The 144,179-nt window shown below is 38.6% G+C and overlaps 3 protein-coding genes and 1 long non-coding RNA gene across 5 annotated transcripts in view; 3 read left to right on the top strand and 1 right to left on the bottom strand.

The window, feature by feature from the left end:
• The window catches only part of DSG4 (desmoglein 4), a 38,259-nt gene extending 34,403 nt beyond the window's left edge, over positions 1-3,856 (top strand). The window contains exons 14-15 of one of the 2 annotated variants that reach the window (XM_032151718.2): positions 47-397; positions 1,786-3,856. In XM_032151718.2, coding sequence (XP_032007609.1) covers positions 47-397; positions 1,786-2,553 — 1,119 coding nt within the window. In that variant the 3' untranslated portion in view covers positions 2,554-3,856. The remainder of the gene's footprint in view (positions 1-46; positions 398-1,785) is intronic. The other variant, XM_032151719.2, reaches the window with a different exon arrangement.
• A 33,477-nt stretch (positions 3,857-37,333) lies between these two features.
• Positions 37,334-66,085, top strand: DSG3 (desmoglein 3). Its single transcript, XM_032151717.2, has 16 exons — positions 37,334-37,381; positions 45,896-45,931; positions 46,446-46,574; positions 47,785-47,940; positions 48,375-48,519; positions 49,188-49,354; positions 50,168-50,296; positions 50,632-50,817; positions 53,561-53,832; positions 54,797-54,936; positions 56,010-56,234; positions 58,556-58,816; positions 62,084-62,223; positions 62,537-62,600; positions 63,933-64,216; positions 65,471-66,085. The coding sequence occupies exons 1-16, from the start codon at positions 37,334-37,336 to the stop codon at positions 66,083-66,085; spliced, it is 2,997 nt and encodes a 998-aa protein (XP_032007608.1).
• Positions 66,086-83,862: 17,777 nt separating this feature from the next.
• Positions 83,863-134,042, top strand: DSG2 (desmoglein 2). Its single transcript, XM_032152586.2, has 15 exons — positions 83,863-83,982; positions 103,393-103,428; positions 104,960-105,094; positions 105,958-106,119; positions 106,261-106,405; positions 107,238-107,404; positions 109,602-109,739; positions 109,857-110,042; positions 116,125-116,390; positions 120,374-120,516; positions 121,332-121,559; positions 123,903-124,130; positions 126,343-126,464; positions 127,679-128,011; positions 130,923-134,042. The coding sequence occupies exons 1-15, from the start codon at positions 83,938-83,940 to the stop codon at positions 131,943-131,945; spliced, it is 3,357 nt and encodes a 1,118-aa protein (XP_032008477.1). The 5' UTR covers positions 83,863-83,937; the 3' UTR covers positions 131,946-134,042.
• On the bottom strand, positions 127,296-142,408 carry LOC131383456 (uncharacterized). The gene is made up of 5 exons (XR_009213497.1): positions 142,125-142,408; positions 141,448-141,603; positions 140,105-140,178; positions 130,938-131,108; positions 127,296-127,471 (listed from the first exon to the last, which is right to left on the bottom strand). It is a non-coding gene; the product is annotated as an uncharacterized LOC131383456 (long non-coding RNA).
• Positions 142,409-144,179: the final 1,771 nt, after the last annotated feature.

Raw genomic sequence — 144,179 nt, 5'->3', positions numbered from 1 at the left:
ACAAGCCTGGAGATGTATCGATGTAACTCGTATAGCTCTTTGTCAGCTTTTTAGCGCCTACGCCTTGCCCGGTGGTGGTGGCACCGCAGATGGCGGCGGCGGCAGCGTTTTAGGTAGATGCGCGCTGCAGGCAACTCGAGCGCTGTTACACCAACATCCTCCCTTTTCAGAAATCTACACCAACACCTATGCAGCCGGGGGCACGGTGGAAGGAGGTGTATCGGGAGTGGAGCTCAACACAGGTATGGGGACAGCCGTTGGCCTCATGGCCGCAGGGGCCGCAGGGGCCGCAGGGACCGCAGGGGCCGCAAGGAAGAGGAGCTCTACCATGGGAACCCTGCGGGATTATGCTGACTCAGACATCAACATGGCTTTCTTGGACAGCTACTTCTCGGAGGTAATGCCCTCACAGTCACACAGCAAATCGTCTTGAGACTGAATAATAATAATAGTAAAATACTCACAATGGCAGTAGGCCTCTTCTGAAATATGCTGTTATTCTCAACCCTATCCCAAACCTGAATAAAAAATATTTCACTTCTCCTTAAAACACAAAATACTAATTTGCCACAGGATTTCATATTCAACTGCCATAGCGCATCTTAGTACTGTGAACAAGGCCACACCCCTCATCATTCTCCACTTCCCTTTTCCATTTTTCTATCTTCTGTTTCCTTGATTCCTCACCTTGTTTCCCATAGCAGTAGCAAAGAAGGAAAATGCTCATCAAGGGGAAAAAAAGGTGCATTTATGACCTCTGTTTTTGATATCCTTCATGTTCTCCTGGAGCCTCCAACAGAAAAGAGAAAATAAAAAGAATTGGGAACGAAAGGAGTTAAAACTCAGGAACACAGCATCACCACAACTCGCGCTAGATTAAGACCTAGAAGACAGCTCTCCTATTCTCAGTCCAGTGACTTATCCACCAACTTACCTTCACTAAGAAAAGGGGTCCAGCAATAGCACTGCTGGGTATATATCCAAAAGAAAGGAAATCAGTATATCAAAGAAATATATGCACCCCCATGTTTATTGCAGCACTAGTCACGTAGCCAATACATGGAATCAACCTGTGTCCATCAACAGATGATTGGACTTTTAAAATGTGATTTATATACCCAATGGAATATTATTCAGCCATAAAAAATGAAATTGTGTCATTTTGCAACAACATGGATGGAACTGGGGGACACTGTGTTAAGTGAAATATGCCAGGCACAGAAAGACTAACTTGACATGTTCTCACTCATTTGTGGAAGCTAAAAGAAAAAAACCAAACTCATGGAGATAGAGAGTAGAATGATTGTTACTAGAGGCTGACAAGGGTAGTAGGGAGGGGAAACAAAGTGGGATGGTTAATAGGTGCAAAAATACTCTTAGATAGAATGAAGAAGATCTAGTATTTGGTAGCACAACAGGATTACTATAGTTAACAATAATTTATTACACATTTTAGAAGAACTAAAATAGAACTAGAATTTTATCTCATATTTCAGTTAGCCTGCTTTATTCCCCATCTGTTCATACATGAATTTCACCATTATTCTTTACCAAAAAAATGCTGAAGATGTTGTTGCCATTGTAAACTCTATCTTAAAATTGGTAGTTACAAATGCTATCACAGAATGTGCACGGATAGTATCAATTATTTTAATGAGTGATTGATACCATTATTCAGTTTATTCTGTAACAACTTAACTCAGAAGTCTCTCTGAGGGATTGCTGTTATTCTTCCTTATTTTAGGGAAAAAGAAATTTCTAATTCGCATTTCCTTTTAATTTTAGAAAGCATATGCTTGTGCAGATGAAGACGAAGGTCGACCAGCCAATGACTGCCTGCTCATTTATGACCACGAGGGAGTCGGGTCTCCCGTAGGCTCTATTGGTTGTTGCAGTTGGATTGTGGATGACTTAGATGAAAGCTGCATGGAAACTTTAGATCCAAAATTTAGGACTCTTGCTGAGATCTGCTTAAACACAGAAATTGAACCATTTCCTTCACACCAGGCTTGTATACCAATCAGTACTGACCTCCCTTTGCTTGGACCTAATTACTTTGTTAATGAATCCTCAGGATTGACTCCCTCAGAAGTTGAATTCCAAGAAGAAATGGCAGCATCTGAACCTGTGGTCCATGGGGATATTATTGTGACTGAGACTTACGGTAATGCTGATCAAGGTGTGCAACCCACTACAATTATTTTTGATCCTCAGCTCGCACCCAATGTTGTAGTAACTGAAGCAGTAATGGCACCTGTCTATGATATTCAAGGGAATATTTGTGTACCTGCTGAGTTAGCAGATTACAACAATGTAATCTATGCTGAGAGAGTACTGGCTAGTCCTGGTGTGCCTGACATGAGCAATAGTAGCATGACTGATGGTTGTATGGGACCTGTGATGAGCGGCAATATTTTAGTAGGGCCAGAAATTCAAGTGATGCAAATGATGAGTCCAGACCTTCCCATAAGCCAAACCGTTGGCTCCACATCCCCAATGACATCTCGACACAGAGTAACACGATACAGTAACATACATTACACCCAACAGTAAGTGCTTTATGGTCAGTATTCTATATGGAGACCTTGCACCTTGTAATCACCAATACATCCACCAAAAATATATAATGTACCATATATATTAATAGTCAACAAATACTCAGATATTCTAAGGTCAATGCCATTATTTGATTATACCATTTTGAGGGTGAATATGGCTAGGCACTTTAGATAAGCCTTTTTAAAATTCTTTCTGATTTTAAATAATGTGTCAAAAAATGTGCAGAAAAATGTATTGCATCCCTTGATACTGTCTAATGAATAGCACATAACTCATATTGTGAATCCTATGGGTCTTGAGGCCCGTAGAAACAGTCTTGTAAACCAAGATGCCTTGTTCTTGGAAGTTACAAAAGAAGCCCTGTCTACATCCACCAGCCATATTTTTCTTTAGAGAAATATTTATATTAAAATTTTTAATTGAAAAGTTGAATGAAATGTACATTTCTGAAAGGAACGTAGAGTATCTGTCAATATCTTTAAATATCTGAAGTCGTTTGTCTCTTCAAAAGATTTTTCAAGATTATGCGCTATTAAGCAATAGGGGATGCTTAATATAATAAGAAAAGAGTTTGCCAACTGAAAGCATCGCTGGAAATGGTTCATCAAAGAAAAATATATACTTTTATTGAACTTTATTGATTTATATGATTAACTGTAAATTAATCTAGAATAGCAAAAAAAATGACAATCCTAAAGTAGAAAGAGTTATTGGGGAAATATTAGAGTTTTCCCCACTTATAGGGAATTTTTTCCCTACTGTTGCCAATTATGTCAGAAAAATATATGAAATATGGCTTAATCAATTTCATTGACCTGAATCATAGAGCTTTCAACTGGCAACCAGATATTTCCCAAAAACACTCTGTAGTTATTCATATATTCAACAATATTTACTTAGAAGCAACTAGGTGTTGAGTACTAGTCTTGGCTCTGTGAATGTACAGGTAAAGAAGACAGACATGGTTTCTGCCTTCATAGAGCTTCTATTCATTTCTAGACTTAAAATAAAACTCTGGGATATGGCTTTAAGTTCCTAACAACAATAATTAACGAACTATTTAAGTCCATTACCAAGTTGTGTTTCTCTTTGCAACACTACTGTTTATGTAGAATAAATAAAATGGAAACACTTTGCTTACTTTTAGTAAGCATAAAGCTGACTTGAGAAAAAGAAACTCTAGCCAGGTAATTTTACTTAATTCTGTAAAATATGTATACAGTAGCAGCAATAATGTGACTGAGATAATGTAAATGAAATAAACTTATTTTCAAGGCTTAATCCTTTTGAAAGGAAATAATTGTAGTGCTTCTTGCCTATCTTTTGCTCCTTTATGAATAAAACTGTTGTAGAATTTAAGTCATCTCAGATAACCTCTTACCTAGTTCTCTCGTTTTCTAGACAAGGAATCTAGAAATAGAGAGGTTAAATGACCACAACCAGCTAGTTGTGGTACAAAGCCTCGAACCCATTGTTCAGATACCCTAGCCAGTATGCTTTTTTATACTATAACTTCACCAGATATGAAGAGGATCCAAACCTGCCTGTTGCATACTCTTTGCTATTCCCTAATTGGAAGAAAAATTATCTCTCAAAAAATTAAGTTTTATGAAGTGTAAGCGCAGACCAGCTAAAACATTGTAATGCTACAAAGTTATTTACATATTTCCTAATATTTTCCAAATTATGTGTACTGCCAGCTGCTACATCCATTTCTCACTTTAGTAAATTTTACTAATCTGTAATTGATGAAATCCATGGGGTAGCCAAGGAGCATTGGTCTCATGGTGATTAAACACTCAAGCAACAACCAGCCACATAGCATCTGGCACACACTCCGTTCTGTGGCAAATCCTGACATGGACATTTCTCGCTTAAAGTTTGCATTGGATGGCTTTTGTTAAGTCAAAAACTAACATGTTGGTGAGACTGCAGAGAAAAGGGGACACTAATACAATGTTGGTGGGAATGCAAATTAGTCTAGCTACTGTGGAAAATAGTTTGGAGAATTCTCAAGGAACTGGGAGTAGAATAGCCATTTGACCTAGCAATCCCATTACTGGGTATAAACCCAAAGAAAAATAAACTGTTCTACCAACAGGACACGTGTACCCACGTGTTCACTGCAGTGCTATTCACAACAGCAAAAACATGGAATCAACCCAGGTGCCCATCAACAGTGGACTGGACAAAGAAAATGTGGTACATATACACCATGGACTACTATGCAGCCATAAAAAAGAATGAAGAATGAAATCACGTCCTTTGCAGCAACATGGATGCAGCTGAAGGCCATTATGCTGAGCAAATTAATGCAGGAACAGAAAACCAAATACCTTATGTTCTCACTTATAAGTGGGAGCAAAACATTGGGTTCACATGGACATAAAGATGGAAACAATAGACACTGGGGGCTATTAGAGGAAGGAGAGAAGGAGAGGGGCAAGGGCTGAAAAACTGTCTATTGGGTACTATGCTCACTACCTGAGTGACGAGTTCGGTCATACCGCAAACCTCAGCGTCACGTGATATAGCTTTGTAACAAACCTGCGCATGTATTCCTTGATTCTAAAATAAAAGTTGAAAAAGAAAAATAACAAAATAAAAAATTTATAAACAGGTATCTTTTTTATATAATGATTTCTATTCTTTTGGGTAGATGCCCAGTGGCGAGATTTCTGCGTTGAATGGTAGTTCTATTTTTAGTTCTTTGTGAAATCTCCATACTGTTTGAATGTTTTTAACTACAAATGGATAAGTAGGATCATACTCTTGGTATATAGAAATACATGTTGTCGTTAGAGAAATTTTTTGAGTGTATTTTAAATTACTGTTATCATTTAACATTTAAAACATGTTAAAAAAATTATAAAAATGAACTCAATAAGTTTTCTAGAATATAGTGATTATTTTAAATTTAGGTCTTTTTTTATATTTTAAACTGACCAAAAAAGTGGAAATTGACCTGCAAAAATAGAGTTTGCATTCTATTAGGCCAATCATTCTAAGAATTATAAAATAGTCAAAACACTATGAGATTTAAGAAATGAAGAATAGTACCAAGCATTTAACTAATAGATTACTCTTTTTTTTTTTTTTTTTTGAGACAGTCTTGCTCTGTTGCCCAGGCTGGAGTGCAGTGGCATGATTTTGACTCACTGCAACCTCCACCTCCCAGATTCAAGCGATTCTTGTGCCTCAGCCTCCCGAGTAGCTGGAACTATAGGCGCGCGCCACCAAGCCCGGCTAAATTTTTTGTAATTTTAGTAGAGACGGATTTTTGCCATGTTGGCCAGGCTGGTCTCAAACTTCTGGCCTCAATCAATCCACCCACCTCGGTCTCCCAAATTGCTGGGATTACAGGCGTGAGCCACCACACCTGGCCCTGCTTACAATTTTAAAAGGAGGTTAAAACACCACTTGTGAAAAGGATAAGATAATGTTCCTGTGAGCTTTTTCTTCTCTTTATCAATACACAAAGACTTAAAGCTGCTTCCAAAGAAAAGATTTACCTCTAACAGATGCCCTCCTCCATACGATCTGTGGAAATAAGAGCTGAACAATGTAATTTTCTCTCAACATTGTTAGTAAGGAGGAACTCTTCCACCATTCCAAGGTGATCAGTATCATTCAGAAGCAACTCAAGCTTCCAAAATTGACATATTTTTTAAATGTCATCTCAAACGAAAGAGCATAAACCAATATTCTCTTTACTGCTTAAGACTCAGGATATTAATTTGTCTAAGAAGTAAAAATGATATCGTGTTTATGTTAAGGTTTGAAAATGAACCCAAAAGCTCGAGAAATTATATTTTATAAATAAATATGATAACATATAATCTGAATCTTATTTCCTGCCCTGTGAAATTACTTGAGGGGGTAGCATCATTACATGAATAAATGGGTTATCTTGGAAAAGTCTTATAGGTGAAGGGAAAGGAAAACATTAAGAACATAGAGTTAATAAACTTGTTCAAGAAAAAAGTTATTTTCTAAAAAAATTCTTCTTTTGAACTAGCTATTTCTGATCATGGTGTATTAATTATTAAATGTAATAATTTGTGATGTAGTTATTTAAAAAATATATATGATGAAACGATGTTTTATTTTCTCTTTGGTGAATGTAGTATTTCATAGGTAAACACAGACAAATTCAGAAAATCTTTTCCCATTTTACTGATAATCATCTTTATTATTATGTGCACAGTACAGGGGCATGAATTCACTTGTAAATTAAAATTTAGAATAATTCATTTGTTTTTTAATAATAAAATTTATCAATAGAATTATTATTTTATTATTAAATGCTCATTATAAAATAACAAATTTAATAAACTCCATAAATTATTGTAGATACAGCAATTAAAAAATTAAGTATCACCATAGAATACTATGCAGCCATAAAAAAGAATGACATCATGTCTTTTGCAGGAACATGGATGGAGATGAAAGCTATTATCCTTAGCAAACTCATGCAGGAACAGAAAACCAAATACCACGTGTTCTCACTTATAAATGGGAGCTAAATGATGACAGCACATGGATACATAGAGGGGAACAACAGGCAATGGGACCTCTTGGAGGGTGGAGAGTGGGAGAAGGGAGAGGATCAGGAAAAATAACTAATAGGTACTAGGCTTAATACCTGAGTGACAAAATAATCTGTACAACAAATCCCCATGACACAAGTTTACCCATGTAACAGACATGTACATGTACCCCTGAACTTAAAATAAAAGTTTAAAAAAACATTATCTCTTCCCACTGGATTCAATCTTGGGGCATGAGATTTAAGATATGAATTTAAAATAAAATAGTACCAAGCATTTAACTAACAAATTAAAATTTTAGAAAGAGGTGAAAACAGTACTTGTGAAAAGGGTAAGAAAATTTTCCTGTACAATTTTTTTTCACCAATTCTCTATTCAACAAAATTATTACTATTGTTTCTGTGCCAGAGGTACCAATTTACATAGAATAAGGAAAGAATAATTATTTTCAATCAGGGGAATTGAGGAAGGATGTAGAATTGAAGATGATGTAGAATTTTGTCTGACGGAAATTACAAAGATATAAGAGGCAAAACACAGGCTATATCCAAAGACTATTAAGTAGCCAAATTAAACATACTTAAAAATGTCTGAAACAAAATAGGAATTTTAAAATTATCATATAGTCAACCATTTTAAGATGATGGTTACTGCATTAATTACTCAAAATATACTATCCTATTGAATTATCAAAATAACACTCTGAGGTATGATTTATACCCATGTCATAGATGAAGACACAAAAACTAAGCTAAGAGAAATCCTCTTTTATTTTTCGAGATGGAGTCTCACTCTGTGTCCCAGGCTGGAGTGCAGTGGCGCGATCTCGGCTCACTGCAACCTCCACCTCCGGGGTTCAAGCGATTCTCCTGTCTCAGCCTCACGAGTAGTTGGGATTACAGGTGCGTGCCACCACACACGGCTAATTTTTGTATTTTTAGTAGAGACAGGGTTTCTACTAAACCAGGCTCGTCTGAAACTCCAGATCTCAAGTGATCCGCCAGCCTCGGCCTCTCAAAGTGCTGGGATTATAGGCCTAAGTCACCACACACGGCCAGAAATCATTTTTGTTAGAGCTTAAGTGGGTAGCAAAATTAAAATTCAAACCCAGGACTCACTCCAAAACTCTTACTGCTACTCACCAAATTCTTTTATTTAATTCTGGAAGGATATGTGAGAGGCAGCCTGTAGAAGGATCTTGAATCCAGTTAGGAGGTTGGATTTAACTTGGTAGGAAATGGAGAACCAGTGAAATTTTTTTGTACCGGCCAATGGGCAGGCCCAATTTTATGAGGTGGCACTGAGACGGCCCTCAGGAATCCTCATGATAGTCTGTCTGTGTTCTGTTGAGACACCCAGGTGGCTTGTTCACTGCGGTGGAGAGCCTAGTGTTTGTCTCTGTGGAAGTCAGGATCTCCTGATAAGTCACCATTCCAAGCCTAGGAAACCCTTTAGCTCACCACTGAGGTTAGCAGGTCTGTGATGTTTCTAAAGCGACTCCAATTAATCATCCTACTTGTTAGCCAAAGTATTTGCACATTGAATGCCCTTCCCGTTTTGATCACTTTGAGTGAGGTGTTTGGACTAATTGCAGTTCCTAGAACAGGGCCTGCTTTCTCATACCTCTGTCACGCTGCTCCACCCTAGTTTCTTAATCTGGAGCCCTCTCCACTCGCCTCATCTGTTTAGCTTTTCCTTACTCACTCACCTCAAGCATTGCCAGTTCTCAGAAGCATTTCTTGTTATCTCTTCCACCACCCCAGCCTGCTGGGGTGCTGCTAATAGTCTCTCTTCTATTAGGTTGACATACGATTAGGTATGCTGATAATTCTGACTATTGTTACAGCTAGTTCTCCTTTATTCCCTTCAGAAATGACCACACTACTTCCCTGTGCCTGCTAGCCTGTGAGCCCCTTAAGAATACAGACAATGCATTTCTCTTTCCTGTATCTGTGATGTTAGAAAGTCTAGTGTATAGCACGCATTCATTTAATTTTAGAAGTGAAAAATATAGTCAAGTTTTCTCAAGCACCTAAAAGTAAGTGTCTACAGTTCAACAGTGTCGCCTCTAGATAGCAGCCTTCTGAATGGTCTCCAAAAAGCTTGTGTCAATGTCACCCTTAAGGAGAAGATGCAAGCCTATTAACTAACAGGACAATCACATTTCCAGAGAAATCGATCTTTTGCAGAAAGAGTACTAAAATAAAGTCACGGAAAATAACTTTGCGTGCTTTTTGAAAGAAATTGTGGTATAGATAGATAAACTAAATTCTAAAAATGCTACAGAGAAAGTGAAGCTGGGAAATGTAGTTCCACAAAGGCCTTAAAAGTGTGTGATGGTAGAGCAAAATTGACAATTGGTAATTGTCAATCCAGCACAGATACCCAACACAGCCAGTTTTTAAAGCAGTGACAGCAGATTTGCTTTTCCTACAGTTAGCCAAACAGAGGTATTTGAATGTGAATTTAGTGCCAAGAGTTTGTCGTTGAATTTTTTCTAGTATACTTTTCTGTAGCTTGGTTTTCTCACATTATTATGAACATCATGCGGTGTCAGCACACGTTTATCAACCTCATTCATTCAAAAATCTGCATAATATTCATAAATTTGCACCACACCTTTTTAACCATTCTCTTATTACCGGAAAATTAGGCTGATTTCAGTTTTTGCTATTACAAATAATGCTACAATGAATATTTTCATATCTAATATAGACATGATACAGATGTACATACAAGAACAAACACATGGAAGTTGAAATATTTGTATAGGATAGACTCTTTAAAGAGGGATGCCATATCAAAGCATATGGACAAATAATTTTTATAGCGTTTTCCCAAATTTTTCTGTCAACAAGGATGTCCACTTAGACTTTTGCCAGCTGTTCTTGACAGGGCTTGCTTAGCCATAGACCTAATAATAATTGATGTTATCAGCTTTTTAATGCTTAATAATCTAATAAAGATTATAATTACTTGATATTACTCATCATTATACAGAATTTGGCATTCAGTAAATATTAGTTGACAATAAAAGAAATTAATCAATCAATATAAATTACCATATATACTTAAATACATTTCTAGTCTCTCTTCTATTAGATTGATATATTATTGGGTATGCTGATAATTCTGACTATTGTTACAGCTGTAGTATACTGTTTTCGGTGTGTTTACTATCTGACAGGTACAATCCCCACCCATTGACTCTTTTTTTATTATTATTATCTTGGCACTTCTAATACATTGAAGTTAAAAAAATTTGAAGGATATGTTTAGAATTAATTAAAATTAAATTGAATTATACATTAATAACTTTGATATCTTCAGAACTCCAGCATTAATTTGTAACTTTGCCTGTCCCATTATGACATTTACACAAGATAAATGATTTAGAAGAATGTTAAAACTTCTGGAAATTTGCTGATCATTGACAGAGGCAATTGATAATAAGATTGCTTTCATTATAGCCATTAGTTGATTAATAGTTTTTCTTTTCTTTTGAAGTTATTTCTTATGCCTAAATTCAGTAACAAAAAAAAATTACATGACAGGCAGCAAAATAGAGCTCTCAATATTAAGAACTAGTTGAAATTTATTTTAATCATATTTTCCAAAGCAACATGAAAGCCAAATAAATGAATCCCAAATTTAAACTTACATGTCACATGGAAAAATCCCACTTCCAGAAAGCCAACTTAATATCAGTAAATATGAGATAATTTTCAACTTTTATCATAAAATTTGAAATACGTAAATGATTGCTACAATATTTTAAACATAGACTATCAAATACAGATCATGAAAATTAATTTGCTAAGACAACTTCTTTAAATTCTATTTTAGCTTACTTGAAATACCAGTAGGCTAAAGAAACCCAGTTGATAATGAGAAGGAATTACTGGCAGCAATTTTGCCAATGCTTTTATGGATTAAGAAAGCAAATAAATAAAAAAGATTGCGAGATGTCTTATCATTTTTGAAAATAATAAGGTAAAAGGTAATAAAACTATTCAAACAATTATATACATTATTTTATATAAATTATATACATCCATTTATATATTTATATATAAATTTTTATAAATAAAATTATATAAATCCATTTTACAGATAACAATGTGTATTGTCTGGTTACTGAAGTGTTGGCACACAGGTAGCATGTGCTAGCACAAAGTGTTTGTTCACTAGCTGAATTGTGCATAAGAAAGGTAGTGTCAGGGTGCCAATATATAAAGTAGATAAAGTGAGTTGAATGAAAGGGGAACAAATGAAAATTGAAGACTACCTGTATTTATTGTTGTTGGCGTAAAAGATTGACCCTAGAAAACTTTTCTTAAAAAGCGGGCCACAAAATATAAATCAAAACCACAATAAGACAGCATCTCACTCCAGTCAGAATGGCTTTTGTTAAAAAGTCAAAAAATAACAGATGTTGGCAAGGCTGCATAGAAAAGTGGACACTGATACACTGTTTGTGGGAATGTAAATTCCTCCAGCTACTGTGGAGAGCAGTTAGGAGATTGTCAACAACTACGAATCGAACTACCATTCCACCCAGCAATCCCATTACTGAGTATATACCCAAAGGAAAATAAATTGCTCTACCAAAAGGACACATGCACCCATATATTCATCACAGCACTATTCACAATAGCAAAAACATGGAATCAACCCAGGTGCCCATCAGTGATGGGCTGGATAAAGGGAATGTGGTACGTATACACCATGGAATACTATGCAGCCATAAAAAGGAAGAAAATCATGTCCTTTGCAGCAAGATGGATGCAACTGGAGTGATTGCCCTAAGGAACTAATGCAAAAACAGAAATCCAAGTACCACATGTTCTCAGTTATAAGTGGGAGCTAAACGTTGGGTACCCATGGACATAAAGATGGGAAAATAGACACAGGGCCTACTGGAGTGGAGGTGGGTGTGGGACAAGGACTGAAAAACTACCTGTCTGGTACTGTGCTCACTACCTGGGTGACAGTCATATCCTAAACCTCAGCATCACGTAATATACCTTTGTAATAAACCTGCACATGTACTCCCTGATTCTAAAATACAACTTTTAAAAAATGAAAAAAAAAAAGAGAGAGGAAAACAAAAAAGGACCATACTTTCGTTAGACATTCAGAGCTAAGGTTTTCTGAGATTGATAATTACCGAGTTAAAGGTAAGAGAGAGGCTGAATGTGTGTTTGATAGGGAGGCAGCAAGTTTGTGTGGTGAGTGATGGTGAGGTGTTGGCACAAAAGTCACCATGCATGCATGTGATCAGAATAAATATTGATTGACTACGAAGTCTTGTTAAATACACATTATGTATTTAACAAGGAGGCACTGACTGGGTGACGACTTTGATATCAGTGTGGCATGAGCCACCATATGTGGAAAACATGAAACTAGATAGGAATTAAAAAAAAAAAAGTAAAAAACAAGTATTTACTAAAATGTGTCTAGCACTAGGCTGTTTCTCAAAATTTTTCTTATTTAATGCAGCTTATGATCTTTCTTTTATAGTTGAAGAAAATTGAAAAGAAAAACTATAAGGAAATCACCGTGAACCAATTCCAATGTTCATTCATTCATTCATTAAATGTTTTTTGAGCATTTTCATTATTTGCATATGAGCTAAGGGCTAGGGATAGAAAGGTGAATTAGGGTCCTTACCATCAAGGATCTCAGTCAGATTCAGGAAGAAGTAAAGGGTTGAAATACAGTATGAGAAACAGTTATACAAGGGGGTATGAATGAGAGTGTTAAGGGAGAAGAGAAGGGGTGCCTAGCCTTAAAGAGGTGGGAAAGGCTTCCCATAAGAAACGACCTTTGAGCCAAGCCTGGAAGGAACCACAGAAAACAGCCAGATGAACAAATGAGAAGAGCATTCCAGGCCAACAGGATGGAATTGGAGAGAAGGAGAGAAACAGGGAAGATGGAGAAAGACTGGCTCCTCTGACAACTGGAAGCAGCTGGTAAGGCTGAAGAATAAAGGCAGATCATCACAAGACAGGAAGGAGTCAGAAACCTGGAAATGAATGACATGCTAAGGAATTTCCATTTTAATCTGAAAGTTAAATCTGAAAGAGAACCATTGAATATGCCTAAAGAAGAACAGTGAATTTGAAATCTCTCGTGAAGTTTGCCTCGGCATGCATAGGAGGAGAATGAAGCTGTTGATGAGAAGACCAGAAAGGAGCTGTTTCGATAAACCAAGGCAGTGAAGAAATAATATGCGTTCCATCTACACATCTTAACCCTTGGGATAACTGAATAATTAGCTGCCCACATCACAAAATCTTACTATAATTGTGCATTTCATGGTGGTAACGAGTGATGCCGGCTGTATCCCAAAGGTGGCGCTGTAACCTAAAAGCACGGAGCCCAGGAAATGCCCTGCAAACTCTAAGGGTCTCTCTGTAGGACTATGCGCTGAAGGAGCTGACTCAGACCTAGTCCTCCACCTCAGGAAAAATATGCCTTCTACATTTATAAGGAATAGAAATGAAATGAAAAGACAAACTCCGTGTTACGATGTCAAGGTTTTTTTTTTTTTTTTTTTTTTTTTTTGCTCTTAGTGCAGGATGATTATTTTCCCAGTATAAAATTAACATGTGCTCATTGTAGAAAATTTAGAAAATGTAAAAATATAAAAGAAAATGAAAATAATTTCCCATTACCCAGAGACAACAACTAACACTATGATAATTCTCCTCAACTAATGCTAACATAGCTCTACCCTTCAACTGATAGGTAAGGCCTAGAAACCCAAATCTGTGACTGAAATTTAGTCTTTCTCAAATACCCATATTCATTGTATACATTATTTTTTTAGTTGAGGTTATCCTATATAAAAGCCTGTACCTGCATTTTACACTTCATATTCTTTGCAAAATAATTAAAGAGATATTTCATCCCATGAAAGGACACTGAGGTTTCCTCTACTCCTTTTATATTATAAGTGATTGTGTGATTAATATCTTTGTGCATAGAGCTTAACATGCACTTTACATTATTTCCATTAGAACTGAAGTTTTGGGGTCAATGACTATGCACGTATTTTAAAATCTGTATATTACAACACATTGTTATGTTAACAAGATAGTCCTTGATGTTAGTGAAGACACCTTATACACCAAAGTACAATAATCATAGCTATAAATTTTTTTATATCTCTGGAGTTCTAGTTTTCCTTCCAGTTCTGAGTCTGTGAGTCCAATAGATATCATTATGAAGCTTACATTTGTTTATAGGATGCCAGCATTATAAAGGCATATTTAAATAGATAACCTCTGCTATCAAGGGTTAGATTGTGCCAGTTGTTTTTGATGGCCATAAAACCTACTTGGTTTTTGGACTGAAGACAATGTAGGCTTTGCTATCTATAATGTGTCCAGCCCCATCTATATATAGTATAGTCCTAGAACCAAAGTTATAGGACATAATTTTCTAAGAAAGAGCCATATTACATCTAACAATTTGAACCCTGAAGAACTCTCTCCTCCAAGAAAATAGGCATGAGAAGACCTGAACCACAATACCACAACAGAATCTCCCAGGTATTACCTGTGGGCTGATTGATAGAACTCGGTAGACAGCGATCAATAGGTATCCTTAGATTTAAATACACATTTTAGAGGAAAAAAATATTCCCAGCTTAGTCCTTCAGTGCAAATGAGAACAAGAAAAAAAGAAAAATATATATATTCCCAGCAAAAAGGATATGATCTGACTTGATAATGGTGGATCTTATCCTGAGATGGCACTTATTACTTATCTTCATTCCTAATTTCAAACAATTGAAGATTTTTACACTGTCCAGAATACATTACACTATGACTAATCTTTCACAATTTGTGGATTTCATGTACTAACCTGCTCCTTCTTATTTTCTATTTCCATAGTTTCCATTTCCACCCCTCTCTTTGCCTCCCTTAATTTAGGGAATGTATATGCTCTGCCTCACCTGCACTGTGATATTGGCAAGAAAGAAGGTACTGTGACAACTGACATTTTAACTCAGATAAAAGGTCTTGTTTTATCCCTTGGACAGGATGGGAGACCTGGACAAGTGAAGGAACATTCCATTTATATAGTAATCACTTTCGTAACAGTTACAAGCTGGGTGCAAACTCCGCCAAACAAATGTCGCAAGCTAATAAGAGTCACCAACTTTTTCTGATGGCTGTTATCTATTCATACAGCAGCATAATCTTCACAGCATGATTAGAATCCTTTATCAAAGACTCAGAATGCCTCCACCAACTACTGAAATCTAGTAGTACTTGAGGACCAAGCCACAGAGCAAGCACTAAAAAAAGTTAACTAGAACCTTACCACTTTTTCACTCACCCCAATTTCATAAAAGGTATCAGTAAAAAACAACCAATTATCTAAAGAAACAAAAAGTAAAGAAAAATTATTTATCACGTAAGTAACTTGGTATCAACTAGGTAACTGATCTATTTTAATTTAGGAAGTTAGTGTCTTCCTTCCTCAATTTTCAGATTTTCCGAGGGGAGGCTAAAAAGGCTCGAGAGGCTCTCTACAAGGAGAAAGCAAGCCAGAGAATCTGAAAAAGTGAGCAATTCGCTAGCAGAATAAGACAGAACAGTACACCTACCCTCTATTAACTCCAGCCTCTCCCAGTCTCTCTCCAAGGCATCAGCTCTTTTCTGCCCTGCATCACAGGCTACCTCCAAAAACAAAGTCCAGAGCATCAGTAGGGCACTGGGCTTCCCGGATTCCTCCCTCCACACTCTTCTCTCCCCTAAAGGGCGAAAGGAGGGGATAAAGAGAAAAGACCACAGATAATCTCACTGGCTTAGGAATTATGGTTTCCATGGAATAAAAAGGAGTGTTCTTTCTCTGAAGATGAGGGTGTGTTCACTTCACTGCATGTTTTGGCAAAGTACTTGTCAAGCATCCTCAGCTAAGACAGAAAAGCATGTAGCTTAACAAGAAAAAAGGCTGAGAAATGAAATCTGAAGTTGAAACCACTAAGCTCCATGACAGGCAGACAGATTAGCAGTGACTACTTGAAAGAGAAAACATCCATCAATTTGCCAACAAGAAAGTCTGGTCAAAATAAGGAAATGCTTTCTCATGAGTCCTGAAATTTGAAACAATTGGTGACTCCAAGAGTTGGGTGCGTCATTAATAGCAACCATACCTCCTGAATTTTCAGGGCAGGTTCATAATTATCACCACCACCCCTGTCAGGCTTAACTTAAAATCATCTACCTATTGTCCTCTTATTATACATTCTTGTTACATCAAATTGAGTTTTAGAAAATACAATCACCATAATGGGCATTCGTTAAATATTTGTCAATTTTGCATAACCAATCAGTCATGTATAATCCTTCACAGCATGAGTCGAATTAGTTCCTTTCTTTCTATGCCTGTTGGCACACCCTGATCCAAAATTATACCATTATCTCATTTATCTTCATGTCTCTAGGTGAGACTCTGCTCAGTACGTGTTAGGCACTAATACATGCCTGTAAAATGAATATTTGTTGAGTTATCCTTCTTCAGTCACTTCTTAACACTTTTACCAAAATCATCTCTTCTATTAGCTGTAGATTACAGGAAAAAAAATCTATCTTTTAAAAAAAGAAATTATAAAGAGATGTGTTATTAACCTTTCAGGGGTAAAATATTAGATGCTTCAGCTTCTTGCAACCAAGGCTTGCAGTTTGCATGACTGGATTGAGAATTCTATTCATACTTGGGTCCAATTCTTGGATAAGACACATAAAATCTGTTCTCATTTCTTTTCTTATTTATAAAATTAAAGAATTTGACCAGATCGTGTTTTTCAAACTGTTAGTCACACCTCCAATGATGGGTCATAAAGTCAATTTAGTATGCCTATCTAGACATTTTTAATGAAATTAAATAAAATGTTAAAAAAATCAGAATACATCACACAAAGTAAGAGTAAGTATTGCCTTAAAAATTTTGTTTCGTTTCTGTACATGTGTCTGTGTGTATGTGTGTGTACTGGTTGGTGGCATAACTATGTTTTTGACCATGAGTTGTGGTTAAAAGAAATTTGAAAGCCACTAGACTAGTTCATGCTAAGTTTCCTCAGGCTCTCAAATGCTTGAATTCTATGAGTAAGTTGCGAGAGATATGGGAAGGGTTTTTAGTGCTAGGAAGAGGGAAACTAGAGCAATAGACACAAGGCAGTATCCCCTGGAGCAGAAAAACTGCTGTGCATGTGAGAGATACCATCAGTACCCTCGATATTATACACATCACAGGAAGATAAGCACTGGGTAGGTCCTTTCTACAGAACACCTCTTCCAGAGAAGCACTGGGAAAATAAGAAAGTCATTAAATCCTTAGATTGCAAGACAGGAATTTGTAAAAATGAGTACTCAATGGTCCTCACCTACTCTAGGCCCATTGTAATCGTTACTAAGGAGAGGCAGTTTATCTACATGAAAGAAGTCTGTGGTTGTAGGTGCATTATATTTCTTCATTCATTTAAATGAAGCCTAGAAAACCCCACTTTTGACTGTCTTTGCTTTGATTTTCAACTTTTGAAATATAAAACTAGACCACATCTTGCAGATGTTGATACATGTGCCCCTTATCTTCTAGCACTTTGTGCTCAACACTGGCAGGCCGTGCAAGGGTAGACCAGTCCCTTACCCCTCTGGGCTTCATGGTCATCACCTTCAAAGAGCGAGTTTCTTGGGCAACATAATCTCTGGGTGTTAAATTGCCCAGTTGTCACCTATTCCTATTTAGCAAGATAATCCCTGTTGGATAAAATATCTTTCCTAAATGAGAGGGACCTGAGGATTCCAGGCATTTTTTTCAAGAAGAAATCAGTCCTAAAGGATCCTCTTTGTGAGTAAAGCCACAGGTATGCAATCCCCAGAATATTTTATAGTCAATTGAGAAAACTGGACAAAGCCCCTTGGAGAGCAATGAAGAATTGTTCCCTGAGGGACAACTTTTCTAAAAGGAACTCCAGAATTCTTTGGGATTTTGTGTTAACCTCACCTCTTTCCCTGTGCTGCCCTTCTTGATGGGCTGAAAGAGAAGGGGATGCTCACATCTTTGTCAGGACATCCATCACCCTGATCGATGGATGATGATAGATGATAGATGGATCAGGGGGATGATAGATGGATTGGGGGATGATAGATGGATCAGGGGGATGATAGATGGATCAGGAGGATGGATGCCTGAACCTGACCCCAGTAAATGTGGGGGTCACATTTCCCCCCAACACACGGTTGTTTGCCTTTCTTCAAGCTCGTGCACAGCAGATTTGAATTAAATCTAAATGAACATCAAGCAATTTAATTAGTTGATTTTTTTAAGAGTGAGAAAAAGTTATTTGGGGACATTTACATTTTTAAGTGAAAATACAAAACACAAAATTTTCCTCTGATAAAAAGATTGATATAAGCTTCAGATCCTCATTCTGCCCAGAGGTAATGAGGAAGAGTGAACTGACAAAAGAGGAAAGTAATAGAAAAAACACAGAAAGAGAAGAATAGATAGGCAGAGAGTGAAAAAAAATGAAACAGCAGGAAGGAAGAATGAGGGAACAAGAGACAGTAGAAAGCCCGGAAAGAGTAGGCTGGGTCCAGAAAGACAGGAAGAAGGGCACACCCTGAAAGGTGATTAGAAGCCAGCCCCTCCCACCCAGCCCAAGGCAGAGCAGAGGGAGAGTCTCCCTTCTAGAATACAGTCATTTCCTGGTTTGGAGTTGGGTGCACTAAATAGCTGCCTCTTCTGATTCCTGAAGTTTCAGACACTGAAACTTGCCTGTATCCTACTGTCTGAATTGTTGTCACTGACCCTGATCTTAGATTTCCTCCCAGGACCCCCCAGCTCTATTCTTCGATGTAACCCTCAGAGAATTGATTTCTAGCTCATATTTTGCTCAGGCTTTTAATCCACTGAGTTCACTTCAACTCAACAAATATTTATGCAGTATCTGCTATGAACAGACTAGGCACTGGGGGTACAAAGAGAATCCCATCCTTGGGGGAATCATAGGCTAGCTAACAAGAGAGATCAACTTTTAAGCAAACATTTCAGTATAACCTTTAAGAAAACTCTACCCAGGTGCTGTGGGCATGCAGACACAGAGCACAGGCTAGTATGTGAGCTCAGAGCTGGGTACCTGGAGAAGACGGATCCTGAGGTTAGTGCTAGGGAAGCAGCTAGGAAAGGGGTGGGGGAGTCCTGTTCCAGCGGTGGTGGGGGGACAACCACCAGCAGTCTGGTATGTCACACACATAAAGAACATAAAGTCATGCCAGGGAAGGACAGGAAATTAGACTGAAAATGTCATTGACCAAGCACTGGAAAACCACGCGTCACTCAAAATAGCTGGAAGTTTATCTTACGGTATTTGGGAAGACATTGAAAAAATTTAGGTAAGCGAAATACATGTTCAGGTTTGCATTTCAGATATGTATTTTTAGTGCCTGTTTGGTGCTGGCACCGAAAAGGCACATCTGAAATGCAAACCTGAACGTATGTTTCCCTTACTTAAATTTCCCTTACTTAAACTTACTCTCATTATTTGTGGAGAGTAAGTTTAGATGAAAAGAGGAAATTGGGCTGGTCCGGCTTTCAGTTCTTTATTTCTCAGCCCGTCTAGACCTGTAACAGTCTGGACCTATTGGGTACCACTGAAGGCAGCTGCACAGATAAGCTACTTTGTCTTTGGACCTTGAAGGCTATTACCAATGAGCTAGTTTAATATCTTTAATATTTGGTCTATTTTTGCAACTGTTGAAATATTTTGGAACTTGTTTCACATGTTAAATAGACCATCACTTCAGAGCACTAGAATCTCCCTTGGGGTATTCACTCCCATTTTAACCTGAATTAATTAGCAGCATTCAGACAAAAAAAAAAAAAAAAGGCCAGGTATGGTAGCTCATGCCTGAAATCCCAGCACTTTAAGAGGCCAAGGCAGGAGGAAAGCTTGAGCCAAGGAGTTTGAGATTAGCCTGGGCAACATAGCAAGACCCCATCCAACCTTATTTCAAAAAAAAAAAAAAAGGAGCAAGTGGGTTAATCGTATATTATGATGCCTTCTGATAACATGCAATATGAAGTATTTAGGATGCATTCTGGACAAAAATATTTAATTAGAATTTGACAAACCTTTAAATTTAAGAGTAAAACACAAGGGATTAGAAATCCAAGGATAGAGGAACAAGTTAAACAACATCTCAAGACCAATACAAAAGTGGAACATTTTGTTGGATAACTGCTTCAGTTTTTTTCAACAAGTTGATATTAAAAATAATAATTAAATAAAAGGACACTGCTCTAAAAAACACAAAATTACCGGGCTGGGGCGGGGCCTGTAGTCCCAGTTGAGAGGCTGAGGCAGGGAATGGCTGAACCTGGGATTGCGCCACTGCACTCCAGCCTGGGCGACAGAGCGAGACTCCGTCTCAAAAAAAAAAAAGTTGTGTTTCTGAGTCAGATCCTGATTTAGACAAATGAACTATAAAAATCATGTTTTGTTTATTTGAGGAAATTTGAATATGGACTGAGTATTAGAGAAGATGAATATTTACTGACATTAAGAAGATGAATATTTAGTGAGCTCTAAAAGGTAGAGCTCATTCACGCAAAAAGCAAGTAACAAAATAGCATTTACGGTAGAATCTTATCTTGGTATAAAAAGACAAATAAATGTGAATAGAAAAGTAACTGGAAGAATTTCAATCAGGAAAGGGAACTAATATTTATTAAGCACCCTGTATGTACTTAAATGTTATGCTAAGTATGTTTTTTAACATCACTTGTTTAATTATTTAATTCTCCCAAACACTTCTTGCAAAGAAGATGCAATTTACCCCATTTTACAAACAAGACATGTACTTTAAGGTTTTTATAAAAATACTCTCTGGTGGTCAGAATTTGGTGACTTTAATTTCTTTTTGGACTGAGTGTTCTAACTTTCTGCAATGCATATTTACTACTTTTGTAATACTAAAAAGGGTTTTTTTTTTAAATTATGAAGACACTTCTAAATAATACATGGGTCAAAGAAGAAATCTCAAGATAATTTTGAAATGTTTTAAACTACACAAAAATGAAAACACAACTTATCAAATTTGTGGGATGCAGAGAAGGCAGTGATTAGAGGAAAATGTATAGCATTAAATGTATACACTAGAAAAAATAAAAATCTAAAATCAATCATTTAAGTTTCCACCATTGGAAACTACAAAAACAAAAGCAAATTAAATTCAAAGTAAAGAGAAGGAAAGAAATAACAAAACTTAGAGCAGAAATCAATGAAACTGAAACCAAGGAAAACAACAGAGAAAAATCAATGAAACCAAAAGGTGATGCTTTGAAAAGATTAAAAAATCAATAAAATTCTAGCTAGGCTGAGTAAGAAAAAAAGAGAGATGATACAAATTACTAATATCAGAAATGAAAAAGGGACATCCTACAGATCCCATGGACATTAAATGCATAGTCAAGAAATAATATGGGGCCGGGCACGGTGGCTCACGCTTGTAATCCCAGCACTTTGGGAGGCCGAGGGGGGCGGATCATGAGGTCAGGAGATCGAGACCACGGTGAAACCCCGTCTCTACTAAAAACACAAAAAAATTAGCCAGGCGCGGTGGCAGACACCTGTAGTCCCAGCTACTCGGAGAGGCTGAGGCAGGAGAATGGCATGAACCCAGGAGGCAGAGCTTGCAGTGAGCCGAGATCGCGCCACTGCACGCCAGCCTGGGTGACAGCGAGACTCTGTCTCAAAAAAAAAAAAAAAAAAAAAAGAAAGAAATAATATGAATGACTCTATGCCCACAAATTAGATAGTCTAGATGAAACAAACCTATTCTTTGAAAGGCACGATCTGCCAAAACTAACACAAGAAGAAATAGACTGTCTGAATAGGCCTATATCTGTTAAAGAAATTGAATAAATAATTGATAACCTTTCCAAACAGAAAGCAACAGGCCCAGATGGGTTCACTGATGAATTCTATCAATATTTAAGGAATAAATTATACCAATTCTCTAAAGTCTCTATCAGAAGAGAGAAGCTGAAGGAATACTTCCTAACTCATTCTATGAGGCCAGCATTATCCTGTACCAAAACTGGACAAAAATATTACCAAAAAAAAAAAAAAAAACTACAGACCAGTATCTCTCTCATGAACATAGATACAAAAATCCTCAAAAAAATTAGCTAATAAAATCCATCAACATATTTTTAAAAAATATACACCAAAACCAAATGGGATTTATCCCAGTATGCAAAACTGGTTCAACCTTTAGAAGTCAATTAATGTAATCCATCACATCAACAGGCTAAAAAAAAGAATCCAACACACATTCATGATTTAAAAAAAAATCTCAGCAAACTAAAAATAGAGGGAAACTGTCTCAACTTGATAAAGAATGTCTACAAAAAACCTACAGCTAACATCATACTTAATAAGAAACTCTAAGATTTTCTCAGTAAGATCAGAAAAAAAGGCAAGAATGTTTCCTCTTGCCACTCCTTTTTAATATCATATTGCACTAGTTAATGCAATAAGACAAGACAATGACATAAAAGGAATATAGATTGAGAAGAAAAAAAAAACTGTTTTGTCTATGTAAAGAATCTGAAAGAATCAACCAAAAAATTTCTGGAACTAATAAGCAATTACAGGAAGGTTGCAGGATACAAGTTAAAATAAAAAACTCAATTGCTTTCCCATATACTAGCAATGAACAAGTACAATTTGGGGTTTAAAACACAATATCATTTATATCATCATCCTCCAAAATTCAGAACTTAGGTATAAATTTAACAAAATATGTTTAAGATATATATGAGGAATACTACAAAACTTTGAAAGAAATCAAATAAGAACTAAATAAAATGGACAGTTATTCCAAGTCCATGGATAGGAAGGCTCAATATTGTCAAGATGCCAGTTCTTCCCAACATGTCCTATAGACTTAATGCAGTCCCAATCAAAATCCCAGAAAGTTATTTTGTTGATATCAGCAAGCTGGTTTGAAAGTTTATGTAGAAAGGCCTGAGCAGGGTGGCTCACACATGTACTCCCAGCACTTTGGGAGGCTGAGGTGGGCAGATCACTTGAGGCCAGGAGTTCAAGACCAGCCTGACCAACATGGCAAAACTCCATCTCTACTCAAAAAAAAAAAAAAAAAATTAGCTGGGTGTGGTGGTGCATGCCTCTAATTCCAACTACTTGGCAGGCTAAGGCAGGAGAATTGCTAGAATCCAGGAGGCAGAGGTTACAGTGAGCCGAGATTGTGCCATTGCACTCCAGCCTGGGCAACAGAGTGAGACTACATCTCCAAAAAAAAAAAAAATACAAACAAACAAAATAAAGTTTATGCAGAAAGGCAAAAGATCTAGAATAGCCAGTACAATATTAGAGAAGCAAAAAGTTGGAGGACTGGCACTACCTGACTTCAGGACTTGCTATGAACCTTCAGTAATCAAGACAGTGTGATATCGGCTAAAGACTAGCCAATTAAATCAGTGGAACAGAATAGAGAGCCCAGAAATAGACCCACGTAAATATAGTCAACTGATCTTTGACAAAAGAGCAACAACAATGCAATGGGGAAATGATAGTCTTTTCATCAACTAGTGCTGGAACTGGACATCCACATGCAGAGAGGTGAATCTAGACACAAATCTTTTTTTTTATATATACTTTAAGTTCTAGGTTACATGTGCACAACTGCAGGTTTGTTACATATGTATACATGTGCCATGTTGGTGTGCTGCACCCGTTAACTCGTCATTTACATTAGGTATATCTCCTAATGCTATCCCTCCCCCTTCTCCCCACCTCACAACAGGCCCCGGTGTGTGATGTTCCCCACCCTGTCTCCAAGTGTTCTCATTATTCAATTCCCACCTATGAGTGAGAACATGCAGTGTTTGGTTTTCTGTCCTTGCGATAGTTTGCTCAGAATGATGGTCTCTAACTTCATCCATGTCCCTACAAAGGACATGAACTCATCCTTTTTAATGGCTGCATCGTATTCCATGGTGTATATGTGCCACATTTTCTTAATTCAGTCTATCATTGATGGACATTTGGATTGGTTCCAAGTCTTTGCTATTGCTAGACCCAAATGTTATACCTTTCACAAAATTAACTAAAATGGATCATAGATCTAAAATGTAAAATGCGAAACTATGAAACTTCTAGAAGATAGCATAGGAGAAAACCTAGATGACCTTGAATATGGCAATGATGTTTTAGATCACAAAAGGCATGATCCATAAAGGAAATAATTGGTAAGCTAGATTTCATTAAAATTAAAAATGTCTGCTCTGTGAAGACAATGTCAAGAGAATGAGGAGACAAACCACAGACTGGAAGAAAATATTTGTAAAAGACAAATCTTGATAAAAGACTGCTATCTAAAATATAGAAAGAACTCTTAAAATTTAGCAATAAGAAAACAAACAACTTGATTTAAAAAACAGCCAAAGACCTTAATAGATAGCTCACCAAAGAAGATACATAAATAGCAAATAGGTACGCTTCACATGATATGTCATCAGGGAGATGCAAATTAAAACAACAGTGAAATAATACTATGTATCAATTAAAATAGTCAAAATGCTGACAACACCAAGTGCTGTCAAAGATGTGGAACAACAGAAACTCTTACTCATTTCTGATGCGAATGTAAAATGGTACAATTTCTTTGGAAGACAATTGGCAGTTTCTTAAAAAACTAAACATACTCTTACCATGTGATCCAACAATCATACTCCTTAGTATCTACTCAAAGAAGTTGAAAACTTATGTCCACATGAAAACCAGCACATAGATGTTTGTGGCAGCTTAATTCATAATTGCAAAACAACTGAGAAGCAATCAAAATATTCTTCAGTGGGTGAATGATAAGTTAACTGGTACAGACAGACAATGTAATATTATTTATCACTAAAAAGAAGTGCACTATCAAGCCGTAAAAAGACATCTAAGCACTATAAACTCATATTACTAGGTGAAAGAAGCCAATCTGAAAAGACTACACTCTGTATGATTCTAACTATGTGGCATTATGGAAAAGACAAAACTATGGAGACAGTAAAGATCAGTGGCTGCTAGGGGTTACAGAAGGAGAGGAATAAATTGGCAGAGCACAGAGCATTTTTATGGCAGTGAAAATACTCTGTATGATACTATAATGGTGTATATGTGTCATTACACATTTGTCCAAAGCCACCAAATGTGTAATACCAAGTGTTCCCTAATGGAAACAATGGACTACGGTGATTGTGATGTGTCTGTGTGGATTCATTACTGTAACAAATATTCCAATCTGGTGGGGGATGTCGATCATCAGGGAGGATATATATGTGTGGGGGGTAGGGAGTATAGGGGAAATCTTCTGTGCCTTCCTCTCATTTTCACTGTGAATCTAAAAACTTCTCTTAAAAAATTGTCTTTAATTTTTTTGAAAAAATAAGTAACTCATGGCTAAATATTAAGATATTGTAATTCCTTGATTTTTAAATACAACTTCAAAAACAATGATTAAAATAGTTTAAGAAGAGAATGAACACAAAATACACAAGTACAGTATTTTTTAACTTTTATAAACCCATACCCCTTTTTGATAAACATACAAATCTGTAGTTATGTGAAATTCCAATAAATACCATAATTTTTAAAAACCAGTCATAGAAGATAAGACTACTTTGTTTTCAGTCTGCAAATAAGGAGACATGAAGACTAAAAACCAAAACCCTCTGCCACTCTCTGCCAAATTATGAAATGTTCTCTTATGTAGTTATATCTTTCCTTTCAGAGTCATGGCATTGTGGGAAAAGTATAAACTTTCAAGTCAGACAGATCTGATTCAAATATTTACCTACACCTCTTACCAGTATGGTGATTTTTGAATAAATTACTGGGTTCACCATTTCTGAATGTTTGTTGCCTTGTCTGTAAAATGAGTTAATAATCTATTCCTTACAGGGTATTTGGGAAATTAAATAATTAAATAAATAATATTTTAAAAAATACTTAGCACCACAATTAAGTATGTAAAGCGTATTCAGTAAACATCATCTCTCTTGCTCACTTGAAATAAAAGTGTGTTTGGGAGTTCAATGATCTTTAGACTATAGCCTCAAGGGGATTATGGGGGCCCCTGGCTTCTAGCTTTTATTTGACTAGCTCTATCTGGGGCCCAGCTAAGGATCACAATTCAGTTCCCTTCATCTCTACTCCCACATCCAATGATTCACCCTTCCACTTATTTACTCAACAAGCAGCTGTTGAGAGCCAAGTAGTGGAGCAGGTGAGAAGTGGCAAATGACCGACGCCCTAACCCCTGCCCTCTGAGAGCTTGCAGTCTAGTCCTTCCAAAGGAGACCTACTCTTTTGGGCTGCATGCTTTTTCCTGCATTGCTTGCGTGAATTCAGGATTGCTTTGATTTATGATCCAGCCACACACCTGAAGTCACTGCCTAGCGACCCCACTTCCTGTCCCGGTTAGCCTTTTGAATTAGACCCATTGGAGAGAGATGCTGGCTCACAGCTGACAAGACTCTCCCAGATCATTGGCTTAGGCTTGGTGATGAGGACAACTAGCCTCCACGCTCACCTGCTGGGAGCTACCCACCTGCTATGGGCCAGGGTTTCCAGTGGTACAGCTGGGATCACTTTTTAAAACTTTTTGTGCTCCTAGAAATTGCTAGTGAATCACAGTGCCCCTAGTAATGTCACTTTTTTATTGACACCCATTGCCAGGACAGAAATTCTCTCCCTCTATCTTCAGCAATAAGAATGTTATTTCCAAAGTAGTGAATGATGCTCTTTGGGGATTTCATTTCAAACTGCTAGTAAAAATAAGGCTCTTCCCTATTTTTGCCCGTCTCTTTTAATTCAAGTGCACATCTCTACCAGTCATATGAAAAATAAATGAACACAGTTGATCACTCTGTCAATACCTTCAGCAGCACGAGCAGAGCTGATGCATGTGTTTTCAGACCACATTGTTCTTATGTAGCGCAAAACATGTGACTCAGAGAACTCCAATAGCTCAGTATTTTTATGCTATTTTTGTTACTAGACAAAGCCCTAAAATAATAATTACATATGTATATATATAACACTTTTTCTAAATAGTTTTAAACATCAAATAGTAAAGTTCATCTTTTTCGAGATAGTTTTAAACAGCAAATAGTAAATTTTCTTTTATCTTGATAGTTAATACTTTGAAAGGAAATATATTAAGCATATCAATGACAACATTATTTTTAATTTTAATGTTTTAAATCTGTATTTAATTTGACACAGATGAATAAATGTGGTGTTAGGATACGTATTCCAGAGTTCTCAGTGGAATTTCAATTTCCTTTATAGCTTAGTTACCTCTCCCCTCAGCTAAACACATCATAGTAGTGTTTTCTTCCATAAAAAACCCACTCTAATAGCCTGTCTTGATCCTTCACAGTTTTTTTCTATGTTCAAATAATCATTTACGGTCATATATAATACACACACACACACACACACAATACTATGTACACTATTCTACATCTTGCTCTTCTCACTCAACAATACCCAGTACATATACCTCTAAATCACCTGGTATATCTCTAATTAATTATTTTTATCACCTGCAAAATATTATACTTTATGTATTCTATGTATCTATTCCTAGCATAATGACATATCCGTTAAATGTTAGGGAACCAACATATTTGATGCAAATGAGAAATAATGTATAGAAAAGAGACAAAAATATATATATAAGCTTTATAATTTGTAACATAATAGATGTGGGTGACGTGGTTGAGATGGGCAGTCACAATGAGCATCCTAATAATCATCTCAGAATTCAATTTACTCACCCAGTCACAGACAACCCCCACGACCATGGCAGAAAGATGGAGGGTGCTTTTTGAGCTTATAGCTAGCATAAGCACAAGATGTGTCTTGTCAACGGGTTGGCTTCAAAAGAGAGAAAACCCTAGATGAGGATTCACGGCGGCAAGGGGACAATGGGCTGAACCAAGCAAGTTCAGTTTCTTCTCCCAAGCTCACCAATGAGATGATTTCTTCCTGCATCCAAAAACAGGAGCGAAGGAGGGATGGGGAGCAAGGTCAGTTTTCCTGTATCTGAAGCCTCCCACATACAAATGTGAGTTCAGAAACAATAATTATATCTAATAGTTGGTTTTTGAATAATAGTATCCTTATAGTAAAGTTTGATATCTGATAAGACAAAACCCTTCAATATTCTTCATAATTATTCTTTGATTAGCTTTTAGGTACATATTTTCTTTCATATAGACTTCCAGATTTTTTGTATTCTCTCCCACCTCTATTCCCCACTTATACTATGGGTCAAGTCTGAGAATGCATTAAACATTTTTTTAGGAATTGATATTTCATAATAGCAATTCTTTTCATCCAGAAATCTAATAATGTCTTTCTATTTTCTTTGATCCTATTTTACATCCTTCATTAATATTCTTCTGTGGATTCTTAGGAAAGTAACTTTCAAGAATTTTACAATTTTTAACTGAGATTGCGAATAGATTCTTTTTTTCAGTTCACTCTCTAGATCCTTATTACTAGGATAAAGAAAATTTATTCATTTATATATTTATTCTATAAAAATTAACTTTAAAATTTCTAAGAAAAGTACTAAGTGCACATGTGTAATAATAAATTTGAAAACACTGGGAGATATAAATAATTTCCTACAAAATGTAAATTATCAAAATGTAGCCCCCAAAAAGAAAAACCTTAATAGATCAATTGAATATTGAGGAGCAGCCTAGCGCAGTAGCTCACACCTGTAATCCCAGCACTTTGTGAGGTCAAGACAGGTGGATAGCCTGAGCCCAGGAGTTCAAGACCAGCCTGGGCAACATGCCAAAATGCCATCTTTACTAAAAATAAATAAATAAATAAATAAATAAATAAATAAATAAAAATACAAAAAATTAGCCAGGTGTGGTGGCATGCACTTGTACTTTCAGCTACTTGGGAGGCCAAGGTGGGTGAATCACCTGAGCCCGAAAAGTCTAGGCTGCAGTGAGCCATGATCATGCCACTGCACTCCAGCCTAGGCAACAGGAGTGAGACCCTGTCTCAAAAAACAATAATAAATAAAGAATATTGAGGAGCTTCAGTGTAGCAAAACTTAGTAACTGGAGATAAAATTTCATAAGCTCAAAGCACTTCCTTCAAATGAAAGCTGACCAACCCAATTTAGCAGAAATTGCATCACTTCAGAGTCTAAAGAAATAAAGAGGTATTCTGAGAATCTGTCCATCCTGACTCCACATCGAAGATTGACATTAAGCCACCATGTTGCACAAGTTGAGCAACATGCACAAACATCCATAAAATTGGCCTAGTGTCTAATGCATCAAAAAGGAAGCCTAAGCTGACTCATGGACATGCTGTGCTAATGAAGAAGAGCAGAGGTGGAGTTTTCTCTACCTTTAATCTCTTCTAGGCGTACCTTCCAGAAGAAAGGCCAGATATGTTGCAGCTGTGCCAGCCTCAGATCAAAAACATCAATTTATGCTGCAAAGATTGTGCTTTGAGAAACACACTAGAATTCAGACTGAATGAATCCATAGGAATCTTAAGTTTCAGTAAAGGAATTGAAATAATGTTAAATGTTAATATGAAACAATAAAGAAAAAAACTATAGGCTAATAATGCATTTTTCTGTAAGACAGATTTTTTTTAATTTAAGTAGATAGTTTACTTGAGTTAAGCTAGAGGATTGCAACCCAGGAGCATAGATTCAAGTTGCCCTGAGTATATACTCCAGCTAGCAACAAGTGGATTTGTAAAGGCACAAAATGGGGACCAGGAATGGGCTGCTACAAAGTTGTTTGCCAGAAATTCTCACTGGTTTAAAGAAATAATATTGATTCATGATTGGCTATACATTGTTAAGCTATAGGATAAGTTTGTCCAACTTGCGGCCCGTGGGCCACATGTGGGCCAAGACAGCTTTGAATGCAGCCCAACACAAATTCGTAAACTTTCTTAAAACATTATGAGATTTTTTTTTTAGTTCATCAGCTATTATTAGTATTAGTGTATTTTACATGTAGCCCAAGACAATACTTCTTCCAATGTGACCCAGGGAAACCAAAAGATTAGACACCCTTACTATAGGTTACAGGTTATTGTGTCCAGTGCGGCATTATTAAGTTAATTTACAGCTGCCTGTGGCAATAGCAAGCAGTTTCGGGAGATGAATACATAGCTCAAAGGGGAGAGCAGGGCGTGACTGCAGTCTCATTTTAATGTATGAGACAGATTTATTAACAATTCAGGTAAGTAATGATTCTAATCATCTTCTTAATGTCAGTGAATAGAATATTGTGTTTATTCAAAGGAAGGCCAGTTAAACATGTCCAAAACTGCAGAGAAAATATTTGTGTGTGTAAACTAAAAGTTTGGTGCTTTCCTGAGCACTACAGATCCACTTGAGATGAAAGCATTATTCTGTCACCCGAAAAATGCAGGAAAAAAAGGAAATAAGACCCTTGAAATGTCTGTTCGCTCTAAATTAATCTTTCAGGAGATTTTGTAGTTCCTTCTTAAAACACCAATACTAAAACACAGAGTACAGTAAGTTGTGCAAGTTTTACAGGTTTGACAAACGAACTTGGAACTTACTAATTATAAAAGTATCAGTCTATGATGCCTCACTAGGTAAAAAGCCAGTAATACATGAGTCTTTGGTAGAAAAATGTACTGACTCTGAAGAATAAAGAATGACAGCCTCCTCTTTTAGAAGCATTTCCATTCCTCATCATGGTAGAGCTAGTAGTTCTCAACTGCAGTCATTCCTGAAATCCTTGGAGGTCATTTTTCCTTAATGTTCCATGCTGTTTTCAAACTCCATTCTTCTACAGACTGGCATCTGCGGCATAGCAAGAAACACAGATGCTGCTTCATACATTTCCACTAGCAGGCAGGGCTCCAGGCATGTGGTTTCAGAAGCTGGTGGAGTTGTCTACATATTATTTCTTCCCATGGGTGGAGATCTAAATTAAACCACCCATAAACAAGAAAATCTCCCTCCTCAGAAATTACCACAATAAGACCAATACAATTTGATTACTAGAAAAACAGAAGCCAACTCTCCCATGTCACTTAAAAATACTTGAGGACTTCTGAGAATTGTGCTCTTTATCATCAAAAGGAAGATGTAAAATATACAAATGAAGGGGACATAGCAGAACCAAAGAGTGTAGTAAATTAATATCTGACTTTGCATAGCTGGTTCTCATCTTTTCATATCATATCATCCTATCACCTGAGACGATGGAAGAGTTAGGACAATGTTAGGTCCAGGAGGGATGCCAGGTTCCCTGGGTCTAATCAAGATCCAGAACTTTCTAAGTTCTAAGTCTGGTGTCTTAGATTGATATACTATTGATATACTTTACCTTATTTTAATTTCTTATGTTCTAATAAATTATTAGAATATTTAAATAACATTTAAATTTCTAAATAGAGCTAAAGTATGTTTTTTCATGAGTGCTATTTTTCTCATAAAAGAAGCAGAAAAGATTTACCAATAACAAACTTTATGGGAGGGAGACAGACAAGGAGGAGGGACAGGCATTCTCTTACATTATCGGTGGGAACATAAATTGGTATAGTCTTATGGATGACAATCTATGAAACATTTGGACTATATGTGGTAGAGAAAGGCAATACAAGCAATCCAGCTAAGAAATAAATTATGCCATGTATACTAAGCACAATACAGGAAACACATTGGGATAAATGATTTTCTTAAATGAGGATGAGGGTGCCCGAGTGTTGAGAATAAAGACATCTCTGAGAAGGTCTCATTAGCTACCACTTAATGGTGGGGAGGTTCTGAGTGAAGACTTGAGGCAGAAAGAGCTTAGGGCTTTGGAAGAATTAAAAATGTGCCTGTGAGAGAAAAGGAGTGTGCAATATGCCGGGAGAGGATAATGGGGAATGGGTCAGGCAGTTCCCTATACGACATGACAGGCAGTTTCTATTCTGTTCCAAGCACAATGGAAGCCGTGATCTTTTTAGAAATAGCACTCAGTGTCCTAAGTGGGGGAAAAACTGGACAAGAGATGAGAAAAAAGCAAAAGCTCAGTTATAAGCCCACTGCCCAGGCTACATGAGAGATGTTAAAAATTTTGCTAATGAGGAAGCTCAGAGAAGAGAACTAAAGTGGATTCAAAATACATTTTGCAAGTAAATCAAACCTTGTCAGTTGTATCTCTGACAAATAAGAACTGAGGAAGAGATTTTCCTAAAAGAAATATTTTGTTAAAGTGAGCACTAGGTTAATTTGGAAAACTCCTTCGTCACACTTTTTATGACCTTACAAATATACTACCACAAATATGCAATTACCTGACCAGACTAATTCAGAGCAAAAAGAGGTTGACTGTGGGCCACAGCATAAGCAAAACTTTTAGAAAGTTACATTCATCTACATTTACCCTTTTGAAGTCTGGGTTTAAATCAGCATATGATTAAAATTTTGCAAATCTTTTTAAAGAAATAATTCCAGGGATCACAGAAGCATGGTGAACCACGTTACAGACCATCTAAAAGGAAATTGGGTTAACAGCTCCTTTTACTGATTATTCAAGTACAGACTGTTCTCTACAGATGCACAATTATTGCATTTTGTTACATTTCTGGATATTTTCATATGATGATCCTAAGGGAAGAGGTATATGATTTCCATTACTTTGAGTAACAAAAAGTGATAGATGATTATTTTTGCAAGCCATTTCAAGATGTATGTATAACTTTGGGTTTTTTTGTTTTATTTCATTTTGTTTTTTGAAGCAGTCTTGCTCTGTCACACAGGCTGGAGTGCAATGGCACTTTGTTGGCTCACTGCAACCTCCGCTTCCAGGGTTCAAGAGATTCTCCTGCCTCAGCCTTCCAAGATTACCCTCCTGGGATTACAGGCTCGAGCCACCATGCCCAGCTAATTTTTTTGTATTTTTAGTAGAAATGGGGTTTCACCACGTTGGCCAGGCTGGTCTCAAACTCCTGACCTCAGGTGATCCACCTGCCTCAGACTCCCAAAGTGCTGGGATTACAGGCATGAGCCACCATGCCCGGCCCAAGATGTGTATATAATTTTGTTAATGCATGATATGTGGAACTATGATCTCAATTCATGAATTTCTGGATATTCAAGAATAATTAAATACCAAAAAGTAGTAACGTTTGAGATATAAGATATATTACATGTTTCCCGTCAAAACAGACTAAAGCCAGTGAAGGCAAAGTTAATTAACATTCTCTACTTAATAGGCAATAAAAGTTCTGTAGATAATGAGTTCTAGGAACATTATGGAAACCTCTGAAGGTACTGCCCATTGGAATAAATATTCATTTTTATTGCTTCACTCCTTATGTGACAATATAACATGGTACAATTTCCACCAAAGAGAAAAATGGTTTCTTTAGCTTTTTCAACCTGTGATGTGTTGTACCCACTTTCCAACTCATACATTTTCAACATGGCACATTAATCGAAGCGCAGTCAACACACCCAGTGAAGATCCCTTTTAGTGATTATGATAGTGTTATAATTCTTATCTTTATTTCAACCTCTTGAGTAAGATCCAGTTTCAGGTTGGGCTTCGGTTTCCAAAGACATTATCTAGAGAATAAATAACATAACCACTCACTAGAAAACACGGGAAAATTCTTCCTTCCTTCCTTTTCCAAACATAAATGAGAAAAAAAGAGAAAGAACTGCTAAGTCCAGAGGCTCTACACAAATGCACATCCCAGCAGGACTAACCTGCAGATTACCTTCCTAACACAGTGTAAATGTAGCCCCAATACAAGGGTGCTTTATTACTATACTGAGGTCCCCAATCTTCCAAAGGAGAGGAAGTGTTGGCTTAACAGAGTGCTGTCAAGGGCACTTGGAAAGATGAGAGATCCCCAAATGCCTATGGACAGCACGATGAGATTTGTCATTGCTTTCTACGATCATCCTGTACAGGGACAAGAAATGGAACCAGCCTGCATCAGACCAATGTGCCATATGACGCTCCTATCAAGGCTGCATTTGCTCTTAATGTACTACCTGACCAAGAATCCCTAGATAGTATTTCAAAATACAGAAGTGAATTACCAGTGAAATCCTTAACCTGTGTTCAGGTAAGCTAACAGTGGAATGATCATTACCTTTTTAAGCACTAATTAATTAAAATTGTTAACAAACTGGAGTTTTAGAAAATGCAAATCATAACAAAGTGAATCATATCTAGAATTTAGTCCACAATGCAACTTAATAGGTATGCTTACAAATATAATTCACTGGCTATCATTTTTTAAAATCTCCTTTGCCTTCATCACAATAACACTCTGAAGAGTTGCAATATATTAAATGATGAGAAAGAAAAAACTAAAAGTGTATTATTTGTCTCTCCTTACCTGCCTCGAAGTTTAGAATGCTATTATTCATAAAGTCTAGCTTTCTTCACATTATTTTTCAAATAACTTTCTTTTTTAATTATAAAAACAATGTATCCTCATTAAAAAAACAAAATCAGAAAATATAATATATAAAGATAAAGAGGTAATGAAGAAAAAATAAAAATACATCTATAATCCCCTCATTCAGAAAATAAGTTCCAGTATATTATGGGGCTTGTCCATGCTTATATATTTCCTCACATTATATTATAAGAAAAAAGCACCCATATACATCCACATGAACCCAAACTCTCACCACTGTTAAACAAACTCAAACACTAAATTCAGAAAGGTAACCAACATTTTGGTCACTGAATTCCGCATTATATAAATCACTAACAAATTCAATAGTACTCAGCTCAGATTTTATCACATTTCTTTGTTAACTAGTCTAGTCACAGAGAAATCACCTCCTAACTCAGAAAAGACCTTGTCCTGTGTCTCAGTTTTCCCATGTTGGAAAGGATTCAGTAGTAGTTCACTTTTTGATTTTAGTCAAAAAGTGCATAAAATATGATATATAGAATTTAGCGGGAACTCTACAAAGAACACCAAATCTGATCTTTTGAAATTTTCTTTCCTAGTGGAAGCAGATTTTAAGGGTTCCCTAATTATTTCTCTATTAGCATCAACACTCGTCAGATTTGTCACAAATACCATTTAAGATATATGATATCACTCAGGGATGAGCAATTTTTCTTTTTTTCTGTAAAGAACAAGAAAATATTTTTGACTTTATCCATATCAACTCTGTTGTTACAACACAAAAGCAGCCATTCACAATGCATGAACAAATGGGCATAGCTGTGTTCCAATAAAACTTTATTTACAAAGTATTTCAAAAACAAGACTTTTCTGGAAATGAAGGGTGGTAGTGGTCATGGTTGCACAGCAATGTGAATATATTTAATGCCACTGATTTGTACACTTAAAAATAGTTAAAATGATAGATTTTATGTTATGTATATTTTACCACAATTTAAAAAGAAACAAAAACAAAATTTTGTTCACAAGATGTTTTTTCTAACTCCTAGACTACACAATCCTTTCTGCTTCAAATACTCTGATTGGCCGGGCGCGGTGGCTCACGCCTGTAATCCCAGCACTTTGGGAGCTGAGGCGGGAGGATCACGAGGTCAGGAGATCGAGACCATCCTGACTAACACAGTGAAACCCCGTCTCTACTAAAACTACAAAAATTAGCCGGGCGAGTTGGCTGGCGCCTGTAATCTCAGCTACTCGGGAAGCTGAGGCAGAAGAATCACTTGAACCCGGAAGGTGGAGCTTGCAGTGAGCTGAGATCGCGCCATTGCACTCCAGTCTGGGAAACATAGCAAGACGCCGTCTCAAATAAATAAATAAATAAATAAATAAGAATAATGTTCCATTTTCTTTCTTTCTTTTTCTTTTCTTTTCACCTGTTACCAAAAATCTCGATTCCTGACCTTGTGATCCCCCCCCGGCTCCAAAAATCTGGATTACAGGTGTGACCACTGCCTTTCTGTACTACTCAGGAAACTGAGGCAGGTGACAGCCTCCTCAATTCAGGAGAATTGCTTGAACCCGGAGGCAGAGGTTGCAGTGAGCCGAGATCGCGCCACTGCTCTCTAGTCTGAGAGACAGAGCGAGACCCCGATTCAAAAAAAACCTGTGATTAAGTGGTTTCTAAAACCTAATGTGTAATACTTGCAAAGATAAAATTGCTCTTCTACCAAACCTTTCTTTCAATATTTCTGAAACGTAAAAAGTACTTTAAATTCTAATGTTATAAGCAAAGTAGCTAAAATGGGGCTGGTAATTTTTCCCCTCTGCTTTATCTCGGGTTAGAGTCGAAATATTTAAGCACCTCCGAGTATGTAACAGCAAGCAGGTTCACCACACTGGAGAAAATGTCTTGAGTAATGAAAAGAGCACCAAGATAATCTACCTTATTAGGCAATCTAGGCTTTTTTGAAAGTTATAAATGAAAAGAAATACAGTATAAAAGATGTCATTTGATTATCATCAGAGTAATTTTGCAACGCATTATTTGTATATTTCAAATATTCAAGGCATCATATAACTGTTCAATTTTATTTCTATTTTTTTTATTCAAAGCCTACATTCATAGTTGCTTAATGGGATGTTTTTCTTCTTCATATTTTTAGTGCCTTTCAATAAAATATATCATTGCTTAGCATCTACATTTTGCTTAACTTTAGATCTACCCACACATACTCAGGCTGAAAATAAATGCTCTTTTACAAGTTAGATTTTGGGGGATTTTTGTATGTTTTGCTTTGCTTTTCGGTTTTCATTGTAACCATAGTCAACTAGATTCAGCCATAAGACATCAACACTGACCAAGTGTAGTCCGGACTAGCTTTTGCACTTCCACATCATGATTAATTTATTATTCATCTGGTACCTTCCTATTAAACTTTGTCTTTAGCCTGTGAACTTTTCTTTCAGCTTCCAACAAAGGATTTCATTGCTTTAGGAATTGAGGTGTGGCTAAGTTTTTACCTGGGAGCAAAGGTGATGCAAGCGTTTCTGGTGAGACCTACCCTTGGTTTAGGGTGGGGAGGGACCGCATAACAGACCATCTGTAGACTCCTTCGGAAGGCAGCAGAGACGCTGCAGAGGGCTTTTCTTAGACATCATCTGCAGACGGCTGGCAGGATAGAAGCAGCGGCTCACTCGGACTTGTTCACCAGTGAAATCAGAGACAATGATGGGGCTCTTCCCCAGAACTACAGGGGCTCTGGCCATCTTCATGGTAAGTCCTGTATTTTCCTAATAATCACAAACTTCCCTGCTTCCTCCTTTGTTAAAGAATATTATATCTGATTGCTCAATCTTTATTATAAATTCTAAAAGGAGTGCAGTGGAAATCAACACTTTAAAATGAAATTGTGAAGATTACCAATTTCCTTCTTTTGTTGTTTTTTGTTTATGTTGTATTTTACATAGAAAAGTAAACCAGAAAGAAATGAGTTTTTAAAACCATTTAGAATTTTTTTTTAGTTAATGAATTAAGTAATCTTAATCACAGGTTATATTTTCCACAACATTTTCGCTTTCTTTAAAGTTATGCTTTTACTAGTTTTTCTAACCCACAAACAAGAACACAGGAGCCACTTCTATTTTCCAAGATTACACCTCTCTTAGCATATAGCTAAGAACTCTACACGCCTGGGCTTGATACCTGACATGCTTTTAAAAGTAAAAAATCGCAGAGTTAAAATCAAAGCAGTGTTTGACTCTAGAGAAGTTGGGAGGATTATTAAGTAAGTATTTACGTTTAGCTATTATGTGCCAAAAGAAAATGTCAGCCTTTGGGGGTGGGGGGAAAGACATACAACATTTTAAAGCCATTTTTCCAGAAGAGTAATACTTCTGTTGATTGAGAAAGTTGTACATAGTATTATCTAAAAGAGAAACGGAATGTTACAGACTGTTTAAAACCTGGATGTTACAGACTAACTTACTCCTTAACTGTGTTCTTATAGCAAAAAAAAAAAAAAAAAAGTCACAATATTATCTGTTATAGGGAGATATCAAAATAGTTAAATATACCTTAAAAATGAATGTCAAGACAATTCCTAATGCGAATTCATATGGTTTCCATGATAAGCTGGGTTGGCCTAGGCATCAATTTACCTCATTTTTTCATCTAAAAAATTGAGATAAATGGACTTCAAGAAGTCACAGGGAGATAGATCTCAAGAAAGGACTTTCTTAGCTCTCCCTAAGATTTTTTTTGTTTGTTTTTGTTTTTGTTTTTGAAACAAGGTCTGGCTCTGTCGCCCAGGCTGGAATCCAGTGGTGCGATCTCCAACTTCCACCTCTGGGGTTCAAGTGATTCTCGTGCCTCAGCCTCCTGAGTAGCTGAGATTACAGGCGTGCACCACCACAGCCAGCTAATTTTTTTGTATTTTTAGTAGAGATAGGGTTTTTCCATGTTGACCAGTCTAGTCTCAAACTCCTAGCCTCAATGGATCCATCCACCTCGGCCTCCCATGATGCTGGGATTGCAGGTGTGAGCCACTGCACCCAGCCTCTAAGATTCTATTTCTATTACAACAATGTAACTGTGCTCAGTACCTGATGAGTTTATTTGAAAGGAGGATGTTGTTAAAGAGAAATATGACGGTTGTATGACTTTCCCACCTTTCCAGATGGGAAATGTCTGGGCTGAACTCCAGGTAGTCTGATAACCCCTATGTCCAAGCCAATGGCAAAGCTCAGGAAGTTAGGGGCCATGCGGCATGGGCTGTCGGGATAGTATTGCCATGAGGACATAGGCTTGGGCCATCACAAGATAAGGGGGGGCTCCTTTTTTCTGCTTTGACATATAGGCCACTCTCAATTACCCCTCTGATTCTGGAGTGACTGTGACATCCTTACATTGAGACTAATTTTTATTTTTATATTCCCAATGCTTATTATATCTATCTTAGAGTGGACATGCAATTGTTTGAAGAATGAATAAATGAATGATTTAATGAGCCTTCTCTAAACTATAAAACCCCCACACAATGTCCCTATAATTCTAGTCATAAAGGAAACTATGAAATGACATATATTTGCTTCCACTCAGGAAAATTTTACATACACATGCTGTTTAAACAACAATATAACTTCATACATAAATTGTTCAACTGAGTGGTCTAGACCTATTCTGTTCAATATGGTAGCCACTAGCCACATGTGGTTTTAAGCCACTTGAAATGTGGTTGGTCTGAGTTGAGGTGTGCTATTTAATATAAAATACACATCATAATTTGAGGAAGACTTTGAATGAACAAAAGAATGTAAAATATGTCATTAATAATTTTTTATGTTGATTACATGTTGAAATGATAGCATTTTGGATGTATTAGATTAAGTTAAACATATTGTTAAAATGCATTTCACCTTTTAAAAATGTTTTAAATGTGACTAAATTTTTTAATTATGTGTGGCTCGCATTTGTGGTTTTTATCTTTCTATCGGACAGTACTGGTCTACTATTAATGCTATTGATAAAAGGCAGTGTCAGTCAGGAGTGAGACAATCAAGTCTTTATGGATTCAGTGAAATTTGAGGTGATTTGGGATAAGTATAGATGGGCGGGCCAAAAGGAGATCTCTTGGGTTGTCAGAAGAGTATAATCAAAGGCAGGCACAGTTAGGATTTGCCTAGGGGAAATGGACACACCGGTTTGACTAGAATGACAGTTTGCTTTGGAGAATCTGGACATGAATTGGAAAGGCAGCTGAGGGTCAGATTGAAAAGTGCATTTTGTGAAGGCTCATGGAAACCTTTTATAAGTGGGGAGCCACCCAGAGTTTTGAAATAATGTGGTTATGGGGGGAAAAAGCAATGTTTTCTAAAGCATTCTCAAGTGGGAATGCTCATCTTTTGTTGTTGCAGGGTGGGGTCTGAAAGTTGGCAGATGTGTTTGAAGGTTTTGTAATAATCCACCATCCAGTGACCATACATGGGTTGCCCAGAACAGTGAGAAATAATAGCAAAGTCATAGACTTAAATCTCTGGCTATGCCACTGACTCACTACAGGCTTTGTTTCCTCAACTGTCAAATAAGAATCATACCCCACCCCCTGCCTAATGAAAACGGTCATAGTGAGAATAAAGCAGCAATGCATGCAAAACAATTAAAAAGTGCTGTGAGAAAGATGAAGTGATTTGTAAACCCTCTAATTTTTATCACTTGTACTATTTTTAGTAATGGGGTAATTCTTGATAACTTCTTAATATTGTGTCTTACTATCTTGAATAACCATGGATACCAGTATTAGTAAGTCAAGAAAGGGCCTACATTTGTCTTGAGCTAAAAAGTATATCAAAAACAGGTGTCGTATCAATTTTTAAATTGACAGGAAAAAATAAAAGCTATATTTGGGAGGAGAAGGCATGGGGAGTAACTGTCTACTATTGAAAAAAGTGTAATATTTATCAGTTTCTTGTGCTTGTTTGATCCATTTTATGCAATGTAAAATAAACCTTTTTGAGGAAAGGACTCATGGTTGAAAATGCTTATCTTCAGAGATTTAATCTTTTGAAAAAAAATTTATCTTCAGAGGAAACCACTGTGTTTTGTAGTCCACCAAATCCAAAACAGTTTGTCATCCAACACTGCTATGAGCATTTGGACAATTTGCTATATACCTTTATGTTACTATATTAGGTAAAGCTTTCCTCACTAAAAATTAATAGAGATGTTTGAAATCTAAAGATTTTTAGAGTACAATTTTTTTAAAGTAGTTGGTGGTAGGAAAAAAAAGAGAGAAGTAGTTTAAATACCAAGTTTGAGTTAGCAAGTGTTCTAAATACAGCACAACTATCTTCAACCGCTTTGTTTTCTATAAAACATCTAAAAAAGAAAATCTTTAGAAAAAGAATTCTAGGCTAAATGGCCCAAATGTTTAACAAATTGAAAAATCTCTAAGGTATCTCTTCTTCTCCTGATTGACCCAGTTTCCAGCACTGCTAATATGTATAAAAATAAATGTCCTACTGAACCTCCCAAAAAGTTAATATTCTAAAATCAGAAAAACCTCGCCGAGTAGTTCTTCCAGCCCTGCCTACTTGGGTAGAAGTCAGGAAGGATGTAATTACTTCTACCAATTAGCACTCCCTCTTGCTTCATACCTGAAACCGGTTTTCATCTGGAGCTAGAACACTCAGTGCTCATGAGGTTTCTCACAAACCTTTTAGCCTTTGGCTCTTTCTGTCCAGTTAAGAGTCAAGCTGGTAGCCTAAGGTGAGGCCTTGCTTTGGGTAGTTCACCATAAGAAAATTACATAGACGATTGGTTACTACGCATAATCACAAGATGAATAATGGAATCTGTCTAACACACACCTTTTTCTTGGAGAGCTGCTGTGCAGCTGGCTAGGTTGTACACTGCACGACTCCAGGAGGTGCATTCACATAAACTACAGCATGAGCAGTGCCCTGGCATTATTCAAGGAGCAACCTAGACAATTGTACAGTGGAGTACTATTTCTTTTCTCTTTCTCATGGTCAAGAAAGAGAACATTCTTATGCACCTTGACAGTGAATAATAACAGGTCACTTCATATAGAAACGGCTCTTTTAGGCTGGGTGCAGTGGCTCATGCCTGTAATCCCAGCACTTTGGGAGGCCAAGGCAGGCAGATCACAAGGTCAAGAGATTGAGACCATCCTGGCCAACGTGGTGAAGCCTCATCTCTACCGAAAATACAAAAATTAGCTGGGCTTGGTGGTGCGCACCTGTAGTCCCAGCTACTCAGGAGGCTGAGGAAGGAGAATCGCTTGAACCCGGGAGGCAGAGGTTGCAGTGAGCCGAGATGGCACCACTGCACTTCAGCCTTGTGACAGAGCGAGACTCCGTCTCAAAAAAAAAAAAAAAAGAAATGCTCTTTTATACCTCTTTTGAAGTTTGGTGACAGAATTGGTTAACATTTTATTAAATGTCAATTTAATAAAACTAACTTACTTTGGGCTAGGGCTCACCTATGTGCTTTACACCTATTAATTTAATCCTCACAACAAACCTATAAGGTAAGTAAAATTAATTATTATTCCTATTGGACAGATGAAGAAACTGAAAGATTAAGGAATGTTCCCAAGTTATATGCTAGTACGTGGTTGGGAGTTGGATTTAAATTCAGTGATTCAGAATCCAGTATCCAATTTTATATTATCATACTTGACTGCAGCCTACACAGCATTTCAAATAAGCATTTAAGAATATCCAGGGATATTTATTTTTCTTAGCATTCTGTCATGATACAAGGCTTAACTTTCTAAATTAATTGAGTTTACTCTAAAAATCAGTTATTGGAAATTGAATTCTTCACAATTAAATAATTTCCTAGTAATTAGACATATATCAACTTTGTTCAATTAAGGAATTTACTTTGATAAATACAAAGTTTATCACAATGTTTCAGAGTTTTTAAATTTAAAATTTCAATGTATATAGAAAGCTGTGAGATATTATGAAAGATGCTAATATGAATGATATTACTTACCTGTGTATATTTCATGGTATTTTTCCCAAAAAAATTTAATAAATACAAAATCATGTTTAAAATTTGGACTGATTTGTTTGAATTATCTCATTCACTCTACAAATTTCCCCAAGCATCCGCATTCTAGAAATCAGAAGTGTAGTCAGGCCCTTGGCCTGGCTGGGATGAGCTACCTGCATCTAATCCATAGTCTTATGTTCTGTCCCCTGCCACATTAAAGTATGAGGTAACCCCAAACAAGATCTCGGCCAAACCAAAGTAAAGAGCAGGTGCTATTATACTTGCTTTTTGTTTAATCTAGCTACCCATATCCTCGGATTATATTTATTGTGTACATACCATATTCAATAGGAACCTTAATGATACAACCATATACATTTTTATTAACAAATAGAGCATATGGATATCAAATTGCTTTATTTCATATATTTTTTAAATTTAATAATTAGATTTGCTTTTGATAATATTTGTAATTCATATCTATACCAAGGCATTAAGGCTATATCAACGCTTTAAAAATCATATAATTAAAATTTACAAAATAACCAGAAAACAAAAAGAAAGAAAAGTACAGTAATTCTCAGGATAAGGGAGGTTTTCTCCACATTGGTATTTCCAATCCAGGCCACCAAAAGAGACAACTTAGTTCATTCAAATCGTCAGAAAACTGTGTAAATATTTATTAGCTTGATTTAGTCATTCCACAGTTTACAAATATCTCAAAACAACATGTACATGATAAATATATACAATTTTGTCAATGAAAATAGATTTACAAATAAAAACATACAAATTGTTTTTAAAATATCCAAAATTATTATATTAGAAAATTAAAACAAGTAGCCATTATATAAATATTAATCAACTAAAATAACTTTTTTTAAAAAAATACTATTCTAAATAATGTAAGGCTGTGATGTCCTCTAAAAATCTAAAGATCATTGCAATATTCAGAAATGTTTCCTATCACCTACTTCCCAGGAGAACAGAAATTGTACCTATTGTGTATTAGAAGAATCATTCTCTGCAGGGCTAGTCCAAGCATGATTCATATTTTCGGGATGACTCTTCAGTTTTCCTGTAAAGAGGAGCCTGCCTGGCCCATCCCTCCTCTCACGTGTAGCTGAGTCGTTCTTATGCTCTGAGAAAGGAATTGTGCAGTTACTACATTGCTCTGGTCTTTTCTACCAAGTAACTCAAGGTATTGCTTTAAAAAGAGCAACAATGTTGGAAAATAATTTTGAGACATGTTATAACCACAAGTAATTGTTCTTTTCCATGACAAATTTGAACACACACTTCTTGGAATCAAGGTTTCAGCTGGAATGTCTAGAAGGGAAGAGTCCTGACATCTTATGTCTGACATAATTCCTCATTTGGTTCAGACTTGGACTAGTCTATTCATTATAACCCTAGAAAATAAACAATGTAATAAATCTACATTGTTTCAGGGGCAACCATAGTCTTTTGCCAAATAGAAATCTAAATTGACTGTCATATAATTTTCTTTGGACCATTAGTTTTTTTTTTTTTTTTCTCTTTATGACAACTTTGGTTAGAATTTAGCAGTAGTTGGCTCACACCTGTTATCCCAGCACTTTGGGAGGCCAAGGCGGGTGGATCACCTGAGGTCAGGAGTTCAAGACCAGCCTAGCCAACATGGTGAAACTCCCTCTCCAATAAAGATACAAAATTAGCCGGGTGTGGTGGTGTGCCCACGCCTGTAATCCTTGTTACTCGGGAGGCTAAGGCAAGAGAATCCCTTGAACCCGGGAGACGAAGGTTACAGTGAGTCGAGATCGCATAATTGCACTCCAGCCAGGGCAAAAAGAGCCAAACTCCATCTCAAAAAAAAAAAAAAAAAAAAGAATTTAGTAGTAGTGAGGTACCTGCTCTGGAGTTAGGCTGCTGCGGTCGCTATCCTATTATGGCCATTAGCTAGGGCAAAGTATTCATTCCCTCACATCTCCAATTCTTCATCCGTATACTAGGGATTATAATACTAGAATTTCCTTCAGGTGCCTGCTGTAAATATTACATGAGACAATAAGTATAAAGCTCTAGGAGTAGCAGCTGATACTGAAACTACACAATAAACATTAGCTACTGTTATTACTCTTCTAGTTTTTTCTTCTTCTGACTTATTTTCCACCATTATTTTTCTACCAGATTCATCAGATAATCAGTGGATTAGCAAATACTTGTTAAGCACCTGTGAGGGTTACAAGAAAAAAAAAAATAACCTAGTAGCACTGAATTGGAAAGTTTACAACACTCCTGGCTTAGCACAGAAATTCTTTCATGCATATAAAACAAGAAATAATAAACTGTGGTAAACCATCATGGGCTAAATTTCATGGCACAGAATATGTGTTGTACAAACTCAGAAAAAGAGACATCAGTAAAGACAGTTTCATGGAAGTTGTTGGAACTTGATGGATCTGAAAGGATGAGCAATATTTAAGTGGGTGGAGTAGAAAGAGGTAATGCATGCCAGGCAGAACAGAAGATGAAAAATGACACAGATGAACATCTCATATGCTCTTGAGAAGGTGAAGACTCTAGCCTACATGGCTTCATTTTACTCTCATTTAATTTTTTGGACCACCCTGAAGATTAAGTTCAATATTTAAATTGAAGTAATAGAGCAGAGATGAACAGATCCATGTCTCACTGCAAACAGGGTTTGTGATTGGAATAGCATATCCTCATCTTTTAAGTTTTGTTCTCTAAACCAGACTGGTTCCATTCCATTCTTTTCACTTGTACAATTAAAGAAGATGTTCTGTAATTGTAGAGGACTAATACAGGATCGCCCTCCTACAAATCAGTTGGGTGGCTGATGGTTTTTAATAATCCCCTGTGGCCCCTTTCTGAAGTATTTCACAATGGTGCTTACCAATGTTTCCCAAAGCGATGACTTTCATAGCTTCCAGGAACTGTGTATAAAGCAGCCAGGTAAGAATTGTGTGGTTGCTGCAACTGACTATTAGGCATAGTTTTTGCAAAGTCCAATAGGTTCTTCTTTATATCATCAAAATTCTGTAGTCAATTAAAAAGCTGGTGGAATGTGTTTATATTGACAGTAATATTATTTTTCCTAGTAGGAACTTACCCTTTGATTATTGCTTCTTGAAACTTACTTCTTTTGAAATAGAAACAAATCACAATATGAACAATGGAATATAATAATCAGGATTATTCATTGTATATAATTCCTTATTTGAAGAATTCACATTTAATTCGACTTTGTTTAAATGTCTGCAGGTGGTCATATTGGTTCATGGAGAATTGCGAATAGAGGTAAAGTATGAAAAAGGTTTTTGTACTTAAAATAATAGTTTAGTTTAAAAAATTAAATTGTGTTTAGTAGAAATGAATATTTAATTTCTAAAATTATTCAATAATTTAATTGTGAAAATATATAAAATTAAAATTCTAGTAACTGAAAACAATATTTAAAAACTAGTCATCCATAAATGTCATTATTATAATTTATTTCATGCATTCTTTTCTTCTTACCTTAAACAAATCAGCTGGTCAAACCCTATGGGCCCAGTAAGATACTGTGGAGTGTAAAAAGAAAATATAAGATATGACTAAATGCTAATGTTAAAAATCATATAGCTTTGTAATTATTTTAGTTATTTAACATTTATTACTTGCTTGACAAAGTATCAGGTAGAGCTAATTAGATACCTAACAGTCTTAGAGATCTTGAAACACAGGGGGTTCCTCAACTAGGTGTCTGTAATCAATATTCTAAGCAAAAATTGCCATTAATTTGCATAACAAATGGAATCCCTTTTTACATAAGACTAAAGGTCAATATGAAGAAGAGATGGCTGTGCAACAAGCTAAAAGAAGGCAAAAACGTGAATGGGTGAAATTTGCCAAACCCTGCAGAGAAGGAGAAGATAACTCAAAAAGAAACCCAATTGCCAAGGTAAGTTATAGCAACAAGGGCAGTATGAGTTTTTAGAATAAATGTATAAGGTGTAAATTAAAATAATATGGCAATTCCAAATAACAAAATGAAGACTGGGGAGTCCACAGAACAAGTGAACTGGTATCCTCAACAAAATAGTACAATAATAATAATAATGAGAGAAAGAGAGAAAGGAAGGTAGCTTCTAGGGTTATGAAAAAGAATTGAGACATATTGACCAATTTTAATATAGAAGGCTTACTTGGATACAGAGTCTAGCAAACAAATAGGAAAAATAATGCATGTATAAGACAGAGAAATGGTTGGGAGCAAAATTTGGATTGGCCATGTATTGATAATTGTTGAAGCTCAGTGATAGGATGTATCAGGCTTATTATACTATTCTTTTTTTTCTTTCTTTCTTTTTCTGAGATGGAGTCACTCTGCCGCCTAGGCTGGAGTGCAGTGGCAGCACGATCTTGGCTCACTGCAACCTCCTCCTCCCAGGTTCAAGCAATTCTCCTGCCTCAGCCTCCTGAGTAGCTGGGATTATAGGCATGCGCCACCATGCCCAGCTAATTGTTTTTGTATTTTTAGTAGAGACAGGGTTTCACCGTATTGGCCAGGCTGATCTCGAACTTCTGATCTCATGATCTGCCTGCCTCGGCCTCCCAAAGTGCTTGGATTACAGGCATGAGCCACCACGCCCAGCCTGTTATACTATTCTAACTTTATATATATATTTCACATTTTTCATGTTAAAAAGCTTTAAAATTACAATAATAAAAAGTAAATTATTTTAATACATATTTTAACCCTACCATGTGATCTCTTTCCCTTTTTGTCTCTCCACTTCCCCCTATTTAAACTAAATAAATATCTTTTGTTTTTAAATGTTTTCAGGTAAAGAGGGAGCCTTCAGGAGTAGCCTTGTCAATATTAAATGTCTTTGACTTTCTTTTAACATTTTAACACTATCATGTGGCCACAGTCTGAGCAAATATTCTAACACCAAAATGATGAGCACACATTGGTTCAGGCTGGTTGTCAAAAACAACAGTTTGACTTTATTTCGTATTCCTAACATCTATCAAGGCAAAAAGTAAATGGCACAATGTCAAAAAGAGTGAATCGAATGAACAGATGACTTTAGACTATGGAAGTGGGGGTGGAGAGGGAAAGGCTTGAGTGATGGTCACCTCAACATTTTGGGTATTTGGGGCTGTAGATTACTTCAGATTACCAAGCAACCCAGAAAATTACCTACCGAATCTCTGGAGTGGGAATTGATCAGCCGCCTTTTGGAATCTTTGTTGTTGACAAAAACACTGGCGATATTAACATAACAGCTATAGTTGATCGAGAGGAAACTCCAAGCTTCCTGGTAAGTTTGGGTCCTCAACATTAGGCTACCCTTCTCCTTGTATACCATCACTTTAGAAAGTGACATTTTTCTACTGGTAAATTTAGAGGAGAGTTCAGTACATGAATCGGTCCACCAGCAAATAACAATATTAGTCCCTCCACAGAGCCTCGCCTGAGGGAACACAGCAGAGGGTGCATGAGTGAGGGCTGATATCTAGCATGCCAAGTGCTTCAGTTTACCATGACACAGCATTAGCCTGGTGGAAGGGGCAACTTGCCCAATTGGTCTGTCCAGAGCAGGCACCTTTTTCCACTTTGTCTACCCTTTGGGGAAACATTTCTTCTTTGCACAAAAGTTATGTACATGCCAACAGAGGCCTTATTTCTACAAGTTTTAATAGTATGAAAACTAAGATTGCAGAGTAATAATCCACATTTTCCCTCTGTTCCTAGATTACATGTCGGGCTCTAAACGCCCAAGGACTAGATGTAGAGAAGCCACTTATACTAACAGTTAAAATTTTGGATATTAATGATAATCCTCCAGTATTTTCACAACGAATTTTCATGGGTGAAATTGAAGAAAATAGTGCCTCAAGTAAGTCTTTTACAGTACTTACCACTTTCAATTTATCTACTTTCAAATATGAGTCCCACTACAATATGTCATTCTTATAAACTAATTTATGCTCTTAGTTAAATCAGTTGTTTTGAAAAGTAAAATTCATTAAGATAAATCTGGGTCTTCCTTTCTAAAATGTGTATTTGAGCCTATTATTTACTATCATTGTATTTCTAGGTTATAGTCTGGTTATCAGGTCAATAGTATCTTATTCTGTATATACGATTTGTATAAGCATTTGGCAGTCACAGAGCTAAACAGGCAGCCTTGGGTAGCCTGGATGCATCAGCTGGGCTCTTTTAGGTTAGAAGAGACAGAGACACACTCACATTACTTGGATAATTTGTGGAAAGGGGAGAATTATGACAATCTATCAAGGGAGAAAACTGAGATAGAATATAGCCTCAATCTCAGCAAAGGTAAGGCTTAGAGAGAACTGAAGAGTTTGTATGGAAGGAAGCACAGTTCTACCTGGTTTGGAGAGACAGAAAGAGGTATCACAAGTGATATGCAATTTTTTGAACGTATAGATTATTTTAGGATATTTAAAAATTAGCATCAATGTGAACTTGTTTGGAATATTTAAAATAAACATAATGTTAATTGTTACATATTCTTTAATAAACATTTTCCTGTATTCCTAGACTCACTGGTGATGATACTAAATGCCACAGATGCAGATGAACCAAACCACTTGAATTCTAAAATTGCCTTCAAAATTGTCTCTCAGGAACCAGCAGGCACACCCATGTTCCTCCTAAGCAGAAACACTGGGGAAGTCCGTACTTTGACCAATTCTCTTGACCGAGAGGTACAGCAAAGCACTTGGGGGAACATTCAAAAATAAAGGGTTTGATTATAAGAAAACCAAGAGAGGTGACTCCATTTTACCCGAAAATAAAAAAAGAAAAGAGGTTCTCAGTACTTAACTTGGCTAATCTAAGGAAATTGTTTGCATTTTTAAGTGTGATCCTGGTGAGGGGAGATGCGTACCGGGCACCTGCAGAATCAATTGTACCCTGAACATACCAGTGGAAGTTAAATAGGGGCAATGAAAGAAGGCATTGACATAGACATACATGGACAAAGATTGAACTGCAGCTAACTCCTCATTTGATGGAGGAGAAGCAAGTGTCTTAGATGAAGGGAGAAATTTCTGTCTGGAATAAAACCTTCTTTTATATCACACTTTTTCTCTTGACTTCTTTTAATTTTATCCCTGCTTCCAGAGCACTAAAGAATCTCGTTCTCCAATCCCCCTCATTACCTACCACCACCTTCTATCTCCATTACCACAGGCTACCCTATCAGACTCCATATTATTTTTGTACAAATGGCTTTCCCAATAGACTAACAGAGAAGCTCCATAAGTGAGCTTATTATTCCCACCCTGCTGATTGCCTATTTTTGCTCTAAGGATACAGTACAGTCCTGCCATAAGGAGCTCACAAAACAGAAAACCTGCCCTAGCCCCTTAAAGACCTCCACCCAACCATCCAGAGCCCCACAAATGTCTTCTGCATAAACTTGAATATTTCTACCTCCTTACCCATAGGAATCAAGTAGTTTCCATTTATAATTCTTTGAGATTAATTATTTTTCTTTATTTCTTATCCAAAATTAGCAAGCTAGCAGCTATCGTCTGGTTGTGAGTGGTGCAGACAAAGATGGAGAAGGACTATCAACTCAATGTGAATGTAATATTAAAGTGAAAGATGTCAACGATAACTTCCCAATGTTTAGAGACTCTCAGGTACACCTATTGCTCCTTAAAGAATCATTTAGATATATATTTAATACTTTGAAATCCTAATTCAGGACTTGCCTGTTTGTTGGCTTTTATTTAAGTTCTCTGCACTTATCTTTAAAGAAATATGCATTTATCTTTAAAGAAATATGCTTTTTAAAAAAATTAATAAAAAAGGAAAAAAAATAAAAATAAAAAAATAAAATAAAAAATATAAGAATTCAGCAATCAGAAGAAGGAAATATATAATTTGAGAAATAAGGATTACCATTTAGAAGAAACATAATCCCTCCATGTAAAACCTGTCATTGGGTCTTTAATTCTGCTTCTCACCTTTTCAGTATTCAGCACGTATTGAAGAAAATATTTTAAGTTCTGAATTACTTCGATTTCAAGTAACAGATTTGGATGAAGAGTACACAGATAATTGGCTTGCAGTATATTTCTTTACCTCTGGGAATGAAGGAAATTGGTTTGAAATACAAACTGATCCTAGAACTAATGAAGGCATCCTGAAAGTGGTGAAGGTAAGGTCTGATTTCCCTTCACTGGTAAAAAAAATTCTGTATTAACCAAAATGATCATTTCTACAGATAAAATGTATTTATTTGTTAATAGCACTTTATTACAGAAAACACATAAAAGTAGATTGAATTGTTTGTAATCCCCATAGAGCCACATTACCTGAGGACAACCTCTCTTAACATCTTGAACTCGTTCCAAGCTATTGAATTTTCTATAGTAAACACAAACACACTAACATGCTATGGGAGTGATGATGTATACTTTAAGCACATGGTAATATATTACGGGTGTCCATACTTTAAGCACAAGAAAGCAAAACACATTTCTTGACTTAATCTCATTCGCAACAATCAGATTGAAGTTAGGACGAGATAAGAATAGATGGAATCATGTCTTGCCCATTTGTCAATCAGTTTTAAATGGATTAGCTACCGTCAATACAGAATAAATTGCAACTCTTCCTACTAAATGGGAATTTATGAACAAAATCTGCAAAATAAAGGATAAATAATTGAGTAAACTTCTAATATGCTTGGCTATGACAGACTCGTTATCTGAGAGTGTGATCTGGGCCCCTTCCTTGGTACAGCACTTTGGTTTTTTGTTTGGTTGGTTGGTTTTTGTTTTTTGTTGTTGTGGTTGTGGTTGTGGTGTTTTTTGTTTGGTTGGTTTTTTTTGAGACAAGGTCTCATTCTGTCATCTAGGCAAGAGTGCAGTGATGTGATTTTGGCTCACTGCAGCCTTCACCTCCCAGGCCCCAGTGATCCTCCCATCTCAGCCTCCTGAGTAGCTGGGTCGACATTGTGTGACGCCATGCCTGGCTAATTTTTATAGTTTTAGTAGAAATAAGGTTTCACCATATTGACCAGGCTAGTCTCGAACTCCTGACCTCAAGTGATCCACCCGCCTTGGCTTCCCAAAGTACTGGGATTACAGGCATGAGCCATCGCATCTGGCCCTTGGTACAGCATTTTGGATTCCATGGGAGCGTCCTTATTTAAACCTTAAATCCAGTTGAGTGACAGACCATATAATCCTTTAACAAGGGGGCTGCTGAAAGCTGTACATGCAGTCCTTTGTTACTGTGCTCTTCAGGACAAGTGCTATAGCCATCCCCACTTCTAAGGGTTTTGCTATAAACTCCCACCAATGCCTGGGAGTGAGCTATTCTCTATCTTGTGTATTGGTGTCATTCAGTCTCCCAAACTAGAAATGTGGGCCTTACCCTGAATCGTGACATTTGCTCACAACATAGAGCCTTAGAAATTGTCTCTGAAGTCTGACCCTCTTCTACCTTCTTACTGCCTGTACCCTGGCCTGGCTTTTCCTCTCTTCTCTTAGACGATCGCAGTCCCTCCTACCTCTCGTCTCCATGGACTTTGTTCTCCTCATTCTTACCAGTGCACCACCATATTTTTCTTAAAAATAATTTGGATCCCTTACTCTTCTCTTTAAAACCATCCCTGGCTCTACACTGGCTGTGAAGTTGGCCCTCAACCCTAATTACCAACTCAAGTCACCTGCAACTTATCCTTGACAGTAAGCGTGTAGGAACTATTGGAGAAGCCCAGGCAGCAGTGGGTCCTTAAGGCTCCTCAGGTGACTCCTACAGTCAGCCAGGGTTGCTAGCTGCTAGCCCTTTAAGATGAAATTCACAAGGCGATTTGCCATCTGTATTCAGCCTGCAACTGCTTTCACCTATGCCTGGATAATTTCCCGGCATCCTTCAACACTCAGCTTAGACGAATACCTCTCAGAACCCTTCATAGCTCTCCTAAGTAGAATTATTCCTTTGCTTTCACACACAGACCCTATCATCTCTTTTGCCTCTTACCCCTTGTATTATAATTCCCTGTTTAGACATCTTTCTCCTACACTTCACTGGAAAATGCTTGAGCACACAAAGCCAGTCATTGCAAAGTTAAAACTTAAATCCAGATCTCTTACTTGAATCATTTTTAGTGATATACAGTTGTAACCAATATAAGCATTTTCTTATCTCATCACTCAAAAAAATTTACTAGTGAACGAGAAAAGTTATCCTGGGATTCCTCAGGCCTTGATTTGGGCCACCTCAATAAGGGGATCAAACAAATGGCTATCATGCAAGACCTTCTGAAAATGAGTCTACAAAGAGTTGCTGGGCCACCCGCCCACTGCTTTGCAGGGGCCTATTTGCCAACCAAGATTGTGAAGATAGTTTGCCTTTCCCACCTAGGAATTTTTTAAGTCAGGAAAGATACCATTGCACGTAAATCCAATGAAGATTCTGCAAATGACCATAACTGCCAGTTATAAGAACGTATTTGGGGGCTTGATTTGTTCAGTCCTCACTACACCCTGATGAGGTAAGGCTTTTTTTTTCAGAAGTGGAGAGCTGAGGATCAGAGAAAACAAACATTGTTCCCTGAGTCACACAGCTATTAAGCAGCAGAACCAGGATTTAAATCATGTTACCATAGCCAACTTGGGGTCTTTTCCACTGCACCTCATAGCCTAAAGAGACTACGATGATGTCTTGCTAGTCTGAAAGAGGTACCTTTATTAGTACCAAACTGAGGTCTCATGAGTTAAGAATCCTAAAGCTTTCTCTATCTCAACATTACAATAATTTCTGAAGCTGTTTTGCTATTTAAAAACAAAAGAATTCATTCACAGCATCTTGCATAGTGTGCTGTCATCATCTACTGGGTTTGCGGGAGTATATTTTTGTGAAACTGCCTTCTAATTTTATTTTTTCTCCAGGCTCTAGATTATGAACAACTACAAAGCGTGAAACTTAGTATTGCTGTCAAAAACAAAGCTGAATTTCACCAATCAGTAATCTCTCGATACCGAGTTCAGTCAACCCCAGTCACAATTCAAGTAATAAATGTAAGAGAAGGAATTGCATTTCGTCCTGCTTCCAAGATATTTACTGTGCAAAAAGGCATAAGTAGCAAAAAATTGGTGGATTATATCCTGGGAACATATCAAGCCATCGATGAGGACACTAACAAAGCTGCCTCAAATGTCAAGTAAGACTATTTTTATTTATATCCTATTTCTTGATGAGGTTTTATTAAAACCTATAAGCTATCACAACATAACATATAAACTATTATGTGACAAGAATAGAGATATGACATTGATAAAAACAAGAAACTGGGTAACTCAAAAAGTAACATTTAGCTAAATCATTAGGTGATCATCTAACTATACTAGAAGCAAAGATAATAAGCATAAGTTACAGTGGAAATCAAGGGAAGAATGCCTTAGCCTATCAACAGAAATTGGGAACATGTCTCATGCAAACTTACAGTTGAGTCTTACAAAGGAGTAGAAGTGCACCACGAGAACATGTTTTTATCATATAAAACAGCACATACAAAGACATATATGCCTAAAATATAATGGCACCATGCAAAATAATTGCTATATTATACAGAGCAAGAACACAGGTATTTTATTTTATTGTGCACAGCAGAATTGGAAAACTAAGCTAATATATGCTTAAGAATTATGAAATATGGTCCTGGCACAGTGGCTCACACCTGTAATCCCAGCACTTTGGGAGGCCGAGGCAGACGGATCACTTGAGGTTGGGAGTTCGAGACCAGCCTGACGAACATGAAGAAACCCCATCGCTACTAAAAATACAAAATTAGCAGTGGTGGTGCACACCTGTAATCCCAGCTACTTGGGAGGCTGAGGCAGGAGAATCGCTTGAACCCAGGGGGCAGAGGTTGTGGTGAGCTGAGATGGCACCATTGCACTCCAGCCTGGGTAACAAGAGCAAAACGCCATCTCAAAAAAAAAAAAAAAGAATTATGAAATATGGCTCATCCATGCTGTGTTAATTTTGTTGCTTTTTATAAAAGCATATTTCAATGTCAACATATATTAAACATGAATATACTAAATATAAAATGAGTCATTTTCATTAAATATGTAACATTCCACATTTGAAAGAAAACTATTTTTTTTAATATTATGAAACAGATATGTCATGGGACGTAACGATGGTGGATACCTAATGATTGATTCAAAAACTGCTGAAATCAAATTTGTCAAAAATATGGACCGAGATTCTACTTTCATAGTTAACAAAACAATCACAGCTGAGGTTCTGGCCATAGATGGTAAGAAAAATATTTGAATCATTTTAGAGAAATGTTATTGTAATTGATGTTTCTTTATGCATAGATTATTATGATTATTCAACATATTATCTTTACCACTAGAGAGAGAGAGAATTATCTTAGGAGTGTTGGGCCTCAAGTTTGAGGCAGCTGAATCCAGGAGAGAAAACTAAGAGTTCCAACTTCTCAGTGGAGTTTGAACCAGCGAATTCTGTGTTAGGTCCCTATGATTTGCTGTGGTTGAAGCAGAAATTTTTTGACCGACAGAAACCCCTGAGTTTGAGGGAACGGATAAGGATTCATAGACAAAGCCCATCAGGGAAGCTCAGCTTGAATGTGAGGTGCTTTTGTGAGGTACCTATAGAGACCTCATGTACTTTTATCATTGAACAATGCAATTTCCTCTTCTGCAATGTTTTAAAATAATATTCATTGAGGGTATGTGTTTCCCCAAGTATAAAATTAATTTATGTTGAAGGTAATAAAAAACATAACCCCCCCCCAAAAAATAAGTATCAAAAAGATTGCCATTTGGGAAAACAAAAAAAAAAGTAGTAAGGGTAACAACAGAAATGACTCATAATGCCCCCACAGAGAGATTTTTATTTCATTATTTTTTATTTTCAGCAGTTAAAATTTTTCTTTAATAAACTTTAACATTTTGAGTAATAAAAATACACAATTTCTTATTCTGAATAAAAAATGTGTGCTTTAGAAGCAAAAACCTTTGACACGTTGATTACAAGTGAAATCAACACATTTAAGAAAGTTATTATTTTTGTGCTGATTTCATTTGAAATTGGTGAATTCATCATCTTACTGGTCTTGGGTTCGAGCATATTAAATTAATTTTCAATTAATTATAATTAAAGACATCAGCCTATTTGGTAAATTTAAATTTGCTTTTTACAAGATGCAGAAATAGGATGATTATTTTTACTTCTAAGGATAATACAGTATTTCATGAGAAGACACACTAAGTTGGCTACAGAAAAGAGAAATGTAAAAGATTCTCCTTTTTTGTACAACTTTATTATATACATTTCTTTAACTCTAAAACATTGTTCTTACAGAATACACGGGTAAAACTTCTACAGGCACGGTATATGTTAGAGTACCCAGTTTCGATGACAATTGTCCAACAGCTGTCCTCGAAAAAGATGCAATTTGCAGTTCTTCACCTTCCGTGGTTGTCTCCGCTAGAACACTGAATAATAGATACACTGGCCCCTATACATTTGCACTGGAAGATCAGCCTGTAAAGTTGCCTGCCGTATGGAGTATCACAACCCTCAATGGTAACAGTAAAGTTGCTTCTGTAAATGCAAACTGCTCCTTTATATTTCCAGAAGGATAAGGAAGATCATTTAAGAGCAGGTCCTTCCAAAAGTAACTGGAAAAATTCTTTGCAATGAAGATGTGGTTGTAGCCTTGTGAATTACTTCTCTTTTCAGAAGAGAAAAGGAATGATATACTGTTAGAACCATTTGATATTTTATTTTGAATCCTTTTTAGGGTTCATTCAATATTTTAACATTTTAAATCTGTTTATTTCTACTTCCATAGTGCACCCAAAAAAAATTAGAGTCAGGCATCTAGGTGGGGCATGGTGGCTCACGCCTGTAATCCCAGTACTTTGGGAGGCCGGGGCAGGAGGATCATTTGAGGTCAGGAGTTCGAGACCAGCCTGGCCAACATGGTGAAACCCCATTTCTACTAAAAATACAAAAAGTAGCTAGGTGTGCTGGCGCATGCCTATAATCCCAGCTACTCAGGAGACTGAGGCAGGAGAATCACTTGAACTCAGGAGGCGGAGGTTGCAGTGAGCCGAGATCGTGCCACTGCACTCCAGCCTGGGCAACAAGAGTAAAACCTCAGTCTAAAAAAATAAAGTCAGATATCTATTTATCACAGAGCTGTTTAGATTTCTAAATACTAAATACATAAACTTGTTCTGATGGAGCAGTCTATGAGCAGACATGTAGCATGAAGAAGTCAGTCTGCCCAAGGCCGCAGGGAGTGCCGCTTACACTGTCACTAGTCAGGAACCTTGAGGGCATAGTGGACTGAAATTTGCAAACCCATTATCCAACAGGGAGGAGCTAATTCATCCTTTCTCTTTCCTAACCATTATCATACTCATTGCACATTGTCTGTGCTTTCCAGAAGTGTCATAGAAATAGACATTACACTTCCTAAAAGTCTCCATCCTTTCTGGATTTTATAATGACGAGACCACTTCAAATCCTTAGTAAACTCACTTTTCCCTAGCTCCTTTCTGAACCAGCCTTGCTTCCTTTCATGAATGTACATGCTGTTAAAGCATGTCCTTCAGTCCTAAGTAGCAGCCACTGCCAGAGTTACCAAAGGGATCTTGATCTTGATGGTCATCTTCCCTTGCGCCCTCACACTTCTGGCATAAAGATCTATCTCCAAACTGTGCATGCAGCATTTTGCTCCAAATGAGTTTACTGGATACGTGGCCAACGAAGAGGCTGCCAAAGAAAGATCAGAGAGGGCCAGGATGTGTCACAAGACATATCTGCCCAGGTGTGGCTGAGCAAGGCAACAATGATTGGACTAGGTGGGCAAGGCACAGTGTCAAAGGGTATGGTGGGATCAAAAAGATGCAACAAATGCAATGCTGAACCTTATAAGAACTATTGTGGGATCCGCTTAAAAAAGGCAACATAGCAGTGGGAGATAGAAAACAGTCTAAGCTCAGGACTCAGATAGGCAATAGGCCATCACCACAAGGAAATCCCATATCACAGACCTGCAGCTCATGGGATGAGAACTGGGAAGAGCAGTTGAGGTAGTAGCAGCCAAAGTTGAAAGTCTTGATAAGTACAAGAACACAGAGTCAGGAACACATACACTCAGAGGGCCACACAAGTCCAAGGATTGGTGCAGACATACAAGAGAGTGGTTAAGCCCCAGAAGAGGAGTGCTTGACTCTAAATGATGTCGCCCATCTTCTTTAGTGGGAAAAGCAGAGTAGAACCGATTTTTTGGGAGAGAATAATGGGCCTACCTGAAACAGAGAGGACAAGGAGGCAGGTGTAGACAGATTTACCCACTTGAACCCATTATAGCCCTCATCACTGCTCAAACCTCACTCTATTATCGACCCTACTGTTTGTGGCAACTAACTCTGCTAATGAAAATAAGTAGTAAGAGTGTAAGACACTGCTACGGTTGGAACAGGTCTTCCAAAGCTCATGCGTTGAAAACTTAATCCCCACTGCAACAGTGTTGAGAGGTGAGACCTGTAAGAGGTAATGAGGTCATGAGGGCTCTGTCCTCATGCATGGATTAATGGCGTTACCATGGGAGTGGGTTCATTACAGTAAGAGTGAGTTGTTATAAGGGTGAGTTCAGCCCCCACTTGCTCTCATGCTCTCTTGTCCTTCCACCTTCCACCATGGGCTGATGAAGTCCAAAGGCCTTTGTCAGATTCTGATACCTTGATATTGAGCTTCCCAACCTTCAGAACTGTGAGAAATAAATGTGTTTTCTTTATGAATTATCCAGTCTGTGATATTCTGTTATAGCAACACAAAACAGACTGAAAAGACACCTCGTCCTACTGTTGATTTGCATGATTCTTTCTCTACAGCTACCTCAGCCCTCCTCAGAGCCCAGGAACAGATAGCTCCTGGAGTGTACCACATCTCCCTGGTACTTACAGACAGTCAGAACAGTCGGTGTGAGATTCCAGGCAGCTTGACACTGGAAGTCTGCCAGTGTGACAACAGGGATGTCTGTGGAACTTCTTACCCAACCACAAGCCCTGGGACCAGAGATGGCAGGCTGCCCTCAGGGACGCTGGGGCCTGCCGCCATCGGCCTGCTGCTCCTTGGTCTCCTGCTGCTGCTGTGTGAGTAGCCAATGTTTCGTTCTCTGTTGAACTGGGTGTCCTCATTTGCAAAGGCCTCCGTGCTGCCCTGCTCATCTGTGCAATGGGGAAAGAATATTCTCCGATGTTTTATAGGTAAAGCTAGGGGGAAATGGCATTTTCAGAAAGAATCTGAAATGTGTAACGTGTCACTTGCTAACAGTCTATATTAATGTAGCAACACAAGTTATATATGTCAGACATTTAGAAGACAGCACAACATAATCAAGAGAAAAGCAAATCATGAAGACTTTCTACACACTGTTAGTAATGTTCGTGGTCAAAATTATGGCTTTATCCATGAGTGTGGTGCTTTCTAAGATGTTTTCTCTATATTGATCACATCTCATGAGATTCTAAGATAAAAAGAGAACACTAGTCAAATAAACTTAGGGAAATACAACTAGGCTATCATAGGCTATTAAGATATCATATGCTATTAATATTAATTAATTAATTAACCCCTCACTAATAGTAATAGCATATGATATTAACCCCTCACTAATATTAATTAATAGCATATGATATTAATGTTAATATCATATGCTATTAAGATAGCATAGGTTCTGAGAAGTTATTGCTTCATCTAGCATTTCCTCAAAATAGATTACCATCTGAATATGCATCCCCTTTAAGACCTTCACATTTAACATGACTAAGTTTATTAAACACATTTAGAAAACTATGCATAAGTATCCTTTTTCAATAAAGGTAAAATTTATCAATAGATTTCTGAAAAGTTGTATTTGAATCAAAATCTTGTAAATCAAATAGTATTTTGATTGTAAGAGGTCTCTATTTAAAAGAACTTCCTGACTAATTCTTGTATAAACAAGAGAAATCCTTGCTAAATGCACACTTTCTTAATTTATTATAAAAATCACAGAGTTTTAGAGTTAAAATTAATTTTATGATTATTAATTTTAAAACCACAAAAAGTAGAGAAAATGTGTAGACAACTACACATACAACCATCACTTCAACTGAACAGATATGAATGTTTTGCAATATTTTTTCAGGTCTCTTTTTTTAAAAAGAAATAAATTGCTATAGATACAGCTAATTGCCATACGTGCTATATTTTTCCCTTCCTTATTCTCCAAAAGCATTTACTGTTCTAAGGTTACTATACACCATTTAGTTTAAGAGCTGAAATTGACACTCAGAGGTTTGGTTTTTCGATATCATATTAATCAAGTTCAAGAACCAAAAATTTTTAAGTACCTCTATGTGAATCACTATGCTAGCTTCTAGCTGAAAAGGAAATTTGATTTTGGTTTTCATGCATGTCTAACTATAGGGGAAAAAATACCATGATAAAGCTATAATAGAAATTACTACAAATGGGTAATTACAGAAGATTTCACGAAATAGAGGAATCATTCAATTGAGCCTTGAAGAATGATTAGGATATAATCAGTATAAAAAAATGGAAAAGGCGTTTCCAAAACTTGACAGCATCAGCGAAGGCCAGAAAACACTCAATATTTTCTGTTTTAGGAATCACACAGCCTTGGAAGGCTAACGCGTGGGGAAATTGTGGAAAGTGAAGGAGAAACAGAGAATGCATTAGGACAAATTTGAAAGGGCTACATAGACATGCTGTGGTGTTTGTACTTTATCCTATGAGAAAGAGGAGCTGCTAAAAGCATTTAAATAAAAGACTAACATGATCATATTTGTATTTTAGAAAGACAACCCTGGCCACAGTATGTACTGTAAATTAGAAAGGAAAGAACACCTAAGAGGTCATTGTAAGAGTTCAAGAGAGATGATGAAGTTCAGATTTAGAGCTGTGACATGAGACTGGAAAAGAAAGGACAAGTGTGCAGTGCATTACAGTGGCCCCTGGAGAGGATTGGGAGATTAATTGTTATGGTCTGAATGTGTGTGTCCCCCCAGAAAAATTCATATGTTGAAATTTAAACCCTAATAAAATAGTATTAAGGAGTTGGGCCTTTACCTATATTAATTCAATCCTCACAACAACCTGTGATGTAGATACTATTTATTCCCCCATTTTATGGATGAGTTAACTGAGCAAAGAAGGTTGATATCACATGCCCAACATTACATAGCTGTTAAGTGGTACAGCCAAAATTTAAACCCTAGAATCTGACTTCAGAGGCTGCATGCTTAAACCCCTCACTAAGCTGCCTCTAAGTGAAGAGAGTTGAAACATTAGGATTCAGGTGGCCTTGGCAGGGCAGAGGTGGCAGTGGGGCCACTGACAACAAAGTGTGGGAAACACCTGCTTTCAAGAATAAGTATTTCACTCTTGGTCAGTTAACATGAGAATGACATTAACCTTTATTGCCAAGGATGTGCACAGAAAGATATTTACGCTGCCAGAAGAGCCCTCCAAGCTCAAGCCACAGCTAAGAAATTCTTAAATTACAATGAAGAATGCATTGATAGCCATTTATTAGGCTATCACCCTAGTTACTGAGGGAGTTTTCTGATTAATTACTGTTTACTGAGCGATAATTAGAGGCTAGATTACCAAAACACCATCGTGCCCACCTAAAATCTGGACCATTCTGGTCATATATTTATCTGTGCATTCATCTGACACAATATACATAGCCCCAACATGTGCAAATAAATGCAATAATCGGCCGGGCGCGGTGGCTCACGCTTGTAATCCCAGCACTTTGGGAGGCCGAGGCGGGCGGATCACGAGGTCAGGAGATCGAGACCACGGTGAAACCCCGTCTCTACTAAAAATACAAAAAATTAGCCGGGCGTGGTGGCGGGCGCCTGTAGTCCCAGCTACTCGGAGAGGCTGAGGCAGGAGAATGGCGTGAACCAGGGAGGCGGAGCTTGCAGTGAGCCGAGATGGCGCCACTGCACTCCAGCCTGGGAGACAGAGCGAGACTCCGTCTCAAAAAATAAAATAAAATAAAATAAAATAAAATAAACGCAATAATCATAAAAATATATTAAGGAAAAGGATTGAGGGACCAAACAGCTACTTTCATCATACATCAGTGCCTATTTTAAGACAATATACCAAAAAAACCAACAAGAAATGATCTGATCTGTCTCCTTCAATTTCATAATCACATGAAATTTTAGTGTGCTCACTGTACCAAGTTTCATTTGTAGAAGCTAATTTTGATTTTCATTAGGAATTGTCTACAAATATTTGAGACACTGTATTTTCTTTGTAACGTTTCTGACAATTATCACATTAAACAGTCCCTAAATTAGTCAAGTGTTCTGATGCCTTGTTTTGTTTTTCACTAGTGGCCCCCCTTCTGCTGTTGACCTGTGACTGTGGGGCAGGTTCCACTGGGGGAGTGACAGGTGGTTTTATCCCAGTTCCTGATGGCTCAGAAGGAACAATTCATCAGTGGGGAATTGAAGGAGCCCATCCTGAAGACAAGGTAAGCATCCAGTTCATAAATTATGTATTTCAATTACATAGAGAAAATGTTTGATTTACATTGAGATAGGAAAAGAGGCAAAGGGACATAAAAAGAGATTTCTTGACCTTCAGTTTGAGAGTCAGTGCTGAATAGATGGAGGCTTTTAGGATTTTAGCTCTTCAGATGTCAAATCATAGAAATGGTTATCCCTGCAAGAATTTGCACTTCTTGTAATGTTATCATTTGCAAATTTGCAAAGAGCCACATGTCACTATATTGCTCTGAAATCTGGTTCGCTTTTAAATGAATTTATTTTTCACATGGTTTGCAGGAAATCACAAATATTTGTGTGCCTCCTGTAACAGCCAATGGAGCCGATTTCATGGAAAGTTCGGGTAAGTGGACATAAAATGTTTGAAAGCAATGGTGAGTTCAGTGAGAAATATTAAAAAATAAGAAGTGTTTAAATTATCTTCTTAGTAATTTGCATCTGTGTGCACATGTCAGGAGCTGTTACCACTGAAATGGAGAAAAGCTGTTTTAGTATTTTTATATTAGTCAATTCCCTGACATGTCTGGCTTCAATAAGTTAATTTATCCATTGATGCCACCACTGTCAATATCTAAAGATTTGTTATACTTTTTCCAAACTTTAGTGATGTGTAGTTCTCAGGCAATCAATTACTAATTTTTTAATTAGGAAAGACTTCACACATATAGAAAAATGTAAGGGAAAATATAACAAACATCTATGTATCCACCACCCAACTTTGTCTGTTCCAAACATTGGTCATATTTTCAGTTAAACTCTCATGTGCACATCCTCGATCCTGTTCCCCTTCTTTCTTCCCCAGAACTAACAGTATCCTGATTTCAGTTCAATTACTAATTCCTGGATTCGGACATAATAGGACATGATCACTTATGTTGTCATACAGGTCATACAGGTGAATTTGTTTATTTCTTTGGTTTTACCAAGTGGCTATTTCATTAATATTATCTGAGTGCCACAACTACTCAGTGAACTAAAAGAACAATAATACTTAATGCCTGATATTAAAGTTTTGCTTAATTCCATAGATTGTTTTCAAGTGTCCATCCTGCACAATCCGCATGAGATTTCCCCAAATATGTAACTGTCTTCCTTTATCAGATGCTCCAATCCTCACCTGCTTTTCCCATTAGAATTACATAGCAAGAGCTATGTAAAGAATTATCTAGAAAAAAGTAACTTTCCATGAAAGCATAATGTAAAGGTAACAGGCTGAATAGTCGTGATTTGTTAAATTCTCTTTAGGTACCAAGACATGCTAATTTGCATGATTACATTATGTATGTTTCCTCTTTGGTTTCCATACTGAGCTCATATGACTGCTTAATTATAATGTTTTTTCATGAAAACAAACAAGCATTGCATTAGAAGCTTCCCATAGCTGTGTACTAAATATCCTGTCTTTTCTATTTCTGGCTGTTGTCACTGAAAATCTTATTTCTTTGTACACTTTTAAAATTAGTATATTTTTAGAGCTTTTTCGCCCATTTATATGCCCTCCTTTATGACTCTCACATAACACACTGTGGGATATTATCATCTCTGGTCATATAATTGTATTCTCTCCCACTTACTTGCTTTACATGGTGACTGCTTATAGACACTCAAGACCCGTTTTATAAAATGCAACAAATAAGAGCGTAAGATCCTACAGAATGTTCTCCCTTGTTTTCAGAAGTTTGTACAAATACGTATGCCAGAGGGACAGCGGTGGAAGGCACTTCAGGAATGGAAATGACCACTAAGCTTGGAGCAGCTACTGAATCCGGAGGTGCTGCAGGCTTTGCAACAGGGACAGTGTCAGGAGCTGCTTCGGGATTCGGAGCAGCCACTGGAGTTGGCATCTGTTCCTCAGGGCAGTCTGGAACCATGAGAACAAGGCATTCCACTGGAGGAACCAATAAGGACTACGCTGATGGGGCAATAAGCATGAATTTTCTGGACTCCTACTTTTCTCAGGTAATTTGGTGAAAAACTTTGTGGCTTGGTTATCTTATTTACCTTAGAGATCTTTTTATTTGATTATATACTTCAGTTTTGCAGTTCTTTTCATTTACAGCTTGTTAAAATGCAAGAAAAAATGGTTTGTTTGTTTTTCGCCAAAATAATACAGATAACCTAAGGTAGCTGTCAAAATTGGGTCACTGATCAAAAGAAGAATGGGAGCCGGGCATAGTGGTACATGCCTGCAGTCCCAGCTACTCGGGAGGCTGAGGTGGGAGGATTGCTTGCACCTAGGAGGTAGAAGCTGCAGTGAGCTATGATGGCACCACTGCACTCCAGCCTGGGTGACAGAGTGAGACCTCGTCTCTAAAATAAACAAATTAATAATAAAAGAAGAATGAGTGGATAACCACAACATGAGACCATATAGCAAGTAGCATCTCATTTCTCCAACTGAACAAACAATTGAGGGCAAATCTGTTTTATGTGAGAATTTCTAGCATCTTCTTTAAGAATACAAAGCAGTTCATTTTGTATTTCCTATATCATAAAGGATATCCAAATATGTGTGTGTATATTTTCCTGAGAGAGGGGTATAGTATTCACATTATCAAAGGAGTCTCTGTCTAAAAAAGTTGAAGAACCACTGAATTAATGACCCCCAAAAAAGGGGAGGCAAAAAGAATAGGATGGAAGATCAGTGATGGGAGGAATGACACGTCAGGAAGCATAGAACAGAAAAGGAACATGGGTACGAAAACAAAGAAGACTTTGAAAAGTAGGATGCTTGCCTCTCATTGGATAACCAAAGATTAGTGGGCAGAGAGGCATGGTTAGAAGGGATCTCACATTGAGTTTTGTTATCGATACTGGTAAGTGCCAAGGTCTGACCTACTATCCAAGCAAACAAAGAGTGATATTGTGTTTGAAGAAAGACTGCAGGGCAGGGGAGAAAGGGAGGGGTTGTTTGAGATGAGGACTCTTGGGATATTTCTAGGTGGGATGTGTGTTACAGTCACAGGTCAGGCTCCCACAAGATTCGCAGAATCTAGACAAAGGTTCTAGCTCAATTTTGAGGTAATGTTAACCAAACTGTTGTCCAAACACCAGATAATTTTTTGAACAAGATTGTTAATAGACAGTGCCCTTTACTTCTATGGAATACCTAGTTTGAGCATTCATAATCCAAATGAGTTCTATAAACAGTATTATATTGTTCAATTGACTCTTTCTTAAAATTCATTTTTTCCCATTTTTTCTCCATCTTAGAAAGCATTTGCCTGTGCGGAGGAAGACGATGGCCAGGAGGCAAATGACTGCTTGTTGATCTATGATAATGAAGGCGCAGATGCCACTGGTTCTCCTGTGGGCTCCGTGGGTTGTTGCAGTTTTATTGCTGATGACCTGGATGACAGCTTCTTGGATTCACTTGGCCCCAAATTTAAAAAACTTGCAGAGATAAGCCTTGGTGTTGATGGTGAAGGCAAACAAGTTCAGCCACCCTCTAAAGACAGCGGTTATGGGATTGAATCCTGCGGCCGTCTCACAGAAGTCCAGCAGCCAGGATTTGTTAAGTGCCAGACTTTGTCAGGAAGTCAAGGAGCTTCTGCTTTTTCCGCCTCTGGGTCTGTCCAGCCAGCTGTTTCCATCCCTGACCCTCTGCAGCACGGTAACTATTTGGTAACGGAGACTTACTCGGCTTCTGGTTCCGTCCTGCAACCTTCCACTGCAGGCTTTGATCCACTTCTCACACAAAATGTGATAGTGACAGAAAGGGTGATCTGTCCCGTTTCCAGTGTTCCTGGCAACCTAGCTGGCCCAACGCAGCTACGAGGGTCACACACTATGCTCTGTACAGAGGATCCTTGCTCCCGTCTAATATGACCAGAATGAGCTGGAATAGCACACTGACCAAATCTGGATCTTTGGACTAAAATACTCAAAATGGCATAGCAAAGCTCACTGTATTGGGCTAATAATTTGGCACTCATTAGCTTCTCTTATAAACTGATCACGATTATAAATTAAGTGTCTGGCTTCATACCCCAAAAGTGATATGTTGTCACTCCTAATTCTTAAGTACTATTCAAATTGTAGTAAATCTTAAAGTTTTTCAAAATCCTTAAGATCATATTCACCAGGAAATGTTCCTAAACATTCTTAAGCTTCTATTTTTCCACTGCCAAAGGAAGGTGTTTATCATTTTAAAATGCAATGTGGTTTAGTGGATTAAGCAGGAGCGCTGGTTCTTGTCTCCGTTGCCTTTTCTTATATCATTGATAATGATGTAAGAATCACAAGGTATTTGCTAAAGCATTTTGAGCTGCTTGGTAAAAGGGAAGTAGTTGCTGTAGCGTTTCTTCCATCTTCTTGGTGCTGGGAGGCCATACATGCGTCTTTTGCTCAAGCTAAGGGGTATAAGCTTATGTGTTAAATTTGCTGCATCTATATTTCACATATTCTCACAATAAGAGAATTCTAAAATAGAAATATCATAGAACATTTAAGAAAGTTTAGTATAAATAATATTTCGTGTGTTTTAATCACTTTGAAAGGATCTATCCAAAGAAAATATTTTACACTGAGCTCCTTCCTACACACGTCTCAGTAACAGATCCTGTGTTAGTCTTTGAAAATAGCTCATTTTTTAAATGTCAGTGAGTAGATGTAGCATACATATGATGTATAATGACGTGTATTATGTTAACAATGTCTGCAGATTTTGTAGAATACAAAACATGGCCTTTTTTATAAGCAAAACGGGCCAATGACTAGAATAACACATGGGGCAATCTGTGAATATGTATTATAAGCAGCATTTCAGAAAAGTAGTTGGTGAAATAATTTTCAAGTCAAAAAGGGATATGGAAAGGGAATTATGAGTAACCATTATTTTTTTAAGCCTTGCTTTTAAATCAAACAGCTACAGCCATTTAAGGCTTCAGGGTAATAAAGCTTGAGAGTAATAATGTTAGGTTAGCAAAGGTTTAGATGTATTATTTCATGCATGCCACCATGATAGTAATGCAGCTCTTCGAGTCATTTCTGGTCATTCAAGATATTCGCCCTTTTGCCCATAGAAAGCACCCTACCTCACCTGCTTACTGACATTGTCTTAGCTGATCACAAGATCATTATCAACCTCCATTATTCCTTATTGTATATATAAACAGAGTTTTATATTTTCCTTTCTTCTTTTTTTGCCATATTCAAAACCTAAATTTGTTTTTGCAGATGGAATGCAAAGTAATCGAGTGTTTATGCTTTCACCTAGAAAGGTGTGGTCCTGAAGGAAAGAGGTCCCCTACATATCCCCCACCCTGGTGCTCCTCCCTCTCCCCGGCACCCTGACTACCAGGAAGGCAGGTGCTAGAGCAGCTGGAAAAGTGCAGGCAGCTGTGTGCTTCCACATACGGGGGTGCTGCTGCAACAAGGCTTTCAATGTGCCCATCTTAGGTGGGAGAAGCTAGATCCTGCGCAGCAGCTTGGTAAGGAGGTTCCATTGCTCTTCCTGCTGCTGTCTTTTGCTTCTCAACAGTGGCTCGCTCTGGGGTCTAGAGCACATGCAGCTAACTTGTGCCTCTGCTTATGCATGAGGGTTAAATTAACAACCATAGCCCTCATTTGAAGTGCAAAGGTGTATTCAGGATCTTCAAAGCATTTTAACCTTGCTGCTTAAAACCCAATTTACCATGAAATGGGAATTTTGCTGCATTGTTAAACTGTAGAGGAAACCATGCTATAGTACTAAACGTTATATAAGAGAGAAATTAAAATTAAATGTTTTTAAATTTCAAAAAAAAATCAATCTTTAGGATGACTTAAAAATTGATTTGCCATGTAAAATGTATCTGCATTTTTTACACAAAACTTGTTTTAAGCAGAAAATTTTAAAACTGTACTACTTGATGTATTATACATTTTGAACCATATGTATTAAACCATAAACAGTGTAATGTTGTTATAATAAAACCAGCAATAAATTTATAAATAAAAGCTGAACTACTTGCTATATTAATAGTTATTAAGAAATATGATTATAAAACAGCAGTCCCCAACGCTTCTGGCACCAGGAACCACTTTTGTGGAAGACAATTTTTCCACAGACGGTGGCAGGGATGGTTTCAGGATGAAACCGTCCCACCTCAGATCATCAGGCATTAGATTATCATAAGGAGCAGGCAACCTAGATCCCGCATATGTGCAGTTCACAATAGGGTTCACGCTCCGGTGAGAATCTAATGCCACTGCTGATCAGACAGGAGGCGGAGCTCAAGCTGGATTGCTCACTTGCCCACAGCTCACCTCCTGCTACGGCCTGGTTCCCAACAGGCCACAGATAGGTACTGTTGGGGGTGGGGGCGGGGTTGGGGACCCCTGATATAAAATGACTCACATATGTTTTTTTATCAGTATTTTAGCTATTTTTTCTAGCTGATTGCTTTTCTGCATCTTCCAGCAGGAAGGAAGTATCTCGCGATTCAGGATGACTTCAGGTGGACATAGTGCAGGATAGTGCAGGAGAAAGTGCTGGATGAGGTCAAGGCAGAGGGACTGTACTAACTGGAATCTTTAAGTCATCTACTGTTTATTTTGCAAGTTGCAGTTGTCTCTCAGGTAACTGAGAGATCATTGTTGTGACACTCAAAAGTTGCAATATCCTAAGATGACTTGGAGAGAAAAGTTGGAGTAAAGAGAAGGCAATATTTACAATCTAGCCTGATGAAAAATGTGTACCATGTCACTGGTGAAAGCCATCAGCCCCAGAAGTGGAACTGTTTTTCCATAAATGCTAAAGTCCTCACGCCTCCTTTTAAAAGATGCCACAGAATAAGTCCCTCCAACGCTTCAGAACTTTCTTCTGGCTGACCTTCCTCCTTCTTAAATCTGGACAATGAGGCTTGGACGTGGAGTATGGGGAGGAAAAAAAACTGGATTAAAGCAAATATTGAGTAAAGAATGGTAGTTCGCTTAATTCAAATGTTTCAAATCAATTCCAGGAAAACGTAAGTCACGCAAATAAAATCCAAAAATATTACCAGCTTCTTCTATTCATAGAAAGTTCAAGGAACAAAAGTGACAAAATCGGTTTAGTTTAACTTGAGGACCTTCATACATGAGGTAAGAGTGTGAATGGAACACATTCAACTGACTAGTTTCAATGCAACTAACAATTTAGAAACAAAAGTTAAGAATCCTTCTTGTTCTTGCATTTCCACATTGCCTCGTATCTTCTTCTGGGTCTACAAAGAGGAATACTGAATTAGAGATTATATGGTTTAACAGCGTTCAGTAACATGGTCTGAGATGGTTTTATGTAAAGGGGATAATTGGTAAGACAAGAAGATAAACAATCATTTAAATTCCAGAAGCCAGAAACCACACGTTTTCCATGATGAATGCTGAGACTCCTATGCTGAGATTCCCTCCCTGGCCAGAGACATCAGGCTGTTCTCTGGTTGGTGTCTTTACTTTCTTTTTCTTCAACAGTTTGATTCATTTTTACAAATAAAAAACAAAAAATTTTAGACGCAATAGAGATATCGTTAAAACTGAAGAGGATAACGTCTGAAGAACATGTACAAATGGATGCGGTTCTCAGAGCAAGAAGGAAAGAGACATTGGTGAGGGTACCAAGTGGTCAAGAGAGCTGTATACTCTAATTCAACTCTACAGTAACCCTTAGATTACAGGCATGGAAACAGAGACTCAGAGAAGCAAAATAACTTTCTCAAGGTTGCACAATAAGTGACACAAATGTGAAAGTTTATCGATAGTTGTCTGGAAATAATAACTATTACTCTCGGAATAATCTGTTCACTTCCAGTCTAAGACTTGAGTAGAACATTAAAAATTAGAAAGAATACAAAGAAAATGAAAATTATAAAAAGGATTACAAATCTAGATGTAATTTTAAAGACTAAAGAAGTAGTATAATGTAGGCATATGTGTGTGTGGGAGGGAGAGAGAGAGAGTGACAGAGAGAGAGAGAGAGAGAGAATGCTAATACATGATGCTGCTATTTTGAAGGACATGTGGAGGTTTTTCTTTCAGGGGCCAGGGACCAGGTCTCTTCCACAACCAATAACTAATAAGAATGAGCCAAAAGCCTAAACTGCAGAAACAAGTATTTAGCTGAATTTAAATTACAATTTTTGTATTTTAATACAAAAGTAAAATGCAATTTTATACAATTATAACTGATGCTGTAAGTACTGAAAAAAACTACCTGGAATCTCTTTCTCAGTCAACTCCCTAAGAATTACTTTGATAAAACACTATTTAGCAGAGGTTGTATGAAATGTTTCCGGATATGAAATGATTACCTTAAACAGGTCCTTCCAGCTCAGTGTTTCCATGATTTGTGGAAAAGAACACATTTTAACAACCACAAATTTTTTACTCCTTGAAGTCAGTTTCATTTCTACCTTGATTTTCCTGAGGAACATGGTACCACTGTATTTTCAATTTTATGCCTCAGAACATCTCTGATGTTTTCTGTGTGCAGAATTCATCATTACTAAGTTAGCAAACAGTGAATTTTATGTGACAACACAGACAATCAAATGATGATAATATAAGCAAAACATTTATATCGAAACAATGTGTATGTCCTCATTTTCCCAGAAGGCAGAAGAAGTATTTATGTTCTTTCATAATCAAAAGAAGGATTGCAAGGAACTTTCTTGATTATAACGCTGTAAAGAATCAGGTAATCCTGTATTTATTCAAATGGCATAATGACATGATTTTCAATCCTGCAAGAAGACATTGTTACTAAGTGAAAAATGAGTATTTAAACACAAAATATGAGATTAACTTCAGTCATGTCTTCTCACGTCCAACTGACTTCTACTGATAATAAGATTTATATGGTCCTAACTCAGATGAAACACACACACACCCACATTCTTGCCTCAGGTAACCTCATGGCTTGGCATAGCTAAAGCAGGGTCTTTCCATTATCAAATCTGTGGGCTGACACTAATGCTTAGTGGGCGCTGCAGACACAAAGTTTCTGCATTTAAGAATTCTGCTATCTAGCTTTATTATTTTAGAAAATAATAATAATCACCTAGATTTTGCACCTAAATTTCTTTAGGTAAGCTATGGTGAAAAAGCCTTATTTAACCAGACTTTTAATTATTTTCAACCAGGTCTGACATCCCCAACATTTAATTAGTAAAAAATATGCAATAAATCCTTAGTCTAGTAAGTTCTGACAAAATCTACCTTCCTGTATTTTCCCTCTTTTTCTCAGCTGTTATAAATTGCTATGAATTTTTCCTCAAAACATATTTTGTGGCTGCTATCTGACACCTAAGTTGATTTTCTAACTTGCCACTGTTTCTACATACACGCTCTTGGATCCTGGAAATGTTCTCTTTTGTGCTGGTCTTTGAATATTCTTTCAAGGAGGCAAACTTGTAATGAAGGCATATGCTACCAAGACAATAACAGACCTCCTACTTTATGCAACAAAGGCTCACCCAGGGCCTCTCAAACAAGCCAATGCATGCTATTGCTACTTTTGCCAACTCTGGCTAGAAAAGGGTGTCTCCACTGAAGGAACAAGTCAGGAGATGTTCGTGAATATAGAGAATGAGTTGTCAAGCTAAGAAAACATATTAAAGTTTGCAAAAAAAAAAAAAAAAACCCCACTACTGAAGGAGCTAAGAGAATTTTTAAAAACCCCATTCCATCTGTTAATCAATCAAAATAACTATATTATATTTTAATGATTAACAAAAGTTAAGGCCGGGCGCGGTGGCTCACATCTGTAATCCCAGCACTTTGGGAGGCCGAGGCAGGCGGATCACGAGGTCAGGAGATCGAGACCATCCTGGCTAACACCGTGAAACCCCGTCTCTACTAAAAATACAAAAAATTAGCTGGACGTTGTGGTGGGCGCCTGTAGTCCCAGCTACTCGGGAGGCTGAGGCAGGAGAATGGCGTGAATCCGGGAGGCGGAGCTTGCAGTGAGCCGAGATTGCGCCACTGCACTCCAGCCTGGGCAACAGAGCGAGACTCCATCTCAAAAAAAAAAAAAAGTTAAACTTGAGAAGGCTTCTGTTTTGTCTTTTTTGTGCATTTAAGTTAATGGTTAAGAGTTCAGGCTTTGGAGACAAACTACATACTTGAGTTCAAATCCCCGTTTCCCAACTTACTAACTTTATGGTTTGGGGCAAGTTTCTTAATCTCTGCGAACCTCTCTGGACTATTATTATGAAGATAATAATAGCTTCTACTTCACAGAGTTTCTGTAAAGTTACTAGAATGCACTTTGAACATAGTAAATGCTCATAAAGATTTGTTTTCATTTTTTTACTGTATTTTAAATCTTCAAAATGAACTCAATCATCTGAAAGTTAAGAGTTCCGGCGTACAAACTACTGAAACCACAGAATCTCGAAATATCCCTATTGTATGATCCAAAGCCCTCCTTTTATATAGATGGTTAAACTGAGGCTGAGAAGTAACTCGTGGATCAATTTCAGAGTTAAGAACTGGCTACGCTGATTCTCTTTCTGCTACTCTAGACTGCCACCATAATATGTCTTTTTTATTAATTTTTTGCCTTAGCCACAAGGATTGTCCTAGTCTTCTCAGCACTGGAAATTCCGATGAATAGACAGTCCAATGAAGATGTACCAGTTCATCACAAATTGTTATCTTGTATACCCAAGCCGATCAGAATCACCAGATGATTGCAATTTTTCAATTCAGCTTCCTTGGAAAAGTGAATTTAGGCTTCTAAATGAAGACTTGAATTCCTGTCTTCAGGTGGATATTAAGTGTGACAGGGTCATGTAGGTTGTTTCTATCATGTTGCAATAGGGTCATGGGCAGGATGGATGGCTTCTTTCTTCCCCAAAGAATACTTACTATGTCATTTCTACCAGCTAGATGGGACAGCCAGATGGCTTTGGGGAAAAAAAAAAGTTACTTGAAAACTAGCATGAAAAGAATGATGCTAATCGACCCCACTTCCATTGGATATATATTTTAATGTTACTAGAATAGTGACAAACTGCATGAAAAAAGACCACACTTTTATGTTCAGTTTCTATATGATTTATGGATCATTATCACTGCTGGGCAAGTGAAAATAAGCTTATTTGCAAATGCCAGCTGACCCATCATAAAATGGAAGGAAGTGAAATCTGTCTTTACCTTTGCATGTTTTTTCTTTATTTCTAGCACATGACATGCCTGATGTCTTCATATTCACTGCTACCTGCTTCCTCTAAAAACTGGCTATAACTAGTTGATAAGTTTTTTAATTGTTTGAGAAATTAATTCACAGTAAGGTATAAATCACAAAAAGCACTGTTACTCCTCCCTGAAGTGTATGTCTTTAATGTTTAGAATATTTGTTGACTGCATAAACAAAGTTAATTTTCATTATCATTGAGCAATAGGTTAGGAGGTAAAGCAACTTGAGAACACACACTGTCCAGCATCTCTCCAATCACACATTTCACATCTGTCCATTTAGACCATTTCTGTGCACATGATCACACCTGGGACTCAGGCCTCACAATTCTGACCCTTTGAGCATACTCTGTAGACTCAAGATTTCAATGATTGAAAATTCTGGGGTATAGAGTAGACTAATTCTCCTGCAGTGTCAAACAATGAAAACTAGCCATGGCAATTTTATGAAGCATAGAGCAATTCTTCACATGAGCTTTTACATGGACTTCACATTATCCAACTCTGAAGCTTTTCTGTAATACTGTTCTGCTTAACCTGCTGTCATCAACATACCTATTTACTTCAGATTCATGTTCTAATCCCACAGTTAAGAAAGAAGTACAGTGATATACTTTCATCCTCTCTCATACCCATAAGAGAATTAATTACAAGCAGTCTTTGTTGACTGACTTAACTTTATTGTAGTGATTCTGCATAAGATGGGTGTAACTCTCTCCAAAGGTATAATGTCATTCACATATTGTTCCAGCTGAAGAGACAGCCATTGGGAAGAGGAAGATGTTACGGTAAATGTGCAGACAACTGCCTAGCTGAGTAAGGGGTCAGCTTTCAAGATGCACAGTAATGTTCATAATGAACACAATCTTTTTTTTTATTTTATTTTAACCACAATTGTCCTCAGACAAGCTGAAAAGGGTCATTGTGAGCATTATATCTAAACTATCCAGAGCAATTTTTTTCCCATTGCCTTCTTTGTATCAAACTTTTTTGCTTAATCAGTTTGCTTAATCTTTAAACACATCTCTGTCTCATAAAACCTCCACTTGGAGTGAGAATTAGAAGAGGTGATGTAACTCAATCTAGGTCTACTGAAAAAAAAAAAAGCTATATAATTTGAACAAAATGGGTTTAAAAACAGACATTTTCAGCCAGGCGTGGTGGCTCATGCCTGTAATCTCAGCACTTTGGGAGGCCGAGGTGGGTGGATCATGAGGTCAGGAGTTCGAGACCAGCCTGACCAACATGGTGAAACCTCGTCTCTACTAAAAATACAAAAATTAGCCGGGTGTGGTGTCACGTGCCTGTAATCCCAGATACTCAGGAGGCTGAGGCAGGAGAGTCGCTTGAACGCGGGAGGTGGAGGTTGTAGTGAGCTGAGATCATGCCACTGCACTCCAGCCCAGGCAAGAGAGTGAGACTCTGTCTCAAAAAAAAAAAAAAATTCCTGAAATTCTAGACACCAGAGGCAACGTTTTGGTTCTCTTCTCTTATAATATCTGAAAGACTGCTTTGACTCTCCAGTTCCCTGGGCGTATATAGATGCCAAAGTTAATTAAATTATTATTTATCATGTTATAGGGTTTTCAATTACTTTTGCTACAGAAGTAAAGTTACTAGATAGAAGTAATTTGCCATTCACAATATCTAACCTGGGATTCAAGAATAACAATATTGTAATTGTAGTCAGCACAGTTCATGAAGTCTGTCCTCCAGAGTAGATGACATTCACAAGCTCACGCCCTCAGATGGAGAAGCCCTGTGATCAAGGCTAAGGCTCCCATCTCCTTCCCTGATGGAACCCACGTTTTTCCTCAACCTGAGAAGAATAGCAGAACACAAGTGGGTAAGTTCATTATTGAATAGCTTAAATGCACTCCAATCATTTTAACAAAGGAAATCCTTCACAAATTTCAGAATGTTATTAACAAATTAGTACGTTGACTGAAATTTTCAAGCCACCACCAAAAAGACTAATTTGTAAAGTAAATTAAAATAAATAATTTAATTACTTTAAATTCTTGTTTTTTCTTTAGAATGAAAATCATGTACTTTTGAAATTCTGCATCTCTCAACCAAAGTACTTACAATTATCATTCTAGGTCATTTGGAAAGATTTTTAAACCCACTATTTTACTTCCAGGTTCACTGTCCAAAGCTACTGCATTGTTCCTATTTCACTTTTTCATTGCACATGAGACTGTCATTGTCTATCTACGAATGAATGAGATAATTGCCAAAAACCAGTTTTGTTTGTTTTTTTCTGTCTTCTGAGGGGTTTTTAAAATTTATTTATTTCTGTGTATCTCCCTAAGCTCATTAGTCACAATGGGTCAGTGTGATGGTTTCTCTCTGAAACTCAGTAAGTACTGCTGTGCCTGCCCTAAAACCCTGCAAGCCCTGTCATGCTGGTGATGGATTCCAGTCCAGGACTGCTGTTAGCAACCGAGGACTCCCCTGCTCTCTTTCTTTGCTATTTCCCTTAGCTTTCCAAGAACTTCCATAAACAAAACTTAGGGTGAAACCAAAATGACAGATTTGTTATGAGTGGATAAAATCAACTTTCCCCAGTGTTGCACCCCTGTAGTGAATTCATACTTTGTTCATTTCCAGGGAGAAGGAGGATTTTTCATGTTGTTGATGCTTTCTTCCTTGGTTCCCCCTGCAAGGAAGGGAGCCTTAAAGCAGAGGAAGAACACAGCAGTGTTCTCCACTGGCCTCTGAACTCCTCTACATCACCCTGTCCCGGCAGTCTTAGCAATGCCCACCCTTGATGAAATTGTGAGGTAGAGCAATTTTATCCACAGTGAGCCAGGCCTCCCGTCACGCCCCCGCCCCAGTTTGGTGACAGTCACTCATGTCCTTCCAGGAATCCAATGTTCTCTTCCCCTTTTCCCCTTTACCCTCATTTTACACACTCTCTCTCTCTCAATTCCAAAATAACCTTGAAAATTTCTTCACTTATTCATCTATTTACACATTCAGCTGGGATTTACCAAAAGCCTATGTTGGGCCAGGCACTGTTTTATTTGCAGGATACGCAGCAGTTCACAGAGTAAAATCCCAGCCCTCACAAAGTTTACATCCTAGGGAATGGCAACAGATAAGAAATAAGTTAAAACACAGTCTTTCAGGTTACAATGTACCAAGAAGAAAAATAAAGAAGAGAAAAAGAGGATGGGGATGGGGAGCTCTGGGTACGGGGTCGGGGGGGGAGGGTAATTACAATTTTAAAATCATTGGTCAGGGAATGTCCTTACTGAGAAGGTAATATTTGAGGGGAGAAAAGTGAAGAGTGATGGAAAAGACCTTGTACATTTCTGGAGCAGAACCTTCCAGGGAAAAGGAACTGCAAGTGCAAGGCTCCGAGGTGGGGCATGCCTGGTGAACCTGTGGCATTAGTCTAAGATGTAAATAACTGACAATGGATCAACATGCTGCCCTCCCGGTAATACGCACTCCAAGGAAGGCTTCTGCTGAAGGAATGCCGACATTAATCAGTGAATGGGAGAGGCCTTCTGTTGGGGCCTCCAGGCCTTGCTGGGGTTTCCCAGGCAGTTGCCTGTTTCATAATTGCCTCAATCCAGCATTATTATATTCTGATCACATTTTTAAACTAGTGTGACTTAGCTCAAAAAAGATTGCATGAGGTGTGTTCAACACCCTACTGATTCCCAAGAATAGACCATTTTGTTTCCTCCACTGCACCAAATCCTATTTTGCAACTGTCATTGTCTTTCCCTAATTCTCCTCTACCTCATGAACAATGTTAACAATTTCCTTAAAACAGCTTGGCTCAGAGACTTTGCATCCAAAGCAGTCAGTCCATGTATACTGACTCACAAGGAAGAACATGTGGGGAAAGCTCAGTGAGACACTGTGACTCATGGCACTGGGACTCTCACTCTTTCGGGATGTTGACGTCCGAGGCTGTGATCTCAGGGCTGCCTATTTTTGCTCCCCCAGAATGAGGAGACTGTTCATTAAGGATGTGCTGGCTTCTCTGTGCTAGACAACAGGGCTTGGAGTCTGCTGGGCTTTATTATCCTGTGAGTTCTAACTGGGAAAGTCAACATAACTTTTCCCACTCTCTTATTAGGGCCTCCTCCACCCACACGTTGGCCAAGGCTTCTCTCTCACCACCTAAGGCAGAAGCGGCTCTTGGTCCATCTAACTGGAGAGTCCGTAAGAATTTCAAGATCCTGACTCCAAATGTTGGTGCTGTCATCCATGCCTTGACTTCCATGGAATAGGACCATGGGTCTTTCCCCAGGATTGAGGAAAAGGATGATCCTCTCCCATTTCTCCATGGCCAGTGTAACGAACTGTCTATTCTCAGCTGGCCCCTGAGCTCCTCCAGCTTCATTCACCCTGTCTGTCTTCCTCCTGACCACACTCAATTCCAGGAGTATCCTGGATACTTACACCTCTTTTTTTTCTTTTCTTTTGATAAAGCTTTTTTTATGGAATGGAAAGTTACAGTTTCTAACGTACATCTTTTCCTCTGAAACTTAAACATGTTTCTGCTTAAAGAAGCAACAGGAATACATTCCTTACAGAAATGATTTTTAGGACTTTTACATTCTATTTCTGATGCTGTCACTTTATTCTTTTTTTTTCGAGACAGAGTTTCACTCTTGTTGCCCAGGCTGGAGTGCACTGGCACAATCTCGGCTCACTGCAACCTTCACCTCCCAGGTTCAAGCGATTCTCCTGCCTCAGCCTCCCAAGTAGCTCGGATTACAGACATGCGCCATCACGCTCAGCTAATTTTTTGTATTTAGTAGAGATGAGGTTTTACCATGTTGGTTGGGCTGGTCTTGAACTCCTGACCTCAGGTGATTCACCCACCTAGGCCTCCCAAAGTGCTGGGATTACAGGCTTGAGCCACTGCACCTGACCACTTTATTCTTTACTAGGTTAAATATTCCCAGCACCTTCAGCCTTTTGTTATAGATCTTGCTTATCATCTTTGTATGTGTGATATTGTCCCCAGCGCCTAGTTCAGTTCTCTTTATAGATGTTTTACATAGATATTTCCATAAGATGTTGTCAATCTGGACCTAGAAAAACATCAAAATAATAGTTGATCTTTCCTGGATACTTACACCTCTTAACTGTCATCCCGGCCACTCTACAACCCTGATTTACACCTACCAGCTGCCATCCTTATTCTGCTCTGGGCTGCAGTGTTGTTAGGGGAAACATACGTACACAAACTAACGTGCGTGTATATGTGTGCAAATGCACGTACACACACATATCACAGACCAACATTTTCTTACCAGAACCTCTGCTAATTCACCCACAGTGGATATTCCAAACACTTTTCCTTATAATACTCCTTTTTCACTTAAAATTAATCCCTTCCAGTGTGTGGGCTTATTTCAACAAGTCTTAATTGATCATCTGATATGCGCTGGATGCTGAGGGTTGGGCGCACTGTGAATATCACATGGCCTGCTTTCAAAAAAGGAAGAGCTTTGAGAAAGCTCTGCTTTCAAAAAAGGAAGAGCTTTGAGAAAAAGAAATGGGTGGAGTAGTAGATAGGGATGAAATAACCATAAACTACAATGTGATTGCTGCTATGCAGGTTGTGTGAGTCATCTGAGATAGAGCCACAGAGTACTGAAGGAGAGGTAAGTAACTGGATATGGAGAGTATGGAAAAAGGAATAGAGGATGCCACTCAGGTCCTAATGTGAGTGGCCAAGTTTGCAAGGCTGCCATTGACTGAGTGGGGCATATGAGAAAGTAGCAAGCTTGCACTGGAGAGAAAGTAAAGAGAGGAGATATTAATCTGTTCTCATGCTGCTAATAAAGACATACCTGAGACTGGGTAATTTATAAAGGAAAGAGGTTTAGTAGACTCACAGTTCTACATGGCTGGGGAGGCCTCACAATCATGGCAAAAGAGAAGCAAAGGCATGTCTTACATGGAGGAAGACAAGAGAGAATGACAGCCAAGCAAAAGAGGAAACCCATCAGAAAACCATCAGATCTAGTGAGACTTATTCACTATCATGAGTACAGTATGGGGGAAACTGATTCAATTATCTCCCACCAGGTACCTCCCACAAAACGTGGGAATTATGGGAGCTAAAATTCAAGATGAGATTTAGGTGGGGGACACAGCCAAAGCATATCAGAGGGAAAGCTTTTTTATCAATATGCTGAGTTTGATATCCCTACAAAATTATTATGGAAGTGTGAGGTTCCCATGAAATATCCAAATAGTGATGTCCCATGATTGGAGCTGGAGAAAGAAAGCTAAGTTTACACGATGGAAGTGACCACAGAATCATACCTGCTACTAAGTAAGAAGAAAAGAAGCAAAGTATGGCACTCAGAAGACACACACATTTTACAAGTAGCAGAGGGTAAGAAATGGATTGAGAAAGAACAGCCAGTGAATGGGAACAAAATAAGGTGACTATTTCTGCTACCCAAATCTATTTGCAATGCAGTTGTCCTTTCTCATTTCAAATGACTTGCTAGGCTTTTCTAATTGGATTTTGTTCTAATGTCTCAAATTCAACATGTTTTTACCAAAAGAAAAGTTTTTACTTCTGATTTCCCTGTTTGTGTCAACGTGATGAAAAGAAAGCTTTTTTCACAGCTAAAGCGAAAGCCCCTGACTCTTCTTCAACAGCGTCTATGCTTTGAGTCACTCTGCCCTGGCAGGTTCAACACCTGGTTCACAATTACTCATCCTTTAAGAATCACTTCAGCAAACTTCCTCCAAGAAGCCTTTTCTAATCCCATAGTCCAAAGCGTGAGATGGGAAACTTCTTCATTGTTCATATACTGCATGTGTAGTTCTACCACAGCGGTTATATTATTTTATAAGTAATTATAGTTATATTATTTTATAAGCACCTATTCTTGTTTCTTTCGATACAGGAAAACATTTAATTTTGCATTTCCAATAAAATGCAAATTAAATGTTTGTTGAACAGGGACAAGGTAAATATTGAATAAACTAGTAGAACTAAACCAAAAAACAGATTCCTCCTCGTATTTCCCTTCTCAGATTACCTGGGAGTATTTCATATTTTGTCCTGTGTCCATATGCCCTTTGCTAATCAACATTCTATGAGTAATCCTCCTGACCATGATAACCTTTTTTTATAACAGCTACACAACTCTATGACTTGTTTATAAGGCATTTTAAAAGGATAACAACCAGATTTAGCTCTCACCTCTGAAACATTAATTCTAATACATATACTCACGAGATTCTCACTGGAATTAAGTGGTCAGCCACTTATCAGACCTTTAGCGAAGAACTGTCCATTTTTAAAGTAATATTTAATGCTAAGATGTGTTGGCAGTAACGAGGCAGTGTTAGTAGAAAAGAGATATATTAATTTTCATTGATCTTTCTGAAACCCTTTAAAGTATTTTTTGTTTTAGATCATATTAAAGAGGTGATTTTAATGAGCTAATCACTTGAAGATTATTCTCATCTGTGTATGTGTGTGAAGCAAAGTATTCTGGAAAACATAAATTCAGGTAGATATTTTGAATATATCTAGATGTTAAAGATAATTATTATTTGCACAAAATATGTTTTGAACTAATCCATTCTAAATGTCTTAAGAGAAGTGCATTTACCATAATGTTGAACTAACTTGGGGGAGGAAAACATGAAAGTTAAAATGTTCACATCCTATTAACACTTCAATTTATTTTAAACAAATCTTTAGTCCTTTGTTGGTAATGGCTACATTTATTTTTGTGCACAGAGATGTACAAAGCAGATTTACTCTAACCCCAGCATAAAGAAGTTAGGAGCCAGAGAGTTAGCTGTGAAACATCTGATTCTCGAGAAGTCCCTTCATCTCCCTGAGTCATAAGTTTTAGAATTTTTAAAGTAGAACTAATTCAGGAGTGACATTCTATGGCTTTGGATGACATATTGGCATCTTCTCTCAAAGTCCTGGAGAAAACGTCTTATAGAAGGAATATTACCTAGAAACTAACTTTGACAGCCTTCAGGGGAGGTTGAATAATACAACAGAAATAAAGTTTGCATTGGCTGTTTCTCATTCTGGAAGCTATGATTATCTTCATTTCTGAATAGAAACCAAAGTCTTAATAATGAGGCATAAATACTTCTCTACAAGACTCAATTGCAAGGGCACAAATTTAAGGCAGGACTGACATAGAGTTTCCTACAATGATTTCTGCAAGTGATTTGGTAAAGCCTCACTTCTTAAATCAGGAGTGCTCCCAGCATGATGGCGAATGAGAAGTATCACCGAGGTGTGCTAATACCCACATCTAGCTCAAGAGAAAGCAGTGGAAATTAAGACATATTTCCTCCAGATTCAATGATGTAAAAAAGTTTACTGAGAGTATCCCATAGTACAGAGCACAGTTTGAGGCACTTCTGAGCAGAGTAATGAGCTAAGTCCTCAACTAATTCAGCCACCATCACTTCAGTAACTGCATGAGAAAATCCATTCAGCAGCTAAGCCCCAAACATATGGAGAATGTGCTTCTCTCAACTCAAATAGGCAGTAGTCCTTGGGGGCCTGGGAAGAAAGAGTGTAATGAGGAGGTAGTGACTGTACTGGATCTTGAAGATTGGCACTTGGGAGAGAAGGGTGAGAGATGCTGCCAGAGGGAGAGGGGGCACTTTGGACCACAGAAGGAACTCTACTATTTGAGCCAAATTTAATGCCAAACCTCTCTTTCTAGTCTCCAAATAACCCTTTATGCTTATATAGGAGTGGAAAAAAGTTAAATATTACATTTGAACTCAACTGAACATGGACACAAACAATGGTCACCAAGTCCCGGAACAGGTGGTGTGAGCCCCTTGAGGAATTCATCCAGCGCTGTTTCAAAGAAATCTCCATTTAATCTATTCCTATTTGTTAGTTATTGAAAAACAACAGACAATCGCAAGAACAAGTTGACCTTTTTGTGTTCCTTGAGCCCAGTCGGGAAGGGCCCTTGTGACTGGGTCTCATGCCAAACAACTCGTTACAATAAGAGCTAGGGTCCCAGACTATGCGGAAACTTCATGAGAACCCTCTAGTCTGGTGAGTGTAGTGTCCCGACTCTGGAGCCCAGGCTGTTGCTTCCTGGTCTGGTGGTGAATCCTCCACAGTCTGGTGAGTGTAAATATAAATATATCTTTTCCTTCTCCCCTTCCCACTGCAATTTGCTTATTATATCATTTGCCTATTATATCCGCGTTGCCATATAATTGGGATAAATGTTGTTTACCCTTAAAGGTATTGTGTGTGTGTGTCTTTTTTTCTCCCCTTGCGCCTTTCCGGCACAGAACAATAGGCTCGTCCATTACTTCCAGTCGTTACATTTCTTGGAAGTTTCGTAATCCAGTGCTGATTCTAGTGTTTGGATGCCCATACTAAGTTTCTGCTTTTCAAGAAGATGTCAATTTAACATCTTACCTCGCAATCATATTGTCCTAATTTTAACAATTATTTATTGAACCCTTAAGTTCTAGACACTGCAAAATGCTTTACATAAGATTTTCCAATTTCGTTCTCAAAACATCCTGTGCGTTGGTCGCTATTAACCCCATTTGACAGATCTGGAAACTGGGGCCCAGAGAGGCTAGTTCCGGCCTCCCAACTAGATACTCTTGGAGCGGGGCCTCTGATCTATCTAGTGGTGTAACAGAATTTGTAAATCATTTCAAAGAGTATATATATTTCCCGTAACACCCTAGAGTTTTCTCCTAGCCCAAGAATTGTCCTTTTTGACCTCTGGTGATTGTTTTTCCCTGCGCCAGATAAGCTGCAAACCTGTTGGAAGCAGTGAAGGGCCATAGGGAAGAGCGGCCTTTGCGAAGACAGCCACCTGAAATTCGGCTTCACAACCTCCCCTCCCGGAGAACTGGCCGAACGCACGGCGGTCGCAGCTTTCCTGAGGACGCGGGTCCCCATGTCACCAGCGCCACCTGCGCACCGGGCCCAAAGCACAATCACAAAGCGCGGGACCTTTGGGCGGCGCGCTGGGAGGCCTGCCCCCGCAACCACTGGGCCGGTTGGTCCCGCAGGACTCTGTTCCGTGGAGCTTTTGTCCTTGGGCCGGGGCCGTGCGACACGCGCTACCCAGGTCGAGCCCCGCCAGGAGGCTCCTTCCTCCCGCCATTCTCCCAGAGAGGAGGGGCTCGGGAAGGAGGGAACGGTGGGGCAGGGCCTGCCACCCACAGTCCCCAACCCAAGGACGTCACGGTCCCAGGAGCGAGTGCGAGGGGGCGGGAGTCCACCCCGCGCCTCCCTCCTCTGCGGAACTCCCCACCTCCGTAAGAGCGGCCCGGGCCAGCCCCCAGCTCCATTTTCTCGCAGCGACCACACCTGGAGCCGCGCCTTTGGGTTGGGCTGGGCTGGGCCGCGCAACCGCCACGGGGAAGACAGCCCTCGGGGCGGGGAGGGAGAGGGTGGCCGAGCTGGCCGGGCCGGGGAGGAGCCGAGTGCGCGCTCGGGGCAGGCGGCGGCGCGGAGCGGTGCGGCGGCGGGAGGCGGAGGCGAGGGTGCGATGGCGCGGAGCCCGGGACGCGCGTACGCCCTGCTGCTTCTCCTGGTAAGTGCCGCGAGCGGGGCAGGGGAGCCACCGCCCGGGAGGGCGTCGGTGGGAGAGGTCTAGAGCTCGCGACCAGACTTGCCCGCTGCCCTTGTGCGCGTTACCTGCCCGGCGCTCCCTCCTGCTGCCCGAGTGGGGAAGGGCCGGGCAGGCTGCGGCGAGATCCGACCTGGGGCTTCGGAAAAACCTCTTGGCTGGAGCCAGGAGAGTAAGTTGCGACCTATCGAAGTTGTGTTTTCCTGTCACCCAGGCCCCAGCGCTCTTTTCTGTGGTGTGTGGGTGTAGTGAGCCCTGGGGCGGGGAACACCATTGCTGGGGGTCGGAGGCTTTGTTTAGAGTCTCTGGGACGAGAAACGTGGGGGCAATAGGAAGCAACCTCGCGCCTCTTCCACGTTCCTTAAATTTCCTTAGAAGTCCCCAGCTCCTCTAGCCGCCGACACAAGCCAGTGAACTGGGGGAACCAGGAACATACTTGTATTCTTAGAGTGCAAAAAGTTGGCTAAAATTTTTTTTAAAAGGTGTAATTTACAAAGCTTAACTTTTAGGTGGATCACTCACATATAGTTTTAACTTAAAGTTTATGACGTTGGTGTTTCAAAAGTTTTCCAATATTAAAGATAATAAACATATGTAATAGTTGGAAGGCTTATTCATTTAAAAGGTTACAGAAAATGGAAGTGTAGCGCCCCCTCCCCCAAGCCCCACCCCTCACCCCCCGGAAACGACGTTCAGTCCCTGGATTTAGAGTTCTTATGTTCAAATTGGATTTTAAACTGTTGGTTTTCTGTTTGTTTAAGGGGTTGCACGTATGTATCTCGCTTATAGGGGTTTACTAAACGGGTTTTAATAAAGTGACAGTTATGCTGCAAATATAGGTGTGAGTTCGCCTTCCAGAGAGTTCACAAATATGTGTTTACAGAGATTAGATGCAAAATCATACCCAGTTTTCTTATGTAATAATTAAAAATGCAAATACATTCACTATATTCAAAGTTCTAACTTCCAAAAACATGAGCCCTTCTATCCTCGAGTTTTGGTGGGATATGGAAGAAAATCGTGTGTGTGTGTGTGTGTCAAAACGGAAAAAGGCGTGACTGAATCCAGTCTAGAGATTTCCATGAACTCTGGTGGAAGAGCATGATAATTAGGACGTCCAGGCCTAGCACACAGTTCATTTTCATGCTCTATTTATCCATTTCATTTTCCCCATGTCTCTGAGGTAACTTTCAATGAAAGTTCATTTTTTTGACAGAACTTTTCTAAGACGTGATCTGGGACGTGGTTTTTAGCCTCCGGGTTGGCAAAACAACTGATCCTCTCACCTTGATGTTTCCTTGGTTAAGGAGAATTCCAAGCTAATATAACACCTAGCTTACTTTGAGAGTTACATATTCTTTCCATATATGAAAACAAATGACCTTTAATCTTCAAACAATATAGCAATCAGGCCAATTTGTACACTCACAGAGTAGCAGGTAAGCAAATTAGGCATATCTTTCATTTTAGCAATTTGATACTTTTACCTTATTGGGCAGTAATAAACATCTCCTTTAGAAAGCGACTATAGCCAATGGAACAGGAGCAAAATTCTTGGACTGTTATATGTATTTTCTATAAAACTTTCTGCAGTATAAATTTGAATATGTTTATTTTTGTCCGGAGAGTAGTGGGCAATGCAGCATTTTACCCCCAGTGTGTTTGCAGTTGCAGTTTTTTGGTAAAAAAAATGGAAAGCAACTCATCTGACAGAAGTAGTTGCCAAGGAAACAGGTCCTTTATTGGAAGGAATATAAATTGTAGTCTGTTAGATCAGAGTTCAGTTGCAGATAACGGAATTTACTCTAGCTATTTAAAGCAAGAATAGGTTTATTTCGGGGCACTAAACTGACTACCTAAGTGTAGGAAGGATTGAGAAGACTGCCATTTGAGCTGTCAGTAATGACTTCAAAGCCGCACGGCAGAGCCACACTGCTTAGGGAGCTGCTGCCTCTCCTGCGACCAGGAACTGCACTGCCACTCCCACAGTCTGAAAAACTGCTGTGATCAGGGTGCTACTTTCACTACCAGCTGCAGACCCATGCATGCCACATCTGCTAGGATGCATAACAACATGGATGCTTGTACCTTGCCTCTTGGTGTTCGCGAATCTAGTAGCTGGACACTAGAGCCATAATAAGATGACTACAAAGAACCCAGCTCCATACATCCATATCTGCTTGCCAGGAGGCACAGAGCTGTTTCACTTCCTTCTTTCAAATATCATGTAAATACTGATTGAACCCAAACCCCATTCAGAACAAGGCCTGCAGTGGAGTCTATGACACATGGTATTTTGCTTTCCTTAGCAGTACGGGGAGACACACCAGAAGGTAGCTGTGTCACCCACATAGCTATCACACATTTAGGCCAGCTGTATCAAAATGGGAAAAAGAAATAATTTTCTGATTAAAATCAGAGAATATTTCCTCCTCAAGGGTTCTTTGTCTGCAATCCATCAGCTCCCAAATGGTTCACAGATAGAATTCAAGGGGTTCTTAGAGATGGCAAGGAATTAATTACATATATATTTTAACTAACTTCTGACTGAAATTTAGTATTTCTTTAAATTATGAGTGTGGGGAAGACACTGCATAGTAGTGTGAGCAGTAGCTGTGACTATCACAATAGAATTCACAAATACCTTTATGTCTTATGGTGATCTCAAAATACCGTTTATTCTGAACGTTACTAATAGACTTTCTACTAGATCTTTTACTTAATATGTTAGTAACAAAATACATGATTTGCTGCATCACAAATCGGTATTTTAAAAATGCTGATAACTATTTCAATATAATTGGGTTCATTGATAATCCCCTGTATTTTATTTTATACATTTGAAATCATTAATCTGAGAAGGGGTTCATAGGCCTCGCCAGATTGCCAAGGAGGGCTCGTGGGTGAGAGATTTCCTGATGGTTGCTTCAATTTTGGGTTCGACTAATGAAGCTTGTGCTTTAAAATCAAACTACATTTTAAGGATTCAATGACAGCAGATCACCCTGTGAGCAGATATATTTAGTAGGGTATTAGTTTGCTAGGACTGCTGTAACGAAGTGCTAAAAACTGAGTGGCTTAAAACAACAAAAATGTATGATCTCACACTTCCAGAGGCTAGAAATCCAAAATCAAGATATGGGCAGGGCCATGCTGCCTCTGAAACCAGTTTCTCTCCTTTCCTCTTCCAAGTGCGTACTTGTTTGTTGGCAATCTTTGTCATTCCTTCTCTTGTAGGTGCATTCATTACTCCAATCCTCCATCTGCGCATGGCATTCTCTCTTTTGTCTCTTTATATCGTCTTCCCTCTGTGCATGTCTGTGTCCTTGTCCAAATTTCCCCATTTTATAAGAACATCAGTTGTACTGGATTATGCCCCAAAATAATGACCTCACCTTGGTTAAATCTGCAGAGACCCTATTTCCAAATAAGGTCACATTTCTGAGGTACTGGTGGTTAGCACTTCAATATATTATCTTTTAGGGGCCATAATTTGATCCATAACAAGTGGATTTAACTATCTATAAATTATCAATAATATCATAGTTATGCCTAGTGTTCTAATATACAACTGAATAACACATATTAAAGAATACATTTAAGTATAAATTAGATGGTGAATATTGAAGCCATAAGAATAATCAATTGTCATATCCAAGGATTTTAGAAACATGGATTTCTTACTGGTTTTTGTTTCTAAAAGTTAGTAGGTAATGGGAAAATGGCAGCTCTTAACAGAAATTTTCTTTAATTATAACTTAAGGCAAGTACTTTACAAAAAGACATGAGCATTCATTGGCCTACATTCTCTCTGATTATTAGAAATCCCTGATAAGCTAAATTAAAATTTCCAAGGCTAATATTCTGTGGTGTGTGAGTGTAGTGAGCCCTGGGGTGGGCTCACTACAATATAAATATGTATTTATAGAAACTTCCCAATTGATCTAATTGTCAGACAAGTGTAAGCATGAGAATTACTGGTCTATATTTTGCAAAAAAAAATCTATATTTATGACGTAGAAAGATTTACATGGGAAAAATTACACATTGAATAGGGGTAGGTGTTTTTGAAAACTGCCAAATTATATTTAAAATTAGAAACTTTAGGCTGGGCACGGTGGCTCACGCCTGTAATCCCAGCACTTTGGGAGGCCAAGGTGGGCGGATCACCTGAGGTCAGGAGTTTGAGACCAGCCTGACCAGCATGGTGAAACCCCGTCTCGACTAAAAATGCAAAAAATTAGCTGGGTGTGGTGGCGCATGCCTGTAGTCCCAGCTACTCAGGAGGCTGAGGCACGAGAATCGCTTGAACCTGGGAGGCGGAGGTTGCAGTGAGCCGGGATTGTGCCACTGCACTCCAGCCTGGGTGACAGAGGGAGACTCTGTCAAAAAAAAGAAGGAAGGAAGGAGGGAAGAAAGGAAAGGAGGGACGGAGGAAGGGAGGGAGGAAGGAACTTTAATTGAAGCATAAAGGACTTTTAGACCTATTTGAGCAATTTTTAATCACAGCTTTTATCCCCTGTCTTTCACTCTGACACAGATTTCAATAGCTTTGACAACAGTTTATAAACATATAGTCTATATATTATGAGAAACTATCTTCTCAGTTTTGTTTTTTATTAAGTTTTGATCATATGCAAAGCTTGGTGATTAGAGTGAAGAAGCTGGAACAACAGAATTCATACTGTGGTCTATAGTGAGATGAGAAATGTCCATAAGAAAAGAAACCAAACACACATGACCCCTATTTAGTGAATCCCTGCTTGATGCTTGGCAATGTGCCAAACACTGGGGAACTATAAAAAAGCCAGACATGTTCTGCCCTCATGGTGCTTACAGTCTAATGAATGGTGTAACAAGTAAATGGCTAACTTCCAAATAGGTAACGATAAGAAGAGTAATAATAGAGAAACATAGTACCATGGAGCCTACAGAAGGAGCAACTATCTCAGCACTGGGTATCCCAGCTGGTATCTGAGAATAATTATAAATTAGTGAGATGATATGAAGAGAAATAGATTCTAGGTAGAGAGAAGAGCATCTACAAAGGCCTGAAAATGACAGTTCATGGTTCTGCAGAGGAACCTAACCATTCATTGTTGCTTGAACATAGAAAGTGAGGCAGAAGAATGTATAGGAAGACAGGCCTTCAAGCCAACAGAAACCCAAAAAAGTTACTTGCCAAGGAAGTGTTTTCAGGGAGGTATTTACATCACTAAGTAAATGAAAAGATGTGCTTTGGTTGAGATGGTCAGGAAAGGGTCAAGAAAGAAGAGATAGGATTTGAGTGATTAAGTATAATTTCGCCCGGTTAAAAAGAGAGGCAAGAGGCATTGAGGACATTGTAAGCTGAGATCAAAGCCAGGCAGAAAAGCCCAGAGACCATGGGGTACCTGGGAGGGAGAAGCAGCCTGACTGCCAAAAGGAGATTGGTTTGGGAGCCAAAGGGGTGGGAAGGCATTTTGGTTGTCACAGTGCCTGAGGATGCCCCTGGTATTTAGTTCCCAAAGTCCAGGGATGCTAAGACTCCTACATTCTGCAGAACCTTCTAGAATTGGGCACATGTGAAGAATTTTTCTATCCAAAATGCTTATAGCACCCACACTGAGAAACAGTGATAGGCAAAGTAAGAGGTTCTAAGTAGGGATTTATTTTACTTGTCTGGACCCTCTTTTTGAAAGGCAAATATCTCCTGGGTTGATTACGCCTTGATACATGCATCCACTCAACAAATATTGAGCACCTACTCTGTGCCAAGCACTGTTCCAGGTCGCACCTCGAAATCACACCTGACTGTGGATTATTGTCGTCAGTCAAGGAGTTTCCAGCTGGCTGACTGGGGAATGTTTTGGATGGAGATGAGAGGAGATGAGACCGTTCAGATTTCCCTTGGTCTAAAACACCTCCATCCCACCACTCTTTTAAGCCCCCTACAATGCAAACAAAAACATTAAACAATGTTTGATACCCACTGCCTCAATTCAATGATCCAGTCTCCTTAGACCCCAAAAGTGCTAATTGAGAAACTGGGCAAGGGTCCTAGCTCAGTCATCATCTTCTTTTAACACCATTAATCATATCATTTCTTGTTTCACATATCGCCTTCCTTTGCTTCCTCAATATTCTGGGGTTCCTTTCACTTACAGGAACCTGCAGTGCTTCTCACCCCTTTTTTTTCTGGCCAAGCACGATGGGGCAGACAGCAGTGGGGGGGACACAGTACATATATTACTAGGAGACACCAAGTAGGGGTGGGAGACAATGGCAGTGGCCAAGAGGGTGCTGCCCTTAGGACAGTGTGTGTGTGGATGTTGAGAATGTCCCCGGTGGCCAGGCAATCCATGCCTGTCATTGAGCCGCACTGCCCTGCTCTCTGTTATCTAGCATCTCTCCGCCCTACTCAAATACTTTCCCCAGGACCTAAGCTTAACATGTCTACAATCTGTCCTCTGGAAATTGCATCTTTCTAGCCACTCAGACTGAAAACGTTGGCACCCTCTGACTCCTTCCCTATTATCCCCACACAGGGTATTGCCAAGGATTTTTGTCCCCATAAAGACTCCTACTTCTACCTGTCTATCTCATTGCCATTCCCCTAATACTGTTCCTCATTCCATCTCCCTGACTTAGTACTTTAATCTCTGAACTGTCTCCTGCCTTTTATCTTGCACAGTACTGCCAAAAAATCTTTCAGAATCACTAGCGACATAGTCTCCCTAATCAGAAGCTGACAACGACTCTCCACTCCTTATAAGATCAGTGAAGAGCCTCAGCTCAATGCTTTGTCCTTATTTTCTACTTGCCACCATCGTATAGTTCTAGGTGCCAAACTGCACTACTTCTCATTTTTTGTCCAAATATCTCCATGTTCTGGCACATGCAGTCTCTCATCTGTGCGTTTTCCTTCCTCCTGTATGCACAGAAACAGATTATCTTCCATTTCCAAGGCCAAGCCCATTGCTATCTCCTTGCTAAACCTCTCCTGATTTCCCCACAGGGAAGTAATCTTGCCTTTTCTAAGTTCCCCAGAACTATTTTTATAGCCGTCAGTTATACAGTTAAGGTTTCCTACCTCATAGTAGTTTGATCCTCCTATTAAACTGTAAGCTTCTTCAGAGCAAGATCTTTGTATCTTTTATCTATAAACTAGCTAAATGCCTTGGGCACGGACGTATTCTTTAAAAACGTGAGTTAAAGTATCTCTCTATGTTTAGAAAAGCTGGAATAATGATATGGATTTCATGTGTTTTAAGAGAATTTTTTAATGCCCAGGTAGGTTAAGTAGTAATTTTTTTTTCTTTTTTTTTTTTTTTTTTTCTTTTTTTTTGAGATGGAGTCTCTCTCTTTCACCAGGCTGGAGTGCAGTGGCACAGTCTCGGCTCACTGCAGCTTCCACCTCTCAGGTTCAAGCGATTCTCCTGCCTCAGCCTCCCGAGTAGCTGGGACTACAGGTGTGTGCCACCATGCGCATCTAATTTTTGTATTTTTAGTAGAGACGGAGTTTCACCATGTTGGCCAGAATGGTCTCGGCCTCTTGACCTGGCCCGCCTCAGCCTCCCAAAGTGCTGGGATTATAGGCGTGAGCCACCGCACCTGGCCGAGTAGTAAATTTTTGTTTAAATTTTATGCATTTAGCCATCACAAATTGGGCATCTACTATATGACCAACAGTCTTCTAAGGACATGTGAACTGCCCCCTGCAATCCTGGAGCTCACAGTGGAGAAAGGAGTGTAAGGACAAGAACTTGACATTTTTTGAATATCTGCTGTGTGCCAGTCACTGGATTTAGTGAAAGTTAATAATGGGTGAAACTGAATCAAACCCAGGTTCACCTGGCACCAAATGCCTGTCTATCAACCCAGAGGCATCATCATGAATTCCCCTTACAGCAGTTTGCTACAGTGAGTCATCAATAAGGTCCGAACTTCTGGAACTAGGTAATTAATTTCACTGCAAATTAGAATCATTCTAGAAAGGAAAAAAACAAGAAATGTAAATGAAGATTTACCTCATTTCAGAGATACAATCCTGCAAAACTGTACATATAACTTTCTAAAGCCCTTGATTTTCACTCTTTTCAATTTTGCTGATCCACTTATTTGAGACCAATGAAATGCCTGCTTCCCACTTTGGACCTTGGAGTTGCCTGTGGGTTAATTTCTGGTAGTTCCTGCAGTTTGCCTTACTGACAGGCCAGTGCCATCTAATGGTAAAAAAGGACAGTCTGAAGCTCTTGGTTTTCTTAAACTTCTCAGTGAAAAGAAATCATTTTCTTCATTTTACTTTTCAGTGTAGTGTTCAGGAATATATTGCAGCAAAAAAGTGGAAACAACCTATAATTTTTGTTTATCAAATTTTGTGAAGTCTGTTATACAGATTTATTTATATTTTGCCTAATTCCAAAAGCATTTGTGGCCATTACAGAAAACACCTACCAATAAAACAGTAAAATATTTTTTTTACTTGTCTAGTCATTTAATAAATGCTATTTTGAAATGAAACTGTATTTTAGTTAGTTTGCTTGTTTGAGCAATCCAACAACGACTTCAATGAAAAGAAAAAGTACTGTTTTGCTTTTTTGTTTTTTCTTTTTTTTTTTTAATTATACTTTAAGTTCTGGGGTACATGTGCAGAACGTGCAGGTTTGTTACATAGGTTTACACATGCCATGGTGGTTTGCTGCACCCATCAACTCGTCATCTGTATTAGGTATTTCTCCTAATACTATCCCTCCCCTACCCCCCCAGCCCCAACTGGCCCCAGTGTGTGATGTTCCCCTCCCTGTGTCCATGTGTTCTCATTGTTCAACTCCCACTTATAAGTGAGAACATGCGGTGTTTGGTTTTCTGTTCTTGTGTTAGTTTGCTGAGAATGATGGTTTCCAGCTTCATCCATGTCCCTGCAAAGGACATGAGCTCATCCTTTTTTATGGCTGCATAGTATTCCGTGGTGTATATGTGCCACATTTTCTTTATCCAGTCTATCATTGATGGGCATTTGGTCTGGTTCCAAGTTTTTGCTATTGTGAATAGTGCCGCAATAAACATACGTGTGCATGTGTCTTTATAGTAGAATGATTTATAATCTTATAGGTATATACCCAGTAATGGGATTGCTGGGTCAAATGGTATTTCTGTTTCTAGATCCTTGATGAATCGCCACACTGTCTTCCACAATAGTTGAACTAATTTACACTCCCACCAACAGTGTAAAAGCGTTCCTATTCCTCCACATCCTCTCCAGCATCTGTTGTTTCCTGGCTTTTTAATGATCACCATTCTAACTGGTGTGAGATGGTATCTCATTGTGATTTTGATTTGCATTTCCCTAATGACCAGCAATGATGAGCTTTTTTTCATGTTTGTTGGCTGCAGAAATGTCTTCTTTTGAGAAGTGTCTGTTCATATCCTTCACCCACTTTTTGATAGGGCTGAGTGTTTTTTTCTTGTAAATTTGTTTAAGTTTCTTGTAGATTCTGGATATTAGCCCTTTGTCAGATGGATAGATTGCAAAAATTTTCTCCCATTCTGTAGGTTGCCTGTTCACTCTGATGATGGTTTCTTTTGCTGTGCAGAAGCTCTTTAGTTTAATTAGATCCCATTTGTCAATTTTGTCTTTTGTTGCCATTGCTTTGGGTGCTTTAGTCATGAAGTCTTTGCCAATGCCTATGTCCTGAATGGTATTGCCTAGGTTTTCTTCTAGGGTTTTTATGGTTTTAGGTCTTACATTTAAGTCTTCAATCCATTGTGAGTTAATTTTCGTATAAGGTGTAAGGAAGGGGTCCAGTTTCAGTTTTCTGCATGTGGCTAGCCAGTTTTCCCAACTCCATAAAATGGTATTTTTTAAGTGACAAATGCTTAGGACCAGTAAAAGTTAAACTAGAAGAAGAGGTATAAACCAGGGGAAAACACTACCTAAAGTAATTCAATTGTGGTTGATGAATACTTGTAAAATGAAAAATCTTTTTGTGATGGGGAGAATTCACAGTAACTGAACTGCCTGATTTATTTTATTTTATTTTATTTTATTTTATTTTATTTTATTTTATTTTATTTATTCTTGAGACAGAGTCTCATTCTGTCACCCAGGCTGGAGTGCAGTGGCACCATCTCGGCTCACTGCAACCTCCGCCTCCTGGGTTCAAGTGATTCTTGTGCCTCGGCCTCCCGAGTAGCTGGGATTACAGGCATGCACCACCACACCTGGCTAATTTTTGTATTTTTAGTAGAGATGGACTTTCACCATGTTGGCCAGGTTAGTCTTGAACTCCTGACCACAGGTGATCCGCCCACCTCTGCCTCCCAAAGTGCTGGGATTACAGGTGTGAGCTTACAGGCGTGAGCCTGGCCTGAACTGCCTGATTTAGAACACATCTTTTCACACATCTCTCTGTAACTAGGGGCTCATTATCCAGTTTATGAATTATCCAGGCTCTCCTCTTCTTCCCTTTCCTATGCTACCATATGATTTTACACAGCGGTTTCCAAAAGTGTGGTCCCACTCTTGGGACCAAGCAGCATCAGCATCCCCAGGAAACTTGTTAGATACAAATTCTTGGACCCCATCCAGACCTACTGAGTCAGACACTCTAAGGCGGGGCTCAGTAATCTGTGTTTTATCAAGGTGATTCTAATGCTATTCAAGCTTGAAAACCACTGTTAACATCCCAATTAGAAAATAAAAATAACTGGAGTAGAAAATAAGATTAAATATTAAAAAGCCCTATGCCAAGGGAAAAAATAGGAACTGTCCATGAATATACAAAACTTTACTTGAAATAAGAATTCACAGCATGAATGAACAAGTCAAGTGTAGCAAAGCATTGCTAAATGCATATTTTAAAATTCTAGGAGTTAGTAAAAAGCTTTCAAAGAAACTGTCTTCCTCTTTGTAACTAACTTCAATATGACTCACCTAAAATCATATTTGTTGCATTCAGATTAGCCCAAATATCCAAACAACAGGTGAAAGATTTTGGTAAGTCATATACTTCATTACTGTCAGACTTAAAATATTTATTATTATCTAAAGTTCAAATTCGGAGTTCAAAAATTAAAAGTTCAAAATATTGCTCTTGTTTTTTTTTTAAATTAGCAATTGTGAAAAATATATTTACGTATTTAAATCAGCTGTTGAGTGAGACTGCTATAGGAGTATATAAATGTCTAGATCATCTATAAGTTGGACTTTTAAATTGGAATTTTCTAAATAAGTTGTGCTGGTTAGCCTTAAAATAAATGTTATAAAAACTGCCTTTTCTTCCTCCCGTCCCGAAAATAAGATTAAGAAGAAAAAAGTGCAGTAGGTGAATTCTAACATAAATCTGACCCACATCAGATTTATCAGAGCAGATCACCAAACTCATTGGTCCACCCTGACTGCACTGGGTCACTTGAACTCTTCTGAACGTGTACATTTCTATGACTATAGACTACAGAGCCTTCTTTGTGGCTGCAGACGCTACTGCAGACCAGACCACCAGCTCTGGCAATACAAATAGAAAAATCAGGATGTGTGACCAGAGGAAATAAACAAGTGGCATCCACTCCCTTTATTTTATCTCATTTTATTTCTTTCAGATTATTTCAGCCAAAGTTGAAAGCTCTTTAAGAATGGATTGGGGATAAACCAGGGATCCTCTGGGCAGTTTTTGATTTGACCTCCCATACAATAAAAGGGAGAAACAAAAGAATTATAAAACATTCTACTGGTTGGAAGGTTGAGTAACACAAGGAAAGAAAATAACACAGATGTTAGATGATGGGCCTGAGGTGGGCATGAATTTAAAGAACCACTGGCAAGTGCCACGTCCTCTGTGTTTGAGTTCTATAGATAGTCCGTTGAGCACACTGCTTACCTTCTAGTAATTTCTCGCTGAATGGACATTAGAAGCCATTATAGTGACTGAAAGTTGAAATAATGTTTTAAACTAATTGTATTTCTCTACATCCATTTTTAATAAGATCTCTCTTAGTCTGATCTATTAAAGTTTAAGGGATCACCTCACCATAAAACCACTGAACACTTCAAGATTCCCTACTTTAAAGGAAAGACTTCTGATAGAGAACCTGTCAGCCAGGAGGAGCTGTCATCCAATGACTCATGAGTCCTCCTGGATTCTTGTTTAAACTCATCAAGGTGACTTCAGAACAGGAAGTCTTTTCTAAAAGTGCTGACCTTGAAAACAAAGAGTACATTGATTAATGGTGTTTGGTATTCCCTCATGCCTCTGCAGAAAAAAAAAAAAAAAAAAAGAAATCTTTTGCCAGATACCAGGAAGTCCAGTTTTTATAAGATGTGCAGGATCCAATGGTAGGAAATTTTTTTACATGTTTCTCAAAGCAGCAAAACTAGTTAATAAAATGATTTTTTTAGAGTTTAGCAAATTAGAAAAGCTTTTGCAGAATATTTTGGTTCATCTGAAAACACTGCTTTGGATACAGGAACTAGCAGCTTACTTTTCCTTGTCAGTCTTAAAGGCATGTTGCAGGTGACATTTTTCTGTCACCAAGTTCCTGGTGAGAAAAAAAGTCACAGATTTAGTGTTTGGAGGAACCCTTATTGGCCATTTTGTCCAGCCACCCTTCCAATGCTTGAAACCCCTTTACAGCATCCCCACAGGAGGTGACTTGAACTTACAGAGTGGACAAGTTTTTTAAAAAGTGCCAGGGAGTGGGAATGGAGGACTAAGGCAGAGAGTTTCTGCTTGTTCCATTCATGTTACTTGCAGTATACTACCCACTAGAGATGTACAGAATCTCCACAGTCCTCTGCAGCTTGTATTACTGTCCTGACCCTAGTTATTACAGTAGCTTCCAATCAGAGAAACGCAGCCGTGGTTTCTTAACCTCAGCACTTGGCCAGTTGCAGCCAGATAACACTTAGTTGTAAGGGCTATCATGTGCATTGTAGGATGTTTGACAGCATCTCCGATTTCTACCCACTAGATGCCACTGGCATTTATCTCCCCTACCTCGAGCCCAACCCTGGTTTTACAACCAGAAATGTCTCCAGACATTACCAAATATCCCCAGTGGCAGGAGGAGCGGGGCAGGGCAAAACTGCCCCTAGTGGAGAACGATTGGTCTAAATTAAGAATGTGTTCTGTGAGATACAGGAACTTAAGGAACCAGATCCAAATTATTTAGAAAGTGGTGGCTGAGATCTTAACTGTTTGTTGAGTCAAATAAACAAACAGTTCCACAATTGACAAAATGTTAGTGCAGTTCTTTTTTCTTTTTTGTACAGTGAATGAAGCAAATATTTCAGTCCATCACACCTTACTAAAAACATGCTACTGCAATACATGCTTTAAAAATGCAGATAGCAGAACCCTCTTACCTAGATTCCAAGACAACCTTGACTTTAGGATGCACATCAGTTCTTCTAATGTTTTAGTGTAACATACATCCAGAAAAGTGCACATATCATGAGTGCACTGAATCTTCACAAACTGAAAACACCATGTCACCAGTAACCAGGTGAAGAAACAGATTGCCAGCATCCCAGAAGGCCCCTTGTGCTCCCCTCAGTCCCTACGATCCCCCGATAGCCGCTGTCCCAATTCACAGCAGATTAGCCTTGCCTGTGTTACACTGGCTCCCTAGATGCTCAGCAACTTAATACCAGCCTTTTGAGAGAAGAAAAGAAACATTGCATTAAAGATGTACAAAACCTCTAATATGCATCCCAGTTCCTTAACTAAACCGACTGATGACTCCCAAATTTTTATCTCCGGGCATAACTTCTTTTCTGAGCTACTAACTCCTATGTCCAAAAGGCCATTCACACAGAACACATAAAAACAGCTCTTACCTCCCATTTCACCCCTCCCTCAACACCATCCCCATCTCCTGCCCCACGTTCAGCTTACCCCATCTCTCCCCATTCTGTCTCATCTCTGGAAGTGGTGCCTTCACTCACCCAGGTGTTCTGGGTCAAAATTCTAAGGGTCATCTTGACTATTTGCCCTCATTCATTCCATTCACAGGTCTCTGTTGCCTCTGCCTTCAAAATAAACACTGGAGATATCTGCTTTCTTTCATCTTTACTGCGACCCCCGGGGTTTAAGCTAGTGTTATCTATTGCACGGGCTTCTGCAGTGATGCAATGACTACAGTCTGGTCTCTATACATTTGTTCCTGCCCCTTTATGGCCTGTTCTCCATACAGTAGCACCAGCAAGCTTTTTCAAACATAAACTGGTTGTACCATTTCCAAACATAAAAGCTTCCAGTGGCTTCCTCTCACACTCAGGGTAAAACCCAAAGTCCTCTCCCTGACTGGGTACTGGCCTATCCCTGTGACATCATCGTTACTGATTCACCACTGCATGGCCTGGGCGTTCCTTTTGCAGGGCTCTGCCTGACTGGCTTCCTCATACCATTCAGGTCTCTGTGCAAATGCAGCCCCTTCTGAGAGTTTTCCCACACTTCAAAATCACTCTCTACTATCCTGACCCTGCTTTAATTGTTTTTATTGCTCTTATCAAAACCTGGTCTATCTTTGTCTGTCTCCCCAGTATGTAAGCATCCAACAGGGTAAGAATATTGTGTTACTTAACATATCCTACAAGCTCAGGAAATTGAGGGTATGAATTAATTCAAACTTGCAGAAATTTTAAGATAAGGACCATGCAAAACTTAGAATTGAGGAAATGTCTCATAAATTCTATTTATTGAATGCTAGTCACTGCAATAGTTACATTTCATGTATTTCTTTAATTTGCACGTCAGCCCTGCAAAATGGATGTGTCCTAGTTAGGTGGCTTTCAGATGCAAGTAACAAAACCCAACTAAAACTAGGTTAAAGAAAAGAATGTTGAATATCGTAAGACAAGGTTTAGAGAGAGAGTTGGTCCAGATTTGAATGATTCTGTAACTTAAAGCCTTTATGGTTTCAGTTTGGCTTCTCTAGCATTTTGTTAGCTTTCCCCTCATGGTCACAGCATGGCTGTAGCTATTCCAAATGACACCTCCTCACTCAACAGTCTCCAGAGGCGCTTAAATAGGGAGGTTATGCATGCTCTTCTCTTCTAATCAGTGAGGAGAATCTTTTGTAGGGTCTCCTGATAACCTCATTGACCAAAATTCTCTTACACATTTATGCCTAAACCAGCCACTATCAAAGTAAATGGGCATACATACCTGTCAAAGACCAGAGGATATAAAGGAGAAGTGATCACCAAATGCAATGTGGAATCGTAGATTGGATCCTGGAACAGCAAAAGAACATTAGTGGGGGAAATGGTAAAATCAGAATAAAGTATGGAATTTAGTTAACAGTGCATTAACTAAATGCACCAATGTTAATCTCTTAATTTTGACAAATGTACAGCAGCCATTTAAGATGTTAACATATGAGGAAATTGGAGAAAGGAACTGCTGGTACTATCTTTGCAACATTTGTGTAAATCTAAAACTATTCCTAAGTAAAAACATATTCTAAAAGAAATGTGTGCTAGGTAATTGTTGAAACTGGATGTTAGCTATATGGGTGTGCATTTTACTATTCACTCTGCTTTTATACATGTTTGCAATTTAAAATGATCTTAATCTTAAAAATGCATACATTAATGAAATATATTTTATGAGTTTCTGCCTTCGACATACTAGCAGTCAAGAGTAACAAAAATTCTCGTGCTGACTACTGAAACAATAATGGATAAGGCAGACTTCATTGACTGTTGTTTGTACCTAAACAAACGATATTTCATGTCACATTCTACAATCTTGATCCTCAAAATTTGGTCCGAGAACCCACAACATTGCTATCATCTGAAACCTTGTTAGAAATGCAAAGTGTAAGGCTGAACTCTAGACCTAGTGAATTGGAATCTTCATTTTAACAAGGTCCCCAGTGAACAAAATACACATTAAAGTTTAAGAAGCACTGTTGGTAACCATGTGATTTTCTGCATTTCTGAGCAAATCACATCTAGAAAGTAAATTCCAATAAAAATCAGTGAAGATGCTCATATGATTAATTTACCTTTGACTAGAGGACTATAAATTACTTCCATTTTCTTATATCCTAGTAAAACACATGACACTTGGTCAGAATAATAATATTTACTTAAAATAACATGTAAATTATACCCTCTTGCTAGGGCCAGTAAGATTGTAGGGAAGAATAAAAGTAGCAAATATTCAGTGCAGCCAACTCCTTAATATGGCCTGTATCAAAGAGAAGAGTCTGATGGTTAGAAAGATGGGCAAGAAATATATTAAATTTTTTTGTTTGTTTGTTTGTTTGTTTGTTTGAGACGGAGTCTCACTCTGTCACCCAGGCTGGAGTGCAGTGGCGCGATCTTGGCCCACTGCAAACTCTGCCTCCCAGGTTCACGCCATTCTCCTGCCTCAGCCTCCTGAGTAGCTGGGACTACAGGCACCCATCACCACGGCCAGCTAATTTTTTTTGTGTTTTTAGTAGAGACAGGGTTTCACCGTGTTAGCCAGGATGGTCTCAATCTCTTGACCTCATGATCCGCCTGCCTCGGCCTCCCTAAGTGCTGGGATTACAGGCGTGAGCCACTGTACCCGGCCGAAATATACTTAATTTTAAGACTGTTCCCAGATGATGTGGACACTGGGACCTCTCTGATCCAGGCACTGATCTTTCCCTTCGAAAATTCCCACCCAAGGAACACGCAGAGAGAAGTGATCTATCTCAGCATTGCTTTCCCTTGCTTTTCATACCATGCCACCTTTGAAAATACATAAATTTGGGGAGCACCACTTTGGTTAGAGACATCTCTGGCCATTGCTAGCTGGGCAAGTTAATAGTGGACAGAATGAAGAAGAGATCATAGATCTGATCATAAAGTAGAGAATTAGCCATGATTGTTCATATGCCCCAGAGAAGCCCACACTGGAAGCTGAACATCTGCTCTCCTTGAGTTTCTCTTTGAAATGGAGAGCCAAGAACATGAACTGACAATGGAAAGGAAAGAAAGAGGCTGAAGGATTCACTTGTGGAATGGACCCTACAGGAAGCTTTCAAATGAATACAAAGGATGTGAAAGAGACTTTGAAATTTTAGGGAATGCCTTGTTTCCCATGATGTACCAACTAGGGCTTCATGGATCCATGTGAACATGCAGATGGGGAAAGGCAAACAACTGAGACAAGCTACACCAAAGACAGAGTCCAGTGAATTAATGCATAAATGGAAGGTGGAGTAGTGGGAGCAATACTTATGGACAATAATTTCAGTTTGGAACTATAAGTAAGAGAGGGATATAGAGCAATAGATTGTTAACAGAAACAAGAGAGGGATCTGGTTTTTTTTTTAGATAAGGAAAACCTAAATATATTTGGTTTGCCAGTCAGAAGGAAATAAATGTGTTGATTAGCCAATGGAGAAGGAAGATAAAAGGTTAGTAAAAGGATTAAGGTTCTTGAAGATAAATGTGGAAGAACAAATAGAGTTGCAATAAAGCACACAAACGATGGTTTGCCTTGGAAAGGAGTCAGGACACCTCTTCCCTGGGCAAAGAAGGGAAGGAGAGGATGACTGAAGATAGTCTCAGTCAAATAATACGTGGGGTCATCTCATAAGAGTGAATAGGTACAGAGGTGTGACTAGAGTCATCTCCTAAAGTTTGGAATGCCTATTTTAGAAATGCAATGAGGGTAAGGCAATGACAAGGTGACGATATAATTTATAGTGTGAGCACACTTTTGAGGATGAAAGGGTTGCTAACAAATGGAATGCCTCACAGCAGGTGTCAACCTAGACTCTTCTGGGCAAATGCAGACATATGGTCACACTAGAAAGGAACCGCCACCCCATGGAAAGAGCAGCTATTCAAGAGTATGAATGTGTAAGGGATCTATTCAGCCACTGTGGCCTCCTCTAGCGATATTGCCAGTACATGGTCAGAACTAAAGAGAATAATAGGTTTCTAGAGTTGAGAGGAAAAGTGAGGCAGGAATAGCAGTCATGAAAATGAAGGCTCCCTGGTGGTCACTGACAACATCTTCAGAGTGGCAGGCAGCAGTCTGCTAGCACTGGTCCAGTAGAACTGTGTGCAGTGGTGGAAATGTTTTCTGTCTGCCCTGTCCAAATGGGTAGCCCTTAGCACATGTGGCTGTTGAGCAACTGGATTATTCATTTCAAATAATTTCGGTTAAAATCCAAATAGCCACAAGTAGCTACCATATTAGAAAGTGCTGGTTCAGATTGAGCCAAGAGAAGAAGGAAGCCAGCGGGAGATTAATGAACTATAAGGAAATCCTGCCATTTGCAGCAAAACAACATGGCTGGAACTGGAGGTCATTATGTTAACTGAATAAGCCAGGCACAGAAAGACAAATACAACATCTTCTCACTCATATGTGGGAGCTAAAAGTTTTGATCTCATGGGCATCGAGAATAGAATGATAGAATCCAGAAACTGGGAAAGGTAGTGGGGAGTTGGGGGAAGAAAAGAAATTTGATTAATGGGTACAAATATATGGTTTGATAGAAGAAATAAGACCACTAGTTAGAAATAAGAACATTAGTTCGATAGATCAGCAGGGTGACTATAGTTTACAATAACCTATTATACATTTCAAAGCAGCTAGAAGAGAATTATTTGAATGTTTCTAGCATAATGAAAAGACAAGTATTTAAGGTAATTGACATCCCAAGTACACTAATTATTTTTACAAATTATATGAATGTATTAAATTATCACATGTATTCCAAAACTATGCACATCTTTAATGCATCAATTTTTAAAATTATTATTTTAGAGTGCAAAATAGAAAGCAAGACGGGAGTTTTTTGGGCAAATTTAAGAGTAAGCATAACTGTATTTAGAACAGTACTATGTCATGATGAAGCCCCAAGCGTGATGGTGCCTATGAAGAACCAAAGCAAAGAGTTGGTGGGACTGAGGATATTGAGGAACTGAGAAGTCAGAACATGGGCTGTCTGTGTGTGTGTGGTGTGTGTATGTTTGTGTGTGTGTAATGCACACACATCCATAGGGATGGTGGGAGTTAGCTGAGTGTGGAGTACATTACATACTGGTGGCCTTGAGGAAAAGTAAGCAGGTCCTGGAGAACACAAGATAAAAACCATAGGATGCGGAGTAAAGGATGAGAGAATGTCTAAGATTTCACAAGGCAGATTATTTTGTTTGTTTTTTAAGATACTATTTTCTGGAGGAGTCAGTATGGATCCAGGAGAATATAGATTTCTCCTCTGGCACTTCCCATTAGGGAAGGCAATGGGAAAAATTAGTTTCCTCTTGACAAAGGATAGTAGTAGTGGTTAAACTTTTTTTATATCTATAATATTCAATTGATAGGTTATTCATGAACAATGTTTTCACACTGAATTGAGCAGTAAATTGGCTAAATATCAAATAATTTTATTTTACAGATCTGCTTTAACGTTGGAAGTGGACTTCACTTACAGGTGAGGAAACAAAGGGATTATTTCTGCCTTCTGACTCAGGAGGCTTAATTCCATGGCAAACAGGTTGGCTGGGCTTTACTAGATTAAAGACACACGTTGTATTAGACCCAGCCATTCCCATTCAAACAAGTGCAGAGGAGCTTATCCAGGGGTATTCAGTGCAGCAGTTTTTGACAATGTAAATATCCACCAATAGGTGAATGTTAAAACCATTTATGGTACATGGAAGAATGTCAGTGACGAGGTGCTGAATGAAAATCGGGGCAAAATAAGATACATAGTGTAAGTCCATTTTTATAGCAAAAAGACGTTTATACATCTGTGTATATATGTGCAACTGTATAGTTATGAAAAATCATAAAAGATATTAATCAAGCTGTTAATGAATACTTTGTGAAGTATAAATGAAAAAGTAATTTCAATTTTTTGTCATAGAAAATTTTGTTCAAGTAAAAAAAAAAAAAAATCAATGACCTAGTGATAACCAGTGTAAATATTTTGAAGTAAAATACCTATTACATAGAGCAACAAAATGAGTAAAATGATGAACCAAACCTAGTATAAGGATTATTTCTGATCTTAAGATCCCAGGTCAGCTGTATTGAAATTTTCCTTGGATAAAATATATATTCACCTATAAAACCCAACTGGAAATTTATAGAATGGTTTTCTGCCTAAGGTTCTGAAAATCAAATGGGAAATTTAATTCTTTACCCAATCCTGAAAACAATAAATTAATTAACTGGCAGTTTCCCTAGTTTTAGTCAAATTTATATCAATAGATTACTAAGATTTACTCTTAAAAAACATTTAGTAATTTATTTTTAAACCACAAACCACCACAGAAAAATGAAACTTCATTTTCAGTTAATAAGAAAAAACGTTTTTGACATGATCTGTTATTTTTTACTTTGCCAATTTGTAAGGCTGCTAAATGATTCTTTAAACTTTTCAAACTCTCACTCTGGGAAATCATTTCTTATAGTTAAAAACAAAATTCTACTGGCTGGGCACAGGGGCTCACACTTGTAATCACAGCACTTTGGGAGACTGAGGCGGGTGGATTGCTTGAGGCTCAAGTCTAGGAGTTAGAGGCCAGCTTAGGCAACATGGTGAAACCCCATCTCTACTAAAAATACAAAAATTAGCCAGATGTGGTGGTGCATGCCTATAATCCTAGCTTCTTGGGAGGCTGAGGCAGGAAGATGGCTTGATCCGGGGAAGTCAAGGCTACAGTGAGCCAAGATCATGCCACTGCCCTCCAGCCTGGGTGACAAAGCAAGACCCTGTCTCAAAAGAGAAAATAAACCAGAAACAACCCTATACTTTACTAGCTTGGAGACAATCTCTTGAGGCCCTACGCAGTTTGCTGGAATATATATATTCCGTTTTAGACAATGAAGCCTCATAGGAAATACGAAGCATACCTTAAAATTTGCACTATTTAAAAGTTTAATATGTTATAGGACAGCATACTAATGTTCTATATTCATGACACATAATAAATTTTGGCAATATTCTATTGTTGTAGGTCTTAAGCACAAGAAATGAAAATAAGCTGCTTCCTAAACATCCTCATTTAGTGCGGCAAAAGCGCGCCTGGATCACCGCCCCCGTGGCTCTTCGGGAGGGAGAGGATCTGTCCAAAAAGAATCCAATTGCCAAGGTACCTCCTAAAGAGGAACATGAAATATACGCATATGACTAAAATGTGCTGTGAAAGGACTTTTATGTCTACTTTAAGATTTAAGGAAAATGTGTAATGTGCTTACAGAGTTTTTAAATATTCAAGATATATCTGAAAACTAGCAGAGCTTACTTTTTAGCATAAAGTATCAACTTTAAGATTCTCTTTCCCATTCCGGAAGATGCAGCATAATTGGCAAAAATATAGATAACTTTGAGTTTTGATTTAACTAAGAGTAAAGGGATTTGGCACTGGTAACACAAAATGTTCAGTGCTCAAAAGAGGATGTCATAAAATGTCATTTTCAAGATGAACTGGTGTCTATTACTAGGTGGGGGGACCATCTTCATCTGCCTGAGACAGTCGTGGTTTATGCCTGTTGTCCTGGCTTAATAATTAATATCTGTGTTTTCATTCTCAAGGGGTCCAATTTTTTGGATAAATTATGTGATAGTGTTGCTACTCTATATTTCAAAGTTGGCATGCACAACATAAACCCTTCATTTTTTTCCCCCAAAGCTTTTCTTCATAAGTTCTACCCATTTTGGTAATTGACGCTATAATTCTCTCCTGTTTTTCAAGCCAAAAATGTACCACACACTATCAGTTCTATTCCAAAAATATATTCCAAATCTGCTGCTTCTCTTCAACAGCACTGCCATTCCCCTAGTCCAAGTCATGTCATCTCTGGCCTGTATTACCAAAGAACTTCAGAAGGAAATTGTCCATAAAAATATTTACCTGTAAATTATAGAGAATCACTTCTCAGGCTTTTGGCTAAGATCAAATCTAGTAAATTACAGAGAGTTCAACCTGAAATATTCCTGTTATTTTTATGTTAGATACATTCTGATCTTGCAGAAGAAAGAGGACTCAAAATTACTTACAAATACACTGGAAAAGGGATTACAGAGCCACCTTTTGGTATATTTGTCTTTAATAAGGACACTGGAGAACTGAACGTTACCAGCATTCTCGATCGAGAAGAAACACCATTTTTTCTGGTAAGAAGAATGATTTTACATTTATTAGTTTGTAGTTTTTCTTTCATAGTAAGTATCATTTGTTTTATTTTTTCATAGTATGGTAATTTAGTTTTCTTAGCTTAAATCTAATCTTATTTATTATTTATGTCATGATTTCAGCTAACAGGTTACGCTTTGGATGCAAGAGGAAACAATGTAGAGAAACCCTTAGAGCTACGCATTAAGGTTCTTGATATCAATGACAATGAACCAGTGTTCACACAGGATGTCTTTGTTGGGTCTGTTGAAGAGTTGAGTGCAGCACGTAAGAGTCTTTTTTTTTTTTTATAAATAAGTATCTAAGATTACTTTATCCCCACTGTAAATAAACACTAAATTTCATATCTTAATAAAAGTTGAGTATTACCTACAGAACAAATGATAAGAAAGCAGTTCAGAACTGCTTTCCTTATAGGTTTAAAGGACTTTACATGCCATTGCTTTTACCCTCAGAACAGATAGGGTAGATTAATGTGACAGATAAGGTCTCTGTAGCAACTACTCAACTCTGCTGTCTGCAGGAAAGCACCATAGACAATATGTAAACAAATGAGCCTAGCTGTATTCCAATAAAACTTTATTTACAAAAACAGGTGGCTGGTTAGCTTTGGCCCTACAGCTTTGGCTATAGTTTGCTGACCTGTAAGTTGTATTATTTTTACTGTAAGGTTTATTCATAACATTGTTCAACACAGTGCTCTTCATGAGGACCCGAATGATTTCTTTTTGACCATGATATAAAGAATAGTTACGCTTCTCCTGATTTGTTTGTATCTTAATAAATATCAGGATGATGTACCTGCTCATGTTACTTTCTTTGTATTGGCTACTAATACTATTATAAACAAATCTGTCACCTTATACAGCAATTTTTCAGGACTGTACCCTCAGCCTTGCCTTCATCTTGTTTTTACTATTGTTATATTCCATTCACGCTTATGTCCTCATCCAGTTAAATGTTATATTGTGGTCAACTGCACGTGATTTTGATAAGCACCTGAAATCTTTTTTGGAACAAGCTAAAATTATAAATAAAATAACAGGTAAGTGTGCTTAAAGTTGAATTTCATCTTAGACATCTTTATTTCTAATGCCAGATACACTTGTGATGAAAATCAATGCAACAGATGCAGATGAGCCCAATACCCTGAACTCGAAAATTTCCTATAGAATCGTATCTCTGGAGCCTGCTTATCCTCCAGTGTTCTACCTAAATAAAGATACAGGAGAGATTTATACAACCAGTGTTACCTTGGACAGAGAGGTAAGTTAATATGTTATGTTGCCCATCTTTAAACTCTCTATCCTTTCCAGTTTCTCCTCTCTTTTTCTTTTCTAATTTTCTTATTTTGTTCTGTATTCCTTATCCATAGGATAACTCTTGGAATTACTCTCTTTTAGGGATGTGCTGTCCAATGTGGGCCATGTGACTATTGAGCACTTAAAATGTGACTGGCCCAAATTGTAATGTGCTGTATGCACATTAAATGTGTAATATATGCACTAGATTTGAAAAACTTAATATGAAAAATGCGAAATATGACCTTAATGTTTTTTGTGATCATTGCATGTTAAAATAATATTTTAGATATCATGGGTTAAATAAAATATACTTGTTTAAAATTGCTATCACGTGTTTCTTTTTAAAATGTGACTACTAGAAGATTTAAAATTATATGAAAACAGCACCATTCTAGGGCCTCTCCTATCAGGGGTCTGTTTACTAGAGATTCCTAAAACATTTCTCAATTTGCAGTTCTCTAATGAAACATTAGGAGGCCCCTCCACTGCTAGTACATAGGAGGCAGTGAGGAAAGGGATGAAAATAGGAATCCTAGTTAGAGAAGAAAAGTGTCTGTAAAGGAGAGAATTACTCTAAATCCCAAATTGAAGGAAAATTTGAGTAGGTTTACTAGGAAGGCGTTTCTCTCGAACATTTCACTTTATTATTTCTAACTCAAAGGGAAATTTTTAAATAAAAAGGGGAGATAGAAGATTTTTTAAATGCTGTATACATAAAGGTTTTGACAGCATACAAGAATAAAATGTGGTTGATCGTAAAGTACACTCTTTGTCATCAGATATAAATCATCATCCAAGTGCACTACGTTCAGCATTTCTTAGAAAAATGATTGGCTGGGCGCAGTGGCTCACGCCTGTAATCCCAGCACTTTGGAAGGCTGAGGTGGGCAGATCACAAGGTCAGGAGATCGAGACCATCCTGGCTAACACGGTGAAACCCCATCTCTACTAAATATACAAAAAATTAGCTGGGCGTGGTGGCGGGCACCTGTAGTCTCAGCTACTCGGGAGGCTGAGGCAGGAGAATGGTGTGAACCCAGGAGGCAGAGCTTGCAGTGAGCTGAGATCACGCCACTGCACTCCAGCCTGGGCAACAGAGCGAGACTCCGTATCCAAAAAAAAAAGAAAAGAAAAATGATTTAATTCTGCCCAAATTGGAAGGATTGTGCCCAACAGGCTTAAGGGGATGTTTATAAAATTAAAGAATATGATTACACCTAAAATTCTACTCTATACCTTTTCACATAAAATTAGAATGGAAAAGTGTTACTTTGCATTAGTAGTGTGATTTTTAACAAGCTGCTGTTTCTAAAGGACAGACAGTTTAGCCAATAGTAATGGCTGTTAACTTACTGGGCATTTACCTTCTGCCAGGTACTGTTCTAAGCCTTTTTATGGATTAACCCATTTAATCCACATAGAAACCCTGTGAGGCAGATTCACTTATTATCCTCATCTTACACATAAAGAACCCGAAGGTCAAAGCGAATAACTGCATGTCCAACACAGTCAGTAAGTGACGATGCCAGAATTGGAACCGAGGCAGATGGCTCCAGGGTCCTGGTGTCCTGCTGTGCACTGAGTGGTTCTGCCCTACACAGGACCCCAAGCACTGGCACTACCTGCCCTCCTAAATTCCAGCCACACTGAACAGAACCATAGTAAGGGGACCTCATGGAAGAGAAGAAGTGACATCTGAGAAGCCGTTCTCTGGGACACATACTATAAGAATCAAATCTCTGGGGAATTCTGGACAAAGTTCACCCAGTTTTGCCTTCACTAACCAAGTTTATTTAGGACCAGCTTTTCCTCTCTGAGAATGAAGTGCAGGACAGAAAGAACCAATTCCTACAGTTCCACCTCACTTTCAGTAGAGAATAAGCTACATTTTCAATAGTGGCTCCTTTGTGCAGACTGTCTCCTGATAATATCACCAATGACATATTGAAGAATTTGACTATCTACAACTCCCGAGGCTTTTCTGTTCTGCAAAAGCTCTGACTGCAAGTAAATAGTATCTTCACACAAATAATAGCAGATCGTAAAACAGATTTGTAAATAAAATATACTGTGGTACATGATAAACTGGACTAAAACCAGAAAGCCAGTTGTAAGAGTGACCCTTTTCACACAGCTGGATATTTTTCATTGCTCTGCAGGAACACAGCAGCTACACTTTGACGGTAGAAGCAAGAGATGGCAATGGAGAAGTTACAGACAAACCTGTAAAACAAGCTCAAGTTCAGATTCGTATTTTGGATGTCAATGACAATATACCTGTAGTAGAAAATAAAGTGGTAACTATTATTCTTATAATAACTGTACCTATTTATGTATATTTTAGTCCTAATTAAAAATATATCACTTATATTTGTATTGCATTGAAATAAAAATCATGTGTTCATGTTTTGCAGCTTGAAGGGATGGTTGAAGAAAATCAAGTCAATATAGAAGTTACGCGTATAAAAGTGTTCGATGCAGACGAAATAGGTTCTGATAATTGGCTAGCAAATTTTACAATCGCATCAGGAAATGAAGGGAATTATTTCCACATAGAAACAGATGCTCAAACTAATGAAGGAATCGTGACCCTTATTAAGGTAAGTACTAAGTATTCAAAACTGGCGTGGGCCAAGTTGGTGCTGGAAAGGAATCTAATATATTTTGAGCCCTGAACACTTAGAAGTGCTTTACATACTCAATTAACTAGCACTACAGTTGTTTGAGAAAGGAACCATCCCTATTTGCCCAAGTTCTATGCCTAGGAAGTGGTCACACTATGGTTCAAATTCATATCAGGGGACTCTAATCCTAGCCAGACAGCATGGTACCACCATCATTACTGCTTAGCTCATTTCCAGGCTTTCTTGCAGCTCATACCTGGTGATCACATTCTCACATCACAACCTCTTGCCTCTACTGAGTATCCCCTCAATTACTACCTCTGATTTTATCTACTTAAGAGTAAAGCCAGCCCCACACTTTGAGAAGCCAAGGCAGGCAGATAGCTTGAGCCCAGGAGTTCGAGACCAGCCTAGACAACATGGCAAATCCCCGCTTCTACGAAAAAAAATACAAAAATTAGCTGGGCTGGCGGCACATGCCTGTAGTCCCAGCTACTAAAGGGGCTTAGGTGAGAGGATAGCTTGAACCCAGGAGGCGGAGGCTGCAGTGAGCCATGGTCACACTGCTGCACTCCAGGCTGGGCAACAGAGTGAGACCCTGTTTCAAAAAAAAAGAAAAGAACCCAAAACAAAACCAGTAAACCCAGCCCTCACTAATAACATCTAAAAATAAAAGCTGTGATAACTTGATAGTTAAGTGTGCCTAAGAATCACCTCATAAAACTGCATGCCAAAAATGTAGGTTCCTGGTCTCATCAACGAAAAGTTTCATTGGGCAGGTTTCAGGAACTTGTCTTTTTAACAAAAATCCACTTGTGATGACTAATATTAGTATGAGGCTCACATTTGGAAATATAGTATACTAAGTTCTTGTGCTTAATTGAGTCAATGAAGGGAAAATTGAACTAAATAGGGATATTAAGCATTTATGTCGAATTACAGGATGGGCCGGGTGTGGTGGCTCAGGCCTGTAATCCCATCCCAGCACTTTGGGAGGCCGAGGAGGGCGGATCACGAGGTCAGGAGTTCGAGACCAGCCTGGCCAACATGGTGAAACCCCATCTCTACTACTAAAAATACAAAAATTAGCCAAGCATGGTGGTGCACGCCTGTAATTCCAGCTTCGCAGGAGGCTGAGGCAGGAGAATCACTTGAACCTGGGAGGCAGAGGTTGCAGTGAGCCGAGATCGCGCCATTGCCCTCAAGCCTGGGCAATAGAGTGAGACTCCGTCTCAAGAAATATCGGTAAGGAATCATATCAGTGTATTTTAAGTAGTTTATATTAGAATTGCCTTACCAGATCTTAAAATAAAACGCAAAGCCACAGTTCCAAAATACTATTTCATTAAATTACACATAGGCAAAAATTGATTCCAGAAGTTTCAAAATTCTTACGACCAACTTAATATATAACAGACTGGGTAAAACTCTGACAGTGGAAAGAGGAATAATGGTGATATAAATTTATAACAGAATAGGGAAGAATTAACTTGAGGTTTCATGATAATTGAGCACCACTTATTGACAGCTACTATATGCATTTAAGCTACCTTTTTAAAAGCAGAGTAAAATTGAATAGCATTACCTCCTGTTTAAAGGGAAGAACTCATGATTGTTGAAGAAATGGATCATGTCATTCGAGACAAAATCAGTTTATCTGCTTGTGTAGAAATATAATTTTTAAGCCATCAATTTATAGGTGTGACCATGCCAGATACCTGAGATAGAAAAGCCAATTATACACGCAAGGAGAAACAGTCAGATATTGATGAATGACAGAGGTGCTAGCATAGAATTGTCATGTGCCACATACAACGTTTCAGTCAGTGACAGACTACATATATGACGATGGCCCCGTTAAATTATAATGGAGCTGAGAAATACAGAGTAAGGATGTAAAGAAAAAAATATTTTTGTGTAGCTGCACAGTGTGTTTGTGTCTTAAGCTAAGGCTCATTACAAAAGAGTCAAAAAGTTAAGAAAACATTAAAAAGTTTATAGAGAAGTTATGGTAAGCTAAGCCTAATTTATTATTGGAGAAAGTTTTATTTTTTTTTAATTTAGTGTAGCCTAGGTACAGTATTTACAAAGTCTGCAGTATACGGTAATGTCTTAGGCCTTCATATCCATTCACTCTCTCACTCAGAGTAACTTTCAGTCTTGCAAGCACCACTTATGGTGAGTGCTCTATACAGCTGTACCATTTTTCAAATCTTTACTCTCGTATTTTTACTATACCTTTTCTGTGTTTAAGCATGTTTAAGTACACAAATACTATTGTATTATAATTGCCTACAATATTCAGTACAGTAACATGCTATACAGGTTTGTAACATAGGAGCAATAGGCTATACCATATAGTGTAGGTGTATAGTAGGCTTTACCATCTAGGTATGTGTGAGTTCACTCTGTGATGTTTGCACCTCAACAAAATTGCCTAACAATGCATTTCTCATTCCTCAAATCATTAAGCAATGCATGACTGTATTTTTAGTGTACTATGATAGCACAAAAAAGGGATATAGTTATTTCTATCAAGAGGGATGTGAATAAAAAAAATAATGAGTATTACAATGAAAGCAACCGAGATAATTACAAAGTCATTGTCTCAATTATATAATGAATTGCTTCCAAATTATAAGGGCAGCAATCAGATTCCATTGAAAGGAATTTAGACAAAAAAGATATACAAGTAGCAAATACCCACATGAAAAGGTGCCAACATTAGGGAAAATCAAAACTATAAGAGATACCACTTTACCTTTTAGAATGGCAGAAATGAATATCTTAGTCCGTTTGGGCTGCTACAACAAAATGCCATCATCTAGGTAGCTTATTAACAACAGAAATTTATTTCTCACAGTTCTGGAGGCTGGAAAGCCCAAGATCAAAGCAGATGCAGTGTCTGGGCAGGTTGTGCTTTCTGGTTCATACAGAGTGCCTTCTTGTTGTATCGTCACGTAGTGGAACATCCAACAAGCTCCACTAGGCGTCTTTTAAAAGAGCATTGATCCCAGGATCTCCCAAAAGCCCCACTCTTAATATCATCACTTTGAGAGTCAGGATTTCAGCACATGAGTTTTAAGGCGACACAAACATTCAGACAATAGCAATCAAAAAGGTTGACAACACCAATTATTGGCAAAAATATAGAGAAACTGTATTGCTGGTGGAATTGTAATATGATACAGGCAGTTTGACGGTTTCTTTTAAAAGTTACACAAGAGTAGTTATATGACCCGATGATTTGATTCTTAGGTTTCCAGCCAAGAAAAATAAAAACAGGTCTATACAAAGACATGTATGCAAATGTTCATAGCAGCATTATTCATAATAATAAAAAAACTAATAGCAGTCCAAATGTCCATCAGCTGGTGAGTAGATAAATAGAATGTGGTGTATTCATATAATGGAATACTAATGAGCAATAAAAAGAAATGAAGTACTGATACAAGCTACAACACGGATGAACCTCAAAAACATGCTATGGGCTGGGCAAGGTGGCTCCCGCCTGTAATCCCAGCACTTTGGGAGGCCAAGGTTGGGGGATCACCTGAGCTCAGGATTTTGAGACCAGCCTGGGCAACATGGTGAAACCCTGTCTCTACTAAAACAAAAAATTAGCCAGGTGTGGTAGTGCATGCCTGTAATTCCAGCTCCTTGGGTGGCTGAAGCAGGAGAATTGCCTGAACCCAGGAGGCGGAGGTTGCTGTGAGCCAGCATCACGTCACTTCATCCCAGCCTAAGAAACAGAGCAAGACTCCATCTCAAAAAAAAAAAAAAAAAAAAAAGATTTGCTGATTATGCTAGGTATAAGGAGCCAGACACAAAATACTACATATTACATGATTCCATTTACTTGAAATTTCTAGAAAAGGTGAAACAATGGGGATAGAAAGCAGACTGGGATTGCTTGGAGTGGGTAGTCTGAGTGGGGACTGACTACAAACACATGTAAAGGAACTTTTGGGGGTGATGGAGTGTTCTAAAACTGGACCGTAGTGATGATTGCAAATCCAGAACTCATCATGCTGTACACTTAAAATGGGTGAATTTTATTGTATATAAGTTACACCTGAATGAAGCTGTCCAAAAAGGATAAAGGAGATGAACAGATATTTTTAAATATGGAAATAGAGATAGTAAATAGTAAATAGCACATTGGAAAAATTCACAGCTTTGTTAACAAATTAACAAACTTACAATCTTTAATGTTATTAAAAAATAGCAAAAACGCAAATGATAAAGTTTACAGAGTTGTAAAAAATAGAGGTCTATTCCCTCACACAGTGCTCTTGATACTGAAAATTTTCCATTTGCTTTGGAGCATTATGGCTATTTATGACTAACACTGTGAAACACTTATGGCCCCAATACCTAGCTTTTATTTATTGATTTTTTTTTCATGGTCTTGGCCTTTGGATACTAATGACATCTGGCTGGAAGATTTTATTTCTCATCCGGCATATATCATGCCATCAGACAAGCATGTCAAGTGGAAGAGTGACTTAAATAAACTAACAAGCTTTCAGAAAGATATTACAGTCACAAAGGATGTATTTTCTCTAGTCTTTTTCTCCTGTGTCCTTGTCTCAACATCATAGTGATCCATATTTTTAAAGGGTGCAGAAGTTGTGATCCATCCAGAGCCCAATAGAGAGGAAAACTGACTGACTTATTTTGGTGAAAATAAGTAGTGGTAGCTCCAAAGGAAGGAAATTCACAGTGAATCCTCCAAAAAAACAAGTGAAAAGCTTTGCTGTAATTCATGTAAACATACCTAATATATTTAATTTTATACTGAAGAAACAAGCAAAAATGTTTAGTGCATCTAAATGGTCAGAGATACTGGAAATAAAAAGCAACAGGACCTAAGTAAACTTTAGGTAATTCTTTTAGTAATAGGATATAGGTCAACAGAGGAAAAATAATGTGTATAAAAATGTTGAGAGCAGTATTCATTATATTTAGAAATTGTGACAGCCCAAATGCCTAATTATAGAATGACTGTCTATATCTAAGTAGTAGAATACTATGGAAATGTTTATAAAAAGAAACAATGAAAAGTTGGAACATAAAATATGTATACGGTAATGAACTGATTATTTCAAATGGAAATTGTGCTATTACAAAGAACTATTTGAAGAAAGGTTAATCTTTTATGGAATTAACAGCAAACCAGATATTAATAGGTTAATACCTATGCTAAAAAAGAGGAGAGTGGAGCTCTTTGTTTAAACAAATTTGAAAATCTCTAGGTTTCTTCTTTACTCTAGGAGTTCAAGTATTTTAATATGCTAATGTGTAATATATAGCTATATTAGAGGGACAGAGCTCACAGAGCTACCACTACTTATTTTCACTAAAATAAACCCATGGAACACATTTTAAGGAATACTGATTTATACTGAATGCCCACTAATTTTTTATATTAGAAAAAAAATCACTTCAGATTGTTAAATATATACACACATATCTATAGATATGTGTGTGTGTATGTTTTGAGACAGGGTCTCGCTTTATTGCCCAGGCTGAAGTGCGGTGGTATGATCATGGCTCACTGCAGCCTCAACCCTCTGGGCTCAAGCAATCCTCCCACCTCAGCCTCCTGAGTAGCTAGGACCACAGGCACAAGCTATCATGCCCAGCTAATTTTTGTATTTTTTTGTACAGATGGGAACTCCCTATGTTGCCCAGGCTGGTCTCAAACTTCTGGGCTCAAGTGATCTACCTGCCTTGGCTTCCCAAAGTGCTGGGATTACAGGCATGAGCCACCATGCCTGAACAAAATATATATATATATATATTTACAATGATTTCAACATTTAGGAAAATAAGTTGGTAATACTTCCTAAACATCCTTAACATTTATGACTATCCAGATTGACAGAGAATTGTTATTTGCTTGGTGTCAGTATAAGAGTTGGACTATTCAGTGTTGCTATATTTCCTGTGCATTAAATTATTGTATCTAACATTAAAACCACACATGTATATGTATATACGTGTGTGTTCTGTTTTCTCTTTGAAAAGAATTCCCTTTGGTTTTCCCTTTTAGGAAGTAGATTATGAAGAAATGAAGAATCTTGACTTCAGTGTTATTGTCACTAATAAAGCAGCTTTTCACAAGTCAATTAGGAGTAAATACAAGCCTACACCCATTCCCATCAAGGTCAAAGTGAAAAATGTGAAAGAAGGCATTCATTTTAAAAGCAGCGTCATCTCAGTTTACATTAGCGAGAGCATGGATAGATCAAGCAAAGGCCAAATAATTGGAAAATTTCAAGCTTTTGATGAGGACACTGGACTACCAGCCCATGCAAGGTAAGAGAGAGTGACACGTGTATTTCTTTATTTTAAATTACTTTCAGTGCCTATTTTCAAAAATCATAATCAAATCTGAACACTTCATTCCTTCAAATCCAGCATTATAGTTCCCCAAAGGTCTACAAGTTAAATTTTCCAAAGATGTGTCCATACCTGAGAGATGAGGGGGAATTTTCACCAGAATCCACCTTCTTCAACCACCTGTGTGTGAGGAGGAAGCTGGTTTACTCACCACTGAAACAGTTCTGGCTAGAGATGGCTAAAAGGCAACAAAGGAAAAGTTCAGGAAAAAACTTTTTAAAACCTGTCTTATTTCCTAAAAGATTATTATTGGAGGGTGAGAACATAGCAGATAACATCCACAAGATTTACTTTATACAAGTTACATAATGTATTTTAATATGGGGAAACCAGCTTTACTTAACGCATAAATCTTGGAAATGAATCTTCATTTAAACCTATTTGCTTCAGAGATTAATGAGCCTTCTACACTGTTTATGTTTGTCTTGATCATGGTGACCTTTACTCAGAGTACATTTATTGAGAACCTACAAGATGCTCACTGTGTTGGAAGAGAGTAGCTTGTGTCCACTCTGTAGTGGCACCTTATTGTGTGATGCTTTCAAATTTTCAAAGTAAATTTACATCTTAGATCTCAGTGCCATGCCACGGAAAGACCATTCTCTACAGAGCTGTTATTTATGGAGCTCTAGTTACTGTGACTGCAGTTGAATTTAAAGAATCCCCACCTGCTGTCCCAGACACAACTTCAGTGACTTCCTGCTCAGTGCCAGAGCTGCCTGGTTGCTTGAGTGTCCTTATACACCTGTGTCCCTGTCTTAGTCCATTTGAGCTGCCGTAACAAAAATACATTAGACCAAGTAATTTATAAACTGCAGATTTGTTACTCAGTTCTGAAGGCTGCGAAGTCCATCAAGGCACCAGCCAACAGATTTGGTATCTGGTGAGTCTTGCTGTCTGCTTCCAAGATGGCATCATCTTGCTGCATCCTCATGTGGCCAAAGGAGCAAGGGAACTCACTGGAGTCTCTTTTTTAAGAGCACTGATTCCATTCATGAGGGTGGTGCCCTCATGACTTAATCACTTACCAAAGGCCCCACCTCTTAATATGATCATACTGCGCCTTAGGCTCCAACATAAGAATTTCCAAGGGTTACAAACATTAAAATTATAGCAGTCCCTGTGTACGAGTGCTTCCTAAAACGTTGTATTTAAGTGCATCACCAAGTTTAGCAAGAATGAAAATGTGGAAGAAGCTCCTCAACAACCTTTTTCCTTTTAGTGAATCGCCTTTTCATGGAATTCCTTAAATAATGTTTTTTCCAAAATAATGTTAACAAACAGCTTCCACCATGTTTTCTGTAGTGCCTTGGTGACATTCTTTGGCCCGCTGTGCTTCTCTTGAGTTATGTGGTCTAGTTGGTCTAGTTTTAATTTTCTCAGCTCTGTACCTCACAAGACAGTATACCCAACTGAATTCCCAAAATTGAGGATGAATTTTCTATATGATCATTTTTCACTGCTGTCTATGGAGAAACTTATATGTTCAAACTAATTATATACCAATAATATGTGGCCACTTATTGAAACTTCTGTTTCCCACCAAATTATTGACTTTTGGCTGCTGTTTTTGTTTGTTTGTTTGTTTGTTTGTTTTAGGGGCCATGAATACATCAAAAGATTGTGTGTTCTGCCTGGAAGAATAATGAACCCTGCCTTTTTTATTTCTTAGTGTTTTATTGTATTCTTTAGAATGCAGTTACAGAATTTTAGAAAGAAAAGATCTTAAAGACCAGCTCAAACCTATTATTTTACAGATAAAGAATGGAGGCACAGCCAAGTTAAATTATTTTCCAAATGTTCACCTAACTAATTAGTGGTTGTTATTTAGAAACACTGATAAGGGGCTGGGCGCGGTGGGTTCATGCCTGGCATCTCAGCACTCAAGAATCCGAGGCAGGAGGATCACTTGAGGCCAGGAGTTCAAGACCAACCTGGGCAACACAGCAAGACCTTGCATCTACAAAAAAAAATTTTTTTTTCAATTAGCCGGGCGTGGTGGCACATGCTTGTAGTCCCCACTACTGGGGAGGCTTAGGCAGGGGGATTGCTTAAGCCTAGGAGTTCAAGGTTCCGGCGAGTTGCCATCACACCACTGCACTCCAGACTGTTTGTCATAATTTACTGTTTTATTGATTATTCATGTGTATCAGCTGTTTACGGATATTTGATATAACACGTAAGCAGCTATGCTACTTGAATGATGTCTAGCTTTTACAACAGAGAACAGAAAATTTCTTAAATGAGATTAAACAAACACATTGTGAAATGTAATCCCTATTTCTAAGACTGCCTTTACTATCAGTACGAATGTTGGTAAACCATAGACAGCAACTTACGTCTAAGCTTTAAAATTTCAGACATGAAATTCAAAACTAATTGTGAAAATCGAAATGTATTATTATTTACTGGTAGCAATATTAAGAGGCAGAAAAATTTAGTTCAAGTGTATAATTGGAAATAGCACTATAAATAAATATTGCTATAAATTAGCCACTCATTCCTGTGTGCCTCAAAGCCACTTAATAGAAAATAAATTAACAATTTGATTGAGCAGACCAAGATACTCATATGTTTGGTTGGTAGTGGTATTTTTATGTTAAACTCATTGGTATTCATTAACTAACTACATACATTTTTTTTTTTTTTTGAGACTGAGTCTCGCTCTGTCACTCAGGCTGGAGTGCAGTGGCACAATCTCAGCTTACTGCAACCTCTGCCTCCCAGGTTCAAGCAGTTCTGCTTCAGCCTCCCAAATAGCTAGAATTACAGGTGCCCACCACCACACCCAGATAATTTTTGTATTTTTAGTAGAGATGAGGTTTTACCCTGTTGGTCAGGCTGGTCTTGAACTCCTGACCTCAGGTGATCCATCTGCCTCGGCCTCCCAAAGTGCTGGGATTATAGGCGTGAGCCACCACGCTCGGCCAGTTACATACATTTCTGAAAACATAATATGGACATTTGCCTTGCTCTCCCAGCATTGGCTCCTTCCACACTAATTCTCCTTGCTTTGAGGGAAGAAACCCAGAAATGATTTTATTGGCATTGTTTCCACTTTTAACCAGTTCTACCTGAAAGAAAATTATTACCCCAATAATCAACAGTATCAGAAAATTTTTAGATGCTTCCGTTTAAAATGGTCATTGATTTTTTGTTGTTGTTGTTGAGATGGAGTTTTGCTCTGTCACCCAGGCTAGAGTGCAGTAGCGTGATCTCAGCTCACTGCAACCTCCACCTCCTGGGTTCAAGCAATTCTCCTGCCACAGCTTCCTGAGGAGCTGGGATTACAGGCACGCGCCACCATGCCCGGCATTTTTTGTGTTTTTAGTAGAGACGGGGTTTCACCATGTTGACCAGGCTGGTCTCAAACTCCTGACCTCAAGTGATCCACCCACCTCAGCCTCCCAATGTGCTGGGATTACCACGCACCCGGCCCCTGCGATCATTGATTTTTAAAGTTGATGTTTGTAAATGTTGCTAACACCCCCAATTAAACAACAGAACATAAGACCGCTCTTCTCCACCAGTCCTTATTGTATAACTAAGTTATTCCCCAAAAGTTTAACCCAACTTTAAGGGACACTAAATCAAATGCCATAGGTCAGACTGCAGAGCAACTTAAAAACTTGGGTTAGTGGTTAGTGGGCTCAAGAGAATCACCCTTAATTTTATGTCTTGGGTATGTTGCAGGAATAAGGAAGGTCCAATTTAAGTGTGACATGCAGTAAAGAGAGGGGCTTTTAGGATGGTTTTATGAAATTAAAAACATTCAAAACAAATGCCTGTAATAAGAACATATTTAAAGAGAAGAAAAGTAAGCTTGAAAGAGCTGTAGATGTTAGAGATTTCCAATTCATGCAGAATTCAGAATTAATTTTATGTTTGTTTTATGACAGATATGTAAAATTAGAAGATAGAGATAATTGGATCTCTCTGGATTCTGTCACATCAGAAATTAAACTGGCAAAACTTCCTGATTTTGAATCTAGATATGTTCAAAATGGCACATACACTGTAAAGATTGTGGCCATATCAGAAGGTAAGTTATTAAATAGATCTTTTTCTTGATTGTATGTATTTAGATTTTTATTTTCCAACATCAGAAACCTTTGATTTGATTGTGTATAAAAATCTAACCTCGGCCGGGAGCAGTGGCTCATGCCTGTAATCCCAACACTTTGGAAGGCCGAGGCAGGCAGATCACGAGGTCAAGAGATCAAGACCATTCTGGCCAACATGGTGAAACCCCGTCTCTACTAAAAATACAAACATTAGCCAGGCATGGTGGCATGCACCTGTAGTCCCAGCTACTCAAGAGGCTGAGGCAGGAGAATTGCTTGAACCCGGGAGGTGGAGGTTGCAGTGAGCGGAGATCCTGCCACTGCACTTCAGCCTGGTGACAAAGCAAGACTCCAACTCAAAAAAAAAAAACACAAAAACAAAAACCTAATCTCAGCCCAGCACAGTTGCTTGTGTCTGTAATCCCAGCGACTCAGGCAACTAAGATGGTAGGAACACTTGAGCCCAGGAGTTTGAGACCAGCCTGGACAAAAAAGCAAGACACCATCTTCAAAAAAAAAAACGAGGGGTAGATAAAATTAAAAAATAGATGTTTAAAAAAAATTTTAATAAGATGAAATAAGCACCTAATTTCTCCAATAGATAAATCTCACATTTCTACTTGGTAGGTGGATTAAAAGATATTACTTGGTCCAAATTTGAAACATATCTAGGATAGAAAATGTCCTAAGTGGTTAGTACCTTCTCCACTCCAAATTGGCAAGGGAATTCAGACTATGTCTGTTGTCAGCAATAGGAACAGAATGTACATACTTTTTCTCTCTTATTTTTAAGATTATCCTAGAAAAACCATCACTGGCACAGTCCTTATCAATGTTGAAGACATCAACGACAACTGTCCCACACTGATGGAGCCTGTGCAGACAATCTGTCACGATGCACAGTATGTGAATGTTACTGCAGAGGACCTGGATGGACACCCAAACAGTGGCCCTTTCAGTTTCTCTGTCATTGACAAACCACCTGGCATGGCAGAAAAATGGAAAATAGCACGCCAAGAAAGTAAGCAAAATCACTGGACTACATTGAAATCTAAATATTAAGCGTAATAGATATCTAAAATATTTGTAAGTTGTATTTCTTCTCATAAATTATATTTCCAATATAGTTTTTTAAAGGAGTTTATGAAATGAGATCCTGAACCTACTGACATATAGTATTTTTTATATGCTTGTGGAGAGAAGAAAAATAATCTAAAATGTCTTGAAGGTAGCTGGGTATTCCCTAAATAGCCCTTGAAGTAGTTTTGTCTGGTAAGGTGAGGAGTACCAAGCCTTTGTCAGCACCACAATCATAGTAGGTGCCTTCTAAAAATCTTGAAGTATAGTAACAATAATTCCATTTAAAACAACATTTATTGAGCACTTGCTATGTGCTAGGCATTCTGCTAGCCCATCCTATGTATTACCATATTTAATCCTTCCTTCAACATTATTCCCTGATTAAAGCTGAGGATACCTTGGTTTAACTGGAGGTAAGTAAAGCTCAAAGCTAGAACATGATAGAAACAACGTAACAGGGGGGTTGTCTGATTCCCCCCTTCCCCATGTCAGTGGACATGTCCATATGTCCACATCCAGGACATCTAGACACATGGACTATATGATGTGTTGATGTGAGTTTTCAGATGTCCTTCAGGGTGGTACTGAATGCAGAAAAGTCTATCCAGAAAACTATTTTGTTTTAAACAACTAGGGTTCATTTCAGAAAAATTTCAAAGACAATAGTCAGGTTGTTTTTTTTTTTAATTTACAGCTTTATTGTGTTAAGTCTAGCAAATGTTTGAAATCATTTTAAGAGGGTTTGAATAATGTTTAGTCCAATTAACAAATTAAACACCATCAATATTTCAAACTCTATTTACAGATTTATTATATTTAGTTTCCTTATATATTTCAGTGATCTCAATTAACAAAACCTCCCGGCCAGGCACGGTGGCTCACGCCTGTAATCCCAGCACTTTGGGAGGCCAAGAAGGGTGGATCATGAGGTCAGGAGATCGAGACCATCCTGGCTAACACAGTGAAACCCTGTCTCTACTAAAAATACAAAAAATTAGCCAGGTGTGGTGGCAGGCGCCTGTAGTCCCAGCTACTCGGGAGGCTGAGGCAGGAGAATGGCATGAACCCTGGAGGCAGAGCTTGCAGTGAGCCGAGATTGTGCCACTGCACTCCAGCCTCGGTGACAGAGCAAGACTCTGTCTCAAAAAAAAAAAAAAAAAAAACTCCCTGTGATCCTTATACTCTAAAATTCTAATAAATTTAACTTACAAATACATTGAGTTGTATATTAGAGAATATTATCAATAACAAGTTGAAGCCGGGCGTGGTGGCTCACGCCTGTAATCCTAGCACTTTTGGAGGCTGAGGCGGGTGGATCACTTGAGGTCAGGAGTTTGAGACCAGCCTGGCCAACATGGTGAAACCCCATCTCTACTATAAATACAAAAATTAGCTGGGCATGGTGGTGGACACCTGTAATCCCAGCTACTCAGAAGGCTGAGGCAGGTGAACCTGGGAGGTGGAGGTTGCAATGAGCCAAGATGGCAGCACAGCACTCCAGCCTGGGCAACAGAACGAGACTCCATTTCAAAAAATAAGAAGAAGAAGAAGCGTTAAGAGTGCTAATATTCCTTGATCTTAGAAGGTGCATGCTGAAGAATGTTGTGCTATCTGTAACTTACCTTGAAATAGTTCAGAAACTTTAAAAAAAAGAAAAAGTGGGTATACAGAGGGCAAGAAAGCATTGTTGCAAAACGTAAACAGTTAGTGAAGTGTTTGTTAATATTCACTAAAATATTCTTTCAACTTTTCTGTAGGTTTGATTTTTTTTTCCATTTTGAATGTATATAGTGTTGAGAACAAAAAAAGAAGGGACTAGAGAAAACAAGATCAGCCCATTGTTGAAAACGATTAACGCTGAGGATGGGTACCATGGGGGTTATGCTCTTCTCTCTATTACTATGTTTGAAAAATTGCCTTAATAAAGTTTTTTTTAAAGAAATGGTAAAATAAAGGTCATTCAGTAGAAATGTTAACTCACCACTTGTTTGTCACTGGATTCCCAGTGTATAGAACAGTTCCTAGCTTTCCTAGACCCACACACGTTGGTTACAGCTAATCATCATGAAAGTAAGGTGTCCAGGTCTGAACCTTTGCTATTTAAACTGCATATTCAGGGCCTATAGACAAATTTTAATGAGCACACTTCAGTAAGTGAAGGAAGAACAAAGTGTCTAATTGGAGTTAAATACAATCAGCAGTGAAAGAACATTTGTGGAATTTATTGTTGCCTCATCCTTGATTATCATTCGTTTTTATTTCCTTCTGCCTCCCAACCTTATAGGTACCAGTGTGCTGCTGCAACAAAGTGAGAAAAAGCTTGGGAGAAGTGAAATTCAGTTCCTGATTTCAGACAGTCAGGGTTTTAGTTGTCCTGAAAAGCAGATCCTTACACTCACGGTTTGTGAGTGTCTGCATGGCAGCGGCTGCAGGGAAGCACAGCATGACTCCTATGTGGGCCTAGGACCCGCAGCAATTGCACTCATGATTTTGGCCTTTCTGCTCCTGCTATGTAAGTCTTTAAAAGCCACTCTGTTGTGCTTTTGGGAATTTGAGTGCACTCCTGGAGATGTGTTACTATGGTAGTCATTGATTTCATCACAGTTATTCTTTAACCACACTAGAGCACTTTGAGAATGAATAGGGAAACAACTGATGATTGACAAATCACCAAAGCATAATATAAGACTCTTCAGAATTTTGTTTTATAAATGTATATCATTTTCTGATTTCAGTAACTTAGGAACTATTGGCATAAACTTCGCTGGTATTCCCATTTCGATGAGCTCTGTGAGGGCAGCATGCTGTCTGTTCTCTTCACTGCTGTATTCCCAGTGTGTGGAACAGAGCCTTGCATGCAGTAAGTGCTCAAAAAAGATGTGTTGCATGACTTTGGGTTATGGGCACAGGTTTTTTACAAACCCAGCTTATTCCAATCAATCCTGCCTTGTACATTCAATTTGTCAGAGCTCTGCCTCCCTGATATTCCCCGCTTGGCTTGTTTCTTCACCAGCACCAAAAGTAGGCAGACCGTCTGAGCACTTCCTGTCCTTCCTGACCGTAAGATGTTCTCAACCAGTCCTGCCTGCCCTACCCACACTCCAAAGACCTCGGGTTTCCTTTTATAAAAGAACAAGGGACTGTATCCTGAGGTCACATGAAATATCACTCTACTTGACCACTGAATATGGACAGAGGGCCACCTCCAAGGCAGCCTAGGCTAGTGCAGTGACAGAGGAGAGGTCTGTTAGACAAGGGGTCCCCAACCCCCAGGCCACAGACCAGCACCTGTCCATGGCCTGTTAGGAACCAGGTCGCACAGCAGGAGGTGAGTGGTGGAAGAGTGAGTGAAGCTTCATCTGTATTTACAGCCACTCCCCATCGCTTGTGTTACCACCTGAGCTCTGCCTCCTGTTAGATCAGTGCTGGCATTCGATTCTTATAGGAGCTCAAACTCTATTGTGAACTACTCATGCCAAGAGATCCAGGTTGCGTGCTCCTTATGAGAATCTAATGCCTGATGATCTGTCACTGTCTCCCATCACCCCCAGATGGGACCATCTAGTTGCAGAAAAATAAGCTCAGGGCTCCCACTGATTCTACATTATGGTGAGTTGTATAATTATTTCATTATATATTACAATGTAATAATAATAGAAATAAAGTACACAATGAATGTAATGCACTTGAGTCATCCCAAAACCAACCCCCCTACCCCTAACTTCCCTGTGGAAAAACTGTCTTCCATGAAACCAGTCCCTGGTGTCAAAAAGGTTGGGGACTGCTGTATGAGAGCCATTGGTAGATGTGCAATTGAATACACAGCACTCAACAGTCTGCAGCGTACTTTTATACCATCATCTCCATGCTATGGCTACATATACAGATACATAACAGTAAATGACTTGCCTCAGCTTACCAAGTTTGTAGGTAGGTACTGGAGCTGGGACTGTATCTTTTGCTCAGGAATTCCTTGCACTGCTTTCTCATCTCAGATTCCCTGGAGCCTAATGTGGTACTTGGCACATAATAGACACTTGATGAATGTTTGTTAAAATTGTTGAATTGCCACTGGCTGATTTCAGTCTTCTTATTAATCATAGTAGCTATAGTTAATGTGCTGTTGACTGTTTGACATAAAAATGAATCTAGGCAGTAGCTAGTTCATCACTGGAAGCTGCCAAATGGGAGTGGCAGATGGGCATGCAGATGTGTTTAATTCTTTACTGCATTGATCAAGGGGTCAGCCTTGGTCTTTTCTTCCTCCTAGGTGTAAAATAAAATCTAAGAAGAGGGCTCTGAAATTGTTATATGTTTCACTTTATTATTTCTAATTACTGTTTTTAATAGTACATATATTTTTGCAACAGTGATTTTTTTTTAATTGGACCATAGTTTTAAAAAAATTAATCTTTAAGCTGGTTTTGATGATTTGGATACTATCTGACCTAGTCTTGGTATTCCACTCAGCAACCACAGACAGCCTCTTTTTGATGAACAAGGCCTTGAATCTGTAAGACTCTCTCATCCTGCCTTCGGGTTTTGGAGTAACTCGCCCAAAACAAGCTTGGTAAGGTTGGATCAGGGTGAAGAAAAGAAAAATAGAGCTGTAAATAAGTGAAGACAACTCCAGGAAGGGACATGCAAATTCCAAAATTGTGCAATATAAATTTAGAAATATATCAAGGTTAACCTTATCTGTGTTCAATTTTGTGTCTGTACAGTGGTACCACTTTTACTGCTGATGTGTCATTGCGGAAAGGGCGCCAAAGGCTTTACCCCCATACCTGGCACCATAGAGATGCTGCATCCTTGGAATAATGAAGGAGCACCACCTGAAGACAAGGTCAGTGGATCAGATGTCAATATGACTTGTCTTCTTTTTGGGTTTTAAGGGGGCCTAGGGAAGTATTTCTTACATGTTTGGTTGAATGAGTAAAGTGATCACTATGGATTTCACTCATGTGCCTTTGTTAAGCAAAGAGTTCAAATGACAGCATATTTTGTGTTTGTTGCCGGGGCAGAATTGAGATAGTTTTACTCTGTTTTGACACTTCCCATGTTGTAAAGAATGTAGAGCAAGGTTCAGGAAGAGCAAGAGTGTGTAGGGATCTAAGTCTTTTGTCCTAACATTAAATGGGCAGTTTTCATAACCAGGAACTGCTTCATTCCCATTTCCCTCAATACATAGGGTTTGCAGAGGTAAGCCCACAACCCCCATGACGGTTGTAAAATGTTGCAAAACCCCGTTTCCCAACTACTTCATAGCCATATCCCTTTGTCTCTCTATTGCATCTTCACCCTGGACCTCTCACCACCATCTGTTATGAGCACCATTTCTAATAGGATAGAATTTAGCATCAGGTGGCAGAGAACTCACAATAACAGTGGCTTAACCCTAAAATGGGCATTCCAAGATCAACATGATGATTCATCCACAGCATGGTCCCCAGTTTCCTCTTCCTTGTTTTTCTTCCATGGTTGAGTTCCATTCCCACACTGTCCTCATGTCCCAGTTCTAGCTACCTAGCTGTCATCCCCACATTCTAACCGGCAGATGGGAGAAAAGCGAAGAACCCTCTTTAAGCACACTTCCCAGAACTTGCGTACACCATTTCTGCTTCATTCACGTTGACCACAGTTTAGTCAGGTGGCTATACCTAGTGGCATCAGAGGCTTAGAAATATAGTCTTTATTTTGGGTGGCCATGGATCCAGGTGAAAACAAAATTAAGAATTCTCTAACTATAGAAGAAGGTATCAAACTGCAGAGGGAGGTTGAAGTGCCATTGGTCCCATGGAGTAAAGGAGCTGTGACCATTTGGGCTTTGTTTTCTCTTTGGGTTCTATCCAGCTGTAAAACAAGAAGATAGAAGAAAGGAAACCTTCATAAGACTTTTATAAGTTATTCAACTCAAAATACTTTTTCTAATTGGCCTCAGTGGAAATAGCTTATACCTTCCTATGGCTCAGATCCTTCCTTGGCTCAGATCCTTCTACCAAGGATGAAGGATTCCCTCCATCCTCCTGACTCAGTTCTCAGCTGTGTTTGCTCTCACAGGTGGTGCCATCATTTCTGCCAGTGGATCAAGGGGACAGTCTAATAGGAAGACATGGAGTAGGAGGTATGGCCAAGGAAGCCACAATGAAAGGAAGTAGCTCTGCTTCCATTGCCAAAGGGCAACATGAGATGTCTGAGATGGATGCAAGGTGGGAAGAACACAGAAGCCTGCTTTCTGGTAGAGCTACCCAAGTTACAGGGGCCACAGGCGCTATCATGACCACTGAAACCATGAAGACCACAAGAGCCACAGGGGCTTCCAGAGACATGGCCGGAGCTCAGGCAGCTGCTGTTGCAGTGAACGAAGAATTCTTAAGAAATTATTTCACTGATGTAAGGATGGGTTTTATGTATTGGTGGTGGGGGGTGGGGGGAACATTTGTATGTGAATGTGATATTATTAGGGTAATCATTGCCTTGGATCCAAATGAGACTTTAGGTTTTTTTTTTTTTTTTTTTTTTTTCAGGGAATACTTATAGGCAATAAGGAAAGAGAAATGGGACCCACAGAATCAGTCGGTGTTAGCTAAATTACGCTGCAGTAACAAGTGACCCCATGATCTTAGTTCTCACGCAGGCATATTTCTCACAGTTATGTTTTTGCCAGTCAGCTCAGCTCTGCTCTCCTTCATGATGTCTTCATATCAAGATGCACACTGAGAGAGCAGATTGTACCTGGGAAGCTGCCGTCCTTGTGACCCAAAGAAAAGAACAAGGCAGAACCAGGCAATGGCTCTCAAAGCCTCCACCTTTTTACATTCACATTTCGTTGACCAAAGCAAGTCATATGACCAAGACAGATGTCAGTGGGTTGGAAAGTTCCATCCCTCTGCAGGAGCAGGCTTGGTAGGGATGAGCTCCGTAGGAAAGGCAGAGAATAGATAACCTAAAAAACACAATCTATTAAGTCCATTTAAATTTTACCTTCTGTATGAGAGTACTTGGCTTTGCTATTATGAGGGTCCACCAAAAAATGATGAGAAAAGTTCCAGGAAAATGATCAGATGCAATAAGGAAGCTCATGCTAGAATTAAGGAATTAGAAGCAGAACTGAAAATAAAAGTATAATGTAGAGGTCAGGCACAGTGGCTCATGCCTGTGATCCCAGCACTCTGGGAGGTCAAGGCAGGCAGATCGCTTGAGCCCAGAAGTTCAAGACCAGCTTGGGCAATATGGTAAAACCCTATCTCTCCAAAAATACAAAAAATTAGCCGGGCATGCTGGCACACACCTGTAGTCCCAGCTACTCAGAAGGCTGAGGTAGGAGGATCACTTGAGCCTGGAAAGCCAAGGATGCAGTGAGCTGTGATCATACCACTGCACTCCAGCGTGGGCAACAGAGTGAAACTCTGTCTAAAAAAAAAAAAATATATATATATATATATATAACATAGAGATAAAGTATACTTCAGAACAAGGAATATTACCAGGAATAATGAGGACTAGTTCATAATGAAAAATGAGTCAGTTCATCAGGAGGCCTGAAACTCCTAAATATGTCAGAACCTAATAACAGAAATTTTAAAACTTGAAGCAAAAACAACTGAAAGAGAAACAGACAAATTCATAATGATAGTTGGAGAGTTCAATCTGATCTATCAGTAAATGAAAGAACAAGTGACAGAATCAGTAAGCATATAGAAAACTTAATACTGTCAACCAAATAGATCTAGTTGATATTGACAGAACACTCTATGCAACAGAAGCAGAATACACATGCTTTTTCATATAGAATATATTCTGGGACGTTAAATAAATGTAAAGAACTTTTAAAGGACGTTAAATAAATGTAAAGAACTTTTAAAGAACTGCAGTCATACAATGTACTTTGATGACAAAAAAATTAAAACCAGAGATCAGTAACAAAGAGATATATAAAATATACTCAAATATTTATAAATACACATGACTGCAAATTAAATTATACTTTATGAAAATTTGTGGGGTACTACTAAAGTGATGCTTGAAGGGAAATTGTAGCAAAAATGGTTATATTAGAAGATGGTTCTCAAATCAGTGACCTAAGCTTCCACCTTCAGAAGTTATAAGAGCAAATTAAACCCAAAACAAGCAGAAATAAGATAATGATGAATTTTAGAGCCAAAATCAATGAAATATTTAGCAAAAAGTAATAAGAAAAAAAAATTGAAGCCACAAGCTTATTATTGAGGTCAATAAAATTGATAAACATTTTACCAGACTAATTAGGATATTAAGAGATTAAACACGAACTATGGATATCAGAAGTAAAATAAAGAACTTTACTTCAGATCTTACATAGTAAGAATAGTTAAAAAAAAAAAAAAAAGTAGGACTGGGTGGTTTTCTTGAGAACAAGGCCCTGTGCTCCCATGAGAATGGACAGAGTTGGAATATAAGGCATCTGAAGGGCGCTAGAGAGGAGTAAGGGGAGGGGCTTCCATTGAGGAAAGCAAGTTGCTTCTGTCCCCTCTTTTCTAAATTTGCAAATTATTAGCGCGCTTTCCCACTTTCTGCTCCTTTTTACCCTCCCATCTTTCATACCATCCTTCACCCACCTTCAGGTATTAGCTTAACAGGGATGTGGTTGGTGTCAAGCAAAACCATTTCTTGGCCTTTCCTGTCTCACTGCTAAGCTCAATTCTAGCGTCATGTTTGTTTTCCTTTGATAAGTTTTCCCTCTCTCCACTCTAATCCTGCTCCAGTCATTCTTGGTTACGTATGTATGTACTAACCTTTGATTTGGAAGTAATTTCAAAGTTATCAGAAAATTTGCAAGAATAGTAGAAATTTTGAACCCAATAAACATTTTGCCACATTTGCTATTTGCTTTTCCATTTTCTCTGTCTCTCTCTCACTGACACATTCACACACATTCTCTTACTATAGTACAGTTAACAAATGTAGAACTTTAATATTGACACAGTCCGTATTTCAATTTAGCCAACTATCACAATATCTTTTATAGCAATTTTGTTTTTCTCAGGATCCTGCATTCCGTTTAGTTGTCCTGACACTTTAGTCTCCTTTAATCTGAAACAGTCCCCTCTGCCTTTCTGTTTTTTCCCTGATATTAATTTTTTTTTAAGAATACAGGCCAGTTGTGTCATTGGATCTCTCTCAATTTGTGTTTCCCTGATGGTTCCTTGTAATTAAATTCACATTACTGCATTTTGAACAGGAATATAGAGTCTTGTTTTAAAACGAATTTGTATTGCTAATTATTTGTCTGTTTTGTGTTTGTTTTGTTTTGTTTTCATTTTAGAAAGCGGCCTCTTACACTGAGGAAGATGAAAATCACACAGCCAAAGATTGCCTTCTGGTTTATTCTCAGGAAGAAACTGAATCGCTGAATGCTTCTATTGGTTGTTGCAGTTTTATTGAAGGAGAGCTAGATGACCGCTTCTTGGATGATTTGGGACTTAAATTCAAGACGCTAGCTGAAGTTTGCCTGGGTCAAAAAATAGATATAAATATGGAAATTGAGCAGAGACAAAAACCTGCCACAGAAACAAGTATGAACACAGCTTCACATTCACTCTATGAGCAAACCATGGTTAATACAGAGAATACCTACTCCTCTGGCAGTAGCTTCCCAGTTCCAAAATCTTTGCAAGAAGCAAATGCAGAGAAAGTAACTCAGGAAATAGTCACTGAAAGATCTGTGTCTTCTAGGCAGGCGCAAAAGGTAGCTACACCTCTTCCTGACCCAATGGCTTCTAGAAATGTGATAGCAACAGAAACTTCCTATGTCACAGGGTCCACTGTGCCACCAACCACTGTGATCCTGGGTCCTAGACAGCCACAGAGCCTTATTGTGACAGAGAGGGTGTATGCTCCAGCTTCTACCTTGGTAGATCAGCCTTATGCTAATGAGGGTACAGTTGTGGTCACTGAAAGAGTAATACAGCCTCATGGGGGTGGATCGAATCCTCTGGAAGGCACTCAGCATCTTCAAGATGCACCTTACGTCATGGTGAGGGAAAGAGAGAGCTTCCTTGCCCCCAGCTCAGGTGTGCAGCCTACTCTGGCCATGCCTAATATAGCAGTAGGACAGAATGTGACAGTGACAGAAAGAGTTCTAGCACCTGCTTCCACTCTGCAATCCAGTTACCAGATTCCCACTGAAAATTCTATGAAGGCTAGGAACACCATGGTGTCTGGAGCTGGAGTCCCTGGCCCTCTGCCAGATTTTGGTTTAGAGGAATCTGGTCATTCTAATTCTACCATAACCACATCTTCCACCAGAGTCACCAAGCATAGCACTGTACAGCATTCTTACTCCTAAATAGCAGTCAGCCACAAACTGACCCAGAGTTTAGTTAGCGGTGACTAATTTCATGTTGCCAATGTACCTGATTCTTCATGAGCCTTACAGATACACAGAGACACATACACATTGATCTTAAAATTTTTCTCAGTCACTGATATGCAAAGGACCACACTGTCTGTGCTTCCAGGAGTGTATTTTAGAAATGTTCCACGATTTACTGAAGACATAGAGATGATGCTGCTATTTAGGTGCCTTTTAGCAAGCTATGCAAACAATCCTGATGAAACAAGATACATAGAGAGTCAATCTGGCTTCTGAAAATTTACAAAGTGAACAGAGTATCTAGTTCATCAGCCGTCCAGTAAAGCAACCTAGGAAACTGATTGGGTCTCTTTGCCTACCATATTACCATTAAACATTGATGTTCTGTATTGTGTACTTTACTGCATCTAGCAGATGTTCAACAACTCATTGATCTAAAGATACATGCACAATCTGAGCACCAGTTATGGTGCTCATAACTTCCTTAAGACTTGAACCCTTTTAATCTGTGTGATTCATTAAATTGGACCATTGATGATAAGAATACACATTGTATGTTTCTGTGCACATGACTTTGTGTGTGTGCACGTACATACTGTATAGTCTTAAAAATAGCATTATACTGGCCAGGGATGGTGGCTCACGCCTGTAATCCCAGCACTTTGGGAGGCCGAGGCGGGTGGATCACCTGAGGTCAGGAGTTTGAGATCAGCCAGGCCAACCTGGTGAAACCCCGTCTCTACTAAAAATACAAAAATTAGCTGGGCGTGATGGTGGGCGCCTGTAATCCCAGCTACTTGGGAGGCTGAGGCAGGAGAATCACTTGAACCCGGGAGGTGGAGGTTGCAGTGAGCCGAGATCGCACCATTGCACTCCAGTCTGGGCAACAGAGTGAGATTTCGTCTCAAAAAAAAAAAAAATAGCATTATACCTCTTCCTCATCTCAACCGCCATGAAAATTTTGAACACTCCAAATTCAGTTGAATAATCCAAAACAAAATTTATAAGTATAAAATAATTTTACTTCTTATAGTAATAGTATACTTTAAAAAGCCTCAGGGTATATTATCTTCTAAACAGCTACAATTTAGTGCAGCTACATTAACCAACTATGTTCTCTAGTTGTGAGAACAACTAGGCCTATTTCACTGCTGTGTATCCTTAGTGCCTAACATGGGTGCCAAATAAATATTCGTAGAATTACACTGAATTGTATACAAACTATTCGTTTTTGTTTACAGTTGCCAAACATCTCAGAAGGCCCTGTATTTCTGTAATTCTTTGAAATTATTGTTTTCTTTTGATTTCTCAGTTATTGACTGGCTGGGTGTGACTTAGTACATAAGTACTCAATATTATATTATAAAAACCTCAAATAATTGACTCGATTTTGCACAACATCCTTTTCTACAAGTTAATTTTTTTACAAATCATTTGGGTTGTTTATCTCCTAAATAGGTTGTATTTTATTGCTCCTAGAAACAATGTTTCAAAATATATGTGCATGATCAGTAATAATTTGTATAAATATTTCCCACAACACAATAATTTTCAAAGACTAATTTCTTGACTGAAGGTATTTTGCTAGGGAAGTGAAACTTTAAAATAGTGTAGACTTTAAAAAATATTGTTGAATGGTGTTATGCAAAGGATTTATATAGTGTGCTCCCACTAACTGTGTACAGATCAGGACACATATTTTTAGACATCTAAATCTAGCTTAAATGGAGGTTATCTTCCATCATCTAGAATTGTTTACTTAGTAATTGTTGTTTCTTTTATTATTGTAGACTTACTAACAGTTTTATTTTGCCAAGCATGCAACAGGAATATCACTAGTATGTGAAAATGTCAATATCACCTATGTACTCAAACAAAGGTTGGTCTTAAGCTTCCACCTTGAGCAGCCTTGGAAACCTAACCTGCCTCTTGTAGCATAATCACATTTTCTAAATGATTTTCTTTGTTCCTGAAAAAGTGATTTGTATTAGTTTTACATTTGTTTTTTGGAAGATTATATTTGTATATGTATCATCATAAAATATTTAAATAAAAAGACTATCTTTAGAGTGACCCTTTCCCCATAGATTTTTATTTCTCTATTATATTTTACGAGGAATATAACTCAGTTTGTTAGGGAGAGTGCCTTAAAGGCAGGTGTTTCTTGGACTTTGTTACTTAATTAGATCTGCTTGCAATAAAAAAAGTTATCGGTTATCTAAAACTCAAATTTATCTGGGTACTCAGCATTTTCATTGTCCAACTCTGGCAACCTTGTTCCTAAGGAAGTGAAGGTTGCTCTCTGCCCAGAGTAACGCTGGAGAAATCTGTTGGGTTTGGCAGAAGGCTACTATATCTAACCCAAAGAGATGAAATCATTCTACCAATGTTTGAGAGGCTGTTTTAATTGCTTGTTATAGTTTAGAAGGGAAAAGATAAGAGTTGCTGCTGTAAGAGAAGAAAAACAAATTTTTTTCTTCTAGGTCCCCAGCTGGGGCTCTGTAACAAAACACAGATTAACAAGAAAAGACAAACATTAGTCTGTTAACGTGTATCTCATGCATGCTTTGGAGTAACTGGAATGAGCAGCTCAAAGGGGTGGTTAGAACTTGGGTGTAAAATGTTAAGAGCTTTAAACAAATTAAATCTAACCGTTTATTTAAGCAAAGAATGGTTCACAAAATTGGGCTGCCCTGGAACTAGAAAAGGTTCAGAGAACTCTATTGTACAATAATGAGCAGGCCGTATTCATAGACAGAAAATGGAAGTGAGGCAGGGAAGTTGCTTGATTGGTTACAGCTGAGCCTTTGCCTTATTTGGAGGTGGGCTGATCAGTTGGCAGCCAGTGACTGGCTGAAACTCAGCTGCTGTGATTGATTGACACTCAGCTATGTATTACAAAAATATACTCCTAAATTAGGCTTTCAGTTCATTTATGTACCAAGTTAGGCTGCAGTTCGTCATGTGGGGACTCAAGGTATGGAGGCAGCCTCAGGCCCAATTTAGTTTAATAATATACCAACTTGGGGGCCGGGTGCGGTGGCTCACGCCTGTAATCCCAGCACTTTGGGAGGCCGAGGCGGGTGGATCACAAGGTCAGGAGATCGAGACCATCCTGGCTAACACGGTGAAACCCCCGTCTCTACTAAAAAAATACAAAAAACTAGCCGGGCACGGTGGCGGGCACCTGTAGTCCCAGCTACTCGGGAGGCTGAGGCAGGAGAATGGCGTGGAGATCGCGCCACTGCACTCTGGCCTGGGTGAAAGAGCAAGACTCCTTCTCAAAAAAAAAAAAAAAAAAAAAAAAAATATATATATATATATATATCAACTTGGGCTGAAACAAAGGAAAGGGGATTAGGGGCTTCTGGGCAGGGGAAACAAGTTATGGGAAAGTGACCAGGAAAAGTCTGGTAAGCTTGAGTAAGATTTGTCATGCAGATTTAAATTAATGTCTTTGTCACTTATAGTCATCCTGTGTTTCCGGTACAGAGGGAGACAGTCTTACAAATGGACATTTCCCTTATAAATGTAAATCCCTTTACAAAAGGTAAACTTATGTTCTGTCTTCAGAGTTTCTCCTGCATCTGCTATTTCTCAAAATAATCAGCTCAAAATAATCCTTATACTAAAAACGTATTTTGGGGGCTGTAGCATATTCTAGTCTACACTGCCGGTAAACTGGAATGTCTCATGAATGAAGATTTCACGACACTGGCACATCAGGACATCCTAAAGCATGAAGACGGTTTTATTCCTGTGTGACTTCAGTTCCCACTCCAAGTGGCACATGGAGCTAATTCTGGCTGATCTCTGCAGACCATATTCCAATCACCACCACATCAAAATGTCTACAGTAGGACGTTGCTAACCAAACATCACCTAAAAATGAGACATTTCAGATCATTAAATCTGACTTTCTTAATGGACCAAAATTTATTAGTGTCCTTTTGTTTTATTTTAATCCTCTATATCACTCCCAATTACTTTGTCTACTCTTTCCATTAATTATGAAGAAGTTGAAGTCTCCCAAGTGTGGCTTTGCTTATTTCCCCCTTTAATTCTATTTTTGTTTCCTGTGTTTTGAAACTTTTTGCCTGTGTTACTAGGTACAAACACATTTAGGATTACTGTGTTCCTGAAGAACTGATCTTTTTATCATTATGAAATGCCTCTCTTCATCTCTGTTTATAACTGCTAATTACCTTTAGCCTAAAGCTGCCTCCTTACATTCTCTTTTTTTTTTTTTTTTTTTTTTGAGACGGAGTTTCAATGGAGTGAAATGGCGCAATCTCGGCTCACCACAACCTCTGCCTCCCAGGTTCAAATGATTCTCCTGCCTCACCCTCCCAAGTAGCTGGGGTTACAGGCATGCACCACCACGCCCAGCTAATTTTGTATTTTTAATAGAGAGGGGGTTTCTCCATATTGGTCCGGCTGGTCTCAAACTTCCGACCTCAGGTGATCTGCCTGCCTCGGCCTCCCAAAGTGCTGGGATTACAGGCGTGAATTACCACACCCGGCCCTTGTTACATATTTTAAGTTTGGCCTGAAGGTTTCTCCATACTTAGTGAACTATAACCTAACTGGATGTGTAAACAGACTATAACCTACTCTTGTCTGAGGCAATCACGGCTGCAATACTTCAACCACTCACAGGCAGCCAGCTGTTCAAACTGCATCCAAATAAGGCAAACCCTGAGCTGTAACCAGTCCTGCTATTTCTGTACCTCACTTCCTTTTTCTATCCATAAATCCTCTCTGACCATGTGGCAGCGCCAGCGTGGCTCTGAATCTACTCTGGTTTAGGTGCTGCCCAATTTGCAAATTATTCTTTGCTCAATTAAAGTTTGTAAAATTTGTTTATATATTTATTTATTATTTTGGAGATGGAGTCTCACTCTATCACCCAGGCTGAAGTGCAGTGGCGGGATCTCGGCTCATTGCAACCTCCACCTCCTGGGGTTAAGTGATTCTCCTCTCAGCCTCCTGAGTAGCTGGGATTACAGGCGTACGCCACCACACCAGGCTAATTCTTGTATTTTTTTTTTTTTTTTTAAGTAGAAATGGGGTTTCCCCATGTTGCCCAGGCTGGTCTCGAACTCCTAGCCTCAAGTGATCCACCTGCCTCACCCAAACTGCTGGGATTACAGGCGTGAGCCACCACACCCAGCCAACTTTGTAAAATTTAATTTGCCTGAAGTTTTTCTTCTAACACATTCTTTGTCTTGAAATCTACTTTGCCTAACATTAATACAGCCACACCAGCCTTTTTACGGTTAGTGCTTCGGTGGTATATCTTTTTGATTCTTTTGCTTGACACCTGTCTGTGCCTTTATAGTACATTTATTGTAAACAATATACAGGTAGGTCTTGGCTTTTCCCGTTTTGACAATTTCTGACTTTTATCAGAAGGTTTTACAACAATTATTTATATGGATAAGTTTAAGCTTCCATCTTTGTATTTGTTTTCTCTTTGTCCACCTGCGTTTTCTGTTGTTTTTTTGGTTTTCTCCACTCTTGTTTCCTGACTTCTTTTGTGTACTGCACGCTTTAGGATTCCACTGTAGCGCCTCTATTGACCTTTCACCTACACCCCCTTGTGTTTACTTTTTAATTGGTTGCTCTTATTGAGGAGATATAACTAACAACAAAATTTCCTGTCAACCTAAAAAACCTTTCCACAAAGTAAAGGAGAAAGAAAACAGTGTTATCATTGAATAAGCATTAAGCCCTGAAGGTGAGGCACATCACAGGTAGCTCCTAAAGAAACTGCAGGCCGGGCGCGGTGGCTCACGCCTGTAATCCCAGCACTTTGGGAAGCCGAGGTGGTCAGATCACGAGGTCAGGAGATCAAGACCATCCTGGCTAACATGGTGAAACCCCATCTCTACTAAAAGTACAAAAAAAATTAGCCAGGCCTGGTGGCGGGCGCCTATAGTTCCAGCTACTCGGGAGAATTGCTTGAACCTGGGAGGCAGAGCTTGCAGTGAGCCGAGATCACGCCACCTCACTCCAGCCTGGGCAACAGTGCAAGACTCTGTCTAAAAAAAAAGAAAAAAGAAACTGCAGGCTGGGTGCGGTGGCTCATGTTTTTAATCTCAACACTTTGGGAGGCCAAGGCAGGTGGATCACTTGAGGTCAGGAGTTCGAGACAAGCCTGACCAGAGAAACCCCATCTCTACTAAAAATAAAAAACTTAGCTGGGCAGGTGGCAGGTGCCTGTAATCCCAACTACTCAGGAGGCTGAGGCAGGAGAATCGCTTGAACCAGGAGGTGGAGTTTGCGGTGAGCTGAGATTGCACCATTGCACTCCAGCCTGGCAATAAGAGTGAAACTCCATCTCAAAAAAAAAAGAAAAAAGAAATTGCAAAGACAAAAAGTTCTTGCTTTTTATATAGCCATTTATAACATACCTGTTCACAAGATAAACTATAGCTTGTCCTCAAGTCAGAGGATTTGACAGCACCATTTGTCATACATAGCTCATCTTAAACTCACCTAGTAATTGAGGTGGCTATTGTGTTTGCTAATTGCCTTTACTCAAAGAAATAATAAAACTTCTTAGACCTCTCTGACAGGTAGCTAGTTATAATTTGGAGCGAGCACCCATGGAGATGGGAAGATAGGGAGGCTAGCTTCCTTGATGTTAACATTTCAAAGAGATAGCCCCAGGTCCTTCAGAAGGACATCCCTGGTTATAAAGCTGGCAAAGGAGATAGAGAAAGAACTAACAACTGCAAGTTTTTTAAACTAAATACTCTAAGAAAAGAGAGATGAGAGATGGCAAGGGAAAGTTTTCCTTTTTTGCACCAGGGAAAATTCAGTTTTTTCCCATTTAGATTTGTACTTACACTCTAGGGCTATGCTCTACATGGCAAGCGGCTACCAATTGGACAGCACAAATCTAGAACATTTCTATCATTGCGTAAAGATTTGGGGGGACCTTCAGAGTGAAACCACCTTTGCAAAAATTATAACAATGAGAAAATTACAACATGAAAGAGATCTGATCTAACCAACCCCTGTCTTGCCTTTAACCTCCAAACTGCCTTTGGTCTTTCCTGGGCTTGGGCTAAGCTAACTTTGGGAGAAATTTAGGTTATAGTTTAAATGATAAGAACCTTTCCCTAAAACTAAACCACCTTTGTAAAACTAATGAAAACTAACCACCAGGTTAGGAGGATGAAAGGGGCTTCTAGTCTGCTAAGGTGTAGGAGTAAACAATTACCATCCATTATTCGGGAAGTGACAAAATTTGCAACTTCCCCAATTACTCCGGCAGATAACATTATTATAATAGAAAATAAGACTGGCCTTTTGGGCTGTCCTTTGCTGCTTTTGCATTTTTGACGACTGGATACCCACGACTCTTGGCTCAACTGCTCCTGTGGCCCCCATCCTGTGGAAGACTTGGTGCACTAGGACCGTTTTCCACACCCCTATGATTGCATCCCCAACCAATCAGCAGCACCCATTCCCCTATCCCCCTGCTGGCCAAACTATCCTTGAAAACCCTCACCTCCAAATGTTCAGGGAGATTGATTTGATAACAACCTCCCCCGTGATATGGCCAGCCCATTTCAATTAAACTCTTTCTTTATTGTAATGTCATGGTCTCAGTCAATTGGTTTTGTCTGCAGTGGCAGGAAGAACCCATTGGGTGATTACAATGGTTCTGGAAATTACAATATGCATCTTTAATTTATCACAGTCAACCTTCAAATATTCTACTATTTCACAAATTATATATGTGAACCTTGAGCTTTCACTTTGTGGATCTTGCTATTGCCATTCAATCTCTGATTTTCTTTCTACCCTCATGCTAATCAAGAAGCTTTCAGCATTGTCTCTGTCCCTCACACCTTCCATCATACCCCTGCCCCACTTGCTATAATGTGTTGTGCTATTGGCATGATATGAAACATACAGTATCAAGTCCATCAGTGGATGGGAATGGACTCACATTTCTCCACAGATTACAAAAACCCACCTATCCAGATCGAAAAACCATGTGATGAGGAATGTGTGTCTTAAAAATCCAGGTATGCCCTGGGCCAGGTATTTTCCATTTGCCTCTTCATACTCACTCTCTGCCCTTCTTCACCCTGCTCTAAGACCCAGGAGCTTACCTTTTATGGATGTTTCAACGGGCACTGCTTGCTGCCTCTGGCTTTTAGATGGGCTTGGCAAGTGATGGCCTTGGCTAGAGATTGGTGAGAAAGAGAAAAATGAGATCAGGGCATCTCTCCCTCTACCTCCCTCTGTCACACATCTCTCTATAGAGCAACTCCCTCTCTGAGTTCCTGGACCCATGCTCTCTTCTCGTTCCTTTAGGCCCATTAGTAGTGGTTGCTTCCTCCTCAATTATTACCAGACTTGAAACTGTCTCCCAGTGTTGACAACGATTGCATGCTAAGTTCTGAACAGAAATATATTTGTAATTAAACATTAATCAGGCTGCACTTTGACCCACTTCATTGTTGCTAAAAGTCAGGTAGCACCAGGTACTGACCATTTGCATTCCCATTGTTCCTATAGATAGGATCTCTGAAGTTAGGGTCATAAAGCTGTTGAAGAATTGATTTGCATCCCCCATTGTTCCCCTGCATACTGTCAGTGGGTATTGAGATAAATGAAGGCAGGAATGGGCCTTTTTGATGTTTGTCACCTCACACTTACTCCAGTATCAACCAACAAAAGAAATAGTTGGTGACTGAATGAACAGAGGGCCAGTCATAGGAAGAATGGTGAACTGTGGTGGGAGGAATTTACCTGTCTCAGAGGGTAAGGGTTTTTTGTACATTCAAGCAGAACAGTCGCAAAAATCCAAACAAAATTTTCAGACTGGTTTTCTAAACCTGTGCATGATTCACTTAACTGGCAACATTTAATGTGCTGCATCCCAAGCCCAAGTTAGTTCTCATTGTTAAGTCTGAATTGATGGATTCTCAATGGGTTTGAGGGATTCTGAGGAAAACTGACAAGTTTCAGTGTCAGGTTTCGTGTCGGGTTTCAGTGCAGGACACGATCTATTTGCAATGGTTCAAAATCTCTTTCAGTTCCTATATGCTGGTTACTTGGATTGTTGGAGATTTTACTCACTTATTAAAGATCTGTTTTATTCTTCTTTCTTTTTGCCCGAGGCTATACATTAAAACGTACCCTATATGTTCCCCTGCCCCTCGTCTACTGCTTTCAGCTTCTTCTAGCGGGAAGTTTGGTTTTGCAACCCTCTTGAGTTGGACCCTTCTAAAGTAATCTTGAGTTTCTCATTCCAGCCTCTCCAAGGACAACATATATTGTTTCCCTAGTATACATGGGTTCTTTTTCAAAGAAAAACACTGGATTGGGGTACTTCAATGAAAGAAGTTGGAAAACGCACAAAATACAAGCATCTTAAATGCTTCTAGATATACCCCAGCTAGATGTACCAGGTTGAATTGGCTTAGCAGTAAACTATATGTACGCTCACCTAGTAATAATCCATGTGTTTCTACGCTTAGAGATCCTCTGGACTATAGAAATAAGATGGAACTGCAGAAGCGCTGTGGCATAACTATGACTGTTATTGCTTCGTGGCCACAAGATGGCACTATGCATGCAGCAAAAGAGGCGAAGTCAATCTAAGCTAGGAAGAAAAAAAATTAAGCAATTTAATAAGTTCGTGAGCAACACAAACTTGCAAAGGCCAGTACCTTCCTTCACTAACTGTGATCCTCTCAGATAAAGTGTGATATGCTTCAGAGTTGCCTGAGAAACGAGGCCTGGATTACAGAAGTCTAATAAAACCTGTACCACTCTTTGATGGTGAAATACAAAACGTCTTTCTGAAGGTCAGTCATGAGCCTTTGGTTCTATCAAAAATGCTGCACTTTGGAGGAAATGACGCTGGCCAATGGATTTACAAATAACACACTCAGCCTGGTGTGGGCAATCTTAAGAACAGATGTTGACTTTTTCTGAAAAATTCGATTCAACTAAGCATATGTTGAATTCTCACTACGTGCAGAGCCCTGTTTAGTGGCTTTAAACTTATTCAAAGATGAGTGAGACCCAGCCCTTGCCCTCCAGAGGCTCACAATATAGTGGAGGAAGTAGTTACAAACAGCTTATTCTGAAAACCAAGACACTCTGTAAAAAACAACATACCAAAGATAGAAAGAAAACGCCAAGGCTGATTGGAGAGATTAATTCTTCTTTTGATTAATTTCTCTTTGTCATTCCCAATTCCTCCAAGTTGAAGGGGAAAGGGAATGTCTAGGAGCTCTTGTTGGACAGGTGGGCTTTCGATGAAAATTGGAAGTTAATATAGTTAGGATACGGTCCCCTCCAAATCTCAGTTGAAATGTGACCTCCAATGATGGAAGTGGAGTCTGGTGGGAGGTATTGGGTGATGGGAACCGATCCCTCATGAACGGATTCGTGTCATCCCCTTGGTGATGAGCCAGTTCTCGCTCAGGTAGTTCACGCGAGATCTGGTTGTTTTTTAAAAGTGTAGCCCCTCTCTCCCCTCTCTCTTGATCCTGGTCTCACCATGTGATACACCTGCTTTGCCTTCCGCCAATAATTGGAAGCTTCCCGAGGCCCTCACCAGAAGCAGATGCCAGCACCACACCTCTGGTTCACCTGCAGAACCTTGAGCCAATTAAACCTCTTTTCTTTATAAACTACCAGCCTCAGGCCAGGTGTAGTGGCTCACACCTGTAATGCCAGCACTTTGGGAGGCTGAGGCAGTCAGATCACCTGAGGTCAGGAGTTCAAGACCAGTCTGACCAACATGGCGAAACCCTGTCTCTACTGAAAATACAAAAACTAGCCGGGCTTGGTGGCGGGCGTCTGTAGTCCCAGCTACTCTGGAGGCTGAGGCAGGAGAATCGGTTGAACCTGGGAGGCAGCAGTTGCAGTGAGCCGAGATGGCGCCACTGCACTCCAGCCTGGGCGACAGAGTGAGACTCCGTCTCAATAAATAAATAAATAAATAAATAAATAAATAAATAAATAAATAAATAAATAAATAAATAATAAATAAATAAATAAATAAATAAATAAATAAATAAATAAATAAATAACCAGCCTCAAGTATTTCTTTATAGTAATGCAAAAATGAACTAATCCAGAGAGTAAGTAAACAGGAGGAAGGGCGACCTAGATCAGAAGCTTACCTCACACAGGTGAGGGTGGCTAGCGGGTAAGGGATTAGAGGCAGTGAGCGCAGCAGGTGTGGGTGAAGAGGCAGGTACAGGCCACCCTATGGAGGACTTGGAACAGCAGCTAAGGCTGTGGGACTAGACTCTTTATGCAGTAGACAGCCACAGACAATTGTGAGCAAGACACCTTATAACCAGGTTTTAGAAAGAATCCTTAGCGGGAAGGAGGAGATTCTGCAGGAAGAGGGTGGGGAAAGCTGAAGATAACTCCAACCAATGTCAACCTTAAATATTAACCTTTTTTTCTTCTAACTTTCATTGACTTTTTCGTGCATTTTCAGTGCCCTTTTCCTTGCTGTAAAGTAAATTTTAAATATTATGTCAATAGGTCATAGAGGCAACAGACAGGCAAGGTATGGTTATAACAAAAACATTTCCCTAAACAAAATTAGAAGACAGCATTTGATGAAAGATTTTTTTCCTAACTTGAGTTTGTTTACATAAAAACACTTACAAAATTAATCAATCAAAATAACATGCAGTCATTTACTTAAAGAATTCCTTATGTTTAAAAGTAAAGTACTTGAATGTGGAATCAACCTAAGTGTCCAATTTAATCCATCAATTGGATTAAAAACTGTGGTACGTATATACCACGGGATACTACTCAGCCATAAAAAAGAATGAAATCATGTCTTCTGCAGCAACATGGATGGAACTGGAGGCCATTAACCTAAGTGAAATAACTCAAAAACAGAAAGTCATTCGAGACCAGACTTACCAACATGGAGAAGCCTCGTCTCTACTGAAATTATAAAATTAGCCTGTGTGGTGGTGCATGCCTGTAATCCCAGCTACTCGGGAGGCTGAGGCAGGAGAATTGCTTGAACTCGGGAGGCGGAGGTTGCAGTGAGCCGAGATCGCACCATTGCACTCCAGCCTGGGCAACAAGAGTGAAACTCTGTCTCAAAAAAAAAAAAAAGTATGTTCTCACTTATAAGTGGAAGCTAAACAGTGGGTACACGTGGGCATACAGAGTGGAATAATAGACACTGGG

The sequence above is a fragment of the Hylobates moloch genome, unplaced genomic scaffold (assembly GCF_009828535.3).
Source record: "Hylobates moloch isolate HMO894 unplaced genomic scaffold, HMol_V3 SCAFFOLD_5, whole genome shotgun sequence".
Taxonomy (NCBI): Eukaryota; Metazoa; Chordata; class Mammalia; order Primates; family Hylobatidae; genus Hylobates; species Hylobates moloch.
The sequence above is the reverse complement of the archived record's forward strand: the minus strand, read 5'-3'. Positions and strand labels throughout refer to the sequence as shown.

Bases quoted from the DNA above. Each gene is read 5' to 3' on its own strand.
- DSG3 (XM_032151717.2), top strand. From the start codon at position 37,334: ATGATGGGGCTCTTCCCCAGAACTACAGGGGCTCTGGCCATCTTCATG. The intron at 46,575-47,784 runs GTAAGTTATAGC...TTGGGGCTGTAG, and splicing joins AAAGAAACCCAATTGCCAAG to ATTACTTCAGATTACCAAGC. The intron at 54,937-56,009 runs GTAAGAAAAATA...TTGTTCTTACAG, and splicing joins TGAGGTTCTGGCCATAGATG to AATACACGGGTAAAACTTCT.
- DSG2 (XM_032152586.2), top strand. From the start codon at position 83,938: ATGGCGCGGAGCCCGGGACGCGCGTACGCCCTGCTGCTTCTCCTG. The intron at 103,429-104,959 runs GTGAGGAAACAA...CTATTGTTGTAG, and splicing joins GAAGTGGACTTCACTTACAG to GTCTTAAGCACAAGAAATGA. The intron at 105,095-105,957 runs GTACCTCCTAAA...TTTTTATGTTAG, and splicing joins AAAAGAATCCAATTGCCAAG to ATACATTCTGATCTTGCAGA.